Raw genomic sequence first — 144,179 nt, 5'->3', positions numbered from 1 at the left:
AAGGTTGGAGTTGGTGTGCAATTTCTCGGAGAAGGATCGTAGGCACATTTTTTTTTCCTCAGAAGCAGTAATAGCTGAACGTTGGCAGGACATCGCCATGCAATTCGTGACATTGTTATAAGCCGATAAACGACCCTTCTGGCTGCAGCAAGATGGCACAATAGCCCAAAGACAATGTTGCTTGAGTGCTTTGGGGGGGGGGACACATCATTCCACATGACCTTTGGTCGCCTAGGTCGCCAGATTTATCTCGATAAGGTCTATACGACCATCCCTCACACAATTGAGCAACTGAAGCACAACATATGCTGCAAAATTGTAGCGACATCCAAAAAGTAGCAGTTAACACGAAGAAACGGTTTAAGGCGTCTGTTGCAGCATATAGACGACATTTCCAATATCTCTTATGAGAAAATACACACTGATCAGTCGGGGCATTATGACCATTGACCTACTATCGATATAAACCCGTCCAGGCGATAGCAGCGTCACCTGGCGAGGAATGACTGTCAGGCAGACACACGCAAGGTGCATGTGGTATCAGCTGTCCATGTGTAGAGTAGGGAAGGCGCGCGGTCTATCTGAAGTTGACCGAGGGCAGATTGTGGTGGCCCGGAGGCTCGGCACGACTTGTCGGGTGTTCGAAGAGTGCTGTGGTGAGTGCCTTCAACACGTGGCGAAACCAAGGCGAAAACACGTCCAGACGTCATGCGGTTGGGCGGCAACCCTTATTTACAGATGTCGGACGTCGCAGGCTGGACACACTGGCAAAACAGGACAGACGCCGAACTGTGGTGGAACAAACATCTGACTTTAAAGGTGGTCAGAGTACGAGAGTGCGGCAACTATGACTGAAATGGGTACGTGACCATCGGGGCTGGACGTTGATGCAGTGGGATGGTCTAGTGAATCCCGAGACCTTCTTCATCATGCCGATGGGAGGGCGCGAATCTGTCTTCTTCCAGGTATAACAGAAACCTAAACTAGTATAATAATACCCGATACAGTAAATAGTTTGGAAGCAACCGATAGTCCAATGTCCGATTTGAAGGCTGTCAGATTCCGTATATTTATCTTCGTACACTTCAACCTTGTTTATGTGGCAATTGCGCCTACAACTTATGACCATTGAACCACATATAATAGTTTACACCATTTAGCGTAACCTTGCAGCATGCAGAAAACATTAGCTAGCCTTTTCTGTGCATTCCTCCGTATTTAAAGTAATATATATATTCTTTTTCTCTAAAAGACAAAATACCACATGTTATCATAAATACCAGTTAGTCTCATCCTAACATAAAGAAAACCACGGGAACCTCTCAGCAGAATCACTCCTAGACTCAACGAAGCCAATATTCAGGGTGTTACAAAAAGGTACGGCCAAAAGAAAAGATGTTATGTGGACATGTGTCCGGAAACGCTTAATTTCCATGTTAGAGCTCATTTTAGTTTCATCAGTATGTACTGTACTTCCTCGATTCACCACCAGTTGGCCCAATTGAAGGAAGGTAATATTGACTTCACTGTTTGTGTTGACATGCGACTCATTGCTCTACAGTGCTAGCATCAAGCACATCAGCACGTAGCATCAACAGGTTAGTGTTCATCACGAACGTGGTTTTGCAGTCAATGCAATGTTTACAAATGCGGAGTTGGCAGATGCCCATTTGATGTATGGATTAGCACGGGCCAATAGCCGTGGCGCGGTATGTTTGTATCGAGACAGATTTCCAGAACGAAGGTGTCCCGACAGGAAGACGTTCGAAGCAATTGATCGGCGTCTTAGGGAGCACGGAACATTCCAGCCTATGATTCGCGATTGGGGAAGATCTAGATCGACGTGGACACCTGCAATGGACGAGGCAATTCTTTGTGCAGTTGACGATAACCCTAATGTCAGCGTCAGAGCAGTTGCTGCTGTAGAAGGTAACGTTGACCACGTCACTGTATGGAGAGTGCTACGGAAGAACCAGTTGTTCCCGTACCATGTACAGCGTGTGCAGCCACTATCAGCAGCTGATTGGCCTCCATGGGTACACTTCTGCGAATGGTTCATCCAACAATGTGTCAATCCTCATTTCAGTGCAAATGTTCTCTTTACGGATGAGGCTTCATTCCAACGTGATCAAATTGTAAATTTTCACAATCAACACGTGTGGGCTGACGAGAATCCGCACGCAATTGTGCAATCACGTCATCAACACAGATTTTCTGTGAACGTTTGGGCAGGCATTGTTGGTGATGTCTTGACTGGGCCCCATGTTCTTCCACCTACGCTTAATGGAGCACGTTGTCATGATTTCATACAGGATACTCTACCTGTGCTGCTAGAACATGTGCCTTTACAAGTACGACACAACATGTGGTTCATGCACGATGGAGCTCCTGCACATTTCAGTCGAAGTGTTCGTACGCTTCTCAACAACAGATTTGGTGACCGATGGATTGGTAGAGGCGGACAAAGTCCATGGCCTCCACGCTCTCCTGACCTCAACCCTCTTGACTTTCATTTATGGGGGCATTTGAAAGCTCTTGTCTACGCAACTCCGGTACCAAATGTAGAGACTCTTCGTGCTCGTATTGTGGACGGCTGTGATACAATACGCCATTCTCCAGGGCTGCATCAGCGCATGAGGGATTCCGTGCGACGGAGGGTGGATGCATGTATCCTCGCTAACGGAGGACATTTTGAACATTTCCTGTAAGAAAATGTTTGAAGTCACGCTGGTAAGTTCTGTTGCTGTGTGTTTCCATTCCATGATTAATGTGATTTGAAGAGAAGTAATAAAATGATCTCTAACATGGAAAGTAAGAGTTTCCGGACACATGTCCACATTACATATTTTCTTTCTCTGTGTGCGAGGAATGTTTCCTGAAAGTTTGGCCGTAACTTTTTGTAACACCCTGTATATACTATGAAGACAATAACGGAACCATCATCGTAAGTGGTCCGTTATCAGGGGAACCGCTCCTTGACTAAATGGCTCAAATGGCTCTGAGCACTATGGGACTTAACTTCTGAGGTCATCAGTCGCCTAGAACTAATTAAACCTAACTAACCTAAGGACATCACACACATCCATGCCCGAGGCAGGATTCGAACCTGCGACCGTAGCGGTTGCTCGGTTCCAGACTGTAGCGCCTATAATCGCACGGCCACTCCGGCCGGCGAACAGCTCCTTGATACCTGTACTGTGGTACGGAGAGAAGCTGGCGGCGGCTCGATTACGGTCTGGGGAACATTCATGTGGGCATCCGTGAGTCCAGCAGAGCTTGTACAGGGCATCATGACGGCCAGAGAGTATCGTACAGTGGTTGCAGACCACATACACCACTTGATGAAGATCATCCTTCCCGATGGAGGTGGCATTTTTCAGCAAGATAACGCCCCATGTCACGAGGCTAGGAGTGTGATGAAGTTTTTCGAGGAACACAATGGCGAGTTCCAATTGATTCGTTGCCCCCCCCCCCCCCGCCCGCCCCCACGCTCGTCAGTTCTGAAACCGATCGAACACGTTCTGGAATGTGATTGAACGTAGCATCTGAGCTCATCTCCCCCCTATCCGGAATTTATGGGAATTAGGTGACTTGTATGTCCAGATGTGGTGCAAACTCTCTCCAACTACCTACCAAGGCCTCATTGCTTCCATGCCACGACGCGTCACCGCTATTATCAGTGCCAAATGTGGACGTACCGCCTATTAGGTAGGTGGTCATAACATTTTGGCTGATCAGCGTATATTGCGTTTGCATACGTTGTTCTGTGACTGCGTATATTATAAGTACTTCACAAAGATTTGAATTTTTTGAATTCAGGGTTCGTAATTTCTGGCTCACTTTGTATTAAACACACAGTCGTGGTTTTTTGCAAAACGTTTAGGAGCTCTTGAAACATTTTTCCATCGTACTTTCTAGCAGATTTGACTTGGAGAGCATCAGAATGACAACAGACCAGGTAAAGATGCAATGTGTCACGTGGTATGCAGAATCCAAATCTGTGGCAATGGTACTGTAGATGTATAGATGACAGAATGGAAGGTTAACATTTGATGTGATATAATGCACAATGGGGTGAAAGACCCATTTTTCTTTACAGAGAAAACCATAATGGCTGCCGGCCGCTGTGGATGAGCGGTTCTGGGCGCTTCACTTCGGAACCGTGCTGGTGCTGCTACGGTCACAGGTTCGAATTCTGCCTCGGGCGTGTGTGTGTGTGTGTGTGTGTGTGTGTGTGTGTGTGTGTGTGTGTGTGTGTGTGATGTCCTTATGTTAGTAAGGTTTAAGTAGTTCTATGTCTAGGGGACTGATGACCTCAGATGTTAAGTCCCATAGTGCTTAGAGCCATTTGAACCATAATGGCAATTATTTATCTGGACGTGCTCGAATAGTTTTCACTGCCACAGACTGAAAACCTGCAACCGTCCACCTTCTTCCAGCATGATAGTGCATGCCCTACACTGGAGTTTGAACGTGCGAGTTGTTGTGAATGACACATTTCCTGAAAGGTGGATGGGTCATGTCCCCATGCTGCAATGCTGCAATGTTGATGCTGCAGTGCTGAGCCCTACATAGGAAGGACTAAAAATGGCCTTGATGTCGTAGTTGAGTGACTGCAGGAGGATACAACATGACTCAGACAAAATTTTTGGTTGGTGTGATGAATGGGTAGCTTGCTATAAATGTAGAGAAATGTAAGTTAATGCAAATGAATAGGAAAAACAATTATAATGTTCGGCTACAGCATTGGTAGTGCGCTGCTTGACACATAAATATCGAAATAAATATCTAGATGCAACTTTGTAAGGCGATATGAGATAGAAAGAGCACTTATAGACGGTAGTAGGGAAGGCGAATAGTCAACTTAGTTTTATTAGGAGAATTTTAGGAAAGTGTAGCTCATCTATAAATGAGACCGCGTATGGAACATTAGTGCGACGTCCCATTATTGAGTACTGCTCGAGTGTTTGGGACCCCTATCAGATCAGATCGAACGAAGACACTGAAACAATTCAGAGGCGAGCTGCAATTTTTGTTATTTGTAGCTTCAATGAACTCGCGGAGGTGATTCTGAACTCAAATGGGAATCCCTGGAGGGAAGGCGACGTTTATTTTGTGGAACACTATTGACAAAATTTAGAGACCTGCCATTGAAGTTGAGTGCAGAACGATTCTCGTGCCGCCAAAATACATTTCACCTTAAGAACAGCGAAGACAAAGTAAGACAACTGGGGCATTTAGACATTTAGACATTCGCTTTCCCATAGCTTTATTTGCTAGTGGAACAGGGAAGGAAGCGACTAGCAGTGGTACAAGATACTCTCCCCCATGCACCATGCGGTGGCTTCCGATGTATGTATCCAGCTGTAGCGCCTCTCCGAGTGATGAATGGCATAACAGAAAAAAACCCACAATGCTGTATATCTAATAGTTTGCAAGTTAGGACTGTTTTGAAAAGATAGTGGGACCTTATCGACACCCTGTATTATAGTTATTCAACGTCGGAAAAACACCGTACAGGATGTTTCACACAAAACCGGTTCGCCGCACGGCCTAGATTCAAATAACAATGAACTAACTAAAAAAGTACAGACAATAGAAACGTTAAAAAGCATGTAGTTTACCTGTTTATAAGAGATACTGGAAGTGATGGCCATGGGCATCCAGACATCGCGGACTTGTGTAATGACGTTGTCAGCAACACGCTGTAATTCTGCAGGCGCGATGCTGTTGATTTCTCTAGTAATGTTCCGTTTAAGATCGTCTATTGTGCGAGGATTGTCAGCATATTCTTTTCTTTTTAGTGTGCCCCATAAAGAAACATCACACATTATTAAGTCAGGTGATCTTGGGGGTCAGAGACCTCTACTTACAACTCCGTCTTCAGGGAACACGTTTGTGATGTGAGCCGTACGTTGGCTGGATGTGAGAGCAGTGAAAGGTGGCTACACAGAGCCACAGCGCCAGAGAGTTTTGTTTCGCCGCCTCCACTGGCAGTGATTATTGAGAAGTAGCGGAGGGCAGTGCTTGTTGAGAACTCGTAGTAGTGAGTGCTTGCTGAGATGTCGTAGTGAAGAGTTCTTGTTGAGATGTGGTAGTAGCGAGTCGGTGTGGAGATATTGTAATGATTAGAGTGCTTTTCATCAATATAAATGAAGGAAACAAACTCCTTTTCTTTTTTTCTCATTATTTCAATGTCCTGAATAATGCGTCATTACAGGTTCAGTCAACAAAGCATCTGGCTTGTGTTCTTGTATTAGAGTGTAATTCTGGTTTTCTTGCGCAATTATAGTATTTCTAATTTTTTTTATCACGTCAGTATAAATGGTATTTGAAATTTCTTGTCTTATTGAAGAAGAACCGTGCCAGATGTGTACGTTGAGTCATACTTCCACACACAGAACAGTTATACTTGTGCTTTGGTTGCGTTGGTTTTATAGTTGCTGGGGACTTAATTAATTAATTAATTGTGTTAACGAAAATTTTCATTTCATTCTTTGTTGTTGTTCCATGCAGTCAGATTGCGTAATAATACTAGTCAGGGCCAACCGTTTACGAGACACAGCGTAATCGGACATACAGCTACTAAAAATTTAAAAAGAATTTGCATTTCATATTGATAATAATTGAGCCCCCATGCACGTGGCGACCGCTGCTTCGGATCGTCCCTTGGAATTCTTCTGATTGTAAAAATAGTAGACAGTAGTATTGTTGTAGTAATTTGTAGTTTAGTAATTGTAGTCTATATTGCATGCGTAGATTTGGTAATTGTCATTCTTCTAATGGTATTTTTTTTCTTTCAGAATTTAATTTTATTGTCTTGTATACGCGTTTGACAATTTAGTGCAATTATTTCAATTGTTCGTTAATCGTGTTTGAGGGAAACATTTCGTGTAAATGGTATTGTTGGAGATAAGGAGGCATTGTGTGTAATTTTCGTACAGTGACGAGTTTTGTATGTTTTGTAAATGATTACGCGATCGATGAAAAAGGCAAAAATGATGGATAGTCAGAATGACGAAATTGTTGACATGGCGAACTCGCCAACAGAGGAAAACAGTATCATGAATAATGAAGTGGAAAACAATTTAATAAGTTGGGACAATAGTCCCGAACCATTTCAAAATTTTTCTCAATTAGAAAATTCACAGAATACGAGATTAACGATAGAAGATTCTGGAATAGTATCGAACACAGATAGCTTTACAGCTATGACGAAGGAAACTGGTTTTGCGGGAAATGTTAGGGGCGAAAAGAATTTCGAACAAGTTAATATGGAGCAGCTGATGGGTGCAATATTAAATTTGGGATCTCGGTTAGACTCACAAATGGAAACACGGTTAAGCTCACTGGGATCACAGTTATGATCTGAATTAAAAACAGATAGGGGAACAATGGAAACACGGTTAGACTCACTGGGATCACAGTTGGGATCTAAATTTAAAACAGAGATGGGAACTTTGAGATCTGAATGAAAAACAGAGATGGAAACACGGTTAGATTCACGAATAGGGACATGTTTCAAAAACATGAAAGATGAATTAAAGAAAGAAATCAGAGAAGAAGTACAACCGATTTTGAATTCTCACAATAATAGATTAATTGCAGTAGAGATTAGACAAAGGGAACAGGATAGAGAACAGGAAGAAAGAGATCGCGTGATAGTACAGAAATTTTCAGAGTTAAAATTACAACGTGCAAAAGATAAGGAAGAAATATTTGAGAGAATGGAGGAATCCATACCAACTGACAGAATAAATAATCTAACACAACAATATGAACAGTTAACTACCAAATGTGTTAATACTGAAACCCGAGTCACGACACTTACGGAAGACGTAAATAAACAGAAAGAACAAATAGGTGATTTATCGGAAATAGTTGAGGAGATTTCAGATAAATTGACAAGTCTTAGTTTAAATGGGGACAGAGATTCAGATGATACAGCACCATTGCCATTTGCAGAAACCGAAGAGTATCAGAACATAAATAAACATGTTGAAAATCAGGGAAAATTTAATGAACACGTTAAAAGGGAAGTTGAGGCATTACGAAAGCAAGTCAAGCAAATTGAAGGCGAAATCGTAGGAAAAGATAGCAGAAGAAATTTAGAATCACAGATACCAGAGGGCTTTGAAGAAAATAATTTGTTTCATTTACGGGATGCAACAAGAGAGCGCCAGGCGCGCGAACTTGACAATAATCAACATTGGGACTGGGACAGACGCGATAGGTCTTTGTCGCCACGAGGCGAAAACTTTGACTATAAACACTTTTTGACTGTTCGGAAATTTAAGATCTTCCACAATTCTAAGAATGACATACATCCATGTGCATGGTTAGATCAATTTATGTACGCACTTCCGCCAAATTTGCCACTAAGTCACAAACTAGAAATTATGTGCGGCTATTAAAGTCCTCAGGGGATTCACTACACTAAGTGAATATGTGCCGTAGTGTGCATAGGGCCCCGAGCTGTAGTGGTGCTATTTCCCTTTTAGTTTTCTGCACCGCTGCCTACTCTTTTACCATTCTTTGCATCTGTCAAAACAACTCTTCGACTATCAATCTATCTAGAGAGTAAGTAAACAATAACCGGATATGACGATTTTACCCAAAAGAGATTTCGGAAATTACCGTTTGGACTTACTGTATCTTCAGCAGCATTCATTCGTAGCTTAAACGAAATTTTACCTGTTTATCTTCGTGACAATATTACTTCATATGTTGACGATATTCTTATTGCTAAACATTCTTGGAGTGAGCATAACAAAATTTTGGATTCATTATTACGTATTTTTGCAAGAGTTGGCATTACAGTGAACTTAGAAAAATCTGAATTTGGTCGTTCACAGGTGAAATTTCTTGGTCACATTGTTTCTACAGAAGGTATTCTTCCTGATCCAGAGAAATTAGACGCTATTCGTAATAATGCTGTTCCTACCACAAAACGTGATGTTCGTAGTTTCCTTGGTGTCTGTAATTTTCTTAGACGCTTTGTTAAATTGGACGATTTGGCCACACCTCGTTTCTGCGAACTATCTGGAAAGTTCTTTTTAAACGAAAATCGGTCGACAACTCTGTTTGGTTAGTTTGTGTTCCTGATGAGTGGGTTAATAAGCTGATTTGGTATACGCATTTCAGTTATGCACACTTTGGTCCCAGAAAATGCTTTCATAAATTACGGGAAAATTGCTACTTCAGTAATGTGGAAAAACGTATTCGATCTGTTCTTGCCAAATGCAAATTATGTCAAAAGGCTAAGCCGCCAACTATTTCTCACAGAGCACCATTGTTTCCTATCATTCCAGCGAAATTAAAGGAGATGGCTGCAGTCGATTTGTTCGGTCCAGTGGTTCGTTCTACTAATGGTTTTGCGTACATTTTCGTAGCAGTGGAGTTGACATCAAAATATGTGTGTTTTACACCGTTACACAAAGCAACAGCTCGTTCAGTATCTAATGCTTTCATTAACCATTTTCTTAAAGAAGTTGGTCATGTTGATAAGGTTATATCAGATAATGGATCACAGTTTCGTTCTAAAATTTGGCTTCGTACTCTACGGCGTCGTAAAATTAAACCAATTTTCATTTCACTTTTTCACCCTCAATCTAACGCTTCAGAGAGATGGATGAAGGAAATCAATAAATTGTGTCGTCTTTATTGTCATCAGAATCACAGAACGTGGGATCAGTATCTTCATATTTTTCAAAACATTCTGAATGAACTTTCTAATGACTCTACTTCTTTACCGCCTATACTGATATTAAAAAACAAAGCACTGACAAATCGCATATCTGAAATCGTTCCTTTTCCGCCTTCACGGAAACTGCGGCAATCTGAAGTTGTCAACCTGGCTCTACAAAATATTGCATCTGCGGCTGCTAGAAGAGAGAAATTAGCTAAGCGTCCTGGTCGTTTAAAAATCTTGTCAGTTGGTCAAAAGGTGTTAATTAAGTCTCATCGTTTGTCTCACAAAGGAAAAGGCTTGTGTCGCAAATTTTTTCTGCTTTATAACGGTCCATATAGAATTCGCAAAATTATTCATGATAACACTGTTGAAGTAGAAACTCTTAAATCACGACGCTCTAAGGGAATACATCATATATCAAACGTTAAAATTTTTGTGGAATGACATACTTTCGAGAAACCAACAGTTTACGTAAACATGCAGAGAATACATGGATACCGCGCTGTGTTTTGGCGGCGGCATATACTCAAAGCAACAGTCAAGTCTGCGCGCCGCACAAGGCAGTCGTTGACCGCAAACAATTGCTTCCTACATCACGCGCCTACAGCTGATCGAGCGCTCAGTGCGAATGCACTGACAGCCGTAAACAAATACACAGTCTAATTTCTCCGATTAAATTCAGTATAAAGCTATAGTGACTTGATGAATTATGTTATTAACGTTCAGTATTTTTCAGGATACGGTTGTATAAAATATTTAAGAACTTCAGGTAAATTCTGTGTGTCTCCGACGTTAAGAGGACTTGCTATCGAGAAAATTTCAGAAAGAATGTAATTTCCAAGAAGAAACTAATAAACTAAAAAGGTAACCATTAATTGAGTTTATTTTTTCAGGTAACATATTTCCACTTAGGTACGTACTTTCGTTGTAAGAATTGTGCTGTATCCACTTGTTGACATTCTGTTCTCTACTGGTATATTTACTCGCTATTGCATGTTTTGCTTACGCTCAGTGCCTTATATTTTTAAGATAGGAAAATGAACTGCTATATTTCGACATAAACTACATTAGTACAAGAAACTTCATAGAAGTCACATGAGCTGGAGGTTTTATGGAAGCTGTATAAATTTATGCTAATAGGAAGGAAGCTAACGACATGACATACCAAAACTAGGTTTAGACCATTGACAGTTATTATACTGCATTTTTCGTGAGCAATTGAAATAGTAAGTGACACTTGACACAAAGAATACTCCACATGTTTGCTCCTGTTTACCATAATTCTTGAAGTGGTGTACACACTGTGAAATATTATGATCATTCACACTCCGTAATCGTACTTAATTACTGAGAGTTATTCGAACTAAGTCTGTTAGAGGTCATGTATGCATTTCTTTTATTTAATGATGGACAAGGTAACCAAAATCCATCTTATAATTTATAATGAGTAGAAGATTTGGGTCAGATGAATTACACAGAGGTTGTGTGTTGATAGTGTGTCTTGGGATTGTATGGGATGATGAGGTTTGCATTAGGATTTTATCTGTACTTGTTCGAGGAGACTGACTAGAGGAAAGAGTTGTTATGGAAGTGAAATGATATTGGCCATAAGGTTTATATGTGTCGACGTATTGAAGAGGTATTATTGAGGTATTGAGATTATTTGAAGTTGATGATTATTGGAGCTTTTGTGGACAAGAGGTAAGGTAAATGATATTGATGATAAGATTTATATGTATCGACGTATGAGGTATTATTGAAGTATTGAGATTATGTGATGCTGATGATTATTGGAGTTTTGGTGGATAAGAGGTAAAGTAAGTGAGGTGCATTTTTTTTTTTTTTTTGTTGGTGTATATGGAACAAGGAGGATGAAGATAGCAGACTAGAACACTCAAGTAGAAGGAAGATTGTCTACACACACTTTGTTAAATCAATAAGCAGTACATATTTTTTTTTTGGAGAGAGGAAGTAATTGCATATCTTGGCTCACTGACAGTTGTTCAGCAACCGTACATTTTGATCTGGCTTGGCAAACATTGGTCTTGACATGATGACTATGACGTTGACTAACTATTATTGACTGTTATACATTGCTGCCACTACTACTTGATATACATGATGAACATCAAATTTTGACAGAATTGCATTTACACAGTTAACACTATTCAATTACACAGTAGTACTTAATGTGGATGAAAGATGAGTGAGTGTGTTTTGTGTGTTTTCCTTTCCTAATCCTACCCACCTATCTCCTAAATATTATTTTATTTGTTTGTAGTGGCTTGCACTGACACCCATAAATATTATAGGTTTACTGATATTTGTGTATTCGTAATAGTTAATATGACAATTATCTGATATCATTTGTGTGTTTCTTATAATTTGTATGTTTAGTGTAAGAGCATTGAGAATAATTTTGTAAAAGTATTTGTATGTGCATTCAAACTATTGTTCATGCCTGATCTGTCTGATTAGTGATGGTGAATATTATGAACTGTTACCTGCACTTGTTCAACATTGATGTGTGACACTTAGAAATGATTAATTTCTGCTGATGAACTGTGTGATTACGATAGTGAATATTATGGACTGTTACTTGTACTTTTTCTACATGATTGGTGCCACTAGGACATGTTCAATTTCTGCTTATAAACTCTGATGAACAGTGTGATCAGTGATAGTGAATATTATGGACTGCTCTCTGGACCTGCTCATCATTGCTAGGTGCAACTGATGGACTGCTTCTACTGAAATGAAGTCACTTGTTGGTGTCTGCACCTGTCAACATTGCTGGGTGCCACTGATGGACTGCTTCTACTGAGATAATGTCACTTGTTGGTGTCTGCACCTTTCAACATTACTGGGTGCCACTGATGGAACTCCTTCTACTGAGATAATGTCACTTGTTGCTGTCTGCACCTGCTCAACATTACTGGGTGCCACTGATGAACTGCTTCTACTGAAATAATGTCACTTGTTGCTGTCTGCACCTGCTCAACATTGCTGGGTGCCACTGATGGACTGCTTCTACTGAAATGATGTTGCTTCTTGCTGTCTGCACCTGTTCAACATTACTGGGTGCCACAGATGGAACTGCTTTTACTAAAATGATGTCACTTGTTAGTGTTTGCACCTGTTGACCAATGCTGGGTGCTTCTGCTGGAACTATCAACTATTTTTTTTTTTTTGAATAATTAAAAGTATTTTATGTGAACATTTGTATAAACTGATTTTTTGTGTATTGTGTAAACTATTATGTAAAGCCACATGTATGAAAGAATTTGTATTGCCTACTGTATTTTATATATTAGGTTATTGAAAGGTCAGTGCAAAGCCAAAATTTTATCTAATTATGTGATATTTACGTATTAATATTATCTTTTATTTTTGTCTGTATTTTTTTTTGACGAATTTGGTGGTATTTTCACCACCAATGCTGGCAAAAATACCATCAAATTCTAGCCCGTGGAGGAAGGGCATATGAAAGGTGGCTACACTGAGCCACAGCGCCAGAGAGTTTTGTTTCGCCGCCTCCACTGGCAGTGATTATTGAGAAGTAGCGGAGGGCAGTGCTTGTTGAGAACTCGTAGTAGTGAGTGCTTGCTGAGATGTCGTAGTGAAGAGTTCTTGTTGAGATGCGGTAGTAGCAAGTCGGTGTGGAGATATTGTAATGATTAGAGTGCTTTTCATCAATATAAATGAAGGTAACAAACTCCTTTTCTTTTTTTCTCATTATTTCAATGTCCTGAATAATGCGTCATTACAGGTTCAGTCAACAAAGCATCTGGCTTGTGTTCTTGTATTAGAGTGTAATTCTGGTTTTCTTGCGCAATTATAGTATTTCTAATTTTTTTTATCACGTCAGTATAAATGGTATTTGAAATTTCTTGTCTTATTGAAGAAGAACCGTGCCAGATGTGTACGTTGAGTCATACTTCCACACACAGAACAGTTATACTTGTGCTTGGTTGCGTTGGTTTTATAGTTGCTGGGGACTTAATTAATTAATTAATTGTGTTAACGAAAATTTTCATTTCATTCTTTGTTGTTGTTCCATGCAGTCAGATTGCGTAATAATACTAGTCAGGGCCAACCGTTTACGAGACACAGCGTAATCGGACATACAGCTACTAAAAATTTAAAAAGAATTTGCATTTCATATTGATAATAATTGAGCCCCCATGCAGCAGTTGCTGTATCTTGTTGGAATACTGCGTATAGCTTCTCTACACCTGTTAACTGTGGTTAGGAAGAGTCAAAGATCACTAGATATCTGGCACTGTTTAAAAAGTAATTGAAAAATGTGGGGCAAATAGCGCGCATGCCGGGCAGTGTACACCAAACAACTGTTTTCTGTGAGCGCAGAGGTTCGTCATGCAGAATATGTGTCTTGTCCTGTGACCAGTATCTGCAATTCTGGGCGTTTACATAACCTGACAAATTAAACCAATGCTCATCTGATATGACGTCAAACATGGGGTCCAAGTAACCGTTAGCCATTGATGTTAACACTCAGTTACTATAATGAACTGTTTTTTCCTGATCCTCTAATTTCAACTCTTGCGTCGCACTCACACAAAGGGCTTTTAATTTCATATCTCTTAGTACACGAAGACTCAATGTACGAGATACAGCAACCTGCCGCGATAACCTCCTTGCCGACTTGCGGGGACTTCTCGCAGTGTCCATGCGAATTCTGTCTGTAGGTTCAACAGTCCTCACAGTCGGTCGCCTCTTCCTCTACACATTCTGAACGGATCCTACACAGCCCTCCGTTTCAGATACAGATCTCGAATAGTGCTGGTCGTGAAGCGTTACCTACCAGGATACTTCGAGTGAAACATTTCTTTACATTCCTTGATGGAGCCTGTATTTATGTAACACACCACAATATCAAAAAAATGGCTCTGAGCACTATGGGACTTAACATCTGTGGTCATCAGTCCCCTAGAACTTAGAACTACCTAAACCTAACTAACCTAAGGACATCACTCACATCCATGCCCGAGGCAGGATTCGAACCTGGGACCGTAGCGATCACGCGGTTCCAGACTCAAGCGCCCAGAACCGCACGGCCACACCGGCCGGCCCCACAATATCAATTCGCTTTTCTAATGCAGACTGCACCATTTCTGTAACAACTCAAAAGTACAAGCTTCTCACAACTGATGCAGGAACACTCACAACGGGAGGCCACGACGTTTGGAACGCGGATTTACTGCAAACTTCGTACACTCGTAGTACTCCATGACGACAGCAAAATGTGTAAGCAGTAGCCCGTACTTCTCAAGCGTTACGGAGAAAATCGCAAGATAATTTCGGTCGTCAAATATATATCTGTGCGTGGCCATTTTAACCATGAAGCGGCGGCAGCCGAGCGGTGGCGGCACGGTAGCTCAGCTCGCCGGCACCGTAACTCAGCGTGTTCGGTCAGAGAGTTAGTAGCCATCTGTAATAAAAAAAAAAACTGAGTTAATGGATCAACGACGAACTGAAACGGGTGTCTTGAGACGTCCGCCACCAGCAGCTACAACGAACGAAAACGAACAGAATGACAGTAAAAAAACAAAACAAAAAATTTTCGGTTAGAGCGTTAGCTTTCCTTTCTAATAAAATAACTGAACCAACGGACCATCGAACAAACTGAAAGGGTATCATTGGACGTCTGCCCTGAACAAATTCAACGAAGAGTATAGAACAGAATTAAAAAAAAAAAGTGGTTGGCGTTCAAGCCGCTGGATCACTGGATCGAGTTCCGTTCGTCATTTTTTTTTTTATTTTCAACTCAGTCATTTTCCTTATTATTTATATTACAATTGATATAATGATATCACTTTATGCGTTTGGTCGTTTACTAGTCGATAGTTATGAATATTATATTATTTGTGATAATAAAAATTAGTAGACTGCCAAATAACATTGTAAATTTAATAAAAGTCCATCCGATTACAAGTATTTTTCCCATTATATCAATTGTAATATAAATGGTAAGGAAAATGTGTTGAAAATAAAAAAAAAAAATGACGAATGGAACTCGATCCAGCGATCTAGCGGCTTTAAGGCCAACAACTTTTTTTTTTTTTAATTTTGTTCTATATTATTCGCTGAATTTATTCAGGGCGGACGTCCGTTGACACCCGTTCAGTTTTTTCGTTCATCCGTTCGCTCAGTTTTTTTATTAGAATGGAAAGCTAACGCTCTGACCGAACACGCTTTTTTTTCCAATCTCATTTTGTTCGCTTTCGTTCGTTGTATCTGCTCGGGGCGGACGTCGTAAGACATCCGTTTAACTTCGTTGTTCATCGATTAATTCAGTTTCTTTATTACGGAGGGCTGCTAATCCTCTGACCGAACACGCTGAGCTATCGTGCCGACACCGCTCGGCTGCAGTCGCTTTATGGTTAAAATGGCCACACACAAATATATATATTTGACGACCGAAATTATCTTGCGATTTTCTCCGTAACGCTTGAGAAGTACTGCTTACACACTTTGTTGTCCTCATGGATTACTACGAGTGTACGAAGTTTACTGTAAATCAGCGTTCCAAACGTCGTGGCCTCCCCTTAAGTCAGCTGCAGTTTCCGATATAATGCAGTGTAGCCAACTTTCGAGACAGTATTCCCACTTCATAAGCATTTTGACTGTGATTAACCGGTACGTTTTATGTGGGACACCGTGTATCATACATACCGGCAAAACATGATACCTTACAACTCGAATGACCAGATCATCTGCATCTGCCGTCTGCTAGATATCGAGTATGAATACAGCAAGCTGTGTTTCACACGAATAGTTTTTCCTGAATCCGTGCTGATTCCTTGGAAGAGGTTCTTTCCCTTCTGGGAAGTCGGCTGGGGGGACTCAAAGACGGAGTTTCAAAGAAAGAGAAACAGAGAAAGGATTTAGGATTTCATTCCTGCGTTGGCCCATCGATCTAAAACGCCGTAACTGACGCGGAACCGTTCCGACTACGCAGGGAGCCGTCACTCGTAAATCTGGCCACGCGCCCGCCTGGACGCGATCGCTGGCGGAGGAGCTACGGCCGTAACCCGATCTGGCGGCGGGCATGGCCCCGGGCTCCGGTTTTAGCGCTTGGCTGGCGGCGCCGGCCGCGACGAGTATAGCAGCAGCGGCGGCGGCGGCGGCCGCGGCCGTGAACTTGAACTGCGCCGCGCGCGCCACTGGTTCAAGGTCCCGGCGCCGGCCTTGCCGCCCACGTCAGCGCTGGCGCGCAGCCCGCGCATGCGCGGTGGGGCCGAGCCGCAGCTCGTGCCTCCCCTCCCGGTCGCGTCCTGTCAGCTGCGCTGCGCATCGGAAAAACCGACGTGAAGGGGGAAATTCCGCTGTTTGATCTGGCCGTGAGCCTGCCACGTATGCCACGCGTTCCGAGGCCGATATTACGTAAGCAGAAATGTCCCTCTAACAACAGACTTTCGTTCTTTATATCCATTTTATCCCATACTGATCCGTAGGCGATGTAGGGATGGGAAAAACCGGCCGGTTAAAAACCGATACCCGAATTGCAGCTCTGAATAACCGGTATTTTTCAGGATTTGTTTGGCCTCGGTTATAACAAGTGTTTTTCATTTTTTACTAATAACCGAGCAAAAAATCGAATTTTGTGTTTTTAAATAAACACTTTTTTTCTTTTTTTTTTTAAAGGAGTATTTTTATTCGCGTAATTTACATTGGTTTCAAGTATTGCTTTATTATAGAAAATGGGAAGAGCGATCAGTGCTATTTTACTGTGCCGACAGAAACGAGCACAATCACATGGCTAAGTCCTGAGACCTGAGTCGGAACAAGGCCCCGGGAGTAGACAACATTCCATTAGAACTACTGACAGCCTTGGGAGAGCCAGTCCTGACAAAAAAATGGCTCTGAGCACTATGAGACTTAACTTCTGAGGTCATCAGTCGCCTAGAACTTAGAACTAATTAAACCTAACTAACCTAAGGACACCACACATATCCATGCCCGAGGCAGCATTCGAACCTGCGATCGTAGCGGTCGCTCGGCTCCAGACTGTAGCGTCTAGAACCGCTCGGCCACAACGGCCGGCTGCCAGTCCTGACAAAACTCTACCATCTGGTGAGCAAGATGTATGAGACAGGCGAAATACCCTCAGACTTCAAGAAGAATATAATAATTCCAATCCCAAAGAAAGCAGGTCTTGACAGATGTGAAAATTACCGAACAATCAGTTTAATAAGCCACAGCTGGAAAATATTAACGCGAATTCTTTACAGACGAATGGAAAAACTAGTAGAAGCCGACCTCGGGGAAGATCAGTTTGGATTCCGTAGAAATGTTGGAACACGTGAGGCAATACTGACCTTACGACTTATCTTAGAAGCTAGATTAAGGAAAGGCAAACCTACGTTTCTAGCATTTGTAGACTTAGAGAAAGCTTTTGACAATGTTGACTGGAATACTCTCTTTCAAATTCTAAAGGTGGCAGGGGTAAAATACAGGGAGCGAAAGGCTATTTACAATTTGTACGGAAACCAGATGGCAGTTATAAGAGTCGAGGGGCGCGATAGCGAAGCAGTGGTTGGGAAGGGAGTGAGACAGGGTTGTAGCCTCTCCCCGATGTTGTTCAATCTGTATATTGAGCAAGCAGTGAAGGAAACAAAAGAAAAATTCGGAGTAGGTATTAAAATCCATGGAGAAGAAATAAAAACTTTAAGGTTTGCCGATGACATTGTAATTCTGTCAGAGACAGCAAAGGACTTGGAAGAGCAGTTGAACGGAATGGACAGTGTCTTGAAAGGAGGGTATAAGATGAACCTAAAAAAAGCAAAACTAGGATAATGGAATGTAGTCAAATGAAATCGGGCGATGCTGAGGGAATTAGCTTAGGAAATGAGACACTTAAAGTAGTAAAATAGGTTTGCTATTTGGGGACCAAAGTAACTGATGGTGGTCGAAGTAGAGAGGATATAAAATGTAGACTGGCAATGGCAAGGAAAGCGTTTCTGAAGGAGAGAAATTTGTTAACATCGAGTATAGATTTAAGTGTCAGGAAGTCGTTTCTGAAAGTATTTGTATGGAGTGTAGCCATGTATAGAAGTGAAACATGGACCATAAATAGTTTAGACAAGAAGAGTATAGAAGCTTTCGAAATGCGGTGCTACAGAATAATGCTGAAGATTAGATGGGTAGATCACATAACTAATGAGGAGGTATTGAATAGGATTGGGGAGAAGAGAAATTTGTGGCACAACTTGACTAGAAGAAGGGATCGATTGGTAGGACATGTTCTGAGGTATCAAGGGATCACCAATTTAGTACTGGAGGGCAGCGTGGAGGGTAAAAATCGTAGAGGGAGACCAAGAGATGAATACACTAAGCAGATTCAGAAGGATGTAGGCTGCAGTAGGTGCTGGGAGATGAGAAGCTTGCACAGGATAGAGTAGCATGGAGAGCTGCATCAAACCAGTCTCTGGACTGAAGACCACAACAACAACAACATCAATAACCGAGCAAAAAAATCGAAGTTTTTGTTTTTAAATAAACACTTTTGTTTTAAAAAAAAAGGAGTAGTTTTTACTGGCGTAATTTACATTGGTTTGAAGTATTACGTTATTGTAGAAAATGGGAAGAGCGATCAGCGCTATTTTACTGTGCCGACAGAAACGAGCACAATCACATGGCGTAAGAACTGGTACAGCATTGCTCAGGCAACAATGTCCTTGTCGCCGTGTGTCGCAGCTTAAGGCGCGCTCGTACGTGCACTGTGCAGTGGGCACCTTCTCTAAACGGTAATTTCTCGCTGACGTCGGCAGATTTTACATTCGTGATCTCCTCGGGAGGTATAAGTAGGGGGAAGCAATATATTCGATACCTCATCCAGAAACGCACCCTCTCGAAACCTGGACAGCAAGCTACACCGCGATGCAGAGCGCCTCTCTTGCAGAGTCTGCCACTTGAGTTTGCTAAACGTTCCCGTAACGCTATCACGCTTACCAAGTAACCCTGTGACGAAACGCGCCGCTCTTCTTTGGATCTTCTCTATCTCCTCTGTCAACCCGACCTGGTACGGATCCCACACTGATGAGCAATATTCAAGTATAGGTCGAACGAATGTTTTGTAAGCCACCTCCTTTGTTGACGGACTACATTTTGTAAGGACTCCCCCAATGAATCTCACAACCTGACACCCGCCTTACCAACAATTAATTTTATATGATCATTCCACTTCAAATCGCTCCGTACGCATACTCCCAGATATTTTACAGAAGTAACCATCTACCAGTGTTTATTCCGATATCATATAATCATACAATAAAGGATCCTTCTTTCTATGTATTCGCAATACATTACATTTGTCTATGTTAAGGGTCAGTTGCCACTCCCTGCACCAAGTGCCTATCCGCTGCAGATCTTCCTGCATTTCGCTCCAATGTTCTAATGCTGCAACTTCTCTGTATACTACAGCATCATCCGCGAAAGGCCGCATGAAACTTCGGACACTATCTACTAGGTCATTTATATATATTGTGAAAAGCAATGGTCCCATAACACTCCCCTGTGGCACGCCAGAGGTTACTTTAACGTCTGTAGACGTCTCTCCATTGAGAACAACATGCTGTGTTCTGTTTGCTAAAAACTCTTCAATCCAGCCACACAGCTGGTCTGATATTCCGTAGGCTCTTACTTTATCAGGCGACAGTGCGGAACTGTATCGAACGCCTTCCGGGAGTCAAGGGAAATGGCATCTACCTGGGAGCCTGTATCTAATATTTTATGGGTCTCATGAACAAATAAAGCGAGCTGGGTCTCACACGATCGCTGTTTCCGGAATCCATGTTGATTCCTACACAGTAGATTCTGGGTTTCCAGAAATGACATGATACGCGAGCAAAAAACATGTTCTAAAATTCTACAACAGATCGATGTCAGAGATATAGGTCTATAGTTTTGCGCATCTGATCGACGACCCTTCCGCTGTATTGCAGAATGGCGCCAATCCTAACCTGGAAATATTTTTTAATTGATGTAGCAGTGAAGTACAATGCTTCATTTGCTCTAAAAGATTGACGATTTATCTGCCATTTCAATGAAATAAAAGAAGGAGGAAATAATGGCAACAGTAACAAATTTGAAGCTTAACAACTATTCATTAATTTGTATACTGTAATAAAAATGAAAAGTAACTGATCTGCTCTATGCGCACATAACACGCCTTTATCTGCTTGGAGCCCTTTGAAACGGTCAAATTAACACGAAAAACGGAATTGTTCAGCACTGACTATTCGTATTGCCCAAATAGAAGTATGATCACCAATTCCAACGCGATTTTTGAAAATGTTCAAATGTGTGTGAATTCATTAGGAACCATACTGCTGTGGTCATCAGTCCCTAGACTTACACACTATTTAAACTAAAAATAACTTATGCTAAGAACAACACACACCCCCATGCCCGTGGGAGGACTCGAATCTCCGGCGGGAGGGGCCGCGCGCATGATTTTTGAGGAGAGCTTAAAACAATTAGAATCAATTATTTGTAGTGTTCAACCACCGACCTGTCGAGGAAAACAGTGAACTGTGGACAGACTAAGTTTTCTTTTATTTAATTCAGAATTTAGACTCTGTTTATCATGAAACTGACAGAGTTAAAATTTTTCAGTGTTTGTTCGATTTCTGCGTTTATTACAGGAAATACACTGAAGCGCCAAAGAAACTGGTATAGGCAAATACAGATACAGATATGTAAACAGGCAGAATACGGTGCCGCGGTCGGCAATGCGTATGTAAGACAAGTGTCTGGCGCACTTGTTAGATCGCTTACTGCTGGTTATCACAATGCAAGCGAATTTAAACGTGGTATTATAGTTGGTGTACGAGCGATGGGACAGAGCGTCTCCGAGGTAGCGTTGAAGTGGGGATTTTCCCGTACGACCACTTGAGGAGTGTACCGTGAACATCAGGAATCCGGAAAAAACATCAAATTTACGACATCGCTGTGACCGGAAAAATATCCTGCGTGAACGGGACCAATGACGACTGAAGAGAATCGTTCTACATGACAGAAGTGCAACCCTTTCGCAAATTGCTGCAGATTTTAATGCTGGACCATCAACAAGTGTCAGTGTGAGAAGCATTCACCGAAACATCATCGATATGGGCTTTCGGAGCCCAGTGGAAGAGCAGCCAAAATCAGCGAACACAGATCTCCGCTTATCCGTAGGTACTCGACCAACGTACTTTAGGCCCCTTTTAGAGGGACCAATGACGACTGAAGAGAATCGTTCAACATGACAGAAGTGCAACCCTTTCGCAAATTGCTGCAGATTTTAATGCTGGACCATCAACAAGTGTCAGTGTGAGAAGCATTCACCGAAACATCATCGATATGGGCTTTCGGAGCCCAGTGGAAGAGCAGCCAAAATCAGCGAACACATATCTCCGCTTATCCGTAAGTACTCGACCAACGTACTTTAGGCCCCTTTTAGAGGGCGATAATCACAGTCGAAATGATGGCACGGTGACTAGCGTCGCAATCTGTCACTTCTGCGCCCCGTGTTTGAAACTCTATTGTTATTTTTATTTATTTTTTTTCCCTTTATCTACCCATGTTCGTAGAAAGTTCCTACTTACTTGTGTTAACTATAAAATTACAGCTGGGTTTCGCAGTAAGTGTCATCTACTTATTATACTATAATGTATATGTGCGTGTCATATTTTCAGGGATACAGTCTTTTTAAGCTCTCAAATTCTTGCATTTTATTGTTACATCAATTCTCATATTAATTCTTATACTAAAATTAAACTTAACTCCGTCCGAACAGGCCATGAAGGCCCAACGGTACCGACCGGATGCCGTGTCATCCTCAGCCCACAAATGGTTCAAATGGCTCTGAGCACTATGGGACTTAACTTCTGTGGTCATCAGTCCCCTAGAACTTAGAACTACTTAAACCTAATTAACCTAAGGACATCACACACATCCATGCCCGAGGCAGGATTCGAACCTGCGACCGTAGTGGTCACGCGGTTCCAGACTGTAGCGCCTATAACCGCACGGTCACTCCGGCCGGCCTCAGCCCACAGGCGTCACTGGATGCGGATATGGAGGGGCATTTGGTCAGCACACCGCTCCCCCGGCCGTACGTCAGTTTACGAGACCGGAGCCGCTACTTCTCAATAAAGTAGCTCCTCAGTTTGCCTCACAAGGGCTGAGTGCACCCCGCTTGCCAACAGCGATCAGCAGACCGGATGGTCACCCATCCAAGTGCTAGCCCAGCCTAACAGCGCTTAACTTCGGTAATCTGACAGGAACCGGTGTTACCACTGCGGCAAGGCCGTTGACAATTCTTATACTGGTTGGTTATAATTAAACTTTCCATATTTAACGCGTTATAACACGGAAACTGATTACCAAAAATGGTTCAAATGGCTCTGAGCACTATGGGACTCAACTGCTGAGGTCATTAGTCCCCTAGAACTTAGAACTACTTAAACCTAACTAACCTAAGGACATCACACACATCCATGCCTGAGGCAGGTTTCGAACCTGCGACCGTAGCGGTCTCGCGGTTCCAGACTGCAGCGCCAGAACCGCGCGGCCACTTTGGCCGGCTAAACTGATTACCGCACGAGTACCAAATTTGGTAGTATTAATGTCCAGAGTATGGGGTGCATGATTTCCATGAGTCACAGCGCCACCGTACAGTCCAGCTATGGCCACCAGGTACCATGATAGTCATCTTGATTCATAGTCTCACACAACTGACCAGACGCAGTACACTTGTTGACGTGTCAGCATGAGTTTGGACAATAGGAGCAGGGTATAATTGGTGAAGCTTTATTATTAAAACAACAGTAATGCTACAGCTGCACTTCGAGATTATTGCCGGCTGAAAAGATTGCGGAATGGTCCTCTTTCTCCTCCCGCTGTGCGGGATGTGATGAAGAAGTTGGAATCAACTGGAAAACTGGGCGTCTCTCCGGGAAGAGGCCGACGACTGGTTGCACCACAGATGGTTGATGAAATGAAATCGCTGTTGCTATGGGAGACAAAGCTGTGCACAATTCCCTATCGTCAGGCAGTGTGCGTTCTGTGCCACGATAGTTGACCATCCTGTGGTCCACTGTACGGAAGGTGCTTCGAACCATTCTCAAATGGTATCTGTACAAGATCCATATCGTACAGCAGCTTGCACCACAGGACGCACAACTATGTGTTGACGTCGCTATCAACTCCCTCGAGAGGACTGAAACTGAAGAGGGGTGGCCCTGGACCATCCTATGGGCAGACGAAACTTATTTTTCTCTGACAGGTGAGGTGAACACACAGAATTGCCGAGTGTGGGGATCTTCACCTCCAGTCACTGAGCATCAAGTTCCTCTGTCTGGTGAACGTGTCACCGTATGGTGTGGCTTCACGGTTACGTTCATCATTGGCCCATTCTTTTTTGAACAGGTTGGAGCTCAAGGACCAAAGACGTGCTGTGTGATTGGCCAGCGATACTGCCGACATGTCATACCCGCTCGTGAAGTTCACCTACTTCTCCGAAACACATTTGGTAACGATCGAATTATCAGCCGATCCTTTCCAGATGCTTGGCCGGTACGATCACCTGATCTCATTCCGTGTGACTTCTGGTTGTGGGGCTACATGAAGGACACGGTTTACAAGTGGAACATTCACACATGTGCTGATCTGAAGCGAAGCATTTCAAGAGAGGTAGCCAGCATACCTACGGACATGCTTCGTTCTGCTATGCAGAATGCAATCCTTCGCTTTTAGACTCTTCTGACACTGATGGACGCCATATTGAGCCCTTTTGTAGCAGTAATGGTGCCAGTACGTAAAGGTATTGCGCACCGTAGCAGCACATTTAAAGCGTTTTAATTGAATTGATTCTGCATTATTTCTCTTCCCCATGTCCTTGACATTAATACTACCAAGTTTGGTCCTCGTACGGTTATTAGCTATAAAGTGATAAATTGGGAAAGTTTAATTATAACCACCCGGTATTTTATATGAAGATGCTATTTGTCCTTCGGACATGTCCGAAAGGACAGATACCATTTTCATATATATATTTAAGGCTAACCGGCCATTGGCCTTCTTCTTCTGTGCTGGATGCACACGCATTGCCCGAACTCTTACGCGACTCGGTAAGATTGTCTGCCGCGAGTAATGAGTGTAAAGGGCAGGGGCACTATGAATATAGGGGGTGGACATTAAGTTGGCAAATGTGAGTCTCACGGGCAGCGTGGAAGGGATAAATCCCTGCAGTCGCAGTATCCTCTGTGCCCTCGGTGGCCCAGATGGACAGCCGGCACGGTAAATCAGCGTGTTCGGTCAGAGGGTTAGCTACCCTAACAAAGAAAAACTGAGTGAATGGATCAAAGTAGAACCTAAACGGGTATCATCGGATGTCCGCTCCGAACAAATTCAACGAACACTGTAGAACAACACGAGGAAAAAGAAATATATATATATATATATATATATATATATATATATATATATATATATATATATATATGGATAGAGCGTCTGCCATGTAAGCAGGAGATCCCGGGTTCGAGTCCCGGTCAGGGCATACATTTTCAACTGTCCCCGTTGATGTATATCAACGCCTGTCAACAGCTTAAGGTCTTGATTTGATTATCATTTCACCCGGTATTTTATTCTTATGTTTAATCTGCAGGAAGATATGGGACATTCTGTTGGACGATGTATATAGTAGATCATTCGAAACGTAGAAATTCCAAACATCTCGAGCATCGCATGAAGGTAGGTTCCCCACAGTGACATTTCTTTGTATGAATCGCACACGGGGAAGAAACGTCGTTAACATTACTAAAGATTTCAAATGTTGGCAATAATTTCGCGGCAAACCACACATAACGTATCTCTTTACCGAAAACTGGCGCTGTCAAATGAGGCTACAGGAATTCCGCCGAAAACTGTTTCAAATTGTTTTTTGATTCATTTTTTTTTTTTTTAATTCATTCACCAGACAAACAATTTGTAGACGAATGCGGAAAACGTTACTTCGATATACACTGGGTAACATTCGTGCAGTAATTTACGGACATGGGGCGGGTAAATGAAAAATAAGAATAATAATCTGGTTTGGGACACGGTGCGCGAAAGTGCGAAGCCGCGACGCTAGCCTCTCGGCCGTCTTTTTAGTTGAACTGCTTGCTCGCTAAAATGCAAATAAAGTACCTCGAAAACTTTAAGCGTCGTTTTCTCAGAAACGGTAGAGCATCTTTGTATAGGCCGGGACACGTGTTCGCTTATTTTGACTCCTCTTCTACCGAGCGAAATTTCTGGGAAATCAGGTTATGGCACTTGTGTTCTCTTCGTAATATGACAGAAGGTCACTGAAGAGTATTGTGTCGAAAAATAAGGTGACGACAGCTGCAAAAGTCACTGCAGAACTGTATGTCGCGCTCGCGAACCCTGTTATCACTTAAAGGCAGCTCCAGAAGCAGGGTGTTGCACGGCAAGCTGGAATTCCAAAATCAGTCATCAGTAATGCAAATGCCCGCAGCGAGAAAACGTGTCACCGAAGCCATAAAACCTGACTGTGGAACAATGGAAGAATGTCATTTGGTCACACTGTTTCGAACTTCAGGTCGAGTTTATGTCCCAAAGATGGCAGGGGTTTGGCGATGATTTGAGCAACCACATCGTGGTATTCCATTTGCCGTATTGTTACTTTGCAAGGTCACATTGCTTCTAAGGATTATGTGATCATTTTGGCTGATCATGACCATCCCAAGATACAATATTTGTGTCCTAATGCTGATGCTCTGTTCCAAGAAGACAGGGCCACTTTTTACCGAGCTGTTCACATCGTCTAGGACTGGTTTCGTGGCACGAGAATCAGTTACTGCAGCTCCCAAATGGCCACCCCAGTTACCAGATCTCAGTATTATGGAGCCTTTGTGATCTACTTTGGTGAGAAGGGTGCGTTATTGTCACTCACATCCATCATAGTTACCTGTACTTGCCACTGTTTTACAGGTAGAATGGTGTAAGATTCCATTGAAAACCATACAGGACCAGTATTTATGTATTCATAGACGACTGGAAGCTATTTAGAGCGCCAAAGGTTTTCCTACACTCTATTAGGCACGGTAATGTGTTGTGTTTTTTTGTTTCCATATTTTTCTCCATCCCGTATATTCCTAGATTAATCACTTAAAGTTGGTTCTTGAAACTTTCTAAGTATGGGCATGCCATTTCAGTTTTTTCAGATTCCTCTTGATACTCTCCCAAAAACCTGTAACGATTCGTGCTACCCTTCTTTGTACCCTTTTAATTTGACCTCTTATTGTCATTTGGTATGAGCCCCACACAGTTGAGCAATGTTTTAGGATGGGTCGCAGAAGTGTTTTTTGGGCAGTCAACTATGAAGAATGATTGCGCTTCCTTAGTACTCTACCAATGAACCGCATTCTGCCACTTGCTTTACGTATGACTGAGGCAACGTGATTGTTCCATTTCATAGCCCTACAAATTGTTATACAAGGTATGTTTATGGGTTCCAACTGTGACTCATTCATATTATTGTGGCATACTGTGATACGTTTGCCCTGTGTAGGGCTGCCATTCGTCTTGATTTCCCCGGACTGGTACTAGTTCTGAGAGCGTCCACGGGCATCCTGGAGTTTTTTTTTTTTTTTTGTACAGCAGTTCGGGGTAAACAGGGAGCTTTTTCTGTGGCTGGAGAAATTCTGTGGACTGGAAATAAATAATTATAACAAATCTTAGCTAAAGTGCACTAAATGAGTACTGACGCGCAGGTAGTTTCGTTCGTTTTGTATTAAAAAAGCAGCGGCAGGCATGCGTACATAATGTCCTACACACAAATTTTCGATACTTCTTTACTGAGAAAAATGACCAGCCGGCGACAGTCGACGATCGCATGCAACTCACCGTAGGAATGCCGGTTTTCAGTTTTTTTTTTTTTTTTTTTTTTTTTTTTTTTTTTTTTTTTTAGCTCCAGCTCCAGTTCTAGTTTACCTTAATGTCAAAACCGCTCAAAATAACCGGTTTCTGAAATAACCAATTGTCCGTTTTTTACCTCCATTATTTCCTTAATAAACGTAGGAATTGAAGGAAGACTGAAAAATTTTGACTCCCTTAGTTTCAAATACTGACCCTACGACTTATTTTAGAAGCTAGATTAAGAAAAGGCAAACCTACGTTTCTAGCATTTGTAGACTTAGAGAAGGCTTTTGACAATGCTGACTGGAATACTCTCTTTCAAATTCTGAAGGTGGCAGGTGTAAAATACAGGGAGCGAAAGGCTATTTACAGTTTGTACAGAAACCAGATGGTAGTTATAAGATTCGAGGTACATGAAAGGGAAGCAGTGGTTGGGAAGGGAGTGAGACAGGTTGTAGCCTCTCCCCGATGCTGTTCAATCTGTATATTGAGCAAGCAGTAAAAGAAACAAAAGAAAAATTCGGACTAGGTATTAAAATCCATGGGGAAGAAATAAAAACTTTAAGGTTCGCCGATGACATTGTAATTCTGTCAGAGACAGCAAAGGATTTGGAAGAGCAGTTGAACGGAATTGACAGTGTCTTGAAAGGAGGGTATAAGATGAACATCAACAAAAGCAAACCGAGGATAATGGAATGTAGTCGAATTAAGTCGGGTGATGCTGAGGGAATTAGATTGGGAAATGAGACACTTAAAGTAGTAAAGGAGTTTTGCTGTTTGGGGAGCAAAATAACTGATGATGGTCGAAGTAGAGAGGATATAAAATGTAGACTGGCATTGGCAAGGAAAGCGTTACTGAAGAAGAGAAATATGTTAACATCAAGAATAGATTTAAGTGTCAGGAAGTCATTTTTGAAAGTATTTGTATGGAGTGTAGCCATGTATGGAAGTGAAACATGGACGATAAATAGTTTAGACAAGAAGAGAATAGAAGCTTTCGAAATGTGGTGCTACGGAAGAATGCTGAAGATTAGATGGGTAGATCACATAACTAATGAGGAAGTATTGAATAGGATTGGGGAGCAGAGGAGTTCGTGGCACAACTCGACTAGAAGAAGGGATCGATTGGTAGGACATGTTCTGAGGCATCAGGGGATCACCAGTTTAGTATTGGAGGGCAGAGTGGAGGGTAAAAATCGTAGAGGAAGACCAAGAGATGAATACACTAAGCAGATTCAGAAGGATGTAGGCTGCAGTAGGTACTGGGAGATGAAGAAGCTTGCACAGGATGGAGAAGCATGGAGAGCTGCATCAAACCAGTTTCTGGACTGAAGACCACAACAACAACAACAGTTTCAAAATACATAGATTCAGAGTATTAAATTAAATAGACAAATAATAGAACACTTAGTCCGTCCACCATTCGCTGATTTTCTCTAAAAGTGATGATTGGCTGAATGCTGCAAGAAATAACCAGTATTCTCTTACTGCTCCTGATGTTTTGAAACTGCTGAAAAATCATGTTATAAACTAGGATCATGCCCTTATTTGTGCATTACGAGCAGTCAGTCCTAAAATGTGAACGCTGAGGTTTAAAAATTAAAAATTAAATTTTTCAAGTTAATTCGTCCGTTTTCAAAAGATACAAGCAGATAAAGCCATACCATGTAGCTACAAGCAACAGATCAGCTATTTTCCATTATTATTGTAAAATATGAATGAACCGTCACCTGTTTCTCCTTATACGATGTCGCAAGTTTGTTGTGGCTCATCCTGTTCTCAGTCTTTTAAAGCAAATGGAGTACTGTACTTCCCCGATACCACACTTCGAAAAAAACCTCCATACTCCTACGATAGCAGCGAGGAGGTACCATACGGATCAGGCTGGGTAAGTCTCGCACACTGCCGTACATGCTTACCATCCAAAAGGCCACGCCACATGGTAACAGGTACATTATTTTTTCAGCAAAGCTGTTCCAATTCTTTTTGCATGTGTTCGTTGCTCGTTTCTGTTGGCATTCAATATTTCACAGCAGTAGAAATTTTACGGATTAAAATCAGTCGTTTTTTTAAATATTTATTTAAAAACCAAAAATTGTAGCACTGCCCCCATGAGTAATTGATATTTCTGTTTCTTTTCACGCGGTTATTAGTAAAAAATAAAAGACTCCTGGTATAGCGGAGACCGAACAAATGCCGAAAAATACCGCTTATTCAGAACTAAAATACCGGTATCGGTTTTAACCATTCGGTTTTTTCCCATGCCCATCTCTCCGCCCCGCCCCGCCATCTCCCTACTTATTATCGAAAGACTGTATGTATTACGGTGACAAAGCGATTCGACGCAAATGCCCATGATTTTCGAAATCTTTGTCCGGGATTGGCAGTCTTCTTAGTAGATCTGTTGCATCTTCTCAGTTTTCTGCCAATAAATCGTAGTCTTTGGTTCGCCTCACCCCAAAACATTTTCTATGTGTTCCTTCCAATTTATGTTGTTCATAATCGTAATTTTTTGGTATTTAGTTGAATTTACGGCTTTTAGGTTTGATTCAGTTATCGTGTAACTGAAGTTTACGTGATGGCAGGCCTAGCGCTGTAGCTAAAGGCAGATTGTTCATGTGGTGCTCGTGGAAGTATTTTCCACCCCAAGTGAACTGAGAGCCTCAACACCACGGTTTCCCCAACTTTTTCTCTTGCAGATGGTTTAAGAAACCTGCTACTTTGATGGAACACCCGGTTTATTTTCAAAGTTAGTAAAATAAAAAAAGAAGAGAAAAACAGTTTCTTGGGGAGCAGTTCTTCGCTTTCTGTGAAACTTGTGCTCCGAGGAATACAATTTGGGAAATCCTGTTCTACACTGTCAAAATAGTAATCGTCACTGCCGTGGTCCAAATTGCTCTTGGATGGTACCAAACCAAACTATGTCTCTGCAGTGCCCGCACTTTCTTTCTTTTTTGTAGCCATACAGGTTGTGGACAATGCATGGGGGCTTAATTATATATAATGCAAATAATTTTTTAATTTTAGTCGCTGTATGTCCGATTACGAGGTCTCGTAAACGTTTGGCCCTGACTAGTATTTGTACGCAATCTGACTGCATAGAAAAACAACAAAGAATGAAATGACATTTCCGTTAACACAATTAATTAATTAAGTCCCCAGCAGCTATAAAACCAACGCAACAACAAAGCACAAGTGTAACTGTTCTGTGTGTGGAAGTGTGATTCAACGTACACATCTGGCACGGTTCTTCTTCAATAAGACAAGAAATTTTAAATATAATTTATACTGAAGTAATTAAAAAAAATAGAAATACTATAATTGCGCAAGAAAACCAGAATTACACTCTAATACAAGAACACAAGCCAGATGCTTTGTTGACTGAACCTGTAATGACGCATTATTTAAGACATTGAAATAATAAAAAGAAAAGGAAATTTTTTTTACCTTCATATATATTGACGAAAAGCACTCTGATCATTACAATATCTCCATTCGAACAACTCCTGCTGTGTAGCCCATCAAAACTGCATAAAACATGGAACAAGCTCTCCCTACTACAACATCTCAACACCGACTCACTACTACCACATCTCGATAAGCACTGACTACCATGACTTCTCGACAAGCACTGCCAGTGGAGGCGGCGGAATAATACTCTTTGGCGCAATCTCTGGCGCTGTGGCTCAGTGTAGCCACCTTTCAACAACCCTTCCTGTTGTCAACAGAAGAGTCAATGTTAACGGCGGTAGCTGTGGATGATAGTGAACGGAATGAGAACGGCAATGGCGTTTGATAGTTAGTGGCAAATATTGGAATGAAGTATCGTCCGCCATGCCCCGTACATTGTCTTGCAGGGTTACACTGTTTCATTAAAAGTACCTGGATATTCCTATGTAAGATGGCATTGACCACTAGATGTCACTAGAGGTAGACCCACCAGTATAAAAGGGTGCGGGGAATATTGTGTTGTCGGTAAGGAACAGAAACAGTAAAATGGGTGGGTTGGAAGGGCTCAGTGATTTCGTACGTGACTCGTCATTGGTCGTTACCTCCGTAACAAATCCATCAGGTACATTTCAACCCTTCTGAACGTGCCCAAGTCGGTGGTTGGTGATGTGACTGTGAAATGGAAACGTCAGGGAACAACCGCAGATAAACCAACATCAGGCAGAACTAATGTACTGATGGACAGGGACCGTCGAGCATAGCGGAGGGTGGTTGTAAAAAGTCGCATGAAATCAGCAGAAGGAACCACGCGTGATGTCCAAACTGCGACCAGCTGTTCAGCTAGCACGATGACTGTGCGTAGGGAGTTAAAAAGAATGGTGTACAGGGTGATCGAGCAGCTCCTCGTAAGCCACACATTTCTGCAGTCAGTGCTAACCGACGCTTGAAGTGGTGTGTGTTGTATGTTAACCGGGGACCTAGAAACGACGGAGAGGCTCCGTCCACGCTGCAGCTGCAGTGGTCCACAATCCCACGACGACTACTGCAGACCACTTCAACCCTCCGCCGCCTCACACCGAACCCAGGGTTATTGTGCTGTTAGGCCCCCGGTGCCCCCCCCCCCCCCCCCCAGGGAACGTCTCACTCTAGACGAATGTAACCCCTATGTCTGCGTGGTAGAGTAATGGTGGTGTACACGTACGTGGCGAACTTGTTTGCGCAGCAATCGCCGACATAGTGTAGTTGAGCGGAATAAGGGGAACCAGCCCGCATTCCCTGAGGCAGGTGGAAAACCGCCTAAAAACCATCCACTGACTGTCTGGCTCACCTGACCTCGACAAGTCCGCTGGGCGCATTCGTGCCGGGGGCCAGGCGCTCCTTCCCGCTCCGGAAAGCCATGCGTTAGACCGTACGGCTAACCGGGTGGGCTCAAGTGGTGTAAAGAGCGACGTCACTGCACTGAGGATGACTGGAACGAGTGGCGCTGTGCGATGAATCACGCTATGCGCGGTGCTAATCTACATCTGCATCTACATCCATACTCCGCAAGCCACCTGACGGTGTGTGGCGGAGGGTACTTTGAGTACCTCTATCGGATCTCCCTTCTATTCCAGTCTCGTATTGTTCGTGCAAAGAAAGATTGTCGGTATGTCTCTGTGTGGGCTGTAATCTCTCTGATTTTATCTTCATGGTCTCTTCGCGAGATATACGTAGGAGGGAGCAATATACTGCTTGACTCCTCCGTGAAGGTATGTTCTCGAAACTTCAGCAAAAGCCTGTACTGAGCTACTGAGCGTCTCTCCTGAAGAGTCTTCCACTGGAGTTTGTCTATCATCTCCGTAACGCTTTCGCGATTACTAAATGATCCTGTAACGTAGCGCGCTGCTCTCCCTTGGATCTTCTCTATCTCTTCTATCAACCCTATCTGGTACGGATCCCACACTGATGAGCAATATTCAAGCAGTGGACGAACAAGTGTACTGTAAACTACTTCCTTTGTTTTCGGATTGCATTTCCTTAGGATTCTTCCAATGAATCTCAGTCTGGCATCTGCTTTACCGACGATCAACTTCATTCCATTTAAAATCACTCCTAATGCCTATTCCCAGATAATTTATGGAATTACTGCTTCCAGTTGCTGACCTGCTATATTCTAGCTAGATGATAAAGGATCTTTCTTTCTATGTATTCGCAGCACATTACACTTGTCTACATTGAGATTCAATCGCGATTCCCTGCACCATGCGTCAATTCGTTGCAGATCCTCCCGCATTTCAGTACAATTTTCCATCGTTACAACCTCTCGATATACCACAGCATCATCCGCAAAAAGCTTCATTGAACTTCGGATGTTATCCACAAGGTCATTTATGTATATTGTGAACAGCAACGGTCCAGTGGAAGGGTTTGGGTTTGCTGATTGCCTCGAGAACGTTACCTGCCATCATGTACAGAGCCAGCTGTGACCTATGGTGGAAGTTATGTTTCGTTATTGGGGTGTCTGTCTTGGTTAAAGTATGGTCCACTTATTGCACTTAAGAAAACACTAAACGCGGAAAGACATAAACACATTTTACGACATTGCGTCCTGCTTACTGTAGAGGGACAATTCGAGGACGCGGAATGTTTTTATTGACATTGTAAGGGATTCACCACCCTGCATGAGCAAATGTAACCTCGATGTATTGCTCACTTGCTAGAACGACAATTCACAGGCGCTGCCTAAGACATGAAATATCTTTGCCCATGTCAAAAGAGAGCTGTAATATAATCGCAGGTCAGAGCACTCTCTGCCACAGTTGCAGTCGCTCGCCGCTACAGTGTAGTTGTAGTCTGTCGCTGGTACAGCGCAGTTTATAGTTAGTAGTTGTTAAAGTCACAGTGCAGTACAAATTGTAAAATTTTATTATATAGAACTGAATAATAATTGTGATCAGCCGCAGAGCTAAATGCTACCATGGAATGAGATGATGATGGACAAGTGAATAATTTTTAGTATAATGAAAAATCAACAGTGTAATTAAGTCAACCGTCTATTGTAAGGTAAATTTTATTATTTTTATTGGCATGCGCGTAGTTAAGTCACTTGTCTGAGATGTTAATATGAATTTGTTTCAATCTTTTCTTTTGTGATTCGTCAGCACCAGTTGACCCAGATTTGTAATATATTCAATTTTCCTGTGTAATGGATTGTAGATCTTTAACAACAACGTAAAAAATTTCAGAATATAATTGTTTTTACCAGTCAACTATAAAAGTGTAATTTCCCCTTAAGTCACTGTCAGTCCCGATCCAGTCATTTATCTAAATTAAAATGTTCCAGAATTTTTTTCAGATCATACTCATGTGTTCTTTAGTAATCAGACGACCATGTGCAGCTGTGTCACTAACCAGGAAAGTACTTGGGCTCGAACAAACACAAATACACCAAAATCGTGTGAGAAATAATGTAAAGGTCTGTTATTGCACTAGTGATACTCCCGCATCTGCAAAACTCTGCACTCGTCCGTTAGAGGCCTCTGCGTATGCCGTGCCGCATTGCACACTGACCTGCCGGTACGCCAGTCGGGACCGGTAGGGACGGTGCAGTGTGCCTCTGAAGTTGCGGTTTGTGACATTATTTGTGTATTGAAGCGTCAGATGGCTCGGCGATTGGTAATCAATCCTGCTAATGTATTGCAATTGGTTGAGATGAAGTTACGAAGAACCCTTCTTCGTGAAGATGGTATTGGTGTAGAAGACGAATCATTCGCATGTTTTCTGGTATCTATTATAGTGCAGAAATATGAGCATAAGTTAGAGACAGATACTGTTGTAACGCTAACACATAATGATGATGATAGGGATGATAATGTCGAACAACTCATTGCAAACGGTAGTGCTACGGCAAGTGCGGGAAGAGGCGATGGAAGGAGTGACAGTGAATACCAACCGTCTCCCAAGAAGAAGGTTAAAGTTGCAAGTATCATCACGGCGTTTGATGACAACACACTGGAGAACATGTGCGATGATTATTACGTAAGAGGTTTCGACACATACGACAAGTTTCTGAAAAGATACCCAAAACTGAAGTCTAAAAGCAATATTAAAAACATACTGGATTACGTGGCAAAGAAAAGAGAAGGAAATACAGTTTTCAAAGGATATCGTACACTGCTGTTCAAGACCATCAATGAACGTGTAATGGCGAAATTCGATGAAGCACGAGAATGCGGTTCCGCCTTTCATTGTTGGCATTTACAACATTGGGCATTGGACGTAGCCGGAAATCTCGGGTGTGCAAACTTTACAGCTTCACTAGGATTTGTTACTAATCTGAAAAAGGAGTTTAGGATAACATCACGCCGTATCACTATGCTCCAAGCACGAAAAGATAAAGATGACGAAGAAGAGCTGATTGAAAGAGCTCAAACGTTTGTTGCTGACGTCAATGAGCATATCAAAAGAGAAAACATCGATATTAATTCTGTATGGAACTGTGATCAGAGTCAGTTCAACTATGAACTTTCTTGTGACAGAACACTACCCATGAAAGAGGAGAGAAACACTGTCGCGATGTTGCAATCAGTTAACCGTGCAACACATAGTTACACGATCGATGTTGCTATATCACTGGACGGACGATTGGCAGACAAACTCTATATTTGTTTCCAAGAATCCAGTGGAAACTTTGGACCCCGCGTGTCAAGGGAAATAGAAACGCGGTGCCCTCCAAATGTCGTCGTCGATGCAAGTGTGAGTGGGAAGATGACGAAACATCTGAAGACGTTTTTTCTGTCAGTTTTGAATCCACATTTGTCGAGAAAGTCATTAGCACTTTGTGACTCCTGGTCTGGACGTAAGGATGAACGAGTGCTACTGGAAGCATATGGCGGAAAACATGTATATTTAAAAATCATTCCGCCTAAAACTACAAAATATGCCCAACCTCTGGATGTGTATTTCTTCAGGCAATATAAAATATATGCCAAGAGAATAACAGACTTCATTAAACTACGTTCCAGTAATATGCAGCCGAAATTGCACGACAGATACTTTATCATGAATATTCATTCTGTCACTTAAAATCAGTTATCTGCGGGAGTATACAGGCCAATGCTTCATTACGAGTGGCAGAACGCTGGCTACGATATTGGTGAACCAGTGAACAACTGCAAAGGTGTCACTGACGTGGCGTTCAACATTGATATTATAGAATGTGCAAATACGCCATGCGATCAACTTGCATTTCTTCACTGTGCGTTTTGCAGTCATTCGTATTGCTCGGAGCATTTTATTGACATTCCGCATTTACATTTATAGTTAAGACTGCTGCATTGCGTATGGCGTCTACAATTACATCTACAGTGATATCTAGAGCATGACTGCAGAGTTTTGCAGAAATACGACACCCACCAGCACATTCAGAGGTACATAATGATCCTGTAACCAAACGTTCATACAGATCTGTTTGTTCGAGCCCAAATACTTTCCTGGTAAGTAAAGTCAGTTTTTCTAGTAATTCAGATCTCAGACAAATGTTATCCAGTAATAGTAGATAGGCGAACATTGCACTAAGCTGTGCCATTTACCATCAGATATATAGGCAGCGTTATCTGGCGACACCATCACGAGGTAAGAATTTTTCAGTTTATTTCTCACGGACAGATTCCTATTGATTTCACAGGGCTATTGCGTAGCGCTGCTTACGTCAAAATTTATCAGCTTTCCACGAGTTAAGATTTATCAGTTTTCATATGTCAGAATTTAATCATCCAAATTTAATTATATTGTATTTTTTATTTATACGTGAGGTTACAACATGACAATGCAACCTGTCATAAAGTAGCATCTGTGAGGCAATGGTCTATGGACAATTACATTCCCGAAATGGACTGGCGCTCCCATAGTCCTGACTTGAACCAGATCGATCTCTTTTAGTGATGTTGGACACTGCAGTCGAGAGCGCAGTCGATGTTCTAACTCATCCCAAAGGTGTTCCACTGGGTTCATATCAGGATTCCGGGCAGGATAGTCCATTTCAGGAATGTTATTGTCCACAGACCATTGCTTCACAAATGCTGCTTTGTGACAGGGTGCTTTGTCATGCTGATGAATTACTGTTAAAACTTACGATGCTACAAAAAAGTGAGAAAGAGTTCGATTATAGTAAAAGCTGTGAAGCAAAACATAAGACAACGGCAAAAAACTGGAACGTAGGTATATATGTATTAAGTATACAAACAACGGAAAATCGAGGATGGAATGTAACAATATATTGAAAAGGATTGTTGCTACTCACCATATAACGGAGATGCTGAGTCTGAGAAAGACATAACAAAAAGACTGTCGGGAAGTTAGGTTTCTGCCAGCAAGGTCTTTGTCAAAAATGGACAACACACACACACACACACACACACACACACACACACACACACACGGATTGGCTGCAGCTCCCAGAAACTGTGGTCATGCGTGTGTGAGTTGCGTTTGCTTGTGTGTGTGTGTGTGTGTGTTTATGTGTGTGTTGTCTATTTTTGTCGAAAGCCTTGTTGGCCGAAAGCTAACTTTCCCACAGACTTTTTTTTGTGCCCTTCTGTGACTCAGCATCTCCGCTATATAGTGAGTAGTAACTATCCTTTTCAATATATTGTTTTAAGTGTATGGTAGCCTACGACAGTTTGTCTTGTGTCAAGTGTTTCGTCCTCGACGCTGCCTAGAATGATTTCCTGCTCGCAACTTCCCGCCACTTCTACGAAGGTGACTGCACAAGTCGAGGACTCAGCGTTTAATTTTGGAACTGACTGTCTCAGTCTGAGATGTAACGACTGCTGTTTTCCGCAAAGAATCTACGTGGAGCTCTCCCAGCAGATCATGGAGCTATGTTATTGGTCAGGTGGAAAATGATCTGTCGACGCGATTGCCTGCACGATGTGGCTATGTTTCGCCGAATAGAGATTTGACTGGCATATGATCAGAATCCTCGAGAGACCACTGACCAGTTTTCTGATCTAAGGGATTTGTTGCTAGGTACTTCCAAGCAGGTTGCAATAGATGATGGACGAGCGTCTGAATTTGAGAGAAATTATGACATTATCTTGATTTCCTTATAAACATTGCGAAATGGGATAAAACGTTCGTCCATAGCAGATATGGGAAATGTAATAGGTCTACGGAAGTACTCAGAAGGATTCGAGTTTAAAATAACGTCGACAGCATGGTCGTTAGATACAGGGCAATGTAATATTTGTTCAGGAATAGGGGAGGAATTCTGCTTTAAACTATTCAACGCAATCATTCCGAGATACACACCTAAGATGGATTTGGGGAACCATAGAGACCGCAAATAAGATCAGCATAACTGGACGGGGGTCAGGATAGTATTTCAAACACGAGTGCAGTAACTTATTCAGCACGACAGCAATATTCAGATTCATGTCAACGCACGGAAGTCCATCTTGCTCGATCACACGTGAAAATGCTGTTTTATTATTTCCATAGTTGTAGTATAATACGCGGATTGATTCAATTCTACGGCGTAAAAACGTGTGTTATTGGCTCCATCCAAGCGCAGGGCGTTTCTTGAAAGTTTCCTATATTCTTACAGGATGCTGATGATGATGATGACGTCCCATACTCCGAGGAGCGTAGGGGACGATTACAGAATATAGTATGATAAATCCATAGAAAAAGACCTAAGAAGATATGTTTGTAAATAAAAACTTGTTGAGGCATGACCCATTGTACTTATGTCAAAAATGGCCAGTATCAGTGCTGTAGTTTATCTTCTTGCTGACGTCATTGCTCGTTTCGTAATGGATGTGCGTGTCTCCGTACTTAATCCCCTAGATCATGACGCTGTTGTCGGGCTTACCATTTACAACTCTCTCTTACATCAGCCGCTCCGTAGGTATAGTTCTGTTGCTGTGCTAGCATCGGAACAAGATTCGTGACACCGTGTGGTGTAAACAATACAGGCAGTGAAACTGAGTCTTACTGTTCGACACGGGAAATGGCTGATATTGTATTCTGGTGTGGTTTAACCAAGGGTGTTAATCGGGCGACACGTGCCGTGTACGTCAAACGATGTCCTCAGTGCCGTATTTCATCTGAAATATCAGTCATCAGGTTGTTCCAGTGATTTGCATGACAATGCGCAACAAAGCGAAGGGGTCGCGAGAGACTTCACACAAGTCTGCGCGCCAGATAGGTAGGTTTTATGACGAGTAGAAGGAAGTACGCGAAGACTTAATGCTGTCGAAGAATAAATCATGCTCTTGCGTTGTCAGTTTTGTGCAAGTAGGGCCGGGGATTAAGAACAAATAATAACCACACTGAGCACCTATTGTCAACAAAAGGATTGTTACTGCAGAACAGATTGCTCCATATCTCTACAAATACTTCTTTCCGAACATTTGACTACGGGACTTTTTTTAAGTCTCTCCTGTTAGAATAGAAGAGGCATTTCAGTTCGTGTCACTTGGTATTTTTTTAAGTTACGTTGTGTACTATACTGTAGCAGTTCTTTGCGTGCATGGGCCAAATTTCATCGAGTTATGTTACTTGGCAGTTAATTTCATCCTTACGTTTTGCACTATCCGGGCACCCCTATTTAATCACTAGATGTCAGCTGTGTGGCTGGATTGAAGAGTTTTTAGGAAACAGAACACAGTATGTTGTTCTCTGTTGTTCTCAACGGAGAGACGTCTACAGACGTTGAAGTAACCTCTGGCGTGCCACAGGGGAGTGTTATGGGACCATTGCTTTTCACAATATATATAAATGACCTAGAAGATAGTGTCGGAAGTTCCATGCGGCTTTTCGCGGATGATGCTGTAGTATAAAGAGAAGTTGCAGCATTAGAAAATTGGAGCGAAATGCAGGAAGATCTGCAGCGAAGGCACTTGGTGCAGGGAGTGGCAACTGACCCTTAACATAGACAAATGTAATGTATTGCGAAAACATAGAAAGAAGGATCCTTTATTGTATGATAGCGGAACAAACACTGGTAGCAGTTACTTCTGTAAAATATCTGGGAGTATGCGTACGGAACGAATTGAAGTGGAGGGATCATATAAAATTAATTGTTGGTAAGGCGGGTACCAGGTTGAGATTCATTGGGAGAGTCCTTAGAAAATGTAGTCCATCAACAAAGGAGGTGGCTTATTCGTTCGACCTATACTTGAATATTGCTCATCAGTCTGGGATCCGTACCAGGTCGGGTTTACAGAGGAGATAGAGAAGATCCAAAGAAGAGCGGCGCGTTTCGTCACAGGGTTATTTGGTAAGCGTGATATCGTTACGGGAACGTTTAGCAAACTCAAGTGGCAGACTCTGCAAGAGAGGCGCTCTGCATCGAGATGTAGCTTGCTGTCCAGGTTTCGAGAGGGTGTGTTTCTGGATGAGATATCGAATATATTGCTTCCCCATACTTATACCTCTCGAGGAGATCACTAAGAAAAATTGGACAGATTCGAGAGCGCACGGAGGCTTTCCGGCAGTCGTTTCCCCGCGAACCATACACGACTGGAACAGGAAAGGGAGGTGTACCCTCCGCCACACACCGTTGGGTGGCTTGCGGAGTATAAATGTAGATGGAGATGTAGATGTAGATCAAAGAAGGAAGGGGAGGATTGTCAGCAGAGAAGCACTAACAGCGCAACTGGTCAGATTGGTCAGCAGAGATCAATGACCTCAGTCGTGGACAAGTCATTGGATGTCCCCTGAGTAACAGATCAATCAGGGATATTTCTACCCTTATAAAGCTGCCCAAGGCGACTGTTGATGTTGTGATTGTGAAGTGAAACGCGAAGAAACGACCAAAGCTAAACCACTCCAAATACATCTCATGTATTAGGACAGGTACTATCGAACATTGCGGAGGGTGGTTGTAAAAAAATAGCCTAAAATCAAGGGAGAAAACTACTTTTGATTTCAGAAGTGCTATCAACAGTTCAATCTCACTATGATTGTGAATAAGGAATTAAAAAGTATGGGGCAAAATGGTCGAGAAGTTCGTCATGAGCCCACATTTCAGCAGTCATTAAGCGCGACAAGTGCGAGAAACACTGGACAGTGGATGACTGGAAACGAAGAATTTGGAGTGATGAATTACATTGTTCCCTGTGGTAATCCGATGGAAGGGTTTGGGTTTGCCGAATATCTGGAGCACTTACTTGTCACCACGTGTGGTGCCAACAGTAAGTATGGAGGAAGTGATGTTGCCGTATGGCTATGTCTATCATCGTTAGGGTATGATCTTCTTATTGCATTTTAGAAAATCCTAAATGCGGAAGGATATAAACACATTTTAACTCGTACAGTAGAGTAACAGTCCGGAGATATGATTGTTTGCACAAGCATTTCACTGCACCCTATCGTAAAGCGGGATCAATTGTCAGCAATGGTTTGGGACAGTAACATTCATGAATTGGACTGGTTTCCCAGAGTCCAGACCTGTAAACAGTGGAACACTTTCAGGATGAGGTAGAGCGTTGGCTTCGCCCCAGACCCCCACATCTCTGGCTTCAGCTCTTGAGGAACAATGCGCTGCCATTTCTACATTCAGACAACCCAATGATAGCGTCCTTACTAGAGTTCACGTCGACGTAAAGGCCGAGCGTAGCCACACCACTTACTGATATTCTGTAATAGGTGACTGGATACTTTTCAAAATGGTTCAAATGGGTCGGAGCACTATGAGGCTTAACTGCTGAGGTCATCAGTCTCCTAGAACTTAAACCTAACTAACCTAAGGACATCACACACATCCATGCCCGAGGCAGGATTCGAACCTGCGACCGTAGCAGCAGCGCGGTTCCGCACTGAAGCGCCTAGAACCGCTCGGCCACAGCGGCCGGCACACACTACTTCATTACCATCCGGCTGAGGTTCAGATGTCCACCTGGTATGAACTATAAACTGATGTGAAGAAAATCATGGGCCAGTGATATGCACATATACAAATGGCGGTAGTATGGCATACACATAGTATAAAAGGGGAGTGTATTGGCGGAGCTGTCAATTTTACGCAGTTGATCCATGTGGATTATTATGGCAGCACGACGGAAATTAACGGACTGTGAACGTGGAATGCTATCTGGAGCTAGACGCATGGGACATTCCATTTCGGAAATCGTTAGGGAATTCAATCTTCCGAGATCCATAGTGTCAAGAGTGTGCCGAGAATACCGAACTTAGGCATTGCCTGTCCCCGCGGACACCACAGTAGCCGACGGCCTTAACTTAACGACCGAGTGTAGCAGCCTTTGCGTATAGTTTGTCGTGCTAACAGACATGCAACACCGCTTGAAATAATCGCAGAAATCAATGTACGACGAATGCATCCGTTAGGAGAGTGCGTCGAAATTCGGCGTCAGTGCGCTATGCCAATCGACGGTCGACGCGTGTACTTTGCTACCAGCACGACATCGCCCTCAGCGCCTCTCCTGTACTCGTATCATATCGTTTCGACCATAAATGACTGCAAAACCGTGGCCTGATCATATGAGTCCCAATTTCAGCTTGTAAGGCCGGCCGCTGTGGCCGAACGGTTCTAGGCGCTTCAGTCTGGAACCGCGCGACCGCTACGGTCGCAGGTTCATATCTTGCCTCGGGCATGGATATGTGTGATGTCCTTACGCTAGTTACGTTTAAGTAGTTCTAAGTTCTAGGGGACTGATGACCTCAGATGATAAGTCCCATAGTGCTCAGATCAATCTGGAAAATACTAAAAGGTGAATTTCGTATGTCAGCAGTATATACTTGGGGTTGTGGTAGTGTTGTGGAAACCAGTTATTCGGTGTGTACTGAGCTGTTGCTTAGCTATTCGTGTACTCACGTCGTAATTCGCGCTACAGTTTTTCATAACCTTTCTCGCCACATACGATACGCCTCTCGCGACACACGCGAACAGCAAGATGGCATAATATTCTGGATCAGAAACTAAGTGCAGAAGTTTTGTTTTTCTGTGTGTAAAAGCAGCCACATACCATCCAAAGAACGTGATAATAAAGAAATAAATGAATAACTAGGTGTTTTGCATCAAGGCGGACTCAGTTTCTGATATTACTGTGAACTGAACTGTGTGTGAAATCTTATGAGACTTAACTGCTAAGGTCATCAGTCCCTAAGCTTACACACTACTTAACCTAAATTGCCCTAAGGACACACACGCACACACACACACACACACACACACACACACACACACACACACACACACACATGCCCGAGGGAGGACTCGAACCTCCGCCCGGACCAGCCGCATAAACCACGACTCTGATATTACTGTTTTTGCATTATTATCAGGAGCAAATAAAACATAAGGCCGTATTACACTATCAAATTTCTTTGTCAAAGATTTGATCAAAGATGTGATCAAATATTCCGTCAAATATATTTGACAAAGATCTTTGACGTAGCTCTAGAAGGGGTATTACACTGTCATCATATTTTTCGTCGAAGTTCAAGATGGCTGACAACAACAACTTGTTATTAACCGCAGCAGTTGCATGTGCCACAATTGCACTATGTGCATATGCGGAAGAGAAGCGGGGGAAAAAAAGGAAACATACCTGGGTGAAGCCGTGGGTTTTACGACGACACGATAAAAGCAAACAACAAAACTTGTTACATGAGCTTATAGTGGGGCACGTCAAGTCGTACATCAATTACTTAAGAATGGATGAGCATACATTTCTGTACGTGCTCAGTGAAGTGTATCCTCATATCACAAAGCACAATATTCACTTAAGAACTGCTACATCTGCAGAAGACAGGCTCACTGTAACACTCCGATTCCTTGCTACAGGAGAGGGTTAGGTTAGGTTAGGCCAGGTCTCCAATCTTCTTAATCTATTTTTGTATTCAGTGTTCCTCACGCTGTAAAGCGCCTCATCAGCTTCATACATCTCTACTAATTTTGTAGTTGTCGGCACACACCAATTGTATTTACCGGCAATGTTTATAAAACACACTACAGACGACAGAACGCTGCAGCGATGCTAGCGCTCCATGTGGTAACATGTCACATTGCAGTGAACAGAAGACAAGCGACTTCTTTGATCATATCTACAGCGAGGCCATAGATTTGATCAAATATTGGACGACATTTGACAAAGTTCCCTATTACGCCATCAAATATCTTTGAGAAAGATTTTTGATAGTGTAATACCGGCCTAACATTCAGTAAGGGCTTCCATGCCGTGGACGTCCCCATTTGACTGTTCCCGTGGGGGCTGTATCCTCTTCGGGCCACAAGCACGCGTCCTTGTCAGACAGTATGCCAGCGGTGTCGCAATGCGCTTCAGGCGGGTGTTGCTAACGAGCGCCTTCCTGAAGTGCAGCTTGTGTTGACGGCGCAGTGCTGGCATCTGCTCGGCGTCGGCGTCGGCGTCGGCGTGAGGTCAGCGTGGCGTCCGCAGAGGGCCGGGGGCACCTTGGAGGTCGGTATTATTAGCGGGCGCGGCCTTGCGAAACCAGGTCCTGTTTGCTCTTCACTCCGCCCGCGTAAACTCCAAAGCGCAGCGGCGCGCCGGGTGACAAGGGGGAGCAAGTGCGGCCGTCCGACAAGCGGCATGCCTCGACACAAATACACCGACACCGCTCCAATCACTAAGCGGCTATTTGCGGCACCGTACTAGCACGCGACTCTCGTCGACCTTGAACTATGGTTTCACGCTGAGAGAAGTGTCACCAATATCTATCATCTACCTCTACATACGTACTCCATAAGCAGTAAAGGGCATAGCAGAAGGTATGTAACGTCCCCCTTGAAAAATTATGAATGACTGTGCTACTAAACTTCTACGTTATTTGATACAAAGACAGCTGAGTAAAACTGAACGTACTCAGACAGTTCTCTCTTTACTTATTCTGATCATCACTAAACTGACACACAGTATTTTTAGCGCAACGCAATCTGACTTTCAATAGTCCCTATAAAAGAATGGCCCTGACGAACAATAACCTATACCTTTCATGAATCACTTACCACACAAAAATCTTCGTTACTCGAACTACTGCAATACATCAAGCGCCAATACTGCCAGCTAAATAAAAGATTCTAACTACTGAAGGCACTAACTACTGATAGGCAGTTATATATATATATATATATATATATATATATATATATATATATATATATGACATCCATCTTTACAAATTTCCTTTTTCTGGCGCACACACGTCCAGATCGTCCGGTTATAGTACATCTACATCTACATCTACATCTATACTCCGCGAGCCACCTTACGGTGTGTGGCGGAGGGTACTTATTGTACCACTATCTGATCCCCCCTTCCCTGTTCCATTCACGAATTGTGCGTGGGAAGAACGACTGCTTGTAAGCCTCCGTATTTGCTCTAATTTCTCGGATCTTTTCGTTGTGATCATTACGCGAGATATATGTGGGCGGTAGTAATATGTTGCCCATCTCTTCCCGGAATGTGCTCTCTCGTAATTTCGATAATAAACCTCTCCGTATTGCGTAACGCCTTTCTTGAAGTGTCCGCCACTGGAGCTTGTTCAGCATCTCCGTAACGCTCTCGCGCTGACTAAATGTCCCCATGACGAATCGCGCTGCTTTTCGCTGGATCATGTCTATCTCTTCTATTAATCCAACCTGGTAAGGGTCCCATACTGATGAGCAATACTCAAGAATCGGACGAACAAGCGTTTTGTAAGCTACTTCTTTCGTCGATGAGTCACATTTTCTTAGAATTCTTCCTATGAATCTCAACCTGGCGCCTGCTTTTCCCACTATTTGTTTTATGTGATCATTCCACTTCAGATCGCTCCGGATAGTAACTCCTAAGTATTTTACGGTCGTTACCGCTTCCAATGATTTACCAACTATGGCATAATCGTACTGGAATGGATTTCTGCCCCTATGTATGCGCATTATATTACATTTATCTACGTTTAGGGAAAGCTGCCAGCTGTCGCACCATGCATTAATCCTCTGCAGGTCCTCCTGGAGTACGTACGAGTCTTCTGATGTTGCTACTTTCTTGTAGACAACCGTGTCATCTGCAAATAGCCTCACGGAGCTACCGATGTTGTCAACTAAGTCATTTATGTATATTGTAAACAATAAAGGTCCTATCACGCTTCCCTGCGGTACTCCCGAAATTACCTCTAAATCTGCAGATTTTGAACCGTTAAGAATGACATGTTGTGTTCTTTCTTCTAGGAAATCCTGAATCCAATCACAAACCTGGCCCGATATTCCGTAAGCTCGTATTTTTTTCACTAAACGTAAGTGCGGAACCGTATCAAATGCCTTCCTGAAGTCCAGGAATACGGCATCAATCTGCTCGCCAGTGTCTACGGCACTGTGAATTTCTTGGGCAAATAGGGCGAGCTGAGTTTCACATGATCTCTGTTTGCGGAATCCATGTTGGTTATGATGAAGGAGATTTGTATTATCTAAGAACGTCATAATACGAGAACACAAAACATGTTCCATTATTCTACAACAGATTGACGTAAGCGAAATAGGCCTATAATTATTCGCATCTGATTTATGACCCTTCTTGAAAATGGGAACGACCTGCGCTTTCTTCCAGTCGCTAGGTACTTTACGTTCTTCCAGCGATCTACGATAAATTGCTGATAGAAAGGGGGCAAGTTCTTTAGCATAATCACTGTAGAATCTTAAGGGTATCTCGTCTGGTCCGGATGCTTTTCCGCTACTAAGTGATAGCAGTTGTTTTTCAATTCCGATATCGTTTATTTCAATATTTTCCATTTTGGCGTCCGTGCGACGGCTGAAGTCAGCGACCGTGTTACGATTTTCCGCAGTGAAACAGTTTCGGAACACTGAATTCAGTATTTCTGCCTTTCTTCGGTCGTCCTCTGTTTCGGTGCCATCGTGGTCAACGAGTGACTGAATAGGGGATTTAGATCCGCTTACCGATTTTACATATGACCAAAACTTTTTAGGGTTCTTGTTTAGATTGTTTGCCAATGTTTTATGTTCGAATTCGTTGAATGCTTCTCTCATTGCTCTCTTTACGCTCTTTTTCGCTTCGTTCAGCTTTTCCTTATCAGCTATGATTCGACTACTCTTAAACCTATGATGAAGCTTTCTTTGTTTCCGTAGTACCTTTCGTACATGATTGTTATACCACGGTGGATCTTTCCCCTCGCTTTGGACCTTAGTCGGTACGAACTTATCTAAGGCGTACTGGACGATGTTTCTGAATTTTTTCCATTTTTGTTCCACATCCTCTTCCTCAGAAATGAACGTTTGATGGTGGTCACTCAGATATTCTGCGATTTGTGCCCTATCACTCTTGTTAAGCAAATATATTTTCCTTCCTTTCTTGGCATTTCTTATTACACTTGTAGTCATTGATGCAACCACTGACTTATGATCACTGATACCCTCTTCTACATTCACGGAGTCGAAAAGTTCCGGTCTATTTGTTGCTATGAGGTCTAAAACGTTAGCTTCACGAGTTGGTTCTCTAACTATCTGCTCGAAGTAATTCTCGGACAAGGCAGTCAGGATAATGTCACAAGAGTCTCTGTCCCTGGCTCCAGTTCTGATTGTGTGACTATCCCATTCTATACCTGGTAGATTGAAGTCTCCCCCTATTACAATAGTATGATCACGAAACTTCTTCACGACGTTCTGCAGGTTCTCTCTGAGGCGCTCAACTACTACGGTTGCTGATGCAGGTGGTCTATAGAAGCATCCGACTATCATATCTGACCCACCTTTGATACTTAACTTAACCCAGATTATTTCACATTCGCATTCGCTAATAACTTCACTGGATATTATTGAATTCTTTACTGCTATAAATACTCCTCCACCATTGGCGTTTATCCTATCCTTGCGGTATATATTCCATTCTGTGTCTAGGATTTCGTTACTGTTCACTTCCGGTTTTAACCAACTTTCCGTTCCTAATACTATATGCGCACTATTTCCTTCAATAAGAGATACTAATTCAGAAACCTTGCCCTGGATACTCCTGCAGTTTACCAATATTACGTTAACTTTTCCTGTTTTTGGTCTCTGAGGACGGACGTTCTTTATCAACGATGATAATGTCCTCTCTGGTAAGCCGTCAGGTATTTTATCGTTTCGCCCAAGGGGGGGTCCCTCTAACCTAAAAAACCCCCGTGTGCACGCCACACGTACTCTGCTACCCTAGTAGCTGCTTCCGGTGTGTAGTGCACGCCTGACCTGTCTAGGGGGGCCCTACAGTTCTCCACCCAATAACGGAGGTCGATGAATTTGCAACCATTATAGTCGCAGAGTCGTCTGAGCCTCTGGTTTAGACCCTCCACACGGCTCCAAACCAGAGGACCGCGATCGACTCTGGGCACTATGCTGCAGATATTAAGCTCAGCTTGCACTCCGCGTGCGATGCTGGTTGTCTTCACCAAATCAGCCAGCCGCCGGAAGGAACCAAGGATGGCCTCAGAACCCAAGCGGCAGGCGTCATTCGTTCCGACATGTGCTACTATCTGCAGCCGGTCACACCCAGTGCGTTCAATAGCTGCCGGAAGGGCCTCCTCCACATTACGGACGAGACCCCCCGGCAAGCACACCGAGTGCACACTGGCATTCTTCCCCGACCTACCCGCTATTTTCCTGAGGGGCTCCATAACCCGCCTAACGTTGGAGCTCCCTATAACTAATAGGCCCGCCCTCTGTGACTGTCGGGACCTTGCCGGAGAATCGGCCACTGGCCCAACAGGCGAGGCATCCTGTGGTGGCTCGGAAACGATGTCATCACCACTAGGAAGCACCCCGTACCTGTTGGAAAGGGGTAAGGCAGCTGCCACGCGGCCAGATCCCACCTTTGCCTTTCGGCCAGGCACGCGCGAGCCCACCACTGTCCGCCATTCACGCTTGAGTGATGGCTGACCGGTAAGATGCTCACTGCCGGAAGACGCAGCGACATCAGGGGTTCCATGTGATTCCAAGGCCACCGAAGTAGGCATAGGTCTCACCACAGTTGCCCCAACGCCACTACGAGCCGACGCCTGCGCCTCGAGCTCGATGAGCCTAACAGACAAAGCCTCCACCTGCCCCCGAAGAGTGGCCAATTCTCCTTGCGTCCGCTCACAACAACCACAGTCCGTACACATGACTATGTTTACCCTACTCTATACGGTGACAAATTCCCAAGATAATCTTCTGATGAGCTACTCTGATAATCAAGAAACACTCACTGAAATACGAGACGCGAAAACTACGCTAGGTTTTCCCAGAAAAACTATTTAAAAGCTAAGCGCAGCAAATAAGTACAAAAACGCTTTATACAAACAGTACTCGCTGCTGCTGGTGCTCTCGCTCTGGCTGTCACAAGACAACTGCTGATTCAAGTGACTAGTGGCTACCGGCCGCGAAACAAACAAAAGACGGTTTTAGGGCGCTTTCTGTTCTAAACGATCAAGAAAACACTAAGAAATCTAACACGAAAACTACGTAAAGTTTTATCAAGAACTGTTAGTTACTATGCAGAGCAGATAAACACAAATAGAATCCCTTCCTTAGTGGAAGGTCGTAAACAAAATGCAAAATAAACGGTTTATACAAACAGTCAACCACTCAAAACTCTGGCATCTCTCTCTCCACATCCACCACTGCTGGCGGCTCACCTCCAACTGCCCGACGCTACGCGCTGTTCACATCCAACTGCCCGAACTACAATAGCGAATATGCCAACAATGCCAACCAGCCACAGACTGCACACAGCAGTCAGTGATTTTCATACAGAGCGCTACGGGGCGTAACCAACATAAAAACCTGAACAGCCTACATACTACTTACAGGTACTGTAATCTCCCCCCCCCCCTCCTTCCTAATTCCAGCTTTTTTCCACAATAAGCAAAGTCTTTTATGAAAAATTTTAGGGGAGCGAAGATTACAATAGACTTACTAGATTACTTAGCTTTCCGTGTAGAGTTGGCTCCATTTCTTCTTGTCTAGGGGTCTGATTGTGGAAGCTGAAATTCTCACATTTTATGTCCTCATGGTTGAATTTATCTAAGTAAATTTAAAGATTGTTGTTGCATAATTTTCGTTGTTACGTTAATATATTTTGGCACATTTTAGTATATCATTCAGTCTTTCGAATTTTTGCATTAACAAAGTCGAAATTATATTGTTCTCCCAAATACACTCCTGGAAATGGAAAAAAGAACACATTGACACCGGTGTGTCAGACCCACCATACTTGCTCCGGACACAGCGAGAGGGCTGTACAAGCAATGATCACACGCACGGCACAGCGGACACACCAGGAACCGCGGTGTTGGCCGTCGAATGGCGCTAGCTGCGCAGCATTTGTGCACCGCCGCCGTCAGTGGCAGCCAGTTTGCCGTGGCATACGGAGCTCCATCGCAGTCTTTAACACTGGTAGCATGCCGCGACAGCGTGGACGTGAACCGTATGTGCAGTTGACGGACTTTGAGCGAGGGCGTATAGTGGGCATGCGGGAGGCCGGGTGGACGTACCGCCGAATTGCTCAACACGTGGGGCGTGAGGTCTCCACAGTACATCGATGTTGTCGCCAGTGGTCGGCGGAAGGTGCACGTGCCCGTCGACCTGGGACCGGACCGCAGCGACGCACGGATGCACGTCAAGACCGTAGGATCCTACGCAGTGCCGTAGGGGACCGCACCGCCACTTCCCAGCAAATTAGGGACACTGTTGCTCCTGGGGTATCGGCGAGGACCATTCGCAACCGTCTCCATGAAGCTGGGCTACGGTCCCGCACACCGTTAGGCCGTCTTCCGCTCACGCCCCAACATCGTGCAGCCCGCCTCCAGTGGTGTCGCGACAGGCGTGAATGGAGGGACGAATGGAGACGTGTCGTCTTCAGCGATGAGAGTCGCTTCTGCCTTGGTGCCAATGATGGTCGTATGCGTGTTTGGCGCCGTGCAGGTGAGCGCCACAATCAGGACTGCATACGACCGAGGCACACAGGGCCAACACCCGGCATCATGGTGTGGGGAGCGATCTCCTACACTGGCCGTACACCACTGGTGATCGTCGAGGGGACACTGAATAGCGCACGGTACATCCAAACCGTCATCGAACCCATCGTTCTACCATTCCTAGACCGGCAAGGGAACTTGCTGTTCCAACAGGACAATGCACGTCCGCATGTATCCCGTGCCACCCAACGTGCTCTAGAACGTGTAAGTCAACTACCCTGGCCAGCAAGATCTCCGGATCTGTCCCCCATTGAGCATGTTTGGGACTGGATGAAGCGTCGTCTCACGCGGTCTGCACGTCCAGCACGAACGCTGGTCCAACTGAGGCGCCAGGTGGAAATGGCATGGCAAGCCGTTCCACAGGACTACATCCAGCATCTCTACGATCGTCTCCATGGGAGAATAGCAGCCTGCATTGCTGCGAAAGGTGGATATACACTGTACTAGTGCCGACATTGTGCATGCTCTGTTGCCTGTGTCTATGTGCCTGTGGTTCTGTCAGTGTGATCATGTGATGTATCTGACCCCAGGAATGTGTCAATAAAGTTTCCCCTTCCTGGGACAATGAATTCACGGTGTTCTTATTTCAATTTCCAGGAGTGTATATAGAAATACGTCCAATCACATCAGAGGCATGCTTACTACTACTTCACTTTGCAGTAACAACCACATTCCAAAGGAACAATTTTAATAAAACATTTTTGGAACAGCGATTAAAAAATTTTTAAAAAGTTTTTCGTTTGAAAATTCAGTCTTGATCGCACCACGTGTGCTACAAGAACACATGACCATCATCAGACCCATGGCATCCTTCGAAGATGGTTGGTGGATCACTCTTCTCAGCTGCTATGACATCACAGCATGGTGCGATCAAGACTGAATTTTAAAAAGAAATTTTTTTTAGTATTCGAAGGGCTTACAATTTTTCTTGGCAAATAAACTTCTATTAATTTCGATTATTGTCTCATAAATGAATCCAGAAATAAAGATAGCAAACTACTTGATTTGTAATTAACAATAGAAATTTGAAGTGTGCGAAATAATACGTAATTTCAAATGTTTCGAAAAAAAGATAATTTTAACTGTACTTTAAAAGCAAGTACTTATCGATTGTAACATCGAAAATAAAGTAATTCCCTTTTATAAACTTTAGCTTGATATATAACATGTTGTGTATAAAATTACATGAAGTTTTCAGAAAAGCGGCAGAGATACTATTGACCTGTCCAAAATTTGAAAATGAATACTGGTATCGACAACTACCGTCGAGGAAAAGTAATGCTAGAGGAGCATGTCCCGTTACAGTACTTAGTACCAATATTATCAATTTTTGTCGTATTCTGCTCTACTTCGTGGCTGTCTGTAAGCCTCTTTCTTCTCTAATCCTCATAATTCACTACGTGGGGTATTCACTGGTGTGCAAAACTTAAGAACAAAAACAAGTTTCACATGATGTGCCACTGCCAGGTAGCGTCCTCGATGAAACTTTGACCGTACATAGAACTGCTCCGGTATAGTACAGAAGACAACTGAAATAAATACGCAAATGAGGCTTTTATTCAAAGACAATAATTACACTGAAGTCACTGACATTTATGACGATCCCCTGCACATTACAGACGGCAGGACGTCTTACTTAATAGGATGTGTGATTGCGACGGACGGCAGTTCACGCTCCGCAACGGCCTTGCATGATGATCACAAGCTGGGCGAGACGACGTTGTGGAAAGACAGGCCGCGGCGCGTACGCACCAAGGTAGTCCTGAACTCGCTCGCTCGCTCAGCTCAGCAGACAAAATGCATTTCTAAACCTGTCAACTCGCAGCTGTGCGTGTAAGTACTAACGAAAATTGCATCTTCATCTGGAATCTGCTATTATGAACTCTTACTGATTAACAGTACTACAGCAAAATTTAATTTAGGATCAGTACTCGATATAAAATGTATAACGGCGTGTTCCCCCCCATGAACCATGGACCTCGCCGTTGGTGGGGAGGCTTGCGTGCCTCAGCGATACAGATAGCCGTACCGTAGGTGCAACCACAACGGAGGGGTATCTGTTGAGAGGCCAGACAAACGTGTGGTTCCTGAAGAGGGGCAGCAGCCTTTTCAGTAGTTGCAAGGGCAACAGTCTGGATGATTGACTGATCTGGCCTTGTAACAATAACCAAAACGGCCTTGCTGTGCTGGTACTGCGAACGGCTGAAAGCAAGGGGAAACTACAGCCGTAATTTTTCCCGAAGGCATGCAGCTTTACTGTATGATTAAATGATGATGGCGTCCTCTTGGGTAAAATATTCCGGAGGTAAAATAGTCCCCCATTCGGATCTCCGGGCGGGGACTACTCAAGGGGATGACGTTAGCAGGAGAAAGAAAACTGGCGTTCTACGGATCGGACCGTGGAATGTCAGATCTCTTAATCGGGCAGGTAGGTTAGAAAATTTAAAAAGGGAAATGGATAGGTTGAAGTTAGATATAGTGGGAATTAGTGAAGTTCGGTGGCAGGAGGAACAAGACTTCTGGTCAGGTGACTACAGGGTTATAAACAAAAAATCAAATAGGGGTAATGCAGGTTTAATAATGAATAGGAAAATAGGAATGCGGGTAAGCTACTACAAACAACATAGTGAACGCATTATTGTGGCCAAGATAGATACGAAGCCCACACCTACTACAGTAGTACAAGTTTATAAGCCAACTAGCTCTGCAGATGACGAAGAAATTGAAGAAATGTATGATGAAATAAAAGAAATTATTCAGATTGTGAAGGGAGACGAAAATTTAATAGTCATGGGTGACTGGAATTCGAGTGTAGGAAAAGGGAGAGAAGGAAACATAGTAGGTGAATATGGATTGGGGCTAAGAAATGAAAGAGGAAGCCGCCTGGTAGAATTTTGCACAGAGCACAACATAATCATAGCTAACACTTGGTTTAAGAATCATGAAAGAAGGTTGTATACATGGAAGAACCCTGGAGATACTAAAAGGTATCAGATAGATTATATAATGGTAAGACAGAGATTTAGGAACCAGGTTTTAAATTGTAAGACATTTCCAGGGGCAGATGTGGACTCTGACCACAATCTATTGGTTATGGCCTGTAGATTAAAACTGAAGAAACTGCAAAAAGGAATTTAAGGAGATGAGACCTGGATAAACTGAAAGAACCAGAGGTTGTACAGAGTGTCAGGGAGAGCATAAGGGAACACCTGACAGGAATGGGGGAAAGAAATACAGTAGAAGAAGAATGGGTAGCTTTGAGGGATGAAGTAGCGAAGGCAGCAGAGGATCACGTAGGTAAAAAGACGAGGGCTAGTAGAAATCCTTGGGTAACAGAAGAAATATTGAATTTAATTGATGAAAGGAGAAAATATAAAAATGCAGTAAATGAAGCAGGCAAAAAGGAATACAAACGTCTCAAAACATGAGATCGACAGGAAGGGAAAAACGGCTAAGCAGGGATGGCTAGAGGACAAATGTAAGGATGTAGAGGCTTATCTCACTAGGGGTAAGATAGATACTGCCTACAGGAAAATTAAAGAGACCTTTGGAGATAAGAGAACGACTTGTATGAATATCAAGAGCTCAGATGGAAACCCAGTTCTAAGCAAAGAAGGGAAAGCAGAAAGGTGGAAGGAGTATACAGAGGGTCTATACAAGGGCGATGTACTTGAGGACAATATTATGGAAATGGAAGAGGATGTAGATGAAGATGAAATGGGAGATATGATACTGCGTGAAGAGTTTGACAGAGCACTGAAAGACCTGAGTCGAAACAAGGCCCCCGGAGTAGACAACATTGCACTGGAACTACTGACGGTCTTGGGAGAGCCAGTCCTGACAAAACTCTACCATCTGGTGAGCAAGATGTATGAAACAGGCGAAATACCCTCAGACTTCAAGATGAATATAATAATTCCAATCCCAAAGAAAGCGGGTGTTGACAGATGTGAAAATTACCGAACTATCAGTTTAATAAGTCACAGCTGCAAAATACTAACACGAATTCTTTACAGACGAATGGAAAAACTAGTAGAAGCCGACCCCGGGGAAGATCAGTTTGGATTCCGTAGAAACACTGGAACACGTGAGGCAATACTGACCCTACGACTAATCTTAGAAGAAAGATTAAGGAAAGGCAAACCTACGTTTCTAGCATTTGTAGACTTAGAGAAAGCTTTTGACAATGTTGACTGGAATACTCTCTTTCAAATTCTAAAGGTGGCAGGGGTAAAATACAGGGAGCGAAAGGCTATTTACAATTTGTACAGAAACCAGATGGCAGTTATAAGAGTCGAGGGACATGAAAGAGAAGCAGTGGTTGGGAAGGGAGTAAGACAGGGTTGTAGCCTCTCCCCGATGTTGTTCAATCAGTATATTGAGCAAGCAGTAAAGGAAACAAAAGAAAAATTTGGAGTAGGTATTAAAATTCATGGAGAAGAAATAAAAACTTTGAGGTTCGCCGATGACATTGTAATTCTGTCAGAGACAGCAAAGGACTTGGAAGAGCAGTTGAATGGAATGGGCAGTGTCTTGAAAGGAGGATATAAGATGAACATCAACAAAAGTAAAACAAGGATAATGGAATGTAATCTAATTAAGTCGGGTGATGCTGAGGGAATTAGATTAGGAAATGAGACACTTAAAGTAGTAAAGGAGTTTTGCTATTTGGGGAGCAAAATAACTGATGATGGTCGAAGTAGAGAGGATGTAAAATGTAGACTGGCAATGGCAAGGAAAACGTTTCTGAAGAAGAGAAATTTGTTAACATCGAGTATAGATTTAAGTGTCAGGAAGTCATTTCTGAAAGTATTTGTATGGAGTGTAGCCATGTATGGAAGTGAAACATGGACGATAAATAGTTCGGACAAGAAGAGAATAGAAGCTTTCGAAATGTGGTGCTACAGAAGAATGCTGAAGATTAGATGGGTAGATCACATAACTAATGAGGAAGTATTGAATAGGATTGGGGGGAAGAGAAGTTTGTGGCACAACTTGACCAGAAGAAGGGATCGGTTGGTAGGACATGTTCTGAGGCATCAAGGGATCACCAATTTAGTATTGGAGGGCAGCGTGGATGGTAAAAATCGTAGAGGGAGACCAAGAGATGAATACACTAAACAGATTCAGAAGGATGTAGGTTGCAGTAGGTACTGGGAGATGAAAAAGCTTGCACAGGATAGAGTAGCATGGAGAGCTGCATCAAACCAGTCTCAGGACTGAAGACCACAACAACAACAACGGCGTGCTTATAGCATTTAGTCTCTTCTGCTTAACAGTACTCATTACATGCTAGTAGTGGTGCCTTATGCAACTGATAATCATTTTAGCATGATTTTATTTTATTGTACGGCAGTACAGCCGTTACAAATTATAAGCAGGCTCGTGGGCTTCCCATCATTATAGGACTAATAACAGTAAGATTCCATAATAGCAGATTCCAGTAGCGGATTCAGTTTTCGTTTGTACGGACACGCCTAGGTACGAGTTAACAGGTGTATAAACGTACACTACTGGCCATTAAAATTGCTACACCAAGAAGAAATGCAGATGATAAACGGGTATTCATTGGACAAATATATTATACTAGAACTGACATGTGATTACATTTCCACGCAATTTGGGTGCATAGATCCTGAGAAATCAGTACCCAGAACAACCACCTCTGGCCGTAATAACGGCCTTGATACGCCTGGGCATTGAGTCAAACAGAGCTTGGATGGCGTGTACAGGTACAGCTGCCCATGCAGCTTCAACACGATACCACTGTTCATCAAGAGTAGTGACTGGCGTATTGTGACGAGCCAGTTGCTCGGCCACCATTGACGAGACGTTTTGAATTGGTGAGAAATCTGGAGAATGTGCTGGCCAGGGCAGCAGTCGAACATTTTCCGTATCCAGAAAGGACCGTACAGGACCTGCAACATGCGGTCATGCATTATCTTGCTGAAATGTAGGGTTTCGCAGGGATCGAATGAAGGGTAGAGCCGCGGGTCGTGCTTGGGTAGCTCAGTTGGTAGAGCACTTGCCCGCGAAAGGCGATGGTCCCGTGTTCGAGTCTCGGTCCGGCACACAGTTTTAATCTGCCAGGAAGTTTCATATCAGCGCGCACTCCGCTGCAGAGTGAAAATCTCATTCTGAAGACAGAATCTGCTCTCATTCGCGAAGAGCACGCGACGCCTCTGCTCGTTGGTCCAGACTCTACGCCCTTGGCCCATCGCAAACCACCCGCCGCTGTGCGGCTGTCAATGGAACATAAACGTAGTGCTCGGCTGGCAAAGAGACCGCCCCATGTTGTCCCCGTGCCACTATGGAGCGTGATATTGCAAGTCTCGCCGTCCTCTTACATGTGGTTCCAATTGCACTCGCTGACGTGGGTCGCTCCTTGCTTGTTGTTCAATGTAGCGGTCGTGTGCTGCTGTTGTTGACTGTGACCGACCACCTCCTCTTCGCCAGGCAGCAGGACTTCTGGTTCGGAGTGATCCCCACGCACGTGAAGCAATGCTGCCAGCAGTACCAATCTCTAGGGCTACACTCGTCATACTATGTCCTTCTTCCCGGTGTGAAGTTATACAGATCTTGTCTCTGGGTCATGTTGTAATGAAGGACAACACTACAGTGCACCGTAACTGCCCACTGATTGAGACACACTGTCTTTTCCCGTTCCTTCAGCTGCTCCGTTCTGTGGCGCTACGGTCACACTGACCTCACTTTAAGTGATTCCTAGCTTTCTGTGCATGACTGGGAGACCACTGGCAATATGCTGCCGCACTTTCATTTATATTCCCCGAGTAGCTAGTATGTTACGTTACTTTACGTAGCTTTTCTTTAAGCTTTGCAGATCAGTGTAATAATAACTTCACCTCCTAGCAGCCTCTGAGACGACTACCTGTGCCAACTTGCATAAAATGTTACCTCACTTTCTTAAATATTACTGTTGTGTGCTGTGCAGTGAGGCATGCCGCTGTGACCGTCAACTTCACCCAATACCGTACGAAAAAAAAAAATAAAAAAATAAAAAAATGGCAGGAGTGAGATTCGTCAGCCGGCTGCGGTGGCCGAGCGGTTCTAGGCGCTTCAGTCCGCAACCGCACGACTGCTACGGTCGCAGGTTCAAATCCTGCCTCGGGAATGGATGTGTGTGATGTCCTTAGGTTAGTTATGTTTAAGTAGTTCTAAGTTCCAGGGGACTGATGACCTCAGATGTTAAGTCCCATAGTGCTCAGAGCCATTTGAACCATTTTGAGATTCGTCCAGTGTTCTAGCTATAGGACAAGACTTCCCCATTCAAACCAGTGTTCAGAGCATCTGTTGTTCAGATACTAGTCGCACATTAACACTGAATGATAGTGTACCATTATGTCTCCAGCAACTGTGGCAGCATATCTCGAATGAAAGTTCAGCTTTGAAAAGCAATGCTAGCGAACAAGGTGCTGTAAGTTTATTTCGTACAGCTCCGGCGCATAAGCTGCTCATAATCAGATATGGTAGCGGCTATTGCGAAAGTTTAAAATACTGTCAGGGACAAAATACTAAAACAAGCTTCACCAATGTACAAAACGTACTGTAGGAAGTTCGGTTCCGCAGTGCTGTGCTGGATAATCTATCAACAGAACTCAAAACTGGTTTCGAAATAATCTCGACCAATTCCTTATATACCTTGTTTTCTACAGGGGTAAAATTGCTGCCCACCTAGACTGAACGAATATACTGTTTGAAGTGTGCCCTTCACGAGTACGATTTCAGGCGCTTATTACTGAATTTTTTACGATGATCCGACACCATACCCTCAAATTCTACTGTGTTGACAATGATTTCTCGAGAATCTTGATCAGTAATCCGTGGCCACTTTAACGTAAGTTTCTAACCGCAGTGACAGATTTCTTGCAATTCGGATGAGTGTACGCATGACTGGGTTGAGGATTTCTCGGTAGGCACGGCGCAGCGTGTCACCTCGGCTGGTGAGTCATCGACAGGAGTAGAGTAGCTCGATGCGTGTCTCAGGGAAGTTTGTGGAACCCTTGTTGTTCATGTTGTACAGTCTCTGCTCAAAAGTATCCGAAATATTTTTGGTGGTAGACTTTTATCTTCATTGATCTTTCCTGTTCTTCGTATAATTGCTTTACCTATTATTTGAAATTTTTAACAGTTATTATTGTTGTTTTAGGTTCTTTTTTGAGTTATTTTATTTCTAAGTTTATGTAACGCACCACTGACCACTAGATGCCACGAGAGGTGGACCCACCTGTATAAAATGAGCTGAGGAGTATTTTTCTGTCAGTAGAGAAGCAGTGACAGCAGAATGGATCGATTAGGAGATCTCGGTGACTTCGAACGTGGGCTAGTCACTGATTGTCTCCGCAGCGAGAAATACACCAGGAAATTTTGTTTCTGTGAATTCTTTTTGCTTCGGTGCGGGTCCTCTACATATTTTACACTTGAAAACATGGTGTAACACGCCCGGGAGTACGAAATGGTGGGGTACCTTAAAGTGGTTGTCGTTTCGGACTTTTCTGGTTCAAATGGTTCAAATGGCTCTGAGCACTATGGGACTCAACTGCTGAGGTCATTAGTCCCCTAGAACTTAGAACTAGTTAAACCTAACTAACCTAAGGACATCACAAACATCCATGCCCGAGGCAGGATTCGAACCTGCGACCGTAGCGGACTTTTCTGGACCGTGCGCCCTATCCACACCACGTACCAGATAATCCCGCGGCGGTCGTACTGTTCTGCTCCACACTGCTGCTGGCTTGCCTGAAATTATCTATCGAAATATACAGGCGGGTTTAGGGGAGCCACTCAACGTTATAAAACACAACACTGTTCTACGTCTGGTATAAACAACTATATTCTGAGACGATAAAAGAAAATCGCAGGTTGCACTGTTTACATTCTAATTCATAAATGTTTATCCCAATTAATGGATGATTATCCGTCCACAAAAATCACTTGGACGAGCGTACGCGTAACCGAACACGGCGCGGATGATTGTTTATGCGAAAGCCGACTGAGCGCACGAAAGTTCCTACGCTCGTCACGCATACACAGATATTTGGTAAGAGTCCTCCCTGACGCTAGTAATGATATTTTAACACTGTTCGTAAAGTTAAATTTACAGTTCACAGTTCTTCAGTTGTACGAGCGCGCACGCAACCGTCGCGGCGCGGCTGATTGTTGATGATGCGGAACGCGATGACCGAACGCACGTCCTCACGCTCGCTACAAGACACTGGCACTTGACTGCACTCTTTTATGGTAACTAATTTCGACCGATTCACATCAGTTCATTATGGGAGACCGAACACAGCGCGTATGATTGATGCTGTGCGACACGCAACGAGAGGATGCACAAATACGTTATCGGCGGCACTACTCATTTTTAATTACATCTTGACGCACTTTTCTCTGAATCACTTCCATATTTCATCATTTTACTGTTCTAGCACTTGTAACAACACTTCAACTTCCGTACTAACAATGCCTCTCACATGCAGAGCTATGTACTACACAACGAACAGTTCCGTGACCCACGCTCGACTCTCTACAGACGCGGATGCACGCAAAGATACTCCACAACTAAGCCAGCGATATGACAATACGCTTACAATGGTCCATTTTACGCTGTGTTATTTAATTCTTATGATAAGCTAATTCCGCATTTGCATCATTTTCAAGTGTGACATCAACTTACGTACCTCACGTTTAATATAGTGTAAGCATCGATTTTCTGTTGTGTGACATGTGATGACGTACCACCATGATCTGGGTTCTGTCTAAATGTATGAATTGCTTGTGTCATGTGACTGTGTGTATATACACACATCAAAAAAAGTTTTACATCACCCCAGTTCCCAGAACTCCTGAAGACAGACGTTGACTTTGGATATTGTATCACATACACAGTCCCTTTGACTGTTCAGAGATGGCACTAAACCCGCCTGAAGATGTAAACAACCATGCATGAGCAGCGCCTATTAGACGGGGGAGGGGGGGGGGTCCACCAGCAGCCGATCAGTTCCAGCCATTCCACGAGGAAGGAGGTACACGGCTCGTGTTGCCTGTAGTTCAACCATGCCTGGACGGTCAACAACGAGGTTCGATCGCGTCCGCATTGTTACTTTGTGCCAGGAAGGGCTCTCAAAAGGGGAAGTGTCCAGGCGTCTCGGAGTGAACCAAAGTGATGTTGTTCGGACGTGGAGGAGATACAGAGAGACAGGAACTGTCGATGACATGCCTCGCTCAGGCCGCCCAAGGGCTACTACTGCAGTGGTTGACCGCTACCTACGGATTATGGCTCCCTGACAACAACGCCACGATGTTGAATAATGCTTTTCGTGCAGCCACAGGACGTCGTGTTAAGACTCAATATGTGCGCAGTAGGCTGCATGATGTGCAACTTCACTCTCGATGTCCATGGCGAGCTTTGCAAACCACGACACCATGTAGCGCGGTACAGAAGGGCCTAACAACGTGCCGAATGGACCGCTCAGGATTGGCATCTCGTTCTCTTCACCGATGAGTATTGCATATGCGTTCAACCAGACGATCGTCGGAGACGTGTTTGGAGGTAATGTGGCTAGGCTGAACGCCTTAGACACACTGTCCAGCGAGTGCAGCAAGGTAGAGGTTCCCTGCTGTTTTGGAGTGGCATTATGTGGGGCCGATGTACGCCGCTGGTGGTCATGGAAGGCACCTTAGTAACGGCTGTACGATACGTGAATGCCATCCTCCGACCGATAGTGCAACCGTATGGGCAGTATATTGGCGAGGCATTCGTCTTCGTGGACGACAATTCGCGCCCCCATCATGCACATCTTGCGAATGACGTCCTTCAGGATAACGACATCGCTCGACTAGAGTGGCCAGCATGTTCACCAGACATGAACGCTATCGAACGTCCTGGGAAATATTAAAAGGGGCTGTTTATGGACGACGTGACCAACAAACCACTATGAGGGATCTACGCCGAATCGCCAGTGCCTTGATATATATATATATATATATATATGAATTGCTTGTGTCATGTGACTGTGTGTATATACACACATCAAAAAAAGTTTTACATCACCCCAGTTCCCAGAACTCCTGAAGACAGACGTTGACTTTGGATATTGTATCACATACACAGTCCCTTTGACTGTTCAGAGATGGCACTAAACCCGCCTGAAGATGTAAACAACCATGCATGAGCATATATATATATATATATATATATATATATATATCAAGGCACTGGCGATTCGGCGTAGATCCCTATATATATATATATATATATATATATATATATATATATATATATATATATAGGGTGAAGCGAAATTCGCGCATTCGGGCTTCGTAGCTTGACTGTCACATGCCAGTGATAAAAATATGTCACAAAATTTCGTCTGGCGAGTACATCCGACAGATAAAGAACGTTAAAGAGTGGCAGTCTGGCAACGCCATAACCACATGTATGGTAACTACCCCTGTCAGGAGATAGTAGTTCTGCTGTAGAGATGGTAGAGGAAGGAAATATGTTACATGGACATGGGACCGGAAACTTTTATTTCCATGTTTGAGTTCATCTTGTACTTCTTTTCCTAACCAGATTAATAATGGGAAACACAACGAAACAGAACGTACCAAACTTAACATAATACTTTTTCTTACATGAAATGTTTCCAATTCCCTACTGGTTACGGTATGGAACACTCTCCTAAATGAAATATTCACAATGTCTTCGGTTACCAAGGATACATGCATCAACCTGCCATAGCAATGAATTCCTGATGCGCTGATATATAGGCCTCTGTAGAGAATCGATTAGTCAACAAAGATTTTATGTCAACGTATGGACCGGGACTGTTTGCGACTGTTAGGTTCTCCATGTTGTTTCCACCCAGTCTCAACGGAGAAACTTACACGCTTTGTAAGAGAATACTCTAACCGTTCTGCTGGGACATGTACATCATTCGCGATAGAGCTCCTCATCATTTCAGTGTTAATATTCCTAGAATCCTAAGCAACAGAGTTCGTAACTGATGGATGGGCAGAGGTGAACCAGTTCCTTGTCCTCCATGCCACTTCGGACCTAAACTCACTAGACTTCTATTTGTGAGGACATTTTAAAGCCCTTGTGTAGGGGACCACGCTACTACAGTAGATATACAGAGTTTTCGTGCCCGTATTGTGAAAAGGTGTGTGTGAAACATTAAGCAAATCTCCACTACATCAGGGATTCAAAGCGACGACGTGTTGACGCATTTATCCTTGCTAAAGGAGGGAATTTTGAACACTTCATTTAGGAAAGAGTTTCATGCTGTAGTCAAAAGGATATGTTGAGCGTTCCACGTAAAAAAAAAAACCTTTTGTGTGAGGCATGTTTCAGTTGTCCTAACAAGTATGGGAGTCTCCACCAGATTTAAATGGCACCCCTCCCAAATATTTCCGTACATGCCGAATCTGAATTCTTTTAGCAGAAAGCTATGCGTCACGGCCGTCCGCAGTTGGTGATGGAGTATAGGCCTACGTGCTGTGTACTCTGCGAGACTATTTTGCTCTTAACAGAGGTTGAAGTATTTTTGGCTGGTGATATAACGCAGGTGCGGCTAAAGCGGCTCTGTGCGCACTTGAAACTGGGAACTCGATTATAGTTCCCGCGGTTCTGGAAGACTCTGGCAATCCTTACTCTTAGCACTTTTAGTGTGCAGAGCTGAGGGATGCGTCGTAGAAAGAAATCTGCACGGACAAACCAAAACTTTCCGCATCTATTGCATGTCTGCAGGTCTCTTACTCGGACCCCACAACAGTGTGTGCTATAAATTTAGCAAAATAGTTTAGCATCATCATTATGGCAGAGTTTTCACGGAGGTATACGTCTTGACCTGAATCTCTGTCATGGTTGGTTCATTCAGTGTTCCAGAGATCTACCGAAGTGAGTGTAACGAGTTGATTTGCAGTCAGTGCATATTACCATAAGACGATGTTGTTGCACTTGACCTCCCTTGGCGCCGGCCGGAGTGGCCGAGCGGTTAAAGGCGCTACAGTCTGGAACCGCACGACCGCTACGGTCGCAGGTTCGAATCCTGCCTCGGGCATGGATGTGTATGATGTCCTTAGGTTAGTTAGGTTTAAGTAGTTCTAAGTTCTAGGGGACTTATGACTACAGCAGTTGAGTCCCATAGTGCTCAGAGCCATTTGAACCATTTTTGAACCTCCCTTGGCCGTTATCGGAGACTCGTGCTGACGTTACAGTAAACAAGTACAGTGGTGACTAAGGAAATCGCATCGTGTTGTGAATGATTGTTTGTTTGATGAAAATTTCCTGCTATGTGAGACTGATTCAGTAACAGCGTAAGATGGTGCAGACTCTCCCCGACACTCGTGTGTTGTAAGAAGCTGCCTGTGACAGACCTCGCTGCCAGTCCTGGAGAACCTGGAAGATAATGTTGCTTGCCCGGGAGTGCAAAAATTAATTCTATGCCGTTCTTGCCATTACTCGCCTCCTCTCAGTTTAACTATTGGGAGCCGGCCGCTGTGGCCGAGCTGTTCTAGGCCCTTCAGTCCGGAACCGCGCTGCTGCTGCGGTCGCAGGTTCGAATCCTGCCTCGGGCATGGATGTGTGTGATGTTATTAGGTTAGTTAGGTTTAAGTAGTTCTGAGTCTAGGGGCCTGATGACCTCAGATGTTAAGTCCCATAGTGCTTAGAGCCATTTGAACCATTTTTTAACTATTGGGATCAATTCCGTAAATTAATTATTGAAATTTGTAATTAAAATCTTTTGAGTGAGACCTCTTCAAAGTCCACTTGGCTCTCAGCCAACTAGTCAATTTTAACGTTACCTCCTCGTTTGTTAGATAAATCCTTTCACCTACATCCACATACATACTTCGCAAACGACCGTACAGTGCATGGCGGAGGGTACCCTGTACCACTATTAGTCATTTCCATTCCTGGTCCACTCAAAAACAGAGCGAGGGCAAAACTATTGTCTAGATGTGTTATCTTACCTTCGTGGTCCTTACGTGAAATGTACGTTGGCGGCGGTATAATTATTCTGCAGTCAGCTTCAAATGCCGGTTATCTAAATTTTCTCAGTAGTATTCCTCGAAAAGGACATTACCTTCCTTCCAAGGATACCCATTTGACTTACCAAGACATCTCCGCAATACTTGCGTGTTGTTCGAACCTACTGGTAACGAATCCAGCAGCCCGCCTATGAATTACTTCAATGTCTTCCTCTAACCCGACATGGTGGGGATCCCAGACACTCGACCAGTACTCAAGACTGGGTCACAGTGTTACATGTGCGGCCTCCTTTACAGATGAGCCACACTTTCCTAAAATTCTCCCATTAAACCGAAATCGGCCATTCGCCTTCCCTACTACAGTCCTTGCGTGCTCGTCCCACTTTATATCACTTTGCAACGTTACGCCTCTATATGTAATCGGCATGACTGTGTCAAGCAGCAAACCACGATTGCTGTATTCGGGCATTACGTTTTTGTTTTTCCCACTCATCTACATTAACTTACATATTGCTACATTCAGAGCTAGCTGCCATTCATAACACCAACTAGAAGCTTTTGTTTTGCCTTGCGGTTTTTGATTATGATGTGTTTCCCTACTTGTAATATTTTATAAATTTGCGCGCCAAGAGGATAGTTGGAGATTCTTGACATGCTCCTTTGTGTGATATTACATGCTGTTACTGTGGTCGCTTCTTGGTCATTTATTTCGTAACTATTTGGGAAATTTTTACGTTGAAACGTATGGTGTACTCATCACTTCTTGCACACGAAATTCTTGGCAAATTTATGATTTTTGGCTACGTAGCCCACCGTTGCTTGTGAGCCCCAAGGTCTTTTTCTTATCAGGTTGTGATTAATGATCTCAGAATTCGTGCCGCTTTTACGAAATAACACAATCGTCAGTAATGATGTTAGCATTTGTGATTATTTGAGTCAGCTTTGAGGAGGTTTTATTTTATTAACTGTGGCTAACTGAGGCCTCTGTGAACAGTATCACTAGAATGCGACAGAATCCTAAGGGTCGACTTATAGTATTATCTGTTCATCAATTATAGTGCAATTTCTGTTGTTAATTCGATTTTTTGGATAAATGATCAAAGAGATAAACAGATTTCGTTAGTTTAGGTTGGAGATTTTGTTTGTTTCTGAATCCTGTGCCTAGGCGCGAACATTGTGCAAGATGTAATGAGCATGTGTTCCTTTAGTTTAAATAAATTCGAGCATAAATTTTGCTGCGTGTGAATAATGCACTCGTGATTTTCTCGTCTCTTGTTTTATTAACCTATGTTGAAGACATGTTTCGAAGTTGTTCATCATGTGCCGCCTATGTCAACAGCTTCGATTTATTTTTTATTAAAACAGACTTCCTGTACGAAGATTAATCCATCAGTTCAAGTGGAAGATTAGCAAGTAAATACTTAGAACGAATGTCACAAGGTCCTATCAACTATGTGGACAGGACCAAGATAGCTTGTTGCATGGTTAACGGTTACGAGAGTCACTTTCTTTCAGTTTTGCATTCTGGCGTAAAGCAGGATACAGCACACATGCGACACGAACAAACTGGGCAGTGCAGCTTACAGGTCTAGCATGGAACGTACGAGGTGGAAGGGGCGATAGAGGGGGCATGTGTGTGTGCGGGGGGGTGGGGGGGGGGAGGGGGGGGGTGGAGGGTCTGCAGGTTCATCAATCAATCTACAAAATATTTACAAACAATACATTTTACAAATAGTAAATTATGGACAGGAGTTGCATGTTTTTAGCCATGGACACTGATCAACTGGAAACTGCAGTGTATAGATTTAGCAGACAACATAAATCTGCAAAGCATATATATAAATCACACATTTTAGAAATATTGAAGCACTGAGGTGAAATTATTCATGATGGCAATGTATAAATGCTTGGAATGAATAGGTAATATCACAGCACTGGCGAAACAAAGAAAAGTGCAATTCAAAAAGAGAAGTGTAAATATACCTTTTCTCTGCACAGATTTGAACTCACAAAAAATTACTGTAATAGTCACAAGTAATAGCCCATGTTGGAGACTGTGTACACATAGGTGTGAATATGCCTAGAAGTCTGGGACATGCAACAACATAACATAGAGTGCATATTATTTTTGTATTGGAGGTAACAGTGTGAGTGAATTTTAATGTAAAAAACCAGGTGCAATTATTTAAGACAAAAAGTCTCATCAAAGTAAAAACCTGGAGTGTACATTAATCACCTATAAGACTCCAAATATTTGTGTAAAATCTACATATCTGAGAAGTAAAAGTGAAATAGAATGTGACATGTATATCTTTACCTTTCATTTTATATTGTTGGCGATAAGTTGTGATCCCTATTTCTTAGGAATTTACTTTCATTCAACACAGCCTTAACAGAGTACAACATACGGCTTTTTGAAAATGCATCTTATCGTATATACTGTAAGTGTTCCCCACATTAGAACACACCACCATCTTGTACCTGTCCTAAAGACACCTTCCCTTTTGCCTTGTGTTATATCACATGATATACAGAAAGAGGCATAACATCAGTATAGGCTTTTATAATTTTATTAAAACACATCATGTTTACATTTATATTGCAAGGGACTAAAGATAGGTATAACATATGCATCATAAGTATTTCTGATGCTTATTTGACTACATTACATGGTCCCAATTATCTGATCTTCACTTTGAATTGTAAATTAATTTTTGCCCACAATCTAGCTCAGCATATTTTTTATTGTCTGTGATTATTTCACATTAGCTTGCTTAAACAAGCCTCTCCTCCTTTTTAAAGTGCTTTCCTTTTATTCATCTGTGTAACCCCATATAATCTTATGGCTGGGTGAGCTAGCAAGATGCAAGATAAACTTAAATAATATTTTTTGGCCTAGTAGTATTTTTATCGAAGTATTCCTCGTTGTATATCTCTGTTTTCTTACATCTCTACACACAGTTCTCTAAATTAGAGAATAGTCTTACTTAGCTACAGTATCTTAATTCCTGTAAGACTGTATGTCACAAGTGCCTTAGAATATGACGTATCAATGCCGATACTTTATTAAATAATACATGTTCTAATTTTGTGCTATATCAAAGAGTTTTTAGGAGCAGAATATGATATGCATATATTTTTAGGTGATCTATGCTTATACATTTGATGTCACAAGATCCCATATGATCAGCATGTTGAAAATTGTATGTAGCTTTTCCTCTCCATGTTGTGTAAACCATTCCTTTTGGTTATTTTAGGTTCTGTCACAAGTAGCTACACATGTGACCTTTTGCTGTGAAATGTATTGGGTTACGTTCTTCTACCATTCTGTATAGCATACACTTCACACAGTATGTATTTCCTTGCCTTCTATGTTAACTGTGTTTGCGGTGCATTACTTCATGGTAACCCATTTATATGGTTCTAATTTGAGCATGAAGTTAACTTTTATTTGTATTTTTATATAATAAGTTCTCAACATATGTTTCTATTGAAATGTATGTTTATACCCTTGTTGTTACTTGATTACACATTTCTGACTCTGTTTCGTCATGCTATAAATTTTTTTTTCACAATACACAGTAAATCTGTGCCATCATGATATGTCATATACCCTCTCACCTATTGTTCTCTAATCTTTTTATGTGTATTATTGTATAACAAAATGGTTCAAATGGCTCTGAGCACTATAGGACTTAAGTGCTGAGGTCATCAGTCCCCTAGAATATAGACAAACTTAAACCTAACTAACCTAATGACATCACACACATCCATGCCCGAGGTAGAATTCGAACCTGCGACCGTAGCGGTCGCGCTGTTCCAGACTGAAGCGCCTAGGACCGCTCGGCCACACCCGCCGGCCATTGTATAACAGTCACCGCACATATTACCCATTGTAAAGAGACTGGTATAAGCATGCGTATTCAAAGACAGAAATTTGTAAACAGGCATAATAGGGCGCTTCGGTCAGCTACGCCTATATAAGACAAGAAGTGTCTGGCGCATTTGTTAGATCGGTTACTGCTGCTACAATGGCATGTTATCAAGATTTAAGTGAGTTTAAACGTGGTGTTATAGTCGGCGCACGATGGGACACAGCATCTCCGAGGTAGCGATGAAGTGGGGATCTTCCCGTTCGACCATATCACTAGTGTACCATGAATATCAAGAATCCGGTAAAATCAACTCTCCGACATCACTGCGTCCGGAAAAAGATCCTCCAAGAACAGGACCAACGACGACTGAAGAGAACCGTTCAACGTAACAGAAGTGCAACCCTTCCTCAAGTAGTTACAAATTTCAGTGCTGGGCCATCAACAAGTGTCAGCGTGCGAACCATTCAACGAAACATCATCGATATGGACTTTCGGAGACGAAGGCCCATTTGTGTACCTTTGATGACTGCACGACACAAAGATTTAAGCCTGGCCTAGGCCCGTTAACACGACATTGGACTATTGATGACTAGAAACATGTTACCTGGTCGGATGAGTCTCGTTTCAAACTGTGTCGAGCGGATGGACGTGTAGGGGCATGGAGACAACCTCGTTTATCCATGGGCCCTGGATGTCAGCAGGGGACTGTTCAAGGTGGTGGAAGCTCTGTAATGGTGTGGGCGTGTGCAGTTGGAGTGATAAGTCTAGATACGAATCTGTTAGGTGACACGTGCGTAAGTGTCCTATCTGATCAGTACGTGTCCTATCTGATCATCTGCCGCCATTCATGTCCATTGTGCATTCCGACCGACTTGGGCAATTCCAGCAGGACAATACCACACCCCACACGTCCAGAATTGGTACACAGGTGCTCCAGGAACACTCTTCTGAATATAAACACTTCCGCTGGCCACCTAACTACCCAGACATGATCATTGAGCGTATGTGGGATGCCTTGCAACGCGCTGTTCAGAAGAGATCTCCACCCCCTCGTACTCTTACGGATTTATGGACAACCTGTAGGATTGATGATTTCAGTTTCCTCTAGCTTTACTTCAGAGATTAGTCGCGTCCATGCCACGTCGTGTTGCGGCACTTCTGCGTGCTTGGAGGGTCCTACACGATAGCAGGCAGGTGTACCAGTTTCTTTGGCTCTTCAGTGTACATTTCTATTATTACCTAAGTTACAAAAATAATACGCACTCCATCTTTTGTTGTTAGATGTTACACACTCCTACTTATATGGCAGTTACTTTGATGTGCATATCTATATAATCATCCATAATTACGTTTAATGTGTTGACGCCTATGTACGCCAAGCCCTCCAAAGCAATGTATTATTTGTACCCATCTGTAGCTATTTTTTTATGAGTCCAGATCTGTCCAGGGAAAATGTAGGGTTACACTTCTAGTTTTGAATTGCACTCGTTCTCTTGTTTCACTAGTGTCACTCCATTATGTATTCATTCCATGCAATTATACGTTGCCATCGTGAATAATTATGCCTCACTGGTTTAATATTTCTGAAACGTATGGTTTATACTTTGTAGATTGGTGTTATCTGCTAAAATTATACACTGCAGCGTCCTGTTTGTCAGTGTTCATGGCAAAAACATATGTAATCTCCCTTCCCCTCCTTTCCCTACCTTCCATGCCAGGCTGTACGACACCATTTGTGTTGGCACCCTGGGGGGAGCCAGTGCAGCAGGTTCTCTGCAGCTAACTGCCGAAGAAGGACAAACCGTTTTTGGGGCGAAGCAAAAACTCCACAGTGGACGGACAGTATTAGGGAGGTCGCCTCCATGAAAGATGAGGCTCTGGTTGCGCCTCTGGGTCCCTGCACCACTGACGTCACTGTTGCCACAGCAAACCACGTTGCAGAATGCGTGTAAACTCTTCGTGCGTAGCTAAACCCTGGCGCACTTGCTCCTCTGGTTTCTCCTACGCTCATTGGATTTCTGCACGTTTTTATACCGTTATAGCATGTGTATTGAAAGTCATTAAAGAGGAATTTGTAAGGCATATTCTGATAATATTAAATAAACCAAGTGTATGTAGCCCTAACTTTATCTTTGGAACCATTGAAGATAACATTCAATATTTGTTACAGGTAAACATATCCATGTTGTTTATGTTGACTGAAGGATAATTAAGAAATTACATGTAAGCGAACCAGAAATGTTAATTTATTAAAAATATGCAATTTTTTACATTAAATATTTGATATGCAGGTCGCTCTGTTCATAACCATTCAAATCCCTGCTATGGTTGTGCTTTAGCAGATAGTAAATTATAGTAAAGCAGCTCACAAAAGTTCATGTAGGTATCACAAGCAGTTTTACAGGCACAGAAACAATAAAAGTCATTTTGAGAAAATCGAGTCTGAAGCTGAAAAAGATAAAAGCTCACTCATATTTTTAAACGAAGGCTCAGAGCACTCAGCAGTATGGCCAGGATCCCATTCCTTGTCCCTCTCTTTCTCTAAAAGCTACTCCCATCGGGATGACATTGCTTCTTTTGTGTTCAACTCGGCTGCATGCTATCTTGACAACTCTTAATGTGTCTAAAAGTTGCAGTCTCTGCGCAGTGTTATTCTTCCCATGTTTGCATAACTGATAACACAGACTCCCCGTTTCCGAGTATTTAGCTCCACAAAGATACTCTTGGGCGCTCAAATCCAAATCATATTACTGGATGGCTTATTGGGATTCTGAGTATGCCCATGGAGACACTTTTGGAGGAGGTCTGGTCGAGTTAGCTCCTTATAAATTGACTTGTTAGCTTCCAAAAGAGCTTCAGGAATAGATTTCTTATTCTCGAAACACGCTCCAGCCTTCCGGAATTTATATTATGATTCAGGTCCAGGCGCTTAAAGTGAATGTATTAGTTTCTTGTCATTTGAGCTTTTTTGGGAGATTCTGGCCCAGACAGCGGGCACTACCGCACGTTGCTGAACACTCGACGCTACAGCGTGCGGCTGCGACCCTGGCAGTGCGCTTGCGCTCGCGACCGCCTTACGTAAGCAGGCCGGCCTTCCGGTCGCTTGCCCGGGACATGGGACAGGGGACGGGCGGCGCGGCTCAGTCGCAATTGGCAGTGACCTTTCCCAGGCGCGTGGGCAGCGGGGGCCAGGCAGGGCAGAACGCTGACCGCTCGCTGCTCGCTGCCCAGACAGGCGCGAGCAGGGGTCGTGCGGCTGCGCCCCCCGTGGCGGCACTCGGACCAGCGTCCAGAGTGGACCAACAGCACTCAACCACAACGACGCACAATATATACACTACCGGCCATTACAATTGCTACACCAAGAAGAAATGCAGGTGATAAACGGGTATTCATTGGACAAATATATTACACTAGAACTGACATGTGATCACATTTTCACGCAATTTGGCTGCGTAGATCCTGAGAAATCAGAACCCAGAACAACCACCTCTGGCCGAAATAACGCCCTTGATACGCCTGGGCATTGAGCCAAACAGAGCTTCGATGGCGTGTACAGGTACAGCTGCCCATGCAGCTTCAACACGATACCACAGTTCATCAAGAGTAGTGACTGACGTATTGTGACGAGCCAGCTGCTCCGCCGTCATTGACCAGACGTTTTCAATTGGTGAGAGATCTGGAGAATGTGCTGGCCAGGGCAGCAGTCGTACATTTTCTGTATCCAGAAAGGCCCGTACAGGACCTGCAATATGCGGTCGTGCATTATCCTGCTGAAACGTAGGGTTTCGCAGGGATCGTATGAAGGGTGGATCCACGGGTCGTAACACATCTGAAATGTAACGTCCACTGTTCAAAGTGCCGTCAATGCGAACAAGAGGTGACCGAGACGTGTAACCAATGGCACCCCATACCATCAGTATGGCGATGACGAATACACGCTTCCAATGTGCGTTCACCGCGATGTCGCCAAACACGGATGCTACGATCACGATGCTATAAACAGAACCTGGATTGATCCGAAAAAATGACGTTTTGCCATTCGTACACCCAGGTTCGTCGTTGAGTACACCATCGGAGGCGCTCCTGTCTGTGATGCAGCGTCAAGGGTAACCGAAGCCATGGTCTCCGAGCTGATAGTCCATGTTGCTGCAAAAGTCTTCGAACTGTTCGTGAAGATGGTTGTTGTCTTGCAAACATCCCCAATCTGTTGACTCAGGGATAGAGACGTGGCTGCACGATCCGTTACAGCCATGCGGATAAGTTGCCTGTCATCTCGACTGCTAGTGATACGAGGCCGTTGGGATCAAGCACGGCGTTCCGTATTGCTCTCCTGAACCCACCGATTCCATATTCTGCTAACAGTCATTGGACCTCGACCAACGTGAGCAGCAATGTCGCGATACGATAAACCGCAATCGCGATAGGCTACAATCCGACCTTTATGAAAGTCGAACACGTGATGGTGCGCATTTCTCCTCCTCACACGAGGCATCACAACAACGTTTCACCAGGCAACGCCGGTCAACTGCTGTTTGTGTATGAGAAATCGGTTGGAAACTTTCCTCATGTCAGCACGTTGTAGGTGTCGCCACCGACGCCAACCTTGTGTGAATGCTCTGAGAAGCTAATCATTTGCATATCACAGCATCTTCTTCCTGTTGGTTAAATTTTGCGTCTGTAGCACGTCATCTTCGTGGTGTAGCAATTTTAATGGCCAGTAGTGTAAATTTGCTGCTATTTTAGACTACTTATTATGCCCTCGACATGATGAAAAAACCCAGGCACCACTAAGCATTCAATATTACTGACGTTCAGTATTACTGCACAACGTTTCCGGATGTACAATAATACTGAATGTTTGTGGGTGAGATTCAGAGGTAGCGGATTAATACTGAACACATCACAAACTTCTGAAATACACTGTAAGGAAAAAAAAGTGACGCACGACGAAGAAGTTATGGTCACAGTTTGTTTTTCGTATAGGTATCGACGGGAAATACTGAACTGTAAACTACGTCGGCAGGTGGATGAATGTGTGACGCTTCAGCAAAAGTTTACCGAGCAGCTGGCAAGGATACCAAACAGGGAACATGTAGATAACAGCGTACAATGTTGTGGCGAATTTTATTCCGTGTACTCAGTTGGATAGTAGCTACGCCTCGCAGGCAGGCGCACGAAGTACCGGGTGATTTGAAAACTTATTAAACCACGGAATAATGTAGATAGAGAGGTAAACATTGACACACATGCTTGGAATGGCATGGCGTTTTATTAGAACCTTCAACATTGCAGCGCGCCAGCATTCGTTGGTTAATATATTAAAAAACTAGAAACCCGCCTCGACTGCCAAAAAAGAATTTAGTGTTTACCTAGGTTTCGGCGTAGATAACTACACCTTCTTCAGAACAATAAAACCCACAAGTGCCTAAGAAGACCTTTGTCAATGATTAAAAGAACACCATAGCTATACATTTATAAACTGTAGCTGCAGTTTATGGCGGGTCAAGGCCCATCGAACATAGGCCGATGTGAGGTGGAGGTTACACCATTAAGTTAAGTAACGATTTAGACTTTGTACATATGTACTGTTTCTGTTCCCATTTTTTCGTTTATAAATGTATAGCTATGGTTTTCTTTTAATCATTGACAAGGGTCTTCTTAGGCACTTGTGGGTTTTATTGTTCTGAAGAAGGTGTAGTTATCTACGCCGAAACCTAGGTAAACACTAGGTGCTTTTTTCGCGGTCGAGGCGGGTTTCTACTTTTTTAATATTTTATTAGAACCATCCCATATTGCTAGAAGCGTGAAAGATCTCTTGCGCGCGTCATTTGGTGATGATCGTGTGCTCAGCCGCCACTTTCGTCATGCTTGGCCTCCCAGGTCCCCAGACCTGAGTCCGTGCGATTATTGGCTTTGGGGTCACCTGAAGTCACAAGTGTATCGTGATCGACCGACATCTCTAGGGATGCTGAAAGACAACATCCGACGCCAATGCCTCACCATAACTCCGGCCATGCTTTACAGTGCTGTTCACAACATTATTCCTCGACTACAGCTATTGTTGAGGAATGATGGTGGACACTTGAGCATTTCCTGTAAATAACATCATCTTTGCGTTGTCTTACTTTTTTATGCTAATTATTGCTATTCTGATCAGATGAAGCGCCCTCTGTCGGACATTTTTTGAACTTTTGTAATTTTTTTTGGTTCTAATAAAACCCCATGTCATTCCAAGCATGTGTGTCAATTTGTGCCTATTATCTACATTATTCCGTGATTTATTCAGTTCTCCAATTTATACTGACTTTTTTTCACCCAGTATATTCGCAGATGTCAGCATCTGAGAGAGGGCATGCAGTTGGCCTCAAAGAAACCGGTTGTAGTAATCGGCGAATGATTTTGGCAGGAATGGGTGAACCACGGCCGAACACAGCGTCAAGAAGGAAGCGGTCGACCTAGAAAGATGACGGGACTTGAGGACCGAGCAGTCGTCAGTCAGGTACTCAGAGCCCGGTGTTCATACGACTACGATCTGGTGCAAAAGTGACAACGAGGACCAGGCGACTTACACAAAGGAGGCTGAGCTCGCAGTGCTCCTTGACCTCTGTACACCTACAAGACCGTTTGGAGTGGTGTCGCGCCCATTCGGCCTGGACTCTCATTGACTGGAGCAGAATTGTCTTCAGTGATGAGGCCCGCTCCGAACTGAGCCCCGCTGCCCAGCGAAGACGTGCGTGGAGACGACCCGGATAGTGGTGGGATACCAAACTGATTGTCGCCCGCCATACGGCCCAACAATCAAGAATGAGAGTCTGACTTGCCAATTCATTTCATAGCAAGACCCCTTTGATTGTCATCCGCGGCACCTATACAGTATAGTGGTACTTCGACGATGTTCTACTCCTCATTTTATTGCCCTTCATGACAAGCCATCCTAGGCTGACGTTTCAGCAAGATAATGCATACGGTGAGAGTTCTACATCTACATCTACATCTACATACATACTCCGCAATCCACCATACGGTGCGTGGCGGAGGGTACCCCGTACCACAACTAGCATCTTCTCTCCCTGTTTCACTCCCAAATAGAACGAGGGAAAAATGACTGCCTATATGCCTCTGTACGAGCCCCAATCTCTCTTATCTTATCTTTGTGGTCTTTCCGCGAAATATAAGTTGGCGGCAGTAAAATTGTACTGCAGTCAGCCTCAAATGATGGTTCTCTAAATTTCCTCAGTAGCGATTCTCCTCCAGAGACTCCCACCCGAGCTCCTGAAGCATTTCCGTAACACTCGCGTGATGATCAAACCTACCAGTAACAAATCTTGCAGCCCGCCTCTGAATTGCTTCTATGTCCTCCCTGAATTCGACCTGATAGGGATCCCAAACGCTCGAACAGTACTCAAGAATAGGTCGTATTAGTGTTTTATTAGCGGTCTCCTTTACAGATGAACCACATCTTCCCAAAAGTCTACCAATGAACCGAAGACAACTACCCACCTTCTCCACAACTGCCATTACATGCTTGTCCCACTTCATATCGCTCTGCAATGTTACGCCCAAATACTTAATCGACGTGACTGTGTCAAGCGCTACACTACTAATGGAGTATTGAAACATTACGGGATTCTTTTTTCTATTCGTCTGCATTAATTTACATTTATCTATATTTAGAGTTAGCTGCCATTCTTTACACCAATCACAAATCCTGTGCAAGTCATCTTGTATCCTCCTACAGTCACTCAACGACGATACCTTCCCCTTACACCACAGCATCATCAGCAAACAGCCGCAAATTGCTATCTACCCTATCCAAAAGATCATTTATGTAGATAGAAAACAACAGCGGACCTACCACACTTCCCTGGGGCACTCCAGATGATACCCTCACCATCGAGGACAACGTACTGGGTTCTATTAATGCTTGCCTTCGTGTATGCAAAACTCAACGTTTGCCAGGCAGGTCGCCGGATCTCTCACCAATTAAAAAAGTTTGGAGCATTATGGGCAGGTCCTCCAACTAGCTCGAGTTTTTGACGAGCTAATACGTCAGTTGGACAGAATTTGGCACGATATTCCTCTGGAGGACGTCCAACAACTCTATCAATCAATGCCGGATAACTGCTTGTGTAAGGTTCAGAGGCTATTGACTTGCTCATTTTGTGGACCTGTTTTTCTTGAATAAATCATCCAGTTTTTCTGAAATTATAATCAGTTGTTTGTGTGTACATACACATCACATGTACCGAATTCCGTCCCCTTAGGATGATTCCTTCGCGGTACGTCGCTGCAGCGCGGGATTAGCCGCGCGGTCTTAGGCGCTGCAGTCATGGACTGTGTGGCTGGTCCCAGCGGAGGTTCGAGTCCTCCCTCGGGCATGTGTGTGTGTGTGTGTGTGTGTGTGTGTCCTTAGGATAATTTAGGTTAAGTAGTGTGTAAGCTTAGGGACTGATGACCTTAGCAGTTAAGTCCCATAAGATTTCACACACGTTTGAACATTTGGTACGTCGCTTTTTGTCTTAGAGTGTGTATGGCGGTGCCTGGAAATATTGCTCCGTCTTAGGGCAGTATTGCCAATATCCCTGCCAGTCTCTAGCGTGCTACAGCTTGGCTGTGTTTCTTTGCAGTTCGTTGCTGTTGTTGTTGTTGCCGTTGTGCTGAAAATGAGTGCAAATATAAATCACTGGCGGCATTGTGGGATGTTACGGCAGATAAGTACAAAAACAGAAATGTTAAGAATGAATCGCATGATTTGTTTTTCAGAAAATACAGGGAACGGCAGCAGAGGAAGGTGTTAAAAAATTAATGCGAAGTTATGAATAAAATTTGATATAGATTCTATTGTGTATCCATAAATTACTTACCCGAATATAATCTTTCAGTACACGTACCATTGCGTTATACTTTTCCATAACTGTGTCTCAGATACTTTAAGGTGAAACGGCACTTGTAAATTTCAAGACTGAAAGAATAAATGTAATATAATGCGCATACATAGGGGCAGAAATCCATTCCAGTACGATTATGCCATAGGTGGTAAATCATTGGAAGCGGTAACGACCGTAAAATACTTAGGAGTTACTATCCGGAGCGATCTGAAGTGGAATGATCACATAAAACAAATAGTGGGAAAAGCAGGCGCCAGGTTGAGATTCATAGGAAGAATTCTAAGAAAATGTGACTCATCGACGAAAGAAGTAGCTTACAAAACGCTTGTTCGTCCGATTCTTGAGTATTGCTCATCAGTATGGGACCCTTACCAGGTTGGATTAATAGAAGAGATAGACATGATCCAGCGAAAAGCAGCGCGATTCGTCATGGGGACATTTAGTCAGCGCGAGAGCGTTACGGAGATGCTGAACAAGCTCCAGTGGCGGACACTTCAAGAAAGGCGTTACGCAATACGGAGAGGTTTATTATCGAAATTACGAGAGAGCACATTCCGGGAAGAGATGGGCAACATATTACTACCGCCCACATATATCTCGCGTAATGATCACAACGAAAAGATCCGAGAAATTAGAGCAAATACGGAGACTTACAAGCAGTCGTTCTTCCCACGCACAATTCGTGAATGGAACAGGGAAGGGGGGATCAGATAGTGGTACAATAAGTACCCTCCGCCACACACCGTAAGGTGGCTCGCGGAGTATAGATGTAGATGTAGATGTAGAATGACCAGTAGCAAGGTATCGTACCGCAATAGAAAAGCGCTTATTTGCTGGAAATGCGTCTCTCACTACTCTATGTTGTTTTTTGATCGTGGGGAAATGGATGTCCGTAGAAATTTTACTAGCTAGAGGAGGGGCGAGACATTAAAACTGCCATTTACGATATAATGAGTTGGTCAGTTTCTAGACGTGTCCTACCACAACAACTAATAGATGAGTCTAAAAACTTATTATAACACAAAGAATTGATGATTATCGACTCATTTTTTGTTATAAGTAGACTGTGTTTATACTTCAAAACAACAAACTTTATTCAGCAAATGCTACAGCCATAGTATCGTCTCACTGTAATCAGCCACATAGTGCTACATTTGGCTAGACGAGAATTCAGTAGAATCATGGGAGGTCACTTCTAAAATACACTTGAGAATTTTGTAATTAATAAAAACGTTGTACTACAAATTCCAAGGGGGGGGGGGGGGGAGGCAAGTGCTTACGTATGGCGATACCTGTGTATGGGGACAATCATTTTCAGTCATATTTCAGATCATGGACCATCAACACACAGAAAGGTATGATATTCCTTTTCTCGTAGAACCTCCACTCGCTCAACAAATTTTCGAGACGTCTTTGATGCTCCCGGGCATGGATGTGTGTGATGTCCTTAGGTTAGTTAGGTTTAAGTAGTTCTAAGTTCAAGGGGACTGATGACCTCCGATGTTAAGTCCCATAGTGCTCAGAGCCATTTTAATGCTCCTTGAATCAATTTTTCATCCACCTCTTTCCTGCTTGCAACTAACTGCAAAGTTACCACCGCAGCAGCATCTATCTCGTCCAACATTCTGTACCACAATATTATTGCGCAGTATTATTGACAATATTGGGTCAAATGGCTCTGAGCACTATGGGACTCAACTGCTGAGGTCAGTAGTCCCCTAGAACTTAGAACTAGTTAAACCTAACTAACCTAAGGACATCACAAACATCCATGCCCGAGGCAGGAGTCGAACCTGCGACCGTAGCGGCCTTGCGGTTCCAGACTGCAGCGCCTTTAACCGCACGGCCACTTCGGCCGGCTGACAATATTACTCTGATAATATTACACATCATTATTGACCGTGTAGGTGGTGCTTATCAAGATTTTACCAAGTCTGCAGGGCCCGTTTAAGGCCAAAGTGGCACAAGCGGCCGCTTGGGGTGCCAATCAGAAGTTCGGCAGAGGCGCCAAAGTGCAAAATTTGTGTGTGGATTGTATCATAGTTGCTAGCGAAAACTGACGTGTGTGAAAGTACACGCTAATGAAGTGAAAACGTTCCAGTTCACATAGGTAAAACAAACGAGCAGTTTCACAGATAATAGCGTATGTGTTGTAGCGATCCAGTGCCTTCAGAATCAAATATTGTCGTGCTTAACGCAGATCCATGTCTATGTCCACTACTGGCCATTAAAATTGCTACACCAAGAAGAAATGCAGATGATAAACGGGTATTCATTGGACAAATATATTATACTAGAACTGACAAGTGAATACATTTTCACGCAATTGGGGTGTAAAGATCCTGAGAAATCAGTACCCAGAACAACCACCTCTGGCCGTAATAACGGCCATGATACGCCTGGGCATTGAGTCAAACAGAGCTTCGATGGCGTGTACAGGTACAGCTGCCCATGCAGCTTCAACACGATACCACAGTTTATCAAGAGTAGTGACTGGCTTATTGTGACGAGCCAGTTGCTCGGCCACCATTAACCAGACGTTTTCAGTCGGTGAGAGATCTGGAGAATGTGCTGGGCAGGGCAGCAGTCGAACATTTTCTGTATCCAGAAAGGCCCGTACACGACCTGCAACATGTGGTCGTGCATTATCCTGCTGAAATGTAGGGTTTCGCAGGGATCGAATGAAGGGAAGAGCCACGGGTCGTAACACATCTGAAATGTAACGTCCACTGTTCAAAGTACCGACAATGCGAACAAGAGGTGACCGAGACGTGTAACCAGTGGCACCCCATACCATCACGCCGGGTGATACGCCAGTATGCCGATGAGGAATACACGCTTCCAATGTGCGTTCACCGCGATGTCGCTGAACACGGATGCGACCATCATGATGCTGTAAACAGAACCTGGATTGATCCGAGAAAATGACGTTTTGCCATTCGTGCACCCAGGTTCGTCGTTGAGTACACCATCGGAGGCGCTCCTGTCTGTGATGCAGCGTCAAGAGTAACCGCAGCCATGGTCTCCGAGCTGATAGTCCATGCTGCAGCAAACGTCGTCGAACTGTTCGTGAAGATGGTTGTTGTCTTGCAAACGTCCCCATCTGTTGACTCAGGGATCGAGACGTGGCTGCACGATCCGTTACAGGCATGCGGATAAGGTACCTGTCATGTCGACTGCTAGTGATACGAGGCAGTTGGGATCCAACACGGCGTTCCGTATTACCCTCCTGAACCCACCGATTCCATATTCTGCTAACAGTCATTGGATCTCGACGAACGCGAGCAGCTATGTCGCGATACGATAAACCGCAATCGCGATAGGCTACAATCCGACCTTTATCAAAGTCGTAAACGTAATGGTACGCATTTCTCCTCCTTACACGAGGCATCACATCAACGTTTCACCAGGCAACACCGGTCAAATGCTGTTTGTGTATGAGAAATCGGTTGGAAACTTTCCTCATGTCAGCACGTTGTAGGTGTCACCACCGGCGCCAACCTTGTGTGAATGCTCTGAAATGCTAATCATTTGCATATCACAGCATCTTCTTCCTGTCGGTTAAATTTCGCGTCTGTAGCACATCTTTGTGGTGTAGCAATTTTAATGGCCCGTAGTGTATTTGAAATGGAAAGTTTTTCGATTAAGCTCGCTTCTAATTGAGCACAAATTTCGCCGAAGGCCTACGTTTACAAGAAGTACAAAATTACTTCAGAACGTTACGTGTTATAAATTACTGTATACTCGTACCTGTTGAAAGAGGTGTTCCACGTCACGTCTTTACCTTTGGAGAAAATACTACGCTCGTCTCTGCCGTGAGTTACGATTTCTTTCAAGCACCAGGTGGATCACCTCGGAAATCTTGACAAGACTGTACAATCCCCTGTTCCAGAACTTCAGCCATATAAACGGGACTGCTGTACACTTCTTTTTTCAGATGATCTTGGAGGCCAAGGTACAGTTTGTAATCAACCTGTCGATCTGGAGCCATATTGGCGCGCGCCTGTGCCCCATTGTGCATGTACCACTTTCCTCAACCTTGTGCAAGATTGCATTGGCCATGAGTGAACTTAATCGAGAAGTATAAATTTCAAACTCATTTGTACTATCTAGGACAGTATTTCATACTGAAGTCAGTGGCGGCTCGCAGCCACACATTAGCAATTATCTCGCAGACGGCTCGTTAGCGGACTCGTATTGGTATACTTTCTCGCTTATCAGTTTTTGCCATTAGTTGTAACCCACCCCGTACATACACTCTAAGGGAAAAAAAAGACATAACACGGAGGAAATATCGGAATATGACGGAAATCGGTTGATGTAATGTACATGTGGAGACAAATGATTACAATTCCAGAAAAATTGGATGATTTATTCAAGAGAAATAGCTTCACACATTTTGAGAAGGTCAATAAAACACTGGTCCACCTCTGGCTCTTACGCAATCAGTTTTTCGGTTGGGCATGAATTGATAGAGTTATTGGATGTCCTCCTGAGGGATTATTCTGTCCAGTTGACGCGTTAAATCGTCAAAGTCCAGCCATGATCGGAGGGTCCCGCCCATAATGCTCCAAACGCTCTCAGTTGGGGAGAGCTCTGGCGACCTTGTTCAATAATGCAACGTTCGGTAAGCACGAGGACAGGCAGTAGAAGCCAAGTGCTGGTGAGGATTATCTTGCTGAAATGTAAGCCCAGGACGACTTGCCAGGGCCGATCGCTGTGGCCAAGCGGTTCTAGGCGCTTCAGTTCGGAACCACACGGCTGCTAAGGTCGCAGGCTCGAATCGTACCTCGGGCAGGTATTTGTGTGACGTCCTTAGGTTAGTTAGGTTAAAGTAGTTCTAAGTCTAGGAGACTGATGACCTCAGATGTTAAGTCCCATAGTGCTTAGAGCCATTTTTTTCGACTTACTATGAACGGCAACAAAACGGGTAGTAGAACAACGTCGACGTATCGCTGTGCTGTAAGAGTGCTGCTGATGACAACCAATGGTCGTGTTATGAGAGGAAATGAACCCCGAACCAGCGCTCCTAGTTGTCGGGCCGTATGGCAGGCGACAGTCAAGTTGGTGTTCCGCCACTGGCCGGGGCGTCTTCAGATACGTCTTCGGCCTGGAATCTCATTAACAGGAGCCGTATAATTTCTTGTAAAGGGCCTGAGGTGGACCAAAGCATTATTGATTTGCTCAATTTGTGAAGTTCTTTCTCTTGAATAAATCATCTAATTTTTCTGAAATTACAATCATTTGTTGGTCTATACATGCACATTCCATTTACAGATTTCGGTCCCATTCGGATGATTCCTTCCTGGTGCGGCGTTTTTTTTTTATTGTGGTGTTTACAGATCAGTAAATGATAAACCTGGTGTGGCTCATAGCTCGAATGGTTCAAATGGCTGGGACTCAACTGCTGAGGTCATTAGTCCCCTAGAACTTAGAACTAGTTAAACCTAACTAACCTAAGGACATCACAAACATCCATGCCCGAGGCAGGATTCGAACCTGCCACCGTAGCGGTCTTGCGGTTCCAGACTGCAGCGCCTTTAACCGCACGGCCACGTCGGCCGGCGGCTCATAGCTCGGTGCAAATATTTTTTGTCTGATGCCATTTCAGTGTCGGTGGAGTCATTTTAAATTGGTGCAATCAATGGTTCTAAAACCAAAGTTCACTGTGTGAAAAACATGAATGCTACCATTCACTTACGGCGGGAAATTATTATATTTATAGCATTAAGAAATTGAATAGAATCTAACTAATATCAGAAATGAGGTGTGGAGGAAGGTTCCAGAACCGCCCTGAATCTCTAGTAGTGTAAAGGTAGGCATTCCAGCATGGAATTTGCTGTACACTGCTGACCACTGAAATTACAACACCAGGAAGGATAGCAGCCGGCCGGAGTGGCCGTGCGGTTCTAGGCGCTACAGTCTGGAGCCGAGCGACCGCTACGGTCGCAGGTTCGAATCCTCCCTCGGGCATGGATGTGTGTGATGTCCTTAGGTTAGTTAGGTTTAATTAGTTCTAAGTTCTAGGCGACTGATGACCTCAGAAGTTAAGTCGCACAGTGCTCAGAGCCATTTGAACCATTTGAAGGATACTAAATATCAACGGTCTAATCATTGTGCGTTATGGGAATTTCGTTTGTAGCTGATACGCAGGTACGGATACTGCGAAATTTAGTACATAAAACTGCCACATGGGAGCAACATTGGCTCTAACCCGGCTGGGTTTCGAATCAAACTGAGGTTAGGTGACAGGTACGGTTATTTTATTACGGTTATTTTATACACATATATATATGTGCATTTCTTGTGCACTTGACACGTTCCTCATCATAATGGCAACCGTACCGTGCGACTGATCAATGGAACACACAACCAACTAACTAACTAACAAACTGAAGAGATAGTGGCACGTTACCACTTGCCATATATATATATATATATATATATATATATATATATATATATATATATATTACAATACAGAGTTAAGGATCAATATTTGTTTTATTTATCCCATTCCTTTAAACGGCACAAAATGCATATACTATATTTATAGATTTATTATTCCTATTCAAGGATTCATCTATGGCATAGAAGGAGATGTCAAGGAGATATGATTTCAATTTATTTTTGAAGCTATTACTGCTGTCTGTCAGACATTTTATTTCATCTGGTAATTTGTCGAAAATTTTTATAGCAGCATATTTTACCCCTTTCTCTGCCAAAAGTAGGTTGAGTAAAGGATAGTTTAAGTCTTTCTTTTTGTGGTATTATAATAATGAATGTCACTGTAGTTTTTAAACTGGTCCATGTTGTTGAGAACAAATTTCATTAGTGAGTAAATTTACTGTGAGGCTGTTGTAAGAATTCCCAACCTTTAAAAAGATCCCTACAAGATGTGCGACTATGAACCCCACATATTATTCTAACCACTTTCTTCTGAGCAGTGAATACTTTTTGTCTAAATGTTGAGTTACCCCAAAATATTATTCCATATGACATCAGAGAGCAAAAGTATGCAATGTATATTAGTTTACTAATTTCTACATCCTCAAAATTGGCAATTATTCTGATTGCAAAAGTTGCTGAACCTAGTCGCTTTAGAAGACCCAAAATACGAATTTTCCAATTAAGATTCTCATCTATATATACGCCCAAAAACTTAGTATGCTCTACCCTGTCTACTGATTTATGTTGATGTGTTATATGTATTGAAGGAACTGTTCTTTTTGCAGCAGAAAATTGGATGTACTGTGTTTTTTCAAAGTTTAGAGCAAGCCCCTTTACAGAAAACCAATTAATGACTTTGCCAAAGACGTTACTTGTATCATTTTCAATTGAAGTTTCTTTTACTGGACTAATAATGATGCTTGTATCATCAGCAAACAGTGTCAGTTCAGCTTCCTCGTTTCAGACCGGAAGGAAGGTCGTCCACATATATCAAGAACAGAAGGGGACCCATGATTGAACCCAGTGGAACACCTAATGTAATTTCACCCCAGTTAGATGAAGTGGCAAACTTATTTAAATCACTTGACTCATATAAGGAAACATTTTGCTTCCTGTTCTGTAGGTATGACGTATACCACTCATTTGCTATTCCATTTATACCATAGAATTGTAATTTCTGTAACATAATGTCATGGTTCACAAAATCAGTTCATGGCCTGATGTTTTCAGTCGTTGACAGATCTAGAGAACGTCTTCGCTATGGCAACAGACGAAACCCGTTTCTATCGAGGTAGGTCAGGACACAGCAGGGAACATAGCGTCTTGGAGAGATCGAAGATGGGTTACTTCAAAAATGGTTCAAATGGCTATGAGCACTATGGGACTTAACAGCTGTTGTGTCTAGGCAAGACAGCCTAGACACAATGCGAGGAAGCCGAAAGGCGCGCGCTTAAACTCACGCAGGATGGCGTGAGGTCTGCAACAGGATACGTAATGAATGCTATAAAGAAAAGTACGTAGCTTCTGGAATACTTAACTTTAATCCATCATTTGTATACATCGTTCTTGAAGATACAAGTGAGACTCTTTAGATACAAGCTATGATAGGCTAATGGCGCCTTGCTAGGTCGTAGCCATTGACTTAGCTGAGGGCTATTCTATCTGCTCTGCAAATGAGCGAGGCTTCGTCAGTGTAGTCGCTAGCAAAGTCGTCCGTACAACTGGGGCGAGTGCTAGTCAGTCTCTCTAGACCTGCCGTGTGGTGGCGCTCGGTCTGCTATCACTGAAAGTGGCGACACGCGGGTCCGACATGTACTAATGGACCGCGGCCGATTTAAAGCTACCACCTAGCAAGTGTGGTGTCTGGCGGTGACACCACAACAGCTGTGGTCATCAGTCCCCTAGAACTTAGAACTACGTAAACCTAACTAACCTAAGGACATCACACACATCCATGCCCGAGGCAGGATTCGAACCTGCGACCGTAGCAGTCGCGCGGTTCCGGACTGCGCGCCTAGAACAGCGAGAGATGGGTTACTTCCACCAGCCTTAACACGTGAGAAAAATAACACCAGCTGTCCAAATTATTGGCTACGGAAACTTGAGGTGGTCGCGTTGTGTGCCCAGTGGCATGCAATACCACCGTGGTAGGTGTTGTACCTGAAAGATGGTGACGAATGCAATCTGGCAGTGTTGATTCACCTCGGAGCCTCTGCAGATGAATACGTCTGTGGTGATCTTGTACTTACCACTAGTATCTGGTCCGAAAAGGCAAAGTGATGCCACTCCCGAGTCTAGATGTCCTTAGGCGCACCTTTGTCTTTGGGCGTCTTTCTATTCTCACACCAAGGGAAGCAACAACTGGGGTCGACGTGCTGACCGTCTGTGATGCTGCACACGTCGCCCCATGTGGATACTTGTTCTGCCGCCGGCCGTTGTGGCCGAGCGGTTCTAGGCACTTCAGTCTGGAACCGCGCGACCGCTACGGCCGCAGGTTCGAATCCTGCCTCGGGCATAGATGTGTGTGATGTCCTTAGATTAGTTAGGTTTAAGTAGTTCTAAGTCTAAGAGACTGATGACTTCAGATGTTAAGTCCCTAGGTGCTCAGAGCCATTTGAACCATTTGAACTTGTCCTGCCGCAAACAGGCCAGTTTTCTGCTCCAAAATACGCAGTGTGGCTGTACGGTTCTGCACATTCGAGCAATATGTGTGACCTCTCGTACATTAGACGCAGGGCGTTGTGGAGGTCATGCATGATGAGTATGCGCTCTTAGCCCGCCCGGCTAGCCATTCGGTCTAATGCACTGCTTCCCGAGCAGGAAGGCGTGCCGGTCCCCTGCACGAATCTGCCGGGCGGATTAGTGTCGAGCACCTGTGTACCGGCCAGCGTGTGAATGGTTTTTAAGGCAGATTTTCATCTACCTCGGCGAATGCGGGCTGGTTCCCCTTATTCCGCCTCAGTTACACTATGTCGGCGATTGCTGCGCAAACACTGCACGTACGCGTACACCATAATTACTCTACCACGCAAACATTTGCGGTTACACTGGAATGAGACGTTCCCGGGGAGGGGGGGGGGGGGTCCACTGGGGATGGGAGGGGGGGGGGGGGGACGAACCGCACAATAACCCTGGGTTCGGTGTGGGGCGGCGGTGGGGTGAGTGGACTGCTGTAGCCTGTTGTGGGGTTGTGAACCAGTGAGGGCTACGGCGGGGACGAAGCCTCTCCGTCGTTTCTGGGTCCCCAGTTCAATAAATACATACATACATACATACATACATGGCGCTCTTGAATCCATTATCGCAGAACGGGAAACTGCAGTTTCGGTAGACCATCTTCCTCCTACTGTTGAATTCCTACAGGTGCTGTTAGACGTTTCTCCATCTTACACGGGGCGTGACACTATTTTCTCAAAAACAACCAATGTTCAAATGTGGTTTCCGAATGAGTAACTCAGTGTGTGATCTTTCCTTATATACAGAACGTAGATGGCGTTATTCCTACCTGCTTCGTGCTGCTGCGCTGAAATTCTAATCTTCTGCATATCCGAATATGCAGTACACTTCGTGCCAGTTTGCCGTTTGTTGCATCCCGCCTTGACGTACCCCAGATTTAACGGTCAGCAATTATATCGTCTCTCTCTCGCTCTTCTTTTCTTCTTTTCTTCTTTTCACAGAATGTATCGGTGTGTTACGTTTGGAATTGTGGATGAAAATACTTATAAATTGTGACGTCGCTTATGTTTCGCACACTCGTAGTAGCGGCTAACAGTCATCAATATTGCTACGTAGGCAAATAATTTTGAGGAAAGGTACTAGGTTGGGTTGTAGAAATTTACTTATGTTGTTAAAACACACGGCTAGTTCAAAAACATGCGTGTTTTGCGTAAAACTGTTGTAGTTAATGCCCGATAAATAAACATTGCTATAGAGAGAGACACGATAAGACCACCTACGTAGCTGCATTATTATTCTCAATGTTACGTAAATTCTTTGTTAAACACTGTCCTTTTATACTGTTAATTATGATTTGAATAATATTTACGGCAGTGGAAACAAGCCTCACATTATTATTTATTGTCTTTGCGTTCATCGTGTATATTTAATAAAAACTTTTCTGCAAAAAAACATTTTCTTTTCCTGATAGCAAAATATTTAAAGTTCTTTTTCTTATATTGTAGGTGAATTCCGAAAATCATGTGATTAGTTATATTTCACGTTATGGCTGCCAATGCATCGTTATGACAAAAGAAAGACAGATGGCTGCTGATAAAACTTGAATAATAGCGATAGTTAATTATTTCAACTCAACTATATTCACATGGCGGGAGAGGCATGAAAAGAGATTAAAAGTACAAATACATATATCGTGTAAAACTTACGTACAATTCACAAAATCGTGCGTTCAGAAGCATCTCGTACAAAAGCGTCTAGTAGATCCGAGAGCTGGCACCAGAGTGATCATTTTATTTATCCAAGTCTTTATTCCACAATTATATAGAAATTCCATGGGATGATATGCTCATTGTCTTCCTTATTCCCAGTATTTGTTGCACAGAAATATGTTTATTATTAATACAATTTGTTCAAAACACATAAAGGTGGGGAGTTTTCTCTTTCCAAAATAACATTTCCTCACTGATAGAACTACAAACATAAACAAGCATAGTTTTATTCATAATTGACAAAGTTCGTTTTTACTACGGTTCTTAGAAGGCTTTCCAGGAGATGGTACACAACATGTACTGTGAAGTCCTGCGAGGCATCGTGGCTTAAGGACTTGGCAACTCGGCATTTGTACGCAACGAGAGTAAGTAAAACTGATGGAATGGAATGACAGAGTTGCACGAGCAGTTATTAGAAGAACTGATTTTTTTAACGCTGCGTTTGGACTATATTCCATTCATTCTAAGAATAAAACTCACGTAAACATTAAACTATGTATTCTTTCGCGTTTGCTGGTACCTCACTGGAGTACGATTGTGTATGCTTACTCGCACTGCAAATCGCGAGTTGCTCACTGGGAAGCATTTTGTGAAAATTGGTAAGAGAACGTCTTGCATTGCACATCGAGAGTACGGCAAATGAAAATTGATTTTTGAGAGTGTTATCATTATCTCAATAGCAACAGTTTGCAGAACAGACGATCGTGGGCCAATGAATTTAATTACCTTCAAGATTCATGTCCATCGTAAAACACAATGATTGTCTGAGAGTACTTGTGAAAACTATATCATTTCAGACGCTTAATATAGTAGAAGATTTGAGTAAAGTGTTATCTTGTGAATTTTCAAGCAGTGTGGGGCGTTAATTTTTATGTTCATTTGCTCTACAATTCAGGTACAGTTGTTGTTTACAGGACTAAGATAAAGATAGCTACATACAGAGTCAATATTTTTAATCAGAGTCATTTTTTCACAGTCAGATGGAATACTTAAATCTCATTGAAAACAGATTACTTTCTCGCTGACGAGTTGTTTATTGTCGTGTAGCGTGAGCTCCACATATTTTTCGTTGAAAATTAAATTTTCACAGTTTTGTCGCCCTGCACCGCAATTTACACATTTTGATATCAAAATAAGTTTTATACGAGGGTTGGAACTTAAATAGTGGCAACTATTTATTCACAACCGATACAAAAGAGTTACATGTTTGCACCTGCTACTGTCCTTCAAAGTAGTCACCAATGTTGCGTAAAACACGTTATCAGCGATGTTGAAGGCGTAATATACCGTTATCAGAGCCTGTTCTGTTGATGGTGCGAATGCAGCGGTCTACTGCCTGTCGAATCTCTGGAACAGTTCTGAAGCGAATGTAACGAAGTGATTCCTCCATCTTCGGAGTCAAATCAAAGTCACAAGGACTTAAGTCCGGGGAGTATGGTGGATGGTACAGTACTTCCCAGTCCCATCGACCGAACAGAGCAGCCACAGCTTGCGCTGTATGCGCCCACGCATTGTCGTGCAAAATGATGGGTGGGTTGCACAGAAAGTGTCGCCGCTTCTTTCGCAAAGCTGGTCGCAGGTGATGCTCCAAAAACGAACAGTAATACTGTGCATTGAAGGTATGCCGTGGAGGAACGTAATGCGTTAGGATAACACCATCACAGTTGTACACGAGAATCACCATAATCTTAGACCGCTCCATTCGCACCATCAACAGAACACGCTCTGCTAACGGTATACAACGCCTTCCACATTGCTGGCAACGGATTCTACACAACGCTGGTGACTACTTTGAGGGACACTAACTGGTGCAAACATGTATCTCTTTCGTATCTGTTGTGAATAAATAGTTGCCACCATTTAAGTTCCAACCATCGTACATTTCTCAGGTACCAACCAGACGCATACAAACACTAATAGAAGTTTTACAATAAACTTTCACCTGTCGACCTTTCCTGCCAGGATGAGTAATTACGTGGTAGTCTGCTGATTTTTGCATTCAGATAAAGTTTTGTTTTGCCACCATATACAAATTAAAATTTCAATTACAGACTTTAACTTAGCAATTTCTTTCAAGATTTGTGACGCGACAATTGATGTGAATGTACACTGCATGCCATTACAGCAACATAGTTTGTTTTGCGTATTTATTACCAGTGAACAACATAGACAAATTTTCTGCAGAACAGTTAAAGTTTGTTTGAGCAGGAATAGAGGGTTGGGTATTTTCTGTAATTCTGAACAGCGATTTTGTGAAAAGTTTTATTCTCAGTTGTGCACTTTTGAAATACTACAGTGTGTAGTGCAGCTGAGATTCTTTTATTTTATGCATTTGACTAGTGTTATATTGTGCTTAGAATAAATGATTTTGTCACTGATGTTTGATACTGCTAGTGATATACTCGCAGTTAAAAGTATTCTTGTTTATTGAACCTGGAAGTGTTATATGATTAGACAGACAGTGGATTTTTTTTTCATGGTATGTGCTACTTTGTGTCCTTTACTGAAGTATAGGTATTTCATTGCACAGTGATATTATCAGAAGTTTGGACTTGCATTTATACAGTGAGTTCTATCAGTGGTAATTTAAATATTTTTCTGTTGTCATTAACATTTATAGGAAGTGATTTTTAGTAGTTTACTGTGTAGTGTCGATCTTCCTAGGTCAAATGCTAGAGTTGCAACTATAATTTTAATTAATATTGTGTTTATACTGGTTGCTGGTGAGGAGGAAAGTTAATTATTAATATTTTATTAATGATCTCATTCATAAGCAGCCACATCAGTCACCACAGTCGCTCAAGAAAGTTATAATTAAGCTTTACTTGTTTCATCAGAATCGGACGATGACTCTCCTTGTCCACAGTCTCGATGAGTCGAAGCGATCTGCAATCCTGTGTAAATAAAATGTCTTGGTTTTCTTACGTTGCGTAGTCAGTCGGGAAACCTCAGATCAAGCGGAAAATCTGCTTTGCTAGAGTTTAATCATCCGATGAAATAATGGAGCTCTTGGATCTAATAATTGCTGGTTCGTTTCCAATTCATCGGAAGTTTCCCTTCTGATTACCAACGAAACGACACCTCCGTGCAAATTTCCAATTATAGAATGCATATATAATGAAATTCGTTACAGACCTTTGAAGTAAATGCTCAGTATACATTCTTTCTTCCAGTAATCTCGATAGCAAAATTACAATTATTCAATGCGGCTATTCGGCACGGAGAAAATCCTAGAAGTCCTCTCGACACACACCAGAGAGAATATTACAAAGAGTAATTATGCGCTCATGGAATAGTAATAGTACTGTGCTACTTTTCGCATCGATTCTGCGAGTATATAGATGGTCAAGTAGGAAACGTAGTTCACTCATATAATTGTGCACGGATAATTAGTAGAATATAAAGAGATATTACACAACGGATGTGACTTTAGGTAATTTTGTAGACAGAGAAGGGACAATTGAACAGAGATCCTCTCACAATATTCATTTAACTGAGACAGATAGTACAATACCTGAAAGGATTGATCACGGTCATTTTTCGGTGTCAAACATGGAACAAGAAAGTGCATCTGGGCATTCTGCTTTGGAATCTGAGACTGTAGGTTGTAATTTGTTGCAACCGTCAGTTCCTGTAGTTAAAGATTCTGGCTTTGCATCCACAACTGTTAATCAAACTAAGCCAGTCTCTAATCCTCCTGGCAGTAGTGCTAACGATAAGGACAACGATCTTTTGCAGATACTATTATCAGAGTTTAAAAGCGACAAAGAAGACAATAAAAGACTTAAAGAAGAGATTAAAGAAAGTGTTAGGGAAGAGATTAAGCGCTTCAAGGATGAGATGAAACAGATTAAGCAAGATTTATGTGAGAAGTTCACCCCTTCAATAAATACTCTTAAGTCAAGAGTGGAACACATTGAAACTACCAAAATTTCACAGTTAAAATAGCGGGATAGTCAGTCTGAAACGCAGATATAAAGTGTTGAAGAGCAGTGTGTATCGCTTAAGGCTAAAGAGACTCAAATATCGTCACCAAACAGCTCACTTTCTGTATCTGTGACTCAGCTGTCTAGCAATGCGGATAAAATTTCTGATGTTACACAGTCTGTTGTGTTTGCTGAACCGGAAGAATATCTTTCTCTTCAACGTTTTGAGCAGGAACAGATGACCATTAATCAACAGCACAAGTCTGATGTTCCCTACATGACAGATTATCGCCCATTGAACGGAAAATCAGTCACAGGCATGAAGAGACCGATGTCCACACTGCGTGCTTTAATACTTTTGCCTCACACAAGCGAAAAATAATATGCCCTCTCACCAGAATGATTCATTCGTTTACCAACATTTTCTTGCAAGTCGGAAGTTTAAGATTTTTCGAAATTCTCCCAATGAAATGCACCCCCGAAGGTGGACACAACAATTTCAGTGCTGTCTGCCACTTTCATGGTCGTCAACTCGTCATAGACTTGAATATATGCGTGGCTATTTAGAATATGAACCAGCTACAAGAATGAGAGCAGTCGCACAAGAATACCAAATGGAAGCTGAGTTTTATCACACGTTCTTGTCGACATACTGGTCTGAAGCAACACAAGACAGGGCCAAAAACAGTATCATTACGCTAAAAAATTTTGAATAGTCGAGGCTTTTCTAGCCCGGCAGACTATTTTCAGCACATTATATGCAAGAATCGCTTCTTATCGAGTCCGTACGGTCCTTTTGAATTAATAAGAATTTGTTTGACTAAACTACCGACACACACACTCGCGACACATTATTTTAGCAGGCGATGTAAAGATGTCATTGAGGCTTTTCAGAGTTTATTGCAAGAACTCGAAGTTGGGAGTGAGGAATCTTACTCGCGAAATAAATACAGAGACAGCGACAGACAAAATTTCCAGTCTCAACTAACAGATCAGATGAAGGATAGTCTGTAAATAGTAACAAAAGTTATGAACAGAATAATTAATTCTTTAACAGTCGTGATCGCAAATATTCATACAATTGACATACGAGAGAACAGTCTAACAGTCGCGGCAATTTCAGAGGCAGGAACAGAGGTCGTAGGAACCAAAGAAGTTACGGCAATATTGGTGATTCCAACAAATATCAGTATAATGAAAGAAATAACAGTAATTGGCGTGAAAGACGAAACCTTAATTAAAATCGAGAAACTGAGAACACAGATCACAAGACTATCATTACAACCTAACACGAGTTAGTTCGCGTGACCGTAACATAGATTAAGAAAGAAATAATCAGGAGGGCACGACCGTGGAAATTTTTTATCCTGAACGACATGCTGAGGTAGTTGAGATTAGATTACTTAATCCTCGTGATAATGTTAGACGTCACAGGCCATCACAGGGATGACTGATGGCACATGCTGGAAACGACTCGTTTGTCGACACCATTCATGCCATAAAATCATTCACTGTGAGCACACTGGTGAACAAAATGAAAAGTGTTGAGCCTATTAGTAGTCGAAATGAGGAACAGATGTTAAGTGAAACCGATCATAATACTGTTAATACAGAGATTGTTGAGAGTCAACCATGAAACTTAAAGGAGAATAGTGTTTTGGACAGAGTAACTAATAATATGTCTTGGTCAGCTGATAGTGAATATGAAACAAATGTACATCCACAAGAAGTAGGGATTTTGGTGACACTTTCGTAGGAAAAACATTTGCAACATGGATTCAGAGGAGCTACGACTAAATTTGGTCCAGTCTGACGATATTAGAGACATTTTGTTGGAAGGAAAGGAAGACAATCAGAAATTCTTAATCCAGTCTACAGTGTCAGTTTACGCTGGGCAGGTGTCTTCATCAGCGGTATTAGACACTCTTAGTCCTATGTCTGTTATCAGTGTGGCAGCTTTCAGCAAATCCCAGGAATTAACTGTTCCAACGTTTCCATTCCAACGAACCAAAATCAGGGGTGTGATTACTGGAAAAAACGTAGAAGTCAGAAACCAAACACTTTTGAATTTCGTTTGTCAAGGTGATCAGTTCTCTGCAAACTTCTTAATTGTGCCCCTTGTTACTATACAAATTATATTACATGTTGATTTCATGATGGAATACACGGCTATTCTAAACTTTAATGATGCTAAAGCGAAAGCTGAACTAGATGGCAAGCTAGCCTGTTTGCAATTCGACTACTGGATTTCAAAGGAGGAAGAGGACAAGAGCTGTTAGAAATTTTTATCTTCGTCAAAATCACAACCCTCCACTGAACCTATCGGTAATAAATTAAGTACTTCTCAGGAGATGTAAGAGTCTTTCGATGTCTCTGAAATTATCTGCGATGAAGTAGACAATGTAGAGGATGCTTCTAAAGCAGATATGCAAGAGTTATTCCACATCTTACAGTCACACTCTGAAGTCTTTGTCAACATTAATCCTTGTTCTATAGATCATGAATACGACATTTCGTAATGATGTGGAACATGTCACTTTAACATAAGTTGTCTTTACACAAAATAATTAATAAAATTTTTATTTATTTTTTACAGTTACTACTTCATATTTAAGAATTCATCTATTGAGTAGAAGGAGCCATCATTCAGAAATTCTTTTAATTTGCTTCTAAATGTTGGTTGTCTATCTGTCAGACTTTTAATACTATTTGACAAATGACCAAAGATTTTTGTGGCAGCATAATTAACCCCTTTCTGTGCCAAAGTGACACTTAATCCAGAATAGTGAAGATAATCCTTTCTTCTAGTCTTGTAGCTATGCACTTTGCTGTTATTTTTGAATTGGGATGGGTTATTAATGACAAATTTCATAAGTGAATATATGTATTGCGTAGGTACTGTGAATATCCCGAGTTCCTTAAATAAATGTCTGCAAGGTGATCTTGGGTGGACTACAGATCATTCAGATTACACACTTTTGTGCAATGAATACTTTCTCTCTTAATGACTAATTACCTCAAACTATGATGCCATATGAAAGCAGTGAATGAAAACAGGCATAGAAGGCTAATTTACTGATATGTTTATCACCAAAATTTGCAACAACCCTAACAGCATAAGTAGCTGAACCTAACCATCTCAGCAGCTCATCGATGTGTTTCTTCCAATTCAATTTCTCGTGAATGCACACATCCAGAAATTTTGAGTATTCTGCCTCAGCAACATATTTCTGTTCATAGTCTATTTTATCAACGGTGTTATGCCATTTGCTATACAGAATTGTATAAACTGTGTTTTCTCAAACTTTAGTGAGAGTCCATTTGCAGAGAACCACTTAATAATTTTCTGAAAGACATTATTTACAATTTCCTCAGCTGATTCTTGCTTGTTGGGTTTGATTACTATACTTGTATCATCAGCAAAAAGAACTAGCTTTGCATCTTCATGAATATAGAATGACAAGTCGTTGATATATATTAAAAACAGTAAGGGACCCAAGACTGAACCTGTGGGATACCATTCTTGATACTTCCCCAGTTGGAGGACTCTGCTGGTTTTTGCAGACTATCTGTACTGTTAATTTCAACCTTCTGCATTCTTCCTGTTAAGTATGAATTAAATTGTCCTACTCATACCACAATATTTAAGCTTATCTAGAAGAATTTCATGATTCACACAATCAAGAACCTTTGAGAGGTCGTAAAATATCCCAATGGGTGATGTTCAGTTATTCAATGCGTTTAATATTTGATTAGTGAAAGCATATATAGCATTTTCTGTTGAAAAGCCTTTCTGAAAACCAAACTGACATTTTGTTAGTATTTCATTTTAAAAATTGTGATCTTACTCTTGAATACATTACTTTTTCAAGTATTTTAGATAAAGCTGTCAGAAGTGAGATTGGGCAGTAGTTGTTAGCATTAGACCTATCCCCTTTTTTATACAATGGTTTAACAATAGTGTATTTTAGTCTATCTGGAAAAATGCTGTTTCAGTGAGCTACTACATATGTGCCTGAGACTCCTACTTATTTGTTGATAACAAGCTTTTAGTATGCTGTTGGAAACGCCATCAATTCTATGTGAGCTTTTACTTTTGAGTGAATTTATTATTTTCCTAATTTCAGTAGGAGCAGTGGGTTGAATTTCAGTTTTATCAAATTGCATAGGTACTGCCTCTTGCATATACTGCCTTGTATTTTCTAATGAATAGCTGGATTTTATTTTCTCTGCAACACTAAAAAAATGATTATTAAAAACGTTTTCTACTCCTGACTTCTTGTTAGCAAACTTTTCATTGTGTTTGATAGAAATACAGTCTTCCTGTGATCTTGGTTGCTCTGTTTCTCTTTCAACAATATTCCAAACTGTTTTAATTTTATTATGAGATGTACTAATCTCAGACATAATGCAAAAACTTGTGGACTTTTTAATAACTTTTCTTAATACAGTGTAGTAGTTTTTATAATTTTCACTATTTCAGGGTCATTACTCTGCCTAGCTATACGATACATTTCCCTTTTCTGTTACAAGATATTTTTATCCCTTTAGTAAGCCATGACGTTTTATATGATTTCTTACAATTATATTTCACTGTTTTCTTAGGGAAACTGTTTTCAAATATACTCACATAGGTATCATGAAATAGGTTAAATTTTAAATTAGTATCATGTTCCCTGTACACCTCATCCCAGTGTAACTGTTGCAGGCTTTTCCTAAAATTTTCAATTGATAAATTGTTAATAGAATGTACTATTTTGGAGGACTGTTCTGCTATACTATATGGAGCTATATCATGTACTGTAACTAGCTGTGCATCATCATCAAACAGACCATTCTTAACAGGAAAAGGTTTTATTTGATTAAATTGGTCTATGAATATATTATCTATCAATGTGCTGCTTTCCTGTACCACCCAAGTAGCAAAATCAGTAACTGATGTCAAATTGAAAGAACCGAGTAATACTTCAAAGTCAAGCTTTCTATTGGGCTCTTTTAAAAAACCTACATTGAAATCCCCACAAACAATAATTTGCTTTCCTCTGTCTGACATATAGCACAACAAAGAATCCAAGTTTTTCAAAAATAGCTGAAAATTTCGCAGTGGGGACCTATACATGGCTACAATTATAAAAGTGCAATTATTTAATTTAAGCTCACACACACACACACATTTGTATATGTTGCTCTATGCAAAATTTTTTAGTTTCCAAATTGTTCACACTATAACAGATTATAACATATATGGCAACTCCTCCTCTCTCCACAGTGTCTCTACTACCATGTGCTGAAAGCTTATATCCACCTACATTTACCATTTCTAAAGCTGTCACTATATGATGTTCAGACAGGCATAGTGCATCTATTCCACCCTCAAGAAGCTCATCTACTTTGCTTTTTAATCCTCTGATATTCTGATGCAATGTATTAACATTATTTTTCACTGTGCTTTTATGTGTATCTTGTGACATAGTAACATTATTTTTCACTGTACTGTTATGAGAATTTTGCGATGTTTTCACATCTCTAGTACCTACCTGTCTGAACTTCTCACTAAGCTTAATTCCAATCAATGAAGGATGATTGGACACTGATCTTGTACTGTATTAAATTTTCTGTATGAATTTATAGTCAAGGAACACACACAATTTTTGTTCCATCTTATTTTATTCCATCGGTATGCAGGGAAAGAGAAAAGAATGAGATCCAAAGTAGATGCATCTCTTTATGTTGGGCACAGCAGCTGGAGATTGATGCCTCCTCAAGCTGGGTGTTTCTATTCCTTCTTTAAATTCATCATACACGTGACTTCTTCTGCTGCTCTATGGTAGTACAGAGATTCATGAACTGCAAATTCGAGCTGAATATGTATATTGTGAGAAACTGGATACAGTGTAAAGAATGATACAGAAATGGTAAACTGTACTGAGACCAGAAGGTAACAAATGATATATTTACATTGTAGCTGTATTTGTGTGACGATATATGTTGATATTAAGAATAATGTAAATGGTACTTATGCTGAGCAATAATGAAGGAATAACATGTACTGAATTATGATGTGTATCTAGATGAAGAGATGTTTTTAAGAATAAGTATTTTAGGAAGCCAATGAGGAGTATAAGCTGATGTTAGTTCAGTAGTGATGATATATGTGGATGTTTTTATGCATTATCATTTCAGGTAGCTAATGAGGAGCAAAGGAAGATTTTTGTCTCAGTAATAATACTGTATGTGGTTTAATATTAATCTTACAGGTACACTGTTTATCAGTCGAAACAAGAACCAAAATACATTTATCATGAACATTTTCTTTCAGAATTGTGCTCTGCATGTATCTCTTTATTGAAATTTACTCAACAGATAATAGAGCTACTTTGTGGCAGACATCTGATCTTTGAATTTTCAGAAACTTGCAGCTTGTTAATGAAAACATAGTTAACATGTTACACTTTTATTACCAAGAATGACAATGGCTTTGTAGTCGTAATGATACCAGTGAATTTGACAGGTACTAATATGGCGTTACAGCTAATTTTTGTTCCAGTAGTATAAGATGTTGACTGATGCATCACTGACATTAATTGTACACTAACACGGTTTTCTATTCTAAGAGTGTGTACGCAATAACTAGCTATTTTTTGTAACCACTATAGCTATTTCTGAAGTTATTGTACATGGAATATGTGCTATTTATCATTCTGGCCAGAGAGATAAATGTATGTAACCTAAGAAACTGGTTCCAAGTCTTTTCATTTATGTGATGTACTTTAAGATGGAGATATGTATTCAGTATTGACATTCAGTTCCAGATTGATGATCATTTGTATACTTTTTTAAGCAATGTGCTTAACTGATAGGTCTTATATATGATTCATATGATACTGAGGTTATAGGATAAACATTTCTATTCTATATATTACATAAGGATTTTGAATAAGGCACATGTACATCGAGTTATATGTTTTTCAGGACAATTCATTATGGTATTAACATGGATGCAACTTATTATCTTATTCCTTTGTAAATTTGTTTACTTTATTCTGGACACACATGGGAGATGATCTTGGCTAAAACACACACACAAAGCTAATGGATGGATTATGCTGGATGGCTTCATGCAGTTTGCTCTGACTCTATGTTGAGTTTCATAGGGTTGGCAGTGCAGGTTGTGACACTACACTTTACCCTCCCATATTATTTTGATCCCTATGGGTTGTCAGTGGAGAAACGGAAGGCAAAGTACTATACTCCTTGAGCCTGCCCCATGAATGTGCTCTTGCTACCATGCTAGTCCAACTGTGATAAGTGTGTGTGTAACAAAACAATGATGTGTGCGACATTTCGCTGTGATACTTTTCTCCCTTTGCATGGCATTTTCCTCCAGTAATTTTGAACAGACAATTGATTTGAACTGACAAGAATATTGACTTGTCTTCACAACATTTTCTTAAACATTTATACAGACAATTAAAACTGCTTTGTAAATTTCTGCACAATGGTGCAAGAAATGTGTGTATCTTTTTTACATCACTGGAATTGACAGGAATACTTACTTGTCTTTACAGATTTCTTTTAAACATTTATACAGCTAACTGTAATGACTTTGTAATGCTTTGTACCATACTGTAAAACTGTATGTATTTATGCCACTGTATTTGACTGAAGTAGATTACTGTTTTACACAAGCAAGCATCTTTTTATGCCATGTCTCCTCTATCATGACAAATATCTAAAATTAATTATTACTGGAAGCTTTGTACATTTGTTTGCATCTATGTACTGCTACTTATATTTCAACTTATGTGCCATATTAGTGTTACTTTGTACCACATCACTGATATTTTGTATACATCGTCACCCACTCCAGGTATTTGTAACCACACTTTTGTACCATGCTTTTGTTACTGTCGTTTTCTTGAGAATGCTTCCTGCTATTGTATCAGAAGAAACCATTCTGTAAGGTTCTTGGTTAATAGGGGAGGGGTGATGAAAGAGGGCTGTCCTATTTTCCATTACGATATTCAAGAAGTTTTGCCCATAAATGTAAATGAAGTTACGAATTTGATAAATGTACTCAACCTCTGTAGTATTGACATAACCATATTCTTTTTAAGTCTGTTCTTGAGACCACACATGTTGGCCAGGAAGATTACTGCTTTTGATCAGTGTAGCAGGCAGTGTATTTAGACAGTCTGGCTATGTACTCGATTTGAAGAGGATGGAAGCTACCCAGCAGTGTAGTGGAGGCAGCATTATTTAAGATGGATTTTGTACTATTATGTTTTGAGGAGAGAAAACAAGGTCATGTCAATAGAAGAATAATTAAAGGGGAAATTTTAAGATAATCTAGTTTTTTATATGTATTTGTAACTGTGTAATTTTTTATTTTTGGAACACTGCATATGGTTGAAGTTTACTGTCAAAATATTATAACACAACATATGATTTTGTCTTACAACTGAAGCAAGTGTCAAGGAAAGTAAGTATACACAGGGAAATCATTAAGAAATATTTTGTTTACTTGTCTAGTTGTGAGGACTTTATAAAAGGGTGTATTGTTATTATAATGACACATAGTTATACTTGGAGTATTTGTTCTCATTTATCAGTCATTACAATTAGTTTCTCATGTTCATTTTCTTTCACGATACTGTATACTTACTCGCAATGCACATCGCAAGTTGCTCACTGAGAAGCTTTTTGTGAAAATCGGTAAGATAACATCTAGCATTACACATGGCAAGTACAGCAAATGAAATTTGGTTTTTTGACAGTGTTATCATTATCTTAACAGCAACAGGTGGCAGAATAGACGATTGTGGGACAACAAATTTAATTACCATGTCCATTGTAAGGCACAATGGTTGTCAGAGAGTACTTGTGAAAACGATATCATATCATTTCACAGGCTTAATATAGTAGAAGAGTTCAGTACAGTGCAACCTTGTGTGTGAATTTTCAGTCAGTTTTATCAGACAGTCAGACATGTTAATTTTTATGTTCATTTGCGCTGTAATTACAAAAACAATTCAGGTACAATGATTGTTTGCAAGACCAAGATAAAGATCAGCTACACCAGGGTCAACATTTTTAATCCAGATCATTTTGTTTCTCAGTCAGATGCAATATCTCAGTGACAACGGATTACTTTCTCACAGACGAATTCTGTAATGTACCGGTTAGTCTGGACTTGACATCGTGTAGCGTGTGTTCCTCATATATTTCCTTTCGAAATTAAATTTTCACAGTTCTGTCACCCTGCACCACAATTTACTCATTTTCATATTAAAATATGTTTTATATGTTTCTCAGATACTAACGAGACACATACAAACACGATTAGTAGTTTTACAATAAAAATTCACATATATGACTTTGTATATACAATTTTAAAGTTTATCCATATTGCGTGGACTGTATTAAGGTCTGTGACTATATTACAGAATTCATAAAATAACAATTTTTTAGTTTTAGTCACTTTATTTACCAATATTATTTGGCACAACTCATTTCTACTGCATGTCGACACCATCAGGAAACTTAATGCTATTTATACTTACACTATTAATTGCTAAAGCGTGTGAAGTGATGATGAGTACAGTGTGATTAAGGTCTGAATGTTGTTGTTTATTATGATGTAATCAAGCCTGATACACATTCTGACATCTTGGATACCAACGGGTATCGATAGTTTTATTTTGAAGTAAAGAAGTTTGTATAAACCTTTTTTAACCAAAGTTCATTATTTCGTGCATAACTATTGATGTTTTGTGTAATTAGGAGACATTTCAAATTTTAATATGGAAATCTGTAAGTTCTTGTTACTAAGTGTTGCTAAAATATTTATCAGTTAATTGAATCATTGAAACCTGTTTGCCTCAAATGTTATCTTTGTACTTCATTTTGTTCACATTCGGCTGGAAGAACTCGTAGTGTAATGGAGTGAAGTCATGTTTTTGATACTGTTGAAAGGTGACAAGTTTAGTTCAAATTTGTAGCGCAAGGAAGCCAACTCATGTTACGCTTTCTCTATCTGATCTTTGAAGAGATTTTTAAATGGGGAGAGTTTATTTCGTTTCCTAGTAAGTAATTCATTGAAAATTCATAATCGTGGAATCAGAGTATATTCTTCGGACAAGATCTTCGGACATAATCATATCCCTGAAACGAAGGCAACAAGGTCAACTTTAGGACAGTCACTGTAGTAAAAATCTATATTTTATCAAAGTGAACATGGCCGTCAACGACACTTCATTCAGAACCCACTCATAGCCTTTTCATTCGGGCAATGCATCTGCTCGACCGCCGATCGCACATTATAACATCACTCAGTCGAGGGTACACCTTCGTGCGGGCCCAAAAGGGGGCGGGGGAGGGGGCGGCGGAGGGGGCGTTCATGACCTCCCCAACTGCCCAACCAAACAACATATTACTGATAGAGATTATATTTTTACAGATTACGTATCGATTTACTAATGTCTATAGTAACTGTTGGAGAATGAAGTATGATCAAAACTTCAGAATCTCTAAAATGACAATGTATAAGGTAAAGTTCCAAATTTTGGTCGTGTCGGGTCAATCTGGCTGAAACGTTCCTTTCTCGTGTGGTGAGATATTTCAAGTGCAATATCTCACTAAGGGACATTACAAAATATTATGAAGAATATGTATTTGCGTGGAATTCAGTAATTGCGACGAGAATGCACGTCCCAATGCCGATGGCGTAAAGTTCTTTTTTTAGAGACACCGAAAGATGTAAACCAGGGTATCAATCTGAAGTTTGGATATTTAGTTACCTTAGATAGGTCGTTATCAATATAATTTAATTTGGGGTTGTATCAAGCCAGCGAATATGCTGGCTGACGTCATTGTTAGATGATGCATGATCGGTTGATTGAGGAAAATATTTACACAACAAATTACTTAAGGTAATGGAAATGATCGGCAAATTAAACACTGGAATATTTTCTCTTCGTTTAATGAAGAGTTAACGAGAGAAAATACCTATGTTCAGTAGTTTCACCATCATCAATCCGCCCCCAACATCTCGCATTTGACCTCTGAAAATTATTAGAAGACAACAAAAACTGCTTTCATGATAAGGAGGCAGGGAAGGTGATTACTCTTTTAAATAATTAATTCGGACATGTGAAATAAACGTCGTGATTATTTGCCAGCAAACGGAGGGAACGAAATAATACAAATGTGATATAAAGTCATGCAGAGGCAGGTGACCATTGTTATTATAATCAGTAGCTCTACATTCAGGCTGAGTGCGTCACGATGGTAAAAGTCAAATATCAGGCAAGGAATGACTTTACTGCTCACAGACGCGTTTCTGAATTTATCCATCATCGGATATCCAGGAGCATTGCTGTATGTAAATATGGTGTTTCAAACTGTATGTGGAACAAATACTCGCAAACTGAAACGAAACGTACGTCCGATCTATGACAGCTCATACAGGTGGAAAGTACAAATGTAATTGCATGATAAATGAAGATCAGCCTTTCAATTTGTTACAGCGATGTAAAATAGGCGTTTATCAGAATTCCAGAAGCTTCGTCGTGGGTAAAATCCTTTCTGTGATAACAAGAAAAAGAGTTACCTGATTTTCTACCAATGACATATAAAAGGAAATCCTTTACAGAATAAACATGCCAGTCCTACCCACAGAGCAGATTTTAATTGTAAGGTAAAAAAAGAAAACATTACGCATCAGGGCCCGACAGATTGCCGGTCATCCTCTGCCAAAGGAGTCACCGGATGCGGTATGGGGGGGGATGTCATGTGGTCAGTACACCGCTCTGTCTAAAGTTGTCGGTCTCTTGACTTTGGGACCGCGACTAATTGGTCGAGTAGCTCTTCAGTTGGCCTGACGAGGCTACGTGCACCCCAACCAAGCCCTCCCACAAAGGAAACACCCCTGGCAATACCGGGAATCACACCCGGCTACCCCGCATGGCAGTTAGCCGCGCTGACCACACGGCTACAGCAGGGCACAAAACAGCAAAGATACTAGAAAATTGCAAGATATGTTTAACTCATTGGTTGAAACCGACTTTGGGGAAGATTAGTTTGGATTTCGAGAAATGTGGTAACACCCAGAGCGATACTGACCCTTACTTTAGAGGATAGGTTGATGAAAGCCAAACTATGTTTATAGCATTGTGGACATAGACAAAGCTTTTGACAACGCTGAGTGGCATACTCTCTTTGAAATTCTGAAGGTAGCAGGGCGAAAGGCTATTTACAATTTGTAAAGAAACCATAAGGCAGTTATAATAGTCGAGAAGCATGAAAGGGAAGCAGTGGTTGTGAAGGAGTGAGACAGGATTGTAACGTATCCCCGACGTTATTCAATCTGTACATTGAGCAAGCGGTAAAGGAAACCAAAGAAAAATTTTGAGTAGGAACTAAAGTTCAGGGAGAAGAAATAAAACATTTGAGATTTGCAGATGGCATTGTAACTGTGTCAGAGGGAGCAAAGGACTTGGAAGTGCAGTTAAACAGAATGGACAGCGCCTTGAAAGGAGGATATAAATGAACATAAACAAAAGTAAGACAAGGATAATGGAATGTAGTCGAATTAAATCATGGGATGCTGATGGAATTAGATTAGGAAATGAGACACTTAAAGTAGTAGATGAATTTTGCTTTTTGAGTAGTAAAATAACTGATGATGGTCGAAGTAAAGAAGATATAAAATAAAGACTGACAATGGCAAGAAAAGAGATCCTTAAGAAGGGAAATTTGTTAACACTGAATGTAGATTTATGGCTGGTTCAAATGGCTCTGAGCACTATGGGACTCAACTGCTGTGGTCATAAGTCCCCTTGAACTTAGAACCACTTAAACCTAACTAACCTAAGGACATCACACACATTCATGCCCGAGGCAGGATTCGAACCTGCGACCGTAGCGGTCGTGCGGTTCCAGACTGTAGCGCCTTTAACCGCTCGGCCACTCCGGCCGGCCAATGTAGATTTAAATGTTAGGAAGTCTATTCTGAAAGTATTTGTCTGGAGTGTACCCATATATCGTAGTGAAATATGGACGATAAACGGTTTAGAGAAAAACAGAAGAGAAGCTTCTGAAATGTGTTGCTACAGAAGCTTGGACGGGTAGACCACGTAACCGATGAGGAGGTACTGAATAGAATTAGGAAGAAAAGAAATTTGTGACACTATTTGACTACTGGAAGGGATCGGTTGTTAGGACACATTCTGAGACATCAATGGATCACCAATTTAGTATTGGAGGAAATGTGAGAGGAAGGGGGGGGGGATAAAAATCGTAGACGAAGACCAAAAGATGAATACAGTAGGACGTAGGTTGCAGTAGTTATTCGGAGATGAAGAGACTTGCACAGAATATAGCAGCATGGATAGTTGTATCAAACCAGTCTGTGGACTGAAGACAGTAACACCACCATCACCACCACCACCACCACCACCACCAACAACAACAACATGTTAGGGCACTTACCAGTTGCTAGCCCACGTGGCTGGGATTATGGCGTGGCAGCAAAGTGACCATAGCTGGTGCCAAAAACAAATCCGATACAATCCGCGACTTCATTTGTAGAACCCACAAACAATAATAAATTGAGTGAGGCAAGGCAGAAGGGATAAGATCCTCAACAAAGTAGATGATAACAGAATGACTTAACTTTGCCGAAGGTAACGCGTAATGACAGAAAGAAACAGCATTCCCACTGTATAGAAGCTAGTGCAGCCTTAGTCTGAGACTGTTCGTAACCGTAGTGGTAAGTAAATACTGATAATGATGTGTGTGCACTTTGGTGTTATGGTGTTGTCGTGTTTTTCATGGAGGGGGCCTGCACCCCTTGTTGTTTTGCGTGGCACTTTCACAGCACAGGCCTAAATTGTTGTTATAAACACCTTCTTGCTTCCCACTGTTGGAGAGCAATGCGGGTATGGTGACTGCATCTTTCATCACGATCGATCACCTAATAATGCACGGCCTGTGGCGAAGTAGTTACACGAGACGACAATAATGGACTGGCCTGCACAGAGTCCTGACCTGAATCCTATAGGACACCATTGGGACGTTTTGGAACGCCGACTTCATGTCAGACCAACATCGATACCTCTCCTCAATGCAGCACTCCGTGAAGAATGGGCTGCCATTTCCCAAGAAACCTTCCAGCACCTGCTTGAAGGTATGCCTGCGAGAGTAGAAGCTGTCATCAAGGCTAAGGTTGGGCTAACACCATATTGAATTCCGGCATTACCGATGGAGGGCGCCGCGAACTTGTAAGTCATTTTTAGCCAGGTGTCCAGATACTTTTGATCACATAGTGTATGTATTCATCTGAACTGTAATTGCCAGGAACTTATGTTACAGCCATGTGTTAATCACTGATTTAAACAAAATATTTATACTACATTAAACATTATAATGTTATTACTATTAAAAATCCTTGGAGTCTGTGGCCTGTTAAAAGTTGCGATATTGCCAGACTGTACCGTGTGTCCTCCCTAAGAGTCATCAGGTGTGTTTTCTCTGGTGGATCGGCAGACGTTCACAGTATCGATTTTGCTTTGCGTAGCTGGAGTCACACCCTTCCCATTACAAACAAAATGTTTTTTATGTGACTACGAAGGCTTCCCAGCGTAATAATTGATAATATTCTTCTCGGGTATGCAGCCGGATCATAACGTCTTCATGACACAATATTTCCGCGGTCCACCTGGCCGCCATCTTCAGGTCAGAGTGATGGTGCACGATCTCGCCGGAACTGACTTCCCAGCGCAAGCGGGGGCCCCTATATAGGCCGCAGAAGACCCACAACGCGTGCGCGAGAAGGTGCCGTAACTGCCCTCTAGCGCAGTAAACATACCGCGCCGCCAGTGGTGGAAACAGGCGAAATCGAGGTATCGCTGTCAAAAATTAAGCTCTTGACCGCCTCCTAGATCATTTTAATTCCCTGCATCCTAGCGTCAAGTTTACCATGGAGGTGGAAAGTGATGGAAAGCTTCCGTTTCTGGATGTTCTGGTGTACAGAACGGATGATGGGACACTGGGACACAGTGTTTATCGAAAGCCTACGCACACGGACCGTTACCTGCATGCTTCTAGCTGTCATCCATCGTTCCAGCGTACGGGGGTCCTGCGGACGTTGGCGAGAAGAGCTTATGCCATTTCAGATGGAGAAAGCTTGACACAAGAATTGGACCATCTTAAGGTTGTGTTCAAGCAGAATGGCTATACAGATAAACAGATCCGTCGTGCTTTCCAGTTTGGACCTTCGTCTGAACCACCAGAAGAATTCTGAAAAGATATCATATCAAAAGTATTTTTCGTCCGCCAGCCAAGATTAGAGCGCTTCTTGGCTCTGTTAAGGATGACTTGGGTTTGAGGAAGCCCAGTGTTTACAAGATCCCTTGCCACTGTGGGAAAGCTTAAATTGGGCAGACAATCCGGACCATTCAGGACCGATGTGTTGAGCATCAGCGGCACACACGGCTGCTTCAACCTGAGAAATCTGCAGTGGCGGAGCACTTTCTCACCGAGGGACACAGAATGCCATATGACGAGACACAAATGGTTGCCCCTGCATCTCGCTAATGGGACTGCGTTTTAAAAGAATCCATAGAGATTCGTTCATCTGACAATCTTATTAATAGAGACAAGGGTTATCTTTTAAGTAAGACTTCGGACCCGGTGTTATCTGACATTAAAAAACAACGGTCTGTGTTTCGATCGTCGGAATAAAATTCGTAAAATTTTTTTTTAATTTTTGACAGCGATATCTCGATTTCGCCTGTTTCCACCACTGGCGGCGCGGTATGCTTACTGCGCTAGAGGGCAGTTACGGCACCTTCTCGCGCACGCGTTGTGGGTCTTCTGCGGCCTATATAGGGGCCCCCGCTTGCGCTGGGAAGTCAGTTCCGGCGAGATCGTGCACCAGCACTCTCACCTGAAGATGGCGGCCAGTTGGACTGTGGAAATATTGTGTCATGAAGACGTTATGATCCGGCTGCATACCCGAGAAGAATATTATCAAAATGTTTTTTTAAATCGGAGTTTTACGTGCCCATTCAACAGAGGACTCCTAAATTAGTGCGATATTCGTTTTATCGAGATGTGTTAACAGCGACAGCAAAACACGAAAAATAACCAGCAGTCCAGCAATTAGTCAGTAGCGCTCCTGCTGCCTAGCGGTAGCAGTCAGCAGTCAGCGCGTGTCAGGAGAGTGCTGTCGGTGCTGGAGAACTGATCATTCTACGTGCTTTACTGTCCCCGTTAACACATATCGATTAAACGAATATTGGACTAACCTGGGACCGTTCTATCGAATGGGCGTGTCAAATTCTGCTTTAAAAATAATTTTGTTTGTAACAGGAAACAAACTGACATTTTCCTCTATACTGGACGTCGCATGAAAGACGTGTTGAGCAGTGTTTGTGCTGACTCCAATTGTACAAGCCAGAAACGAAATTATAAATATCTACTGAAACACGAGGGAAAATGCTCCTGGAGACTCTTAGGAGAGACACCCTGTATTTGGGGAGGGGGCGGCGAAGTGGGTGGGGGACGCAGGGAGGAGTTAGAACAAACCATGACTCCCCACCAAATGCCCCCCCCCCTCCCCACAGCCGAACCATGTTGGAATATTGTCCTTGTTCGGACGTTAAACCACAGTAACGTCCCTAGCGCTGGGTTGTAGCTCGTGATCGATCCTACCCTGAGTGACCTTATTCTCCTGACTGGGCGAGGTGGGGCTGCAGTGAGATACTGGACCCATAGGCCGGAGGACAGTGATTCAGATCGCAGTTTCGCTACCCAGATAAATTTTCTGTGGTTTCCCTGAATCATTAAAGGCAAATAGCGGGATGGTTCCGTAGAAAAGGGCGTGGCTGATATTATTCTGGATTTAGCGTGTGCTCCATCTCCCTCCTGAGACGTTCTTTACAGTCATGGCCGCTTCATGCTGCCTGCGTCCGGACTCTTATTTGCAGTCATACAGCCGGGCATAAGGTCACCCAAGTGTGCCATCTTCCTCAAAATTCAAGTACTATGAATCTCTCTCTCTCTCTGTCTCTCACGCACACGCACGCACAGCACACGCACACACACACACACACACACACACACACACACACACACACACACACAAACACACACACTGTAAGCTTTCTATAAAAAAAACTGTGGAAATACAGAATATTCTGTTTCCAAAATTTTCTGCTCCTGTGGCGTCTTTGGGAATCGTACTCCATTGCTGAGAAAAACTGACTTGTTCAAAATCAAATGGCTCTAAGCACTATGGGACTTAACATCTGAGGTCATCAGTCCCCTAGACTTAGAACTACATAAACCTAACTAAGCTAAGAACATCACACACATCCATGCCCGAAGCACGATTCGAACTTGCGACCGTAGCAGCAGCGCGGTTCCGGACTGAAGCGCCTAGAACCGCTCGGCCACAACGGCCGGCGTTTCTCTTCTGTTGCCGTTTTCCCACACTCAGGGAACTGATGACTTCAGATGTTAATGGCCCATCCATAGTGCTTAGAACCATTTGAACTTGATGGTGTTGCAAGCTGTTCAGTCTTCAAAGTGAAGGTATGAGATTTCAATGAAGAGGTCCAAGGAAAGTGGAAAAGAAAAATATGCACATCTAACAAACCCACTTTTTAAAATTCAACATCACGTCTATATTCAGGCAGTCCAACATCAGCATTTGAAAATGTAATTAGTGTAGCGTTTGATATTCAGCTGCTTGGATGCTGAAGTGACGTTAGGTATAAGTGCTATTCTGAGATGGACAGGTTAACACAACAGAGGAAATCTTGGCGAGCCGTGTGAGACGACCTTAACGTGTTGTGTTTGGGGAAGTGTATAATTTATATGATGTCGTAAACAGTTTCCGGTGTATTGTCCTCCCTGTAGAATGTCTCGGTGATAGAAATGAGCGTCCAGCACAGTGTATCTTGTAAGGGGAGACGTGCTGTGCGTGGGTTTCCGAATGGAGCAGCCGTGGGCGGTGGCCGAAGCAAAACGCGCCACGGCCGCGCTTGGCCCAGAGCGGTCAGTCCCCCGTCTCGCAGGGGGCAGGGGCGGGGCGTTGCGCCAGCCGCGTTTCGAAACGCGCGTCCACTGCTAGCCGAGACCGGGCCTGCGACGTCCTCTTGGCGGCTGTCCGTCTCGCGTGTCGCAACTGCAGCGCTGCGCTTTCGGAGCGCACACATGCGTGGCTGGGACACCACTGCACCTTCTGGAACTGCCAGCACGTCTGCGAACCATTCTCCTCGATCACCAGGATAAGCTGCTGCTTTGGTCATATTGACAACCAGTTTCCATCATGCACATCATTATCAGGTCCCTGTACAACAACTTAAAGCATGGACAGGTTTTGCCTAAGATGACTGTTGTGATGACGAACGAGTCGTCGCCAATGTTGACTGGTGGCCAATGCTAAATAGAAATATACAAATCACAGCAGGTTAGTCAGTAACGTCGATAAGCAGCTGGCTGCAGGGTCTGGATCTGCAATTACTAAAATAATTAGAAGTCATTGGTAAAAAATAATGCACTACTGGCCATTAAAATTGCTACACCACGAAGATGACGTGCTACAGACGCGAAATTTAACCGACTGGAAGAAGATGCTGTGATATGCAAATGATTAGCTTTTCAGAGCATTCACACAAGGTTGGCGCCGGTGGTGACACCTACAAAGTGCTGACATGAGGAAAGTTTCCAACCGATTTCTCATACACAAACAGCAGTTGACCGGTGTTGCCTGGTGAGACGTTGATGTGATGCCTCGTGTAAGGAGGAGAAATGCGTACCATTACGTTTACGACTTTGATAAAGGTCGGATTGTAGCCTATCGCGATTGCGGTTTATCGTATCGCGACATAGCTGCTCGCGTTCGTCGAGATCCAATGACTGTTAGCAGAATATGGAATCGGTGGGTTCAGGAGGGTAGTACGGAACGCCGTGTTGGATCCCAACGGCCTCGTATCACTAGCAGTCGAGATGACAGGTACCTTATCCGCATGCCTGTAACGGATCGTGCAGCCACGTCTCGATCCCTGAGTCAACAGATGGGGACGTTTGCAAGACAACAACCATCTTCACGAACAGTTCGACGACGTTTGCTGCAGCATGGACTATCAGCTCGGAGACCATGGCTGCGGTTACTCTTGACGCTGCATCACAGACAGGAGCGCCTCCGATGGTGTACTCAACGACGAACCTGGGTGCACGAATATCAAAACGTCATTTTTTCGGATGAATCGACGCTCTGTTTACAGCATCATGATGGTCGCATCCGTGTTTGGCGACATCGCTGTGAACGCACATTGGAAGCGTGTATTCGTCATCGCCATACTGGCGTGTCACCCGGCGTGATGGTATGGGGTGCTCTTGCTTACACGTCTCGGTCACCTCTTGTTCGCATTGAGGGCACTTTAGACGTTACATTTCAGATGTGTTACGAGCCGTGGCTCTACCCTTCATTCGATCCCTACGAAGCCCTACATTTCTGCAGGATAATGCACGACAGCATTTTGCAGGTCCTGTACGGGCCTTTCTGGATACAGAAAATGTTCGACTGCTGCCCTGTCCAGCACATTCTCCAGATCTCTCACCATTTGAAAACGTCTGGTCAATGGTGGCCGAGCAACTGGCTCGTCACAATACGCCAGTCACTACTCTTGATGAACTTTGGTATCGCGTTGAAGCTGCATGGGCAGCTGTACCTGTACACGCCACCCAAGCTCTGTTTGACTCAATGCCCCGGCGTATCAAGGCCGTTATCACTGTCAGAGGTGGTTGTTCTGGGTACTGATTTCTCAGGATCTATGCACCCAAACTGCGTGCAAATGTAATCACATGTCAGTTCTAGTATAATATATTTGTCCAATGAATACCCGTTTATCATCTGCATTTCTTCTTGGTGTAGAAATTGTAATGGCCAGTAGTGTATATATTGTACTTAACTGGTTGTACAGGCTTCTTCTTGGCTGCATACATATAATTATAAACATATAACCATTTGGCCTCACTTGGACCATACGTTACTACGCTCTTTGTTAGAGGTTGCTTCCTATCAATTGAAAAGTAGGCTGCTGTACTACTGCACTCCCAAGCAAGAGTGGACGAGAGCTCGCTTGATACAAGCCGCGGAGCGGCACTAGCCGTGCTGGTCACGAATCGCGTGTCCAGCGATACTAATACGGATCGCGGTCGATAACTGCAACCCCTAAAAAGTGTGGTATCGAACGTTAATACCACAGTGACAACAAAGATTTTCACGGCGACACTACTGTATAAAATTTTCTCGGACTTCTAAAGGCAAGAATTACGGGTAAAATGCAGGGTGATTCAAAAAGGATACCACAACTTTAGGAATTTAAAACTCTGCAACGACAAAAGGCAGAGCTAAGCACTATCTGTCGGCGAATTAAGGGAGCTATAAAGTTTCATTTAGTTGTACATTTGTTCGCTTGGGGCGCTGTTGACTAGGCGTCAGCGTCAGTTGATGCTAAGATGGCGACCGCTCAACAGAAAGCTTTTTGTGTTATTGAGTACGGCAGAAGTGAATCGACGAGAGTTGTTCAGCGTGCATTTAGAACGAAGTATGGTGTGAAAGCTCCTGATAGGTGGTGTATTAAACGTTGGTATAAACAGTTTACAGAGAATGGGTGTTTGTGCAAAGGGAAAAGTTCCGGACGGCCGAGAACAAGTGATGAAAATGTAGCACGCATCCAGCAAGCATTTGTTCGCAGCCCAGGAAAATCGACTCGCAGAGCTAGAAGAGAGCTGCAAATTCCACAATCAACTGTATGGAGAGTCCTACGAAAAAGGTTAGTTATGAAACCTGAACGTCAACTACCCGAGGCGATGGATCGGCCGCCAGGCAGCCCGTGACAGAGCACTTCATCACTGGCCTCCAAGAAGCCCTGATCTTACCCCCTGCGATTTTTTCTTATGGGGGTATATTAAGGATATGGTGTTTCGGCCACCTCTCCCAGCCACCATTGATGATTTGAAACGAGAAATAAGAGCAGCTATCCAAACTGTTACGCCTGATATGCTACAGAGAGTGTGGAACGAGTTGGAGTATCGGGTTGATATTGCTCGAGTGTCTAGAGGGGGCCATATTGAACATCTCTGAACTTGTTTTTGAGTGAAAAAAACCTTTTTAAATACTCTTTGTAATGATGTATAACAGAAGATTATATTATGTTTCTTTAATTAAATACACATTTTTAAAGCTGTGGTATTCTTTTGGAATCACCCTGTATTATTCTTTTGACTATTACCACCGTCGTCTTCGTCAGGAGCAGCCGACTGTCGTGGCTCGTCGTCGTCGTTGCTTCCTAAAGAGACGGGACTCCCATGTGGTCCTCACTTCCGCGAACTTCCAGTGGGGAGTGTTTTACCATTCGTCGTGTTTTGTCATCTTCGTTTCCTTGCTGTTGTGACTGTGTTTTCATGTTGTTGAGCTTTCTTTCTTCCTCCGTCGTTTGGTTTGCATATCTATTGAAGCTGCAGTTTTTTTGGATATCTCGAATGGCGAACAGAGTGGGAACGTTGGCGCCATTATACCCTCTAGAGCTCATCGCATTTCCATGCACTGGGTTATGTGGCTGCAATGACAGTTTTTACTGTGTTGCTGTGGTGGCCTTATGTAGTCTATGGACGGTTTCAGGTTGGTCAGCAGTTTCGTCTTGCTGGCAGAGGTGGTGTCAACGTTGGCACTGGTGGCGCCACCGTTCCCATAAGAGCGTAAACAATGCGGCAGATGTCTCTGTTTCTTCTCGGCGACTTTCATCTGTTGGCACTTTGTGGCCTGTAATGCACGTCTGGTTGTGACGCAAGACTTACACGGATGATCTGATAATGGACGAACCGTCCGAAACTAGTCATCAGTGAATAAAGAAAGTTTACTAAGCAACTTAACACGGTCCCTTTAACAGTTACTGTAATCACATTAAAGTTGCTGACCTGTTCAACGCCGGCCGGATTGGGCGTGCGGTCTGGAACCGAGCGACCACTCCGGTCGCAGGTTCGAATCCTGCCTTGGGCATGGATGTGTGTGATGTCCTTAGGTTAGTTAGGTTTAATTAGTTCTAAGTTCTAGGCGACTGATGACCTCAGAAGCTAAGTCGCATAGTGCTCAGAGCCATTTGAACCATTTGTACCTGTCCAACTCCAGCATGCTGGATATACAGAAATTGTTTATTATTTCAGAGGTGATCTTCATAACCGTTAATACATTAAATGTATTTTATTCTACTGTCATTGCCTTCGTGGAAATTATATGGTAATCCCGTGGGGAGAGATCGGTGCGTAAGGAGGATGTGTAAGTGCTTTTCCGTGAAACTTCTACAGCGCACTCAAAACAACGTTGGCAACGTGTGAGCCCGCTCAAATGTTGCCGAGGTTGTTTCGAGTGCGCTGTAGGAGTTTCGCTTGGAACTCCTTACAGGTCCTGCGTAGAGTCCTGAACTCTCTCTCTGTGTGACTTGCATATTTTTGGAGAACTGAAGAAAGACATTCGCGACCGTCGATTTGCTCCGGCTAGGAGGTGCACGCCTGAATAGAATCATGTTTCAGGAGACAACCCCAAATATTTCTCCACGAAGGCATTCATTGCCTTATCTCACAATGAGATAACTATAATAACAGTTATGGTTCAAATGGCTCTAAGCACTATGGGACTTAACATCTGAGGTCATCAGTTCCCTAGAACGTAGAACTACTTAAACTTAACTAACCCAAGGACATCACACACATCCATGCCCGAGGCAGGATTCGAACCTACGACCGTAACAGTCGCGCGGTGCCGGACTGAAGCGCCTAGAACCCCTCGGTCACAGCGGCCCGCTATTAACAGTTATGGCAATTACTTTTGAAATAATAAACAGTTATTCATTTTTCTCCATATGTGCCGTTTTCATTTGGCTGCCATTTATAAATATCCGCCGCCGCGGTCCTGCGGTTCTAGGCGCTGAGTCCGGAACCGCGCGAGTGCTACGGTCGCAGGTTCGAATTCTGCCTCGGGCATGGAAGTGTGTGATGTCCTTAGGTTAGTTAGGTTTAAGTAGTTCTAAGTTCTAGGGGACTGATGACCACAGATATTGTCCCATAGTGCTCAGAGCCATATAAATACCCGGCGTACCGACAGACGAAGGCATTTGTTTTTTGCTGATCGGAGGGTTTGACGTGTTTTCCTTGTTGGCCTAAAACTGGTCTTGTGTTATATGAAGATGGTATCTGTTCTTTCGGACATGTCCGACACAACAGATACCATCTTCATAATGTTAAGGCGAACCGGCCATTGACCTTCTTCTATGCGAATGCACACGCATTGCCCGATCTCTTACGGGACTCAGTAAGATGGTCTGCCGCTAGTAATGAGTGTAATGGGCAGGGGCACTACGAAAGTAGTGTGTCGACATTAAGTTGGGAATGTGGGTCTGACGGGCAGTTTGCAAGGGATAAGTCCCTGCAGTCGCACTATCCTCTGTGCTCTTGGTGGCTCAGATGGATAGAGCATCTGCAATGTAAGCAGGAGATCCCGGGTTCGAGTGCCAGTCGGGGCACACATTTTCAACAGTCCTCGTTGATGTATATCAACACCTGTCGACGGCGTAAGGTCTTGATTTAATTATCATTTCGGTCTTGTGTTAGGTCTCTGTAATACCTTCCCGATCTGTTACTTTTTTCATAAAAGGGAGAAACTGTGTTCTTCCATTGTGTACGTTATTTGGTCGCAGAAATCCATTTACTTGGTTTCCCGAGTAGCCGCTTTTCTCGAACGTCTGCTTGAGATATCTTAATTCGGCGTCCAGACGTTCCGGCGTGCGAATTCTTTTTGCTCTGTTTATAAGACTTTTATAACGCCCATCTTTCGTTGTGAATTTATGGAGTTCCTATGCAAATATGTATCTGTCCGTATGCGTGATTTTCTGAAAAACTCTATTTTCAATGTTCCACCAGTCTGTCTATGGCTGAAATATTCAAGAACTCTATTCCGTTGTCATTTTCCATTTTCATGGAAAACTGGATTTTTGGATTTATATTATTTGGGTACGTAAAGAATTCTTCTAGAGCCTTTCTACCTTGTGAACAGACTACAAACGTATCATCCGCAAACCGATACAATTGAGATTCTTTCTTTAGACCTGATTGTACAAAGTTTTCGTGAACTGTAAACACTGGTGAACCCCATCTTTCTCACATCACAAAGTGTTCTGTACTAATTTGCAAGGTAACGTCACAGTGTATGATGTACAGTAGTGACACTCACTGCTGTCACCGTCTCATCTTTGGAGCCGACATCAGCGCCCCAAGCGGTGAGAAAGCTAGCCGTCTTCCAACGTCATATGCGTCCTGAGAATAATGTTTGTTTTTATATCTTGTATGTGATTTACGAAATACTTATATTTTTGCGTCCATAACGTTAGTAAATTGTCAAATGATGTGAATGATCGTAAAACAAGTGTAAACAGAGCCAAAATTCATTAATGAAACGACATCCGTTGGAACGTATTCATAAAGAAATATTTTTGAATTTATTTTTGTCTTTCCATCTTCCTCAAATTTTCTCTTCAATGATGTTCTGGTCTGGAATAACAGTGATTCTAAAGATACTTTTCTTAAGCCCTCGGATCCAATATTTGCACTTTTTTCATTTCACTCGATTTTCCAACACAGGGATAATCTTATTAAATGTAATAACTTCATCTTCAAAAGACGTCTATGTTGAAGGTTTGCGATACTACACTTATTGGGGGATTAAGCTGTAGATTAAAAAAAAGAAATCTTCCTCCTGATTTTAGGTGTGTCCTCAAGAGAAGAGTGAGACGAATATTATTTAACGTTATTCTCTCTTTACAAGAGTATTTTTGGGCCAGCTAAATGTTAAGGTAATGCCTTTCAAAGTGTAATTATCTGTGGTCACTAAGATGCTGGTGACCATTAGAGAAGCTCCTTGGTTTGAAGAAGGACGGTAGGATCGCAGGGATACATTGGTGGGAGGCAGCTAGCGGTTAGGACCAGCCAGGTAATGACAATGACGACCTTACAGACCTGGAGAGTTCTTTCAGAACTTACTAACAAGACAGAAATAGCATTTTGTAGGAATGGCCGTTTATGGTGGCAATAGAAAATAGTACCTATTAAGAGATTCAACTATTTTCATGCTGGGAGTGAATTTTTAAATAGGACCCAACAACGTCAGTCAGAATCACCTTTATCGGGTGTCCTGGAGCAGTCAAAATATCGAGATGCTACGGACTACAGGCTAGGTAACGCGCTGGCTGCTCCACTGTTGCCCCCCTCTCTCTTGTTCGTTTTATCCTTACAGTGGCTTCATTGATTGATTTTTGCACATTTTATTTTGATTAATGATTGCTAAAATGTGAACTTGAGACTTAACACTAATTATCTCTTTTCTCCCGATTTCAGTGTTCGACATTATATTTCTGTTGCTGTGTAAATCTTGTAAGCAGAATACACTGATACGCCAAAACATTATTAAAACTGATAATCCAGAACATCACTGCCCACCGCGTCGTTGGCTGTCGCCTTTTGGCATTGCGGGTACTTGACACGGTAACAAAAGTATGTAAGCGGAGCAGACACGGATGGGGGACGCCCTAACGAAGATATGACCTGTAAATTGAGAAATCCATTAAGATAAGCGACTTTGACAAAGGTCAGATTATTATTACGCAGAGCCTGTGAACGAGTGTCTCGAAGAAGGTGAAGCTGGTCGAATGTTCTTGTGCTACACTCGCGAGCATCTGCGGAAAGAGGCAGGACAGTGAAACTACCAGTAGGCGCTAAATGGTAGGAGGTCCACAACTCTTCACAGAACGCGAGATTTGGAGGCTTGCCTGCTCTGTCAAGTGGGATAGGATCTGTGGCACCTTTGTCGAAAGAGCACAATGCTGGTGCACGCACAAGTGTTTCGGAGCTAACCGTTCATCGTACATTGTTGAACATGGAGCTCCGCAGCAGACCACCTATTCGTATTCACATTTTGACCCAACGACATATTCAGTTACGATTGCAGTTGGCTCGGCACCATCGGGATTCGACCGTCGTTCAATGGAAACACGACGGCTCTTCGGGTGAATAACATTTTTGCTACACTATGACGATGGTCGTCTCAACAAACTCCGTCATCGAGGTGAAGGGCGGTTCGAAACGTGCAGCGCGCCACGGACGCAGACTGGTGGGAGCAGTGTTATGCTACGGGAGACATTCTCCTGCGCTTACATGGGACCTGTGGTAGTAATCGAAGACAGCTACGAAGCACCTGCATTCCTTCATGCATGATGTCTTCCCCGACGGCGATGTCGTCTTCCAGCAGTATAATTGCACGTGTCTGGAGCCAGAACCGTGCTACAGTGGTTGGAGGTGCATTATAGAGAACTCACGTTGATGTGTCGGCTGCCAAATTCGACTGACGTAAATTCTATGGAACCCAGGTGGGTCGCTATAGTGCGCCATCACCACGTACGCAATTCAGCGGCCTGTTACGTACGCGAATTACATGGCCTTTGCGTAAGACGTCTAATGCAATTCACCTCCACAAACCTACCAACAAACTGACCGATCCCTGATACGCGGAATCAGTGATGTATTTCGTTGCAAGAATGGACAAACAAGCTGTTAAGCGGGTGGTCATAATGTTTTGGCTCATCAGTGTGTACCAAAAAATAGGACGCCCTATTTTCATAGCAAGCATGGACGTAAGAAGAAGAACTGCAACACAAGAAGATGATTATTAGTGTATACCACAATTAAGGGATCGAATTCGGGCTCTTTCCTTTATTATGGTTGCGGCACTCCCCTTTCTCTCCACCTACATCCTCATGATTAGCCTCGATTAATGAATGTTCAAAGTGACTGCTTGATTCAGTCCTGCAAGTAGAATCGAGTCAGATGGTTCCAAGGCCAAACGCTATGGCATCACCTCCACTGAGTGCCTTTTGTTAGCGGAAGCAGTGGGCAGGCGATGTGAAACAGCGCAGATTCCGATGTGTATGGCTCTAATATTTCTGGCTCTGAGGCAGCAACAATTTTCGAATTGATTTCTTCGGTGTAGGAAAACGGTTTACTCCTTTAGATGATATGTTATCACCGCTGTGTGAAAATTTGAAGTGTATCGGAAGAAATTTCACTTCGTTGTAGATGTATACGAAGTTTTTCTGCTATATACCGGTCATTTCGTGGACTCTAAAAGAAAAAAAACCTTCATTTTTTAAAAGTCTGCAGCTTACTAGAAAAATTCAACTAAACCGAAAATAGTAGTGAAGTTCATTGTAAAATCTGTTCAAAACGCTGGGGATCTTAACCACACCACGTCCGTACATTTACCAATCACTTGTACAAATAAAAATGACATAGATAATTACTACATAAGCAGCTCTGTCCACGACTATGGAACAAGATCTAGACTGCATTTACATTTATCAATAAAGATCAATATAAAACTAAAAACTTCATTTTCTACCAAAGAATAAAAGTGTACAATAAATTGACCAAGAAGTTTAAACAGATTATTAAAATAAATTTCTTTAAAGACGCAACAGAAAAGTACCTGTTAAGCAATATATTCTATGCAGTAAATTGATTACTTGATTACTTAGATAACAAAGAGTACGTGTTTAATAACAAATGTGACACAAATGTTTTCTATGAAAAAACTTACGCCTAAAGCTAAGAAATGTGTAGTACCTTCATCTTACCCCCTTTCTGAGCTGAACACCTCACTCAGTTTTTTTCTGGCTAGCATACGGGAAGTTGCAATACCCACGATGGAAACTAAACATCGGAAAGCCTTCTACTTCTTTTTTTCCTTGTTGTACAACTTTTTTGTTCTTTTTGGAGCTGACGTGATTTTATGGCTGTCTCCATTCCGCCGGCTTTAAATTTTGACTGTCGTCACTCTTTCGACGACTTTATTATAACATGACTGGGAATGATGGGACGTCGAATGCGCTCAACTTCTCCACATAAATAATCTGAAAATAAGCAGTTTGACTACCATATTTAAACCTACTTTTATCTTTTAGTTATCGCGCATCACTTATATTTTATTCTCTCTAGATTCTTGCTATTTTTATTTTTTTAAATTTCTAAGTCCATCACGTGCTGTTTTTCTTTATTTAGATGAATTTGAAGATGCAACTCTAATTTTGTGAAACCGGTAGTACTATTAAAGGATAGTACAACAGCTACTTGACTTTATTTTTCAAGAATGCATACCTTCAGCTGCGGATGCCAAAATTATAAAGTTTTCTGCGTTCACAAGGTTTCCACTAGTGTGCCATTGTCATGAAACGACAAGGACAGCTTTACTGTGTTCCAATAAGCTATTTGCAAAGTTTTCAAGTGATAAGATAGAGCTAAATTAAAGCAGTGGAAGTAATGACACTACAATCCAAGTGCCAGTAGATGACGGTATTCGAGGGGTTTACTGCCGGCGTTAAAAGCCACTTTCAAAGTCACGCCCGCTGGATCCTCTTCGAGTAGCTCCTCAGGTATGTTGAATGGGTCTTGCTCCAGTCGTAACACCAATGAATAATTTCTTTCGGTACAGGAGCCAGAAGCTGGGTTCTCTGCGGGGGTATTACACACGCCACATAATGGAGATTTGTTGAGTCCAGTACAAAATTTGAACTGTGTGACGCAGTCTCATTGAGAACATGCGCACTGAAATCTGAAGCCACGTGCGCTACGGTACTCAGTGTGATAAAAGAAACTAACTTATTCTCCATATCGACTGAAACTGCCCATGATTGGTTAGACAGTTGAGCCAGATCGCTGGTCGATCATCAGCGATCGGCTTGTTATCTTTGGCGCGTCCCCGGGCATGAGCATCTTTGCGTTTTCGGCTGGGGCGCGCGGCACGGCGAAAGGCAGTCGGTTTGGGGCGGCCGGTGAGACTGGCGGAGCTGTGGCTCGGGCGTAAGCACATGTGTGATGTCTGTTACGCTGGGGCTGTTTGCTAATCGTGAAACTTCTGCGGCGGTTACTGGTTGCCTGGAAGGCAGTTCATATAAACTGTGCCGCGCCTCGCAGTGAGAGGGGAGTCCGGAGTTGGTGTTGGCCTAGATGTTTATACAAAGTGAGGTGCCTGTGTGAGAAGCACGGCGTGGACCTGTTGGTTGCTTCGTCCTTCTGGCAGCCACCGCAAGCGGATGTTCGGCCGGAATATCTACAGTTTGTGGTGAGCATAGTGTGAACAAGTTCTCGTAGGATGTACTCCCAGCCTGACTCTTAGCCTGTGTTACTTGTGGGTGCCGACCCCTTGTCTGTAACTGCTTCCGGGAGTGCTGTAAGATTTCACAGCAAAACTGTGTTTTTATGGCATTCTGTGTTTCTGGCTCAGCCTCCGCCTAGAAAGGGGAAAGATTTGTGCCTCAACTGAAAAAGGGGGGGGGGGGGGGTGGTTCGATTGGACATCTTTTGGAATTCCTTAATGCTGTAATTTAAACATGTAAAAAAAAATTGTTCTTTCGGAATAAGCCCCTGTTTCTTTGGGACACTGCAGTTCAAACAGGAGTGGCGTAATGTTAATGAGTATTTGTTATTCGTCAAATGAAGTGTATTTAATATGGCTCTGAGCACATGGGACTTAACTTCTGAGGTCATCAGTCCCCTAGAACTTAGAACTACTTAAACCTAACTAACCTAACGACATCACAGACGTCCATGCTCAAGGCAGGATTCGAACCTGCGACGGTAGTGGTCGCGTGGTTCCAGACTGAAGCGCCTAGAACCGCTCGGCCACAGCGGCCGGCGAAGTGCATTTAATACCTTGCAGTTTTCTGGGGCAGGCAGCTGTGTTATTGAACTCATTTTGAAGTGTTCTGTCGGGTGAATGACTGCTCCCCATTTCATTGTATTCTTTTGAGTAGTATTGTAAGTTTTTTTGGATATTTGTCAGTGGGGTGTATTGACTCAATTTTGTTTTTCCCTTTCTTTTGAATTACGGAGAATTGTTTAGTTTATCTGGTTATTGGATTAACTCGCGATTCACGCACTAAATCAGCTGATATTGAAATTGTTTTTTTTTAATTTTATTTTTTTATTCCTGTTTAATGTCAGACAGATTCAAATGTAGCTTCATTTATGTTATTTGAAATAAATGTCTTGGATTGACCTTAATGAATTATGTGCAATCGAAGTAAGGGACCCAGTCCTTCATTAGTGCTTAACAGTGGCGTGCGGTTCGGGTTTTGAGCCCCGTGCTGCGAACATTGGCGGAAGGCAAGTTTTTCAAGATGCTAATCCATATCAAGCTTGGGGCCAATCGTTAATTAGCAAATACAATACCTCCCAAGAAGCAAGCCGATCACTAACCGCATTCACAGTTATAATAATAATTCCTCGTGGCTCAATGGCCCGTTACAACTGACGCCACTTAAGCGATCTGCCAATCCCCAGCTTACCACAGTTATCCAAGCGGGTGAAAGGGACCTACAGACTAATGTGGAATGGTATCCACGTGTAGTTCGTGGCGCTTCTTCACATCACCGAAAGGTTAAGGCCACGTTAAAGGTAAACTGGACATTTCGTAGACTGATATGTATTCAACCCGCGATCATTCCGTTTACGGGCACGCATTTTTACGACTAAACCACTAGGCTCGACAGTCCACAATCAACATAGTATAGATATACGCGAGTTTGCTGTCAACAACGGTGTGCTGACAGCGAGAAAATTGAGAGATTTGATAAATTGTTCAAATATCCATCTTATTCCTACCGAGAGAGATAGAGCAGTGCTCAAGATACTGGATTCGCATTCGGGAGGACAGAGGTTCATATCCCCGTCCGGCGACCTAGATTTAGGTTTTCCATAGTTCCCTAAATCGATTAAGGCGACTGCAGAGATGGTTTCTTTGAAAAGGGCACTGTCGAGTCGCATCCCAATCCGAGCTCATTCTCAGTTTCTAACGACTGCGATGTTAATGGGACGTCACAGCCTAATCTTCCTTTATTCCTTTCAATGTATTCACGGTATTCTTGACCCTATTACTCCCAAGTCGTGTGTGTGTATGGGCAGCGTCTTTGGCTAGTAATATAAGAAAAGTCCCGTGACCCAGGTTCGATCCAAGCTACTAATTAATTATGAATAAGAATCATCAACAATGGCGGTCGAAGATTTACAGTGTAACGAGTCAGCCTTGTCGAAGAGAGCAGAGGAGAGGACAGAGTTCCAGGACAACCCCTTGCATTTGGTGTGGGAATCTGTCACTAAAGAGCGGCATAATCAGCGATGATCAAGGTCATGAGGAAGCAGAAGGCAGTGGAAAACAATGCTTTAAAAACACATAACATGTATCCACAGGGCATGTGGATTGTAACGGAAAAAGGAAAAAACAGTCATGAAGGTCTCTCCATAGTCAAAATATTTCGGATTAGTCCCCCATTCGGATATCCGGAACGAAAAGACAATATTCTAAGGCTCGGAGAGTGGCGTGTCAGAAATGCAAATGTGCTAGGAAAGCTAGAAAATCTAAAACAATAAACGCGATGTGTATATGGTCGATTCAATGAAGTGAGATGAAACGGCCGAAAGGATTTCTGGTCAGTCGAAATAGGTTCACATCAACAGCGGTAGGAAAGCCTGTAACGGGAGTAGGATTTGTTATGAATAGGAAGGTACAGCGAAGAGTGATCTACAGTGAAGAGTTCAGTGACGGGATTGTTCTCATTAGATTTGACAGCAAACCAACGACAGGCACCCACCGACGTTATAAATAGAAGACGAAGAGATACAGAAAGTATATGAAGATACTGAACTGGTAATTCAGTATATAAAGGGAGACGGAAATCAAATAATGATGGGGAATTCCAACACTGTAGTAGAGAAAGGAATAGAATAGAACAAGTTACTGGAGAATATGAGCTCCGTAGTTCGAATAAGAGAGAAGAAAGACTTATTGAGCCAAGTAATAAATTTCAGCTAGTGACTGCGAATACATTTCTCAAGAATTAAAAGTGGAGGAGGTATACTTGGTAAAGACCCGCAGGCACGGGAAGATTCCAGCTGGATTACATGAGGGTCAGACGGAGATTTCGAAATCAGATATTGGTTTCTAAGACGTGTCCGGGAGCAGATATCTCTAAGGCTGTAGATACTGCGATAATGAATATCACATTAGGCAGTTCAGTCGTAGAGGAATAGACATATCTAAAACGGGCGTTCACAGAAACCGGATGGGCAAACACAGGTATAAGGAAGGTAACTGCGAAAAAACGTTGAATAACAGAAACAAAAGTGCAGGGAAATCAAGGAGAAATAGCTGCAGGAACCATGTTAAGAAATGCAAGAAAGAAATGGAAGGACAATTCAGCATTTAGAAGGGTCAAAACAACCTTCGGTGCAATGAAAAGCAGGGGCGGCGAAACTAAAAATGCGATGCGAATTCCATTGCTACACGAATAAATGAAGAAGAGAGGGTGCATAGGTGGAAAGAGTAGGTAGAAGGCTTCTACATGAAAGTGGAGAGTGGGGGAGGGGGGGGGGGGGTGGCCTTGTCTGTTGATATGAGAGACGAAGCAATGGGAGTCAACATGGAAAATAAATTTGATGCGGTAGTAGAGTCAGAATTGAACGGAGCCCTGGAAGACTTGAGATAAAATAAGACAGAAGGGACAGAAAACATTATTTCACAGTTTCTAAAATGATTGGGGCAAGCGGCTATTCATGTTAGTGTGTGGAATATATGAGGCTGGAGACAGACCATCAGACTTTCAAAAAATATCTTCCACACAATTCGCAAGATAGCAAGAGCAGATAATGTGCGAGATCTGTAGCACAATCCTCTTAATAGCTCACGCATGCAAGCTTCTGACAAGCTAGTATGTAGAAGAATGGCAAATGAAATTGCGTATATGTTAGTGACGATCACTTTTGGAAAGGAGGCAAATCTGACGTTGGCTTGATATTGGACTGAAGAAACATCAAGACGTGTTGACTGGATTTGTTCAGCTAGAAAAAGCGTTAGAGATTGTAAAAAGATGAAAGATGTTCAAAATGCTGAGCGAAATAGGAGTAAGCTACGGGGAAAGACGAGTGATATACAATACATACAAGAACGAAGAGGGAACAGTAACACTGGAAGACCAAGAACAAAGTGTTCAGATTAAAAAAGACAGGGATACCGTCTTTCGCCTCTCCCATTCAAGCTATATATCGAGTAATTAATGACTGAAATCTAATACAGTTTTAAGAGTGGCGTTAAAATTTAGTGTGAACAGACATCAGTGATAATATTCGCTGTTGATCTGCTATCCTCAGTAAAAGTGAAGAAGAATTACGGGAACTGTTGAATGGAATGAACAGTCTATTGTGTACAGAGTGTGAACAGAGAGTAGGCCGAAGAAAGATGAAAATAATGAGGAGTAGCAGAAATGAGAACAGCGGGAAATTTAACATCAAAATTGGTGCCGCGAAGTAAACGATGTTAAGGAATTCAAATATCTTGGGAGCGAAATAGCACATTACGTATGAAGGAAGGAGGACATGAAAAGCAGACTAACACGGGCAGAGATGGTATTTATGGCCAAAAGAATTCCACTAGTATCAAACATAGGCCATAATTTGAGGAAGATATTTCTGGGAACATACTTGTGTAGTACAGAATTGTATGAAAGTGAGTCACGGACTATAGAGAAACCGGGCAAAGACGAGAAATAAAGTGGTTGATGTGTGGAGATTCTCCGCAGAAGAAAGGAATGTATGTGAAACACAGACAAGAAGAAGGGACGGGATCATAGGACATATTTAAGACATCAGGGAATAACTTACATGGTACTAGAGGGAGCTGTACAGGGCAAAAATTGTATGGGAAGGCAGAGGTTGGAATACGTCCACGTATAATTGAGGATGTAGGCTGCAATGGCTACTATGAGACGAAAAGCCTGATACAGGAGAGGAAGTCTTTTCGGGTCCAGTCAAACCAACAAAAGACTGAAAAAGAAGACTTCCATCTGTCCTACCGTTTAAACTTTACTGCTGGTTATTAAAGTCATTGCACCATTACGGCGACGTCTACAAACATCAAACTCACATAAAATGTATTGCATGCTTGGATATACAAACGATTGACATTTCAGTAAAACCACACAAAATAGCTAGGAGTAACGCCATATATGTACATTTTCTGTAGGTACTGGGTAATTGTAAATAAAGTGCAGGTACTGACAGAGGTACAATGCGAGTTGTAATTATCGTATGGCAACGAAAGTTGGTTGATATTCTAATGCAGTGATGCAGAACCGATTAACGCTGCAAAAAAAAATTAGTTCCAATTTTGGCCACCAGGTGCAAATCTGGCGTTGTACAACATCTCGTCGACGTCTCCGGTGCTCATATTGAACAAATTGTGTTCGCGGAGGTTAATAATAACATCAACATTATTTCTTTCTCGCTTGTTTCACCTTTTCTGTCCTCGTCTCGTTCGTAATCCATTAGACATGGAAACATTCTATACTTCCTGCATTCACAGAGCCAGATTTGAACCTGGTGGCCAAAATGGCAGCTACTTTCTTCCAGAATAATCCGTTCCGCATCAACGCACTAGAATATGTACCAAGTTTCGCTTCCATACGATAATTACAACCCACAGCGGAACTCCGTGTGTAGCTGTACTTCAATTTTAAATACCCGGTATAAAGGTGTGTGTGTCTCATTGAGAAATCACTCTTGAATGTTGTTTCTGTATGACTCGTAAAGGGGAGAGTATAGTCTACCATCACTCCTCGAAATTCGACAGCGCGCGGACCATGGCATCGCCAGGCTATGGTTAATAGCCACTGCTGCTCATGTTGATCAGGTTCCCACGACCATCATATGAATACGTAATAGGCGAGTTCAGGAGACTCATACTGAACATCATGTAAGGTTTCGACAGTACCATTCGAATATTGTCTCCGAGGACAGGCGTACTGTTTGATCGGCAGCACAGGACCCTACAGCCACATATTGTACAGCGAATCGGGTTCAAATGGTTCAAATGGCTCTGAGCCCTTTGGGACTTAACATCTGAGGCCATCAGTCCCCTAGAACTTAGAACTAGTTAAACCTAACTAACCTAAGAACATCACACACATCCATGCCCGAGGCAGGATTTGAACCTGCGACCGTAGCGGTCGCGCGGTTCCCGACTGAAGTGCCTAGAACCGCTCGGCACTCCGGCCGGCCGGTGAATCGGGAAATGTGCTTGTTTGCAACAAGTATCAACACGTCTGGAGCACAATAGAATGACCGGCACGCTGTCGCTCTCCTTGACGCGGTGACAGAGACAACGCAGGACAACCCAGGACAAAGGATTGACAGCACGCCGTATTTTCAGAGAATTCCTGTTTTGCAAACTGTATTACAATGGGCTCATCCGTGAGTGGAGGGTCCGAACCGAACGAACTTTTGTCAGATCGGATTAGTCCTCGTCATAAATACCCAGCACGTGCCGTGATGGTCTGAGGTGTCATTGGGTACACAACGCGATCACCTATGTTTCACTTAGCAGGTAATATGGAAGGCAGCCATTACATTTCTGACGTTTTACGGCCAGTGGCTGTTCTCTGTTTTCTAGCCTTGTGACGTTATCTTTCAACACAAGACCTAACGTTGCTCTTGCTGTCCTGATCTACCACGACACAGATGATGTTCGACTACTGCTTGACCAACACGTTCTATAGTCTCTCACCTACTGAAAATGCGAGGGACCTTCAATAAATAAAGTAAGAATTTTTTTCTGAAAACAGGTTGGTTTTGCTCAGGATTCCAATAAATCATATTATTCCCCTTTCCTTTGGCTAAAAAATACTTTTCAACATAATCTTCGGTCAATGCGACAGCCTTACGTCACCTTACTGGGGGGGGGGGGGGCGATGTATGCCCGCATGGCATCACTATAATGGTCGACGTCGAAGCCAACGTCGGGCTTATCAATAACATCACCATTATCCGCGTATTGATTGCACAAAAGTGAGCAGTAAGAATAATATGTGCCGTTGACCCATGGACGGAATGTAGGTACCTATTCACCGCGCTGTCAAAAAACGTAATTATATTCACTAACGAAATTCGTCGTAAATAATCGATGACACTTTTAGAATAACAATGATGTACATACCTATAACACTGGAGGGAAAAATGACATTTATGACCCAGTGTTAAGTCTGTCAGTGGTTCAGAGAGGAGTTCAGTATGCAGCAAGAAAACTCTTTGATAATTTGCCCAGTAACATAAAATGTCTGACAGGTAGCGAAGTAAGTATTAAATCTAATTTAAAATCATTTCCTCTGGACAACTAGTTCTGTTCCGTTGACAAATTTCTACTGAAAAACGGATAACCAGTTAAAAAAAAGTATAGTTACATGAGTAGGACTAAAAACAATAACGTCTTATTAACGTTAACACTAGTCATCTGTACATACCATGTAAACTGACTATTTCCACGTCATTCCAATAAGAGAATAATTCAAATGATCTACGGAACATATCACAAACTAACTCACAAACTTTGTGCATTTCGTTAAAAATTTGTATCTTTGTTACTTCTCTATACACAGGAACACCCGAAATCAGCCTGATGGAGCTTCCTACGTCAACCATTTGGTCATTTATATGTATTATGAACGATACCACAGGCACATAACATATTGGCACAGGAAGCAGTGTAAGAACGGCAGCGGACACGATGAACGATGTGAAAAACGACCGGTTAAAAACGATACCGGTATTTTAGCTCTTAGCAACAGGTATTTTTCGGTAATTGTTTGGTCTCGGTTATAAAAGGTGTTTCTTATTTTTTTGCTAATAACCGAGTAAAAAAATAGGAAATAACAAGTAGCTACAGCAGGAATGCTAAAAATTTTTCGTTTTTAAATAAACCTGTTTAAAAAGAGGAGTAATTTTTATAAAGAAAATTGGCACTTGTTTGAAACATTGTGTTGTTATAGAAAATGGGAAAATCAATCTGTGCTAGATTATAACAATGTCGACAGAAACGACCAACAAACACATGGCACAAAAATTGGCGCAGCATTGCTGAGACAATAACGTCTCTGCTGTGTGTGTCTCGGAGTCACAACCGTGCAACAGAGGTTTGAGGAGCATTATAGTGAACTCACGTTGATGTATAGGCGACTAAATTTGCCGGACGTAAATCCTACGGAGCCCATGTGGGTCGCTATTGGGCTTAATCACCACATACGTGAATTACATGCTCTGTGCGTAGACATCTAATTCCACGCACCTCCAAAAACCTACTAAGAAACTGCCGGATCCCTGATACCCAAATTAGTGATGTATTTCGTACTGACGACGAACAAACAAGCTATTAAGCAGGTGGGTATAATGGTTATGCTCATCAGTGTATGTTTCTTGATGCCAAGAGAGTCAATTCTTTTCAAAGTTTGTTCGATTTCTCAGTTTATTACAGGAAATAACAGAACTAGAATCACCTGTGATCGAAATTCGACCAACTGTGTCGACCTCATGCAAATGTAAGCATATATAAAACGTTGAATGACTATATGTAGAAGTCATTGGACAAGATCGATGATTTAAAAAAAAGTGTATCTTTACTACAAGTAAAACTATGTCTGATTTTTAGCATCGGAACTGATAATAGCAAATGCTGCATTGTAGCTACGAATATTATTGAAATAATACTTTGACATTTCTCGAATTTTTGGGTCATTTGAAGTGCGTCCTTGATAAAGAGCATTGAATCATAAATTTTATGTTTACGCAGATTAACTTTTCCCTTATGACAACACAATATCAATGCCATTGTATCTCGTACAGTAACCTCTGATGTGAAATGTTCTGCTTTACGAAATCTGCGCTGTAAATTCATCAAACGGCAATTGTAACCGTCAGAATTATTTGGAATTACCTGAAGTGCAAGTTTAAATGTAATGCTAATAAAACAATTGCATTATCATTACGAATGTCCACATTCTTGTTACCTTCTCTATGCAAAAATTGTATCTGAGTCTTTCAAAAAAAAAAAAAATGGTTCAAATGGCTTTGAGCACTATGCGACTTAACTTCTGAGGTCATCAGTCGCTTAGAACTTAAAACTAATTAAACCTAACTAACCTAAGGACATCACACACATCCATGCCCGAGGCCAGATTCGAACCTGCGACCGTAGCGGTCGCTCTGCTCCAGACTGTAGCGCCTAGGACGGCACGGCCACTCCGGCCGGCTCTGAGTCTTTCACTCCGAACCCTTAGCGATCTCGTTCTGGGCATAATCTGAAACAAATGTAGTTTCTATAAAAAAGTAAGTCGAAAGCCGTAGTTATTCAAAATGAAGAAATTAAAAATTAGAAAATACCTCCAAGATTTCTACTAACGGCGACAAATGACAGCAAAGTTACTCTTACAGAAAAGTAATCAAAATGATGGGAATCTCAACGGAAGAGCCAAAGAAAGTTGCCTAATATCGTGTAGGGCCATCGCGAGCAATGAGAAGTGCCGCAACACGACGTAGCATGGTCTCGACTAATGTCTGAAGTAGTGCTGGAGGGAATTGACACCATGAATCCTACAGGGCTGTCCTTAAACAGTACGAGGGAATGGAGATCTTTCTGAACAGAATGTTGCAAGGCATCCTAGATATGCACAATAATGTTCATGTATGGGAGTTTGGCGGCCAGCGGAAGTGATTAAAATCAGAAGACTGTTCATGGAGCTGCTCTCTAGGAATTCCGGACGTGTGGCGTGTCGCATTGTCCTGCTGGACTTGCCGAAGACCGTCGGAATGCCCAAGGGACATGAATGGATGCAGGTGATCAGACAGGATGCTTACGTACGTGTCACCTGTCAGAGTCATATCTAGACTTAGCCGGGGTCCCATATCACTCCAGCTGCACACGCTCCACACCATTACAGAGCCTCCACCAGCTTGAACAGTCTCCTGCTGACATTCAGGGTCCATGGATTCATGAGGTTGTGTCCGTACCCGCACACGTCCATCCGCTCGTTACAATTCAAGCGAGACTCGTCCGATTAGGCGATATTTTTCCAGTCATCAACAGTCCAATGTTGGAGTTGATGGGCCTAGGCAAGGTGTAAAGCTTTGTGTCGTGCAGTTATCAAGAGTACACGAGTGGGTCTTCGCCTCCGAAAGCCCATAGCGATGATGTTTCGCTGAATGGTTCTCACGCTGACACTTTTTGACGGCCCAGCACTGAAATCCGCGGCAATTTGCGGAAGGACTGCATTTCTGTCACTTTGAACGATTCATTTCAGTCGTCACTGATCCCGTTCTTGCAGGATCTATTTCCGGCCCCAGCGATCCAGAGATTTGATTTTTTACCAGATTCCTGATAACACGTTAAACTCATGAAATGGTCGTACGGGAAAATCCCCATTTCATCTCTGCCTCGGAGATGCTATGTCGCATCACTCCTGCGCCGACTACAACACCACGTTCAAACTCAGTTAAATCTAGATAACCTGCCATTGTAGCAGCAGTAACCGATCCAACAACTGCGTCAGACACTTGTTGTCTTATACAGGGTGAAAAGTATTTAAACCGACAAACTCTGGGAGGTTGTAGGGGACATCAAAACAAAAATTTTTCCCTAACGTCATTTTTTCCTATGAGGATTATTTAAACCGGTGGAGGCCGTATTACGCTCTTCAGTTGTTAGAGGCCGTGCGACGCTCTTCAGTTGCAGGCAACTGCTGTCCACCAGTGTAGTAGTGCATTGTCTCTGTTTACTAATGGAGCGATACACCTGGAGTGAGTACACCGATATGGTTGGTACGTACTACGTAGCGCATTACAACGGACGAGCTGCACAGTGGGTTTATCAACAACAATATCCTAATCGCTGTGTCCCGCATCATACAAGGAGCGGAATCCTTCAATCGGCACTCGTGCAATTGCACGTAACATGGGGACAAATCAGACGAATGTAAGAACAGTCCTTCGAGAGCAATTGTTACGTCCATTTCACTTACAGCGTGTCCACAACCTGGAACCAGTTGATTATCCACCCAGATCACAGTTTTCGCAGTGGTACCTGGAACAGTGTGAAATGCATCCTACATTTCTATCCTGTGTGCTGTTTACCGATGAAGCAACGTTCGGGCGTGATGGAGTGTCAACGTGCACAATTCGCATGTTTGGAGTGAGGATAGCCCACATGCCACAGTTACTAGCGCTCATCAAGTGCGGTTCTTCGTTAATGTGTGGGTCGGTGTTGTCGAGGACTGTTTAATTGGGCCGTATCTGCTACCTAGGCCATTAAATGGCAGGCACTATTACAATTTTCTCGCCAGAGAATTGCCCGAATTGCTGGAAGACGTCCCGCTCCCTACAAGACAACGCATGTGGTTCCAAAATCGGGACATTTCAGTCGTCGTGTGCGTCGATTCCTGGACCGACGGTTCCCAGAAACGTGGATTGGCACAGGTGGTCCTGTACCAAGGGCTGCTCGATCCCCAGATATGTCCCCTCTGGACTTTTTTGTGTGGGGAGAGATGCGCAATCTTGTTTAGGCAACTCCTGTTGCATTAGAAGAGCAGGAACAATTCAGGATACTCTTGTGGTTTTTGCCCGTGTCAGATAGAACATGGTCCGACGGTGTAACCTTTTTTACGTGTCAATGGAGGCATTTTTGAAAATCTACTGTAATTGAAATTGAGTTGTGTTCATGTGTTGTCTCTTGGTCATAAAAAATGGAAAAGTGTTTGTTGGTTTAATTAATTTGCCGCCAGAGAAATCTTCCTCTACCGGTTTAAATACTCTTATTAGGAAAAAATGTCATTAGGGAAAAATATTTGTTTTGATGTCCCCTACAACCGCCCAGAGTTTGTCGGTTTAAATACTTTTCATCCTGTATAGGCTTTGCCGACCGCACCGCCGTATTCTGCCTGCCATATCTCTGTATTTGAATACGCATGCCTATACGTGTCTTTGGTGCTTTAGAATAGAATTAACATTAAAAATCGGTACTTGAGTTTCTGTCTTGACGTATTGGCATTATGATAAAAACGGTAAATCGGCTATACCAGAAACCGGTTATTTTGAGCGATTTTGACAGTCAGGTTAATCTGACGTGGGAAAAAAACAATGTAAACGGAAACCGTTTGTTTCAGCGATAACCGCCATCCGTGGCCAGCGTTACCCCCCCTGGGTGGTGCCGCGCGTGGAGCAGCGCGCCGCTGCTGGCGGACACGGTGGCTGCGCCGGTGCTGGCAGAGTGGCGGCAGGAAGCCGCCGGCTTGCGTAACGCTGGCGGCGCGCCGCGCAAATTGCGGCTAACAGTAACAGCCAGCAGCCAGCAGCAGCACGCGTCCTCCACCGCGGCAAGGTCGAGGTCGCCGGCTACCGGCTGCTGCTCCGCTGGGCCCCGCCTGGGGGCGCAGCCGCACACCTGCTGGCCCGCGGCGGCCCAGCAGTTCCACACACGCCAGCCCTCAGCTCTCCCATGACAAAACTGACAGCCAGCTTCTCACCAGCGTCGGCGGTTATCGCTGAAACAACCGGTTTTTGTTTATATTGTTTTTTTTTCGCGCCAGTTTAACCTGACTGTTAAAAGCGCTCAAAATAACTGAACTAACCGATCTTTTCGGTTTTATTTCCTGCAATAAACGTAGAAATCGAACATAGATGGAAAAAGTTTGACTCTCAGTTTCAAGATACAAAAATGAAAATATTATTAAATTAGACTGAAGCACCAAAGAAACTGGTATAGGCATGCGTATTCGAATACGGAGATATGTAAGACAACAAGTGTCTGGCACAGTTGTTATATCGGTTACTGCTGCTACAATGGCAGGTTATAAAGTTTTAATTGAGTTTGAACGTGTGTTATAGTCGCCGCACGAGCGATGGGACACAGCATCTCCGAGGTAGCGATGAAGCGGGGATTTTCCCTTACGACCACTTCACGAGTGTACCGTGAATATCAGGAAAAATCAAGTCTCCGAGATAGCTACAACCGGAAAAGGATCCCGCAAGAACGGGACCCTACGACGAATGAAGAGAATCGTTCAGTGTGACAGAAGTGCAACCATTCCGAAAATTGCTGCGTACTTTCTTTGATGGGCCATCAACAGGTGCCAGCGTGCGAGCCATTCAACGAAACATCATCGATATGGGCTCACTCGTGTACCCTTGATGACTGCACGACACAAAGTTTTAGGTATCAAGATTTAAGTGCGTTTGAACGTGTGTTATAGTCGCCGCACGAGCGATGGGACACAGCATCTCCGAGGTAGCCATGAAGTGGGGATTTTCCCATACGACCATTTCACGAATGTACCTTGAATATCGGGAACGCGGTGCAACATCAGATCTCCGACGTGTCTAGGGCCGGGAAAAGATCCTGCAAGAACGGGACCAACGCCGACTGAAGAGAATCTTTCAGAACGACACAAGTGCAACCCTTCCGCAAATTGCTGCAGATTTCAGTGCTGAGTCATCAGCAGGTGTCAGCGTGAGAACCATTCAACGAAACATCATCGATACGGACTTTCGGAGCCGAAGACCCACTTGTGTACCTTTGATGACTGCACGACACAAAGCTTTACGCCTCCCCTGGGCCCGTCAACACCGACATTGGACTCTTGATGACTGGAAAAATGTGCCTGGTCGGACGAGTCTCGTTTCAAATTGTATCGAGCGGGTGCACGTATACGGGTACGGACACAACCTCATGAATCCATGGATCCTGCATATCAGCAGGGGACTGTTCAATCTGGTGCAGTCTCTGTAATGGTGTGGAGCGTGTGCAGTTGGAGTGATATGGGACACCTGATACGTCTAGATACGACTCTGACAAGTGACACGTACTTAAGCATTCTGTCTGATCATCTGCTACCATTCATGCCCATTGTGCATTCCGACGGACTTTGACAATTCCAGTAGGACACATCCGGAATTGCTACAGAGTGGCTTGAGTGTCACTCTTCTGGGTTTAAAAACTTCCACTGACCACCAAACTCCCCAGACATGAACATTATTGAGCGTATCTGGGATGCACTGATACTTGCTGTTCAGAAGAGATCTCCACACCGTTCTACTCTTCCGGATTTATGGACACCCCTGCAGGATTCATGGTGTCAGTTCCCTCCACCACTACTTCAGACATAAGTCAAGCCATGTCATGTTCTGATAGTTCTGCGTGCTCGCGTGGGCCCTAGCGATATTAGTCAGCTGAATCAGTTTCTTTGGCTATTCAGTTTATCAAATAACTGCAAATTTGATGAATAAAAATTACTTCTTTTGTTAAACATCATTTATTTAAAAACGAAAATTATTAGTACTGCTGCTATGGTTAAATGATATTTCGGTTTTTGTACTTGGTTATTAGTAAATGATAAAAAAATACAGCTGTTATGGCCCAGACCAAACGCACAGCGAAAAATATCGATTATTCAGAACTAAAGTGCGGGTATACAACCTGTAAAGATTGTCAGTGTGTTCCAGGTTACGTTGGGCTGAGAAATAATAATAAAAAAAATTCGATACGCTGTTCCGTTTCCGACATAATACGCACTCAAGTTAGCCAGCCAGGCTGTTGCGACCTTCCCGTCAAGGACGGTGCCGCCAAACGTGTTTTTCGTTTGCTTTCCTAAAACCGAACACGAGAGCGGTAAGAAAATTTGCCATGGGACGCTATTAAGGATCTAACTGCAGTAAAAAACTGAACACCCCCGTGCGCTGCTATCTCTGCTATCAGAGCTACTGACACAAACTGTATCTCGCTAGCCGCTTTAATTTGCACGCGTAACGGCCTGATTGGCTAACTACACTGCTGACTAACTCTGAAACGGCGCGATGTATCAAGTTTTTTCTGTACACTCTAACCTGCAACACCCTTACAAGATTTTCAGACTGTTTTAGACCACCCTGTATATGTCCCATAGGACAAATAGGATGAACCAGAACTCCACCGACAAATTTTCAGATGTGGGACTTCTAACATTCTGGGTGGTGTCTGTTTGTTCTAAGTCGTGTCTCCCTACCACTTTCGTGCAACGACGCTCTCAGCGTGTTTTTTAGGGAATTGACTAGTTTGAACATGGAACCTGTTGCTGGTAAGGAGACGCCAGACCACACATGACATGTAGAGTTCAGAAGAGTTCAGTGAGACTAGCGATGATATAATAAAATACTTAATGATTTCAGCGTCAGCTTAACTGCACTCCCTGTAAAAGATTCTTAATACTAACTAAATTTAGTAGAAGGGGTTCAAAGCTTTCCTATTTTTAGTTAGCTGGTAAAATAGCGTCGAAAAAGTAGTTAAGTTTACCATTGGAAATTTTAATCTACTCACAAAGCATTGTCTATAAATTGGACTATTGATAAAAGGAAATATTTTAATACAGGATGATAAAAACCAACTGCGTTTAACAAAAATGTGAACGAATATTCCCTGAATGGGTTTCCAAGTTCTACAATGGATCGAAGGATGACCTAAGCCATATCACATCTATAATCTAGATTTAAGTTTCACAAAAGAGAAAACTATCAAAATGGTCTACAGTGACCCTTACTTATTTAACTGGTCGTAAATTACAGTGGCTGATGTGGCTTCTCAATAATTATATAACAGAAAAATCATCACGTTTCAGATTTTAACTTCTAGTAGCAAATGTGAATTCCACGAAGTTTAACTGACGATCGACACTAGTATTACGTGAAAAGGGGGTGTAACAGATGAGACTTCTGCAGTTCTGAGTGAAACCTTATGCGCTCTCATATGGCATCGCGTGCGTTCATTACCTTGTCGTTGGTTATGCAGCGTCAGAGGGCGGCGGGCGACGCAGCTCCACGCACTTCGCCGTCTCGGAAGCAACAACTTGGTTTAAAAAAAAGGTATCTGGCTGTGTTTTCAACAGACCAATCAGGGTCTCAATGTTAACCTTAAGCTCCGCCTACAAAAATTCTGTCTATCCAATGAGAAACGTTATACTTTTCATGGTGGGGCAATGTTTTTAACGTCTGCCACGTAACAGAGACGCGTATAGTCTCACGCTAAAACTTTCAGCTGGTGTGGTGCTTTTAGTGTTATCGCAAGTACTATACTGTTCTTCTGGAGGGCTCTATCTGTGGTATTCAATTTGCTCCCTTATTGATCGTATTACGTTGGTTAATTTAATGTCAGGATTTATTCGGAGCTATGTGACATACTGCCGGATCTGCTATCATGTCAGGGTTTTCATGGAAGGTGTTGTATTTGCCTGACACCTTACAGACTATGGACTCAAACAAAAAATTGTGTAGTAAACATAGGCTCTAAAGTGCTGTAAGCACTTTTTCATCTTCAGTACTATGAAACAAATCTCCTCTACCACAGGTTCTTTGTTGTCCATATCTTGAGAGATGGTAGTATGGACTAAAACAACGGCCCCTCCCGCCGGAGGTTCGAGTCCTCCCTCGGGCATGGGTGTGTGTGTTGTTCTTAGCATAAGTTAGTTTAAGTAGTGTGTAAGTCTGGGGACCGATGACCTAAGCAGTTTGGTCCCTTAGAAATCCACACACATTTGAACATTTAACTAAAAAAAGATAAAAATTCCAGTATAAATGGGCTCTAAAGTGCATACCTTACGAGTTACGAACACTTGCTCATCTTTGCTACTGTGAAACACATCTCATTATTACACAGTATCGAAGATGAATATCGCCCGCATCTCGTGGTCGTGCGGTAGCGTTCTCGCTTCCCACGCCCGGGTTCCCGGGTTCGATTCCCGGCGGGGTCGGAGATTTTCTCTGCCTCGTGATGGCTGGGTGTTGTGTGCTGTCCTTAGGTTAGTTAGGTTTAAGTAGTTCTAAGTTCTAGGGGACTGATGACCATAGATGTTAAGTCCCATAGTGCTCAGAGCCATTTGAACCATTTTTTTTGAAGATGAATATCTGCTCGTAACTCGCAAGCTTTGCGTTTCAGAATCCATGATCACTGGACATTTTTTGAATTCTATTGGTTCGTATTAACATCTCTGAAAGTTTGTAGGTGTTTTTTGTTTTTGAGCCATCAGTTTACTGACTGGTTTGATGCGACCCGGCACGAATGTCTCTCCACACTTTCTTTCTCTTTCTTTCTTTCTTTTAATTGGACTCTCTTCAATTATCTGCTGAATGCATTCCCGTTTCTGCCTTCACCTACATTTTTTAATCTGTACATTTCCGCCTGCTGCTATGGATGTTATTCCCTGATGTCTGGACGGATATGCCATCATCCCGTCCCTTTCTCTTGTCATTGTTTTCCATATGTTCCTCTCTTCGTCGATTCTGTGGAGAAACATATTATTCCTTATCTTACCAATCCAACTGATCGTATACACCTGATTTTCAACATCCTTTTCTAGCACTACTTCTTAAACGCTTCGATTCTCTTATGTTCCGGTTTCTCACTGTCCATGATTCATTGCGACACAATGCTGTACTCCAAACGTACATTCTCAGAAATTTGATACCTGTAGACTTCACTTGGACAGGAATGTCCTCGTTGCTCCGTCCGTTATGGCTCATTTTGCTTCCAACGTAGCAGAACTCCTTAACTTCGCCTACCTTAGGACAAATTTTGATGTTTAAGTTTCTCGCTATTCTCATTTTTGGTACTCATTTCTTTCGTCTTTCTTCGATTTACTTTCAATCTACACACATCAAAAAAAGATTTGCATCACCCCGGTTCCCAGAACTCCTGAAGACAGACGTTGACTGTGGATATGGTATCACAGACGCAGTCCCTTTGACTGTTCAGAGACGTCACTAAAACTGTCCAAAGATGTAACCAACCATGCATGAGCAGCGCCTGTTAGACGGAGGGGGCCCGACAGCCGATCAGTTCCAGTCATTCCACTAGGAAGGAGGTACACGGCTCTTGTTGTCAGTAGTTCAACCACGCCTAGACGGTCAATACCGCGGTTCGATCGCGTCCGCATTGTTACTTTGTGTCAGGAAGGGCTCTCAACAAGGGAAGTGTCCAGGCGTCTCGGAGTGAACCAAAGCGATGTTGTTCGGACATGGAGGAGATAAAGGGAGACAGCAACTGTCGATGACATGCTTCGCTCAGGCCGTCCAAGGGCTACTACTGCCGAGGATGACCGCTACCTATGGATTATGGCTCGGAGGAACCCTGACAGAAACGCCACCATGTTGAATAATGCTTTTCGTGCAGCCACAGGACGTCGTCTTACGACTCACGTTATGCGCAATAGGCTGCATGATGCGCAACTTCACTGCCGACGTCCAGGGCTAAGTCCACCTTTGCAACCACGACACCATGCAGCGCGTTACAAATGGGCCCAACAACATGCCGAATGGACCACTCAGGATTGGCATCACGTTGTCTTCACCGATGAGTGTCGAATATGCCTTCAACCAGACAATCGTCGGAGATGTGTTTTGAGGCAACCCGGTCAGGCTGAACTCCTTAGACACTGTCCAGCGAGTGCAGCACGATGGAGGTTGCCTGCTGTTTTGGGGTGGCATTATGTGAGGCCGACGTACGCCGCTGGTGGTCATGGAAGGCGCAGTAACGGCTATATGATACGTGAATGCCATCCTCCGACCAATAGTCCAAGCATATCGGCAGCATACTGGCGAGGCATTCGTCTTCATGGACGACAATTCGCGCCCCAACGTACACATCTTGTGAACGTTCAGGATAACGACACTAGAGTGGCCAGCATATTCTCCAGACATGAACCCTATCGAACATGCCTGGTATAGATTGCAAAGGGCTGTTTATGGACGACGTGACCCACCAACCACTCTGAGAGATCTACGACGAATCGCCGTTGAGGATTGGGATAATCTGGACCTTCAGTGCACTGATGTACTTGTGAATAGTATGCCATGACGAATACAGGCATGCATCACTGCAAGAGGGCGTGTTACTGGGTATTAGAGGTACCGGTGTGTACAGCAATCTGGGCCACCACCTCTGAAGGTCTCGCTGTATGGTGGTTCAACATGCAATGTGTGGTTTTCATGAGTAACAAGAAAGGGCAGAAATGATGTTTATGTTGATCTCTATTCCAATTTCCTGTACAGGTTCCGGAACTCTCGGAACCGAGGCGATGTAAATTTTTTTTTGATGTGTGTATATTCTGTACCCATTAGACTGTTCATTAAATTCAAGAGATCATATAAATCTTCACTTTAACTGCGGACAGCAATGTCCTCAGCGAATCTTGTTATTTATAACCTTTCACCATGACTCCTGAAACTTCATTTTATTTCCGTCACTGCTTTTTCTGAGCCATGCCGACTCTCATCGATCAGTCGATCGCTAGACCGGGGTAGCGGGCCCTGATCTTTGGTGGTTCTCGGCGGGAGGAGCTTTGTTCGGTACGAAGGTTGACAGAATTTGAGGGCCGAATTGGAAGGAGCACTCTCAGAGTGCGAGGTCGGTTTACCTCCGCTGTCTGGAGCCGATAGTAAACGGCTTTTGCAGAGCACAGACTTTATCCCGCGAAGACGGCGTTTTGGATTGGCTGTGGTGGTGATGTGGCTCTGGAAATTTGCCTGTGCCGAGCGTGTGTAGATTTTGAGTGCTACTTCGCTACCGAGATATCAAATATTTTGGTGCGACTTTCTGTGGCTTCTGCGCCTTGTCTTGTTAAAGTCGAAGTGCTACGACTAGTTCCTCCTTCCCGGAAGGTCTGCTGTGTTTGATGTTTATGGGGGTTCACTCCGAAAGAACTGAAGGTTGCCTTAATGGAAGCAACACTCTTTCATTACAGACATTAGTCGCAACTGTTTGTAAAGCGTGTGGAAGTTGCGTGGTCTGTGTTACAGAACTAATGGAATTGCCTTAATCAGAACTTCCTGTTTAAATTAGTCAGATTTTGAGTGGCTTACTGTGGACCGTGTTGAGGACTGAACAAGTTAAACATTTTGAAGGCATTTCAGCGGGTTTAGTGTTATTTAATCAGAGTGCCTTTTCACTGTAATAATTTTATTTAAGTATGTGTAAAATATTTTGGTGGGGTTGTTAGCTGGCCCGCCCCGAGATTTTCTACTGTAAATTCTGCTAAAATGAGAACGTTCTTGAAACGCCCGCTAAACCCGCTGGGCAGTACAGGTGATTAAGATTGTGGAAAGGACCAAATAAGGTGTCGGTCAGGTTCACTCAAAATTGTAATTTATTGTAATTTAATAACACCTTTAAACCAAAACGGCACAGAGCCGAATCTTTAGAACTACGAGTTTGAAAAAGGCGATTATTTCACGACTGAAGGTCTCCAAACAAGAAATCTTAAAGCAACAAGATAAACAAGCAGTTAAAATTACAAATAACGCGGCTGAGAGCCTCATGGCCAGGGGAAATAGACAAACATAAAAAAGATGCAATACAAACGACTGAAGGCCCACAATAAAATTTTCAATATTTCAAAATAAATTCCCATAACCTTTCAAAGACAGAAGGCTGCAATGTTTTTTTAGAATAAGGATTTAAGTGGCTGAAGGCCCACAATTGATTTTCCAAAATTCAAAAATACGTAAAATCGAGTAAAATAATATAACTGTAGATTATAAACAGACAATTAAATACCGGTGAGTAGGACAATACAGAAAACGGCACTCAGAAGCCTCCAGGAAGGTCGGTCTGCCCTCGTTCACTTAGGTGAGACAGGTGGTGAGCCGAAATACACTTTAGCAGTCGGAACCCAACCGGGAGACAGCCACGGACCGACCGACAAAACGACTTGCTTACCACCAATCGGTACATGAGAACTCAAACTCAAAAGTTACGAACGTGATTATCCACAATGAAATATGTATTAAGCTGTCAAAACTACACACGATATTGGACAGTGACAACAGGCGAGGAAAGATAGCTGTCTGAAATTACATTAGTGGCTAGGGCAGGTAACCGGAACACTAACGGCCACAAGGCAGAAAATGCAGCTGGTACACATGGATTTGAAATACGTTAATATAGTTAACTTCACCCAAAAGAAACATTACCTGAATTAACGTCAGTGGCCAGGGGAGGTAACCAAAACACTAATGGCCACAAGGCAGAAAATTCCGCTGGTGCACTTGAACTGAAGTCAACCAATACAGTTAACTGCACCGCATGGCAGCTAAATTTCAGCAATACAAACACTCGGTGTTGCTCACAGGAAAACCTCCCCAACAGCGAACCACAGAAACGAACCACACAAATGGTTCAAATGGCTCTGAGCACTATGGAACTTAACTTCTGAAGTCATCAGTCCCCTAGAACTTAGAACTACTTAAACCTAACCAACCTAAGGACATCACACACATCCATGCCCGAGGCAGAATTCGAACCTGCGATCGTAGCGGTCGCGCGGTTCCAGACTGTAGCTCCCAGAACCGCTCGGCCACTTCGGCCGGCGAACCACCACAACATGAATGGACGTGGCTTGGGTAGTTGAAACCACTACTCAACTTCGACGTCCTGGGTCGGTGAACCACGAAGCTCGTAGCGATCGGACAGCCTTGACGTCCTGGGTCGGTAAACCACGAAGCTCGTAGCGATCGGACAGCCTTGACGTCCTGGGTCGGTGAACCACGAAGCTCGTAGCGATCGGACAGCCTTGACGTCCTGGGTCGGTGAACCACGAAGCTCGTAGCGATCGGACAGCCTTGATGTCCTGGGTCGGTGAACCACGAAGCTCGTAGCGATCGGACAGCCTTGACGTCCTGGGTCGGTGAACCACGAAGCTCGTAGCGATCGGACAGCCTTGACGTCCTGGGTCGGTGAACCACGAAGCTCGTAGCGATCGGACAGCTCCACACACGTTCCGACACTGCGCAGGGACCGCCAGCGGACCCAACCGACCGCACCATGTGGAGATAACTTCCCTGGTCCGCAGCAACCGACCGCCTCACTGCAGACCCCCCTAGCCGGAAACTATATGCACGAAACCAAAGATGGTACACGGTGCAAATATCGATACACATCGCTGCTGCCACACGTAAAAGCAAGAAAAACCGCGACGTAACTGCAACAAGGGCGGGAAACCAAACACAGATAGAGAGCGAAGTCACAGAAACGCATAGTTGTGAGTGAGCACGGCTCAGTACTTTCTCACTCTAGTTGTTACGGGCTGTCTGTTAAACCAAGTTTGACATCTGAGATTCGGTTGCTCAGCTCGTGTCTTACTGCAAAACATGTTAGAAGTCAGCGAGTTTGAATTTTCTTCCATTTAAAAACTGTTTAATGACCGTTCCTGTTGCGTAATTACAGGTAAATGTTTGATAATTAATTTTGGGGGCACGTAAGCTTTGTTGGTTTTCTCGTTCGTGTAACGAGTGCTACCCAGTTTTTAAGTGCTTTGTTGCTTATCACCATATTCGCTGATTGAGCACATGCTTGGATTCTTTTTATTTATGTTTGGCTCTTAAATGGTAATAAAATGAAATGTGTATCCTCCTTTATAAATAAGAGCACTGTTACTAGATTGCTTAGGTTAGTTATTAGTCTGCTGTAGTTCATGTTGTACGGCACCTGCCCCATCCACCAGCACTGCTTTGGGTGGGGAGTTCACGCCGCCCAGCCTTTACGTCGGGTTATCCCGCCT

This window comes from Schistocerca americana, chromosome 3, assembly GCF_021461395.2.
Source record: "Schistocerca americana isolate TAMUIC-IGC-003095 chromosome 3, iqSchAmer2.1, whole genome shotgun sequence".
Classification (NCBI taxonomy): domain Eukaryota; kingdom Metazoa; phylum Arthropoda; class Insecta; order Orthoptera; family Acrididae; genus Schistocerca; species Schistocerca americana.
This window is presented reverse-complemented; position numbering follows the sequence as displayed.